At 32.5% G+C, this 144,179-nt stretch overlaps 9 protein-coding genes, 2 long non-coding RNA genes and 1 other non-coding gene across 15 annotated transcripts; 5 read left to right on the plus strand and 7 right to left on the minus strand.

Moving 5' to 3' along the window:
* Positions 1-7,622: 7,622 nt before the first annotated feature.
* Positions 7,623-10,827, plus strand: LOC101214162 (7-deoxyloganetin glucosyltransferase). The gene is made up of 2 exons (XM_004142488.2): positions 7,623-8,164; positions 9,696-10,827. The coding sequence occupies exons 1-2, from the start codon at positions 7,666-7,668 to the stop codon at positions 10,622-10,624; spliced, it is 1,428 nt and encodes a 475-aa protein (XP_004142536.1). The 5' UTR covers positions 7,623-7,665; the 3' UTR covers positions 10,625-10,827.
* Positions 10,828-11,885: 1,058 nt separating this feature from the next.
* On the plus strand, positions 11,886-13,178 carry LOC116402721. The gene is made up of 4 exons (XR_004215281.1): positions 11,886-12,362; positions 12,426-12,530; positions 12,623-12,880; positions 12,972-13,178. It is a non-coding gene; the product is annotated as an uncharacterized LOC116402721 (long non-coding RNA).
* Positions 13,179-18,100: 4,922 nt separating this feature from the next.
* LOC101204781 (putative DEAD-box ATP-dependent RNA helicase 29) lies at positions 18,101-38,481 on the minus strand. 2 transcript variants are annotated; one of them, XM_011661971.2, is made up of 12 exons: positions 38,279-38,481; positions 37,705-38,169; positions 27,659-28,820; positions 27,491-27,548; positions 21,552-21,653; positions 20,902-20,947; positions 20,049-20,128; positions 19,854-19,906; positions 19,557-19,638; positions 19,408-19,464; positions 18,996-19,134; positions 18,101-18,841 (listed from the first exon to the last, which is right to left on the minus strand). In XM_011661971.2, the coding sequence occupies exons 2-12, from the start codon at positions 38,081-38,083 to the stop codon at positions 18,627-18,629; spliced, it is 2,373 nt and encodes a 790-aa protein (XP_011660273.1). In that variant the 5' UTR covers positions 38,084-38,169; positions 38,279-38,481; the 3' UTR covers positions 18,101-18,626. The 2 variants fall into 2 exon arrangements, with proteins under 2 accessions (XP_011660273.1, XP_011660272.1); XM_011661970.2 differs by having other exon boundaries at positions 37,705-38,172.
* A 9,685-nt stretch (positions 38,482-48,166) lies between these two features.
* Positions 48,167-49,999, minus strand: LOC116401720 (polygalacturonase-like). The gene is made up of 4 exons (XM_031880183.1): positions 49,533-49,999; positions 49,056-49,345; positions 48,729-48,957; positions 48,167-48,632 (listed from the first exon to the last, which is right to left on the minus strand). Exons 1-4 carry the CDS (start codon positions 49,962-49,964, stop codon positions 48,414-48,416), a joined length of 1,170 nt encoding a protein of 389 aa, XP_031736043.1. The 5' UTR covers positions 49,965-49,999; the 3' UTR covers positions 48,167-48,413.
* A 3,793-nt stretch (positions 50,000-53,792) lies between these two features.
* LOC116401715 lies at positions 53,793-55,565 on the minus strand. Of its 2 annotated transcripts, none has more exons than XR_004214046.1 (3): positions 55,141-55,565; positions 54,218-54,410; positions 53,793-54,105 (listed from the first exon to the last, which is right to left on the minus strand). It is a non-coding gene; the product is annotated as an uncharacterized LOC116401715 (long non-coding RNA). The 2 variants fall into 2 exon arrangements; XR_004214045.1 differs by having other exon boundaries at positions 54,213-54,410.
* Positions 55,566-56,774: 1,209 nt separating this feature from the next.
* On the minus strand, positions 56,775-58,587 carry LOC101204055 (polygalacturonase). The gene is made up of 4 exons (XM_004142528.3): positions 58,121-58,587; positions 57,644-57,933; positions 57,318-57,546; positions 56,775-57,225 (listed from the first exon to the last, which is right to left on the minus strand). The coding sequence occupies exons 1-4, from the start codon at positions 58,550-58,552 to the stop codon at positions 57,007-57,009; spliced, it is 1,170 nt and encodes a 389-aa protein (XP_004142576.2). The 5' UTR covers positions 58,553-58,587; the 3' UTR covers positions 56,775-57,006.
* A 2,299-nt stretch (positions 58,588-60,886) lies between these two features.
* Positions 60,887-64,323, minus strand: LOC101204294 (pentatricopeptide repeat-containing protein At5g08510). Its single transcript, XM_011661972.2, has 3 exons — positions 64,048-64,323; positions 62,912-63,845; positions 60,887-61,710 (listed from the first exon to the last, which is right to left on the minus strand). Exons 2-3 carry the CDS (start codon positions 63,836-63,838, stop codon positions 61,099-61,101), a joined length of 1,539 nt encoding a protein of 512 aa, XP_011660274.1. The 5' UTR covers positions 63,839-63,845; positions 64,048-64,323; the 3' UTR covers positions 60,887-61,098.
* A 6,568-nt stretch (positions 64,324-70,891) lies between these two features.
* Positions 70,892-70,964, plus strand: TRNAR-CCG. The gene has a single exon. It is a non-coding gene; the product is annotated as a tRNA-Arg (tRNA).
* Positions 70,965-84,021: 13,057 nt separating this feature from the next.
* Positions 84,022-85,883, minus strand: LOC101213675 (phosphoenolpyruvate carboxylase kinase 1). The gene is given in 4 exon segments (XM_011661974.2): positions 84,022-84,719; positions 84,928-85,315; positions 85,317-85,660; positions 85,663-85,883. Coding segments are annotated over 4 exon segments (828 nt in total). The 5' UTR covers positions 85,709-85,883; the 3' UTR covers positions 84,022-84,669.
* A 26,714-nt stretch (positions 85,884-112,597) lies between these two features.
* On the minus strand, positions 112,598-115,556 carry LOC101213441 (uncharacterized TPR repeat-containing protein At1g05150). The gene is given in 2 exon segments (XM_004142485.3): positions 112,598-113,938; positions 113,941-115,556. Coding segments are annotated over 2 exon segments (2,397 nt in total). The 5' UTR covers positions 115,273-115,556; the 3' UTR covers positions 112,598-112,873.
* Positions 115,557-117,389: 1,833 nt separating this feature from the next.
* Positions 117,390-122,607, plus strand: LOC101213197 (protein DECREASED SIZE EXCLUSION LIMIT 1). 2 transcript variants are annotated; one of them, XM_031881438.1, is made up of 14 exons: positions 117,390-117,678; positions 117,777-117,839; positions 117,930-118,001; positions 118,172-118,228; positions 118,475-118,677; positions 118,959-119,005; positions 119,096-119,189; positions 119,987-120,053; positions 120,395-120,477; positions 120,554-120,645; positions 121,043-121,149; positions 121,623-121,686; positions 122,127-122,263; positions 122,342-122,607. In XM_031881438.1, exons 1-13 carry the CDS (start codon positions 117,575-117,577, stop codon positions 122,223-122,225), a joined length of 1,152 nt encoding a protein of 383 aa, XP_031737298.1. In that variant the 5' UTR covers positions 117,390-117,574; the 3' UTR covers positions 122,226-122,263; positions 122,342-122,607. The 2 variants fall into 2 exon arrangements, with proteins under 2 accessions (XP_031737298.1, XP_004142532.1); XM_004142484.3 differs by having other exon boundaries at positions 122,127-122,607.
* An 8,756-nt stretch (positions 122,608-131,363) lies between these two features.
* LOC101203810 lies at positions 131,364-135,826 on the plus strand. The gene is made up of 2 exons (XM_004142527.3): positions 131,364-131,718; positions 133,188-135,826. The coding sequence occupies exon 2, from the start codon at positions 133,296-133,298 to the stop codon at positions 135,606-135,608; it is 2,313 nt and encodes a 770-aa protein (XP_004142575.1). The 5' UTR covers positions 131,364-131,718; positions 133,188-133,295; the 3' UTR covers positions 135,609-135,826.
* The last annotated feature ends 8,353 nt before the right edge of the window (positions 135,827-144,179 follow it).

The raw sequence follows: 144,179 nt of genomic DNA on the forward strand, positions 1-144,179 counted from the left end.
AATATTTGCCAATGAGATTTGAATGTGTAAATCGCCAAACGCAGCGGAATGATTTTCCAATTTAAACTCATATTTCTATTGAAATGCGTACTTATTTATATTGCGTGGTGATGTGGATAAGAACTTTTGTAATGCGTTATGGCGAGAGTGTGTTCTATTAAATGTGTGTTAATGAAAAGCTCCACTCACTAGACCGTTATTGGTGTAACCTCAAAATATTTTTTTATGCCCCCAAGGCAGCGAAGGAAAATATTGGCAAGCAAGCACACAGTTACAGATCGTTTATATATATATATTAATCGAATATGATGGTGAACATTAATGGAAATAATTAAATTAGCACCTATCTTTATGTCGGACGATTATTTCATTTTGCTTGAGTGATGACATTGAAAAATGTGTTGGTAAAGATGTTTCATGTTAAACGTTTGCATGATGGTAAGGGGAGGAAGAGGGGGGAAGAAGTTGAAGAGGAGGTGAATGATTAACTAATTGAAGTGCAATGTTCCAACTCGATACTATTATTAGTTTATTGGGTTTAAATTGATACACCCGGCGAAGTTTAGGATTTAAATCGATACAATTATTATTTTAAGGATTTAAATTAATCAACCCAACATTCCAATCCAAGCACGGACTAACTAAATATACAGGTTGAAGAATCTCCTAATTAGAAATTTGACGTGGCATTGGTAAAATACCAACAACAAGCGATGTGTTATTTTGTATATAGACAATACAAATTAAAAAAGTATTAACCTATAATTTAAAAAAATGTTGAAATGTAACCTAAACTTACACTCTTTCTCTAATTTATTGTCTTCTAACCATCTTTGTTAGTACATAACTTGAAGAAAAAAGAAAAGACAAAACAAACGGAAAAAGAGTACTATTGAGTTGGGGTGGAAAAATTAACCTTACGTGGTTAAACATAACAATCATTTCGTAAATTGTTTTACAACTTATTTTTTTTCTTCTTTTATATTAATTGCGGAATGTCACTACTAATATGTAGTTACTTAATGCGCCTTTCTCCGATTGATTCAAACTATCGCGGTTCCTACTTCTAAAATTAAAAATTGCATAACGGTCACAAAATTACCATTAACCATTTGAAAAAAAGATTTGTATTCCTTTACTTTCCTATATATGTCTGTGTGATGGTTTTCAAAACATTCAATTGTGTCCAACAACAAAAGAAGAGCACAGTCCTTTGGACATTACTTATCTTTCTCTCTCCAATCGAAAGCATAATGAACTCCTCGTTGGCACTTGTATTCTTGGTTTTACAAATACTTTTCATCATGCTATATGCTGATGAAGAATTGATCTCAATTGGTCGACCTGAAACAACAGTGACCATTATTAATAAATTGGCTGGCCCACTGCTAGGCGTTCACTGTAGATCAAAGGACGATGACTTGGGAGCCCAGTTCCTTGAGTCTGGACGTAGTTACTCCTTTCACTTTAGACCTAATATTTGGGGCACAACAGAATTTACTTGCGCGTTTCAATTTGTGCAAGGCGAGATGCAAAAGTTCACCATCTATAACTTTCACAGGGACACAAATCGTTGCACTGATTGCTCGTGGGAAATTTATCGAGATGGCCCATGCTTGCATGCACCCAAAAGACACTGGAACTTATAACATGTGCTTTCCTTGGAACTAGAAAAGATATTTTAAAATGAAATGTTAATGCATGGTTTAGCTAGAGCATGCCATTGCATACAGTTTCAAATGTTATTATATAAAATAAAACATAATTAAAGGGATTAAGAAAAATCCGTTATCTTTTTCTCTATATCTCCCACACTAGTTGCAATCGAATTTCACACGGTGTAACTTTGTATGTGCGTCTTATACATGGTTTCTAACTTTTAAACGTTTCTTTAATTTAGGAACTCCAATCATTATATTTTATACTGTTAAATGTGCATATTGAAAAAAACATTGCTCGGAAAACACGTTATGCACAAGTGGAAATGGAAATATTTGTATACGTTTAGATTTCTCCGTACACTGCAAATCAGCGATAAGAGCGTGTTGACTCTTGACTTAGCATGGTACGAAAGATGGAAATTGTTATGCGAAATGCTTCCTGGCGATGGATTTTATGATGAAATGAATTTGCAGGAAGGTTTCTATGAATATTTGCCAATGAGATTTGAATGTGTAAATCGCCAAACTGCAGCGGAATGATTTTCCAATTTAAACTCATATTTCTATTGAAATGCGTACTTATTTATATTGCGTCTGTAATAATAATTTTGACTGCGTTATGGCGAGAGTGTGTTCTATTAAATGTGTGTTGATAAATCACTCACTAGACCGTTTTGGTGTAATCATCTAAGATATTTTTTTACCCCAAGGCAGCTAAGGAAAATATTGGCAAGCAAGCACACAGTTACAGACGTTTTTATATTAATCGAATTGATGGTGAACATAATGGAAATTTAATTACACCTATCTTATGTCGGACAATTTATTTCATTTTGCTTGAGTGAACATTGAAAAATGTTGGTAAAGATGTTTAATGTTAACGTTTGCATGTGGTAAGGGGAGGTAGGGGGGGAAGAAGTTGACGAGGAGGTGAATGAACTAATTGAAGTGCAATGTTCAAATCGATACTATTATTAGTTTATGGGTTAATACTCCTTCGAAGTTTAGGATTTAAATCGATACAATTATTATTTTAAGATTTAAATTAATCAACCCAGCATTCGAATCCAAGCACGACTAACTAAATATACAGGTTGAAGAATCTCCTAATTAGAAATTTGAGTGGCATTGTAAAATACCAACAACAGATTGTTATTTTGTATATAACAATACAAATTAAAAACAGTTAACCTATTTTATCGAAATGTTGAAAAATGACTAACTACACTCTTTCCTAATTTATTGTTTCTACCATCTTTGTTAGTACATAACTTGAAGAAAAAAAAAAAAAAAGAGTATGGTGGTAAAAAAATTAACCTTAGTGGTTAAACATAACAATCGTTTCGTAAATTGTTTTACAACTTATTTTTTATTTTATATAAATGGCGGAATGTCACTACTAATATGTAGTTTTAATGCGCCCTTTCCGATTGATTCAAACTATCGCGGTTCCTCTTCTAAAATAAAAATTGCATAACGTCACAAAATCTTAACCATTTGAAAAAATTTATTCTTTACTTCCTATATATGTCTGTGTGATGTTTCAAATCAATTGTGTCCAACAACAAAAGAAAGCAAGTCCTTTGGACATTACTTATCTTTCTCTCTCCAATCGAAAGCATAATGAACTCCTCGTTGGCACTTGATTCTTGGTTTTACAAATACTTTTCATCATGCTATATGCTGATGAAGAATTATCTCAATTGGTCGACCTGAAACAACAGTGACCATTATTAATAAATTGGCTGGCCCATGCTAGGCGTTCACTGTAGATCAAAGGACGATGACTTGGGAGCCCTGTTCCTTGAGTCTGGACGTAGTTACTCCTTTCACTTTAACCTAATATTTGGGGCACAACAGAATTTACTTGCGTTTCAATTTGTGCAAGGCGAGATGCAAAGTTCACCATCTATAACTTTCACAGGGACAAATCGTTGCACTATTGCTCGTGGGAAATTTATCGAGATGGCCCATGTTTGATGCACCCAAAAGACACTGGAACTTATAAATGTGCTTTCCTTGGAACTAGAAAAGATATTTTAAATGAAATGTTAATGCATGGTTTAGCTAGAGCATGCCATTGCATATAGTTTCAAATGTTATTATATAAAATAAAACATAATTAAGGTAAGAAAAATCCATATCTTTTTCTCTATATCTCCCACACTGGTTGCAATCGAATATCACACGGTGCGTAAGCTTTGTATGTGCGCTCTTATACATGGTTTCTAAACTTTTAAACGTTTCGTTAATTTAGGAACAGTCCAATCATTTGCTTGCAATATTTTATACGATGTTAAATGTGCATATTGAAGGAAAAACACGAATTGCATGCCTTGGAAAAACACGTTATGCATAACTGGATTAATGGAAATATTTGTATACGTTTAGATTTCTCCGTACACCTGCAAATCAGCGATAATAGATAATGATATTAATAATAGATAGACTGATAGACATTGATATTCTTCTATTAATAATAGACAATTATTCATCTATGAATAATAGATAATGATTCTATCATGTATCAGTAGCATTGATAGATAATGATAAAACTTATATTTTACTATTTGAATAAAAGCCACTAAATATTTTCAATTTTTTTAATTGAAAATAATTATCTTGAAAAAAACAATTAGAAGTAGGAGATTTGATTCTTTTTCTAATTGAAAAGCAGGACCCACTCATACATACGTTTATTTGATGACGACATTTGATTCTTTTTATATGGTTTATTCCCCCATCTTTCTTTTTTTAGAAAAAGTAATTTAGCATTTCAGTTCTTGATTCTCTCGTCTTCTTCCCCACAGAGATATTTCCAAAGAAGAAGAAGGTAGTGGTGGAGGAAGCAATGGAGAAAAAAGGAAACTAATAATTGGAGACGTGTTTGTTATGTGTAAAAGAGAAAAGGGACAAAATATGTGACACTCAACCAACCTTATCCCTCTTCACCCTAAATCACCAACATTATATACTCACACGATCATTGAATTCAACTCACAAATTATTAATGTTGAATCACATTTCCAAATCTGCAACGCAAATTAAAACTTCAACTGTTCAACACACACCATCTTCATGACCTCCTCTGCCTCAAAAGAAAACAAAGACTGTGGTGTGAGTTTGAAGGTTAAGAATCAAAGATTGAAAATGTTACTTTAACGCACTACTCGGTAACATTCTTTTTTTTCTTTATCTATTTATGCCAAAAACAAAATAGTTACTTAACGAAGCTTTAGTAATTTGTAAGTTTAAAAATGTTTTGATGTAATATATAAAAATAATCTATTTGTGTAATAAGTATTATAAATATTTAGAATAAGTAGATGCCCGCCTCATCAACGTCCATATGTTTTAAAGATATCAATTCTTAGTCGTCGGGTAATCTAACTTATATTTGTCAAATTAACTATAAATAGTGACATTTTGTGAGTTTTGTTAAATAACATCGATGGAATTTCAAAATAAATGGAAAATTTTGTTTTTTTTTCTTTTAGATTTTCTTGTTTTCTTAATTTATTATTATTTATAAATTCTATGTATATTTATTTTAATATTATATTTTTTCATTTCCATGTTTTGATTGACGATTGTGTCTCAATTTTATTTTAAAGGCATTTTTTTTAAAAAATAGTAGATTTTACAAAATATTTACAACATATAGTAAATTCTATCACTAACGGTTATTGATATGCTATAATAGTGATAGAAGATTATCATTGAGAGAATCCAAAATTTTGCTATAGCATTTAAATATTTTAATTTATTTTGCTATTTTAGGAACATAAAGGTGTAAGTTGAGCTAAGCTCATGTTGGCTTCAATGACTTATTTATCTTCTTTTTAATGTTCTACTCATTATTTATTTATTTTATCACTTTTTAAGATCCTAATTATTTGTTTATTCTTATGCTAGAAAAAATATTTATTCTTTCTGTCTTAATCTTAATTTTAAAATATAAATAGTACAATAATTGCAATATGAATTATAATATAATGGTTGTTGATTGGAGTAATTTAACTTCATTTGTGATTGTTTTTTCTTTTTTACTTTCTTCGATGTGTATTTTGAGTTGAATTTGATTCCAAATGATTTTGTTTTATTTTTTTACATTAATTTTTTTGTTTTATTTTGTCTCAGTTTCGTATATCAGTGTTGTGATATACTTATATTATATGTATTAGTTGGTTAATATACTTATTACGTGATTTTCATTTTTTCAAATTTTATGCAATTCATTAGAGGATTATTAAGTATATGAATGGTGTAACTCAGTGTATTATTATCAAGTATATCAACACAATATATTGTTAAAGCATATCAGTAAAGTGAATCATTATCAAGTATATGAATCAAGTTTATAAGTGTATACCAATAGAATATCAATTGTATAAGTAGGACTTCAAGCAAATCAAGTGCATTTAATCAATCAATTATATAAGTGAAAAATACTAAATGTATCTGCAGGTGTATCAAACATATATTGATAGTGTTTCAGGTGTGTATCAAAAGATATCGAGTGTATCAAAGAGTATTAGGTGCATCAAATGTATTAATCAAATGTATCGGGTGTATTAAGAAGTATCAGGTATATCAAGGGATATATTAGGTGTATCGTGTATAAGGTGTATCAGACATATATTAGTAACGATGACATTTGTGACATTTTACCTCTTGATGTGTGGGTTGAGCTTCATTTTTACCATTTTTACAAATAATAAAAGTGTGTGCTATGGACTTAATTATTATAACTTATTTTGCTATTTTTGCAAGTGCTCCTTTAAAAATTTCCTCTATTTTAAACCTATTTTCAAACATACTAAATTAGTCAAGTTTGTTGAATCGAAACGTTATGAATCATGTGCACTAATTCAAAAGGATAAAATCCTTTTCATTTTAGATTTAGTTTTCATTATATTTCTAGATTAATTTCAAAACATTACTATTTTAGGTATTTTAGGGTTAAGTCTTGAGTTAGTTTTAGTTTCTAAATTTCAAATTATTACAATTTTATACTTATAATCATTTTTTCTAATTTGATTATTAGGTTTCAACATTTTTACATTCATAACTTTAATTTTATACTAAATACTTACTTAAGATCTTTAGTGCTGATGCCTATTAAGTATCTTCAAATAGTTATAAATTAAAATTTTAAAATTAAACTTGATTAATTATAATTATTTAAATTTTAAAAATTAATTAGTAGACATTATTATTAATAAAAATTAAAAATTTAGTAAAAAACTAAGATTAAGCCGTATAAACTTTAAAGCGTAAAGAAAAAATTAAAACAGAACTAAAATGTTCTTTTGAAAAAATTGTAAACATTTTGAAAACTAGAGACCAAATTATCCAAACAGAAAACTTCAAAAGAACTAAAGCCAAACATTTTAAAACACACGTAGTCCAAATGGAAACTAGAGCAAAAACGTTAATTACCATAAAAGTATTTTCTCCTAAATGTTAAATGTAAATCTAAATTGGTTAAAAAAGAGGGAAATTGTGAAAAAAAAAGACATTTTATAGTAAATTTTGTTGGTTTTGTTTTATTTAAGTCTCAAATAAAGTTTTTGATATGATAATTCGAGATTCAGTTCCTTTTTTTAATAAATAAGTTAGATTCAAAAGTTCAACTTTCACAAAATTGACAGTACAAAATATACGAAAAGATAACCAATCAATACAAAATATTGGATTTTCTCTATCTCTTAGATAGATAGTATCTTACAACACTCAATATCTAAAACTAAAAACCGCAAAACATTGCTTTTTCTATGGATAACAAATCAATTATGAACTAACGGTAAAAAGTAAATTTAATATTTTGAAAAAAAGTAGTGTGGACAGTGGACAGTGGACAGAAACTAAGAGACAAGGTGACAAAAATTATATTATATTTTTAATTAACATATTAAAATTATAAGGAGTAAAATGTAAGTATAAATTGAATGGTATGAGAAGTTATAGATGCCATGAAATTTTGAAGAAGAAGAAGGAAAGGATGAGTAAAAGAGTGGAAGGTCATGCTGTGTGCATTCCAGTTCCAGTTCAAAGCCATGTAAACGCAATGCTAAGTGTTGCAAAGCTTCTTCACCAAAGAGGTTTTTTCATAACTTTTGTTATCACGGAATACACTCATAAACGCATTATAAGCTCTCGTGGGCCTTCTTCTCTTGACGGTTTACTTAATTTTCAGTTCAAAACCATTTGGGATTATTGTGTGGAACCAATTGATGCTCCACAGAATTTTCCTTCTCTTTGCGACTCCATTTCTAATGACTTTTTATCCCCATTTTGTGACTTGCTTTCTCAACTCAAAAATAACCATGAAATTCCTCCAGTTACTTGTATTATACCAGATGCTTTTATGTCATTCTGTATTCAAGCTGGATTGGAATTTAACATTCCAACTTCACAGTTTTGGCCTATTAGTGCTTGTAGCATCCTGGGGATTTATCACTTCGAGGAACTTGTGAAACGTGGGGCAGTTCCATTTAAAGGTATTATTCTTATTCCCAACTTTCTAAATTAACATTGCTATAGAACTTCATTCTGCTGCTAAATTCTTGTAACTTCTCCGAGGTTGGCTTCTGGTCAAATACCAAACCACATGTGCTGTGCTCTATAACTTTTCCACACTCTCTCTTTAACTTTCCCATGCTCTTCTTCTCCCACGTGTTCTCTGTTTTCTCTTCTCCTCCCACACTGACACTGCCCAACCAGTCACTACACTGTTCACTGGTACTGATACGGTACAATGTTCCCTATCCTTCTTTGGTCCAACGAATTTAGTATTGACTCAGGGGGCTCGAGTCTTCCTTAGCTTTATCGTCTTTATATCATATGTATAAAGAAAACTAATTAATGTTTATAAGTAGCTTAGTGATAACTGTGTTTGTCAGTAAATTTTTTAGATTCGCCACGGCTTCTTTCACATTTTTATATTTCTCTTCTTTTTTTGCCCCTTTCTTCTCCATTTCCTTTTCATTCTCAACCTTCCATTATTTTCTTCTTTTTTTCCCTCTCCCTTCTAAATAGACAAAACCAACTAAAATGGGTCCGTCGGCCGACAGTACTACCATCTCAAAAACGATCACCCACCAAGTGAAACTGTTATATCCGTGCTCGATGTTCGTTTGTGTTGTAAAACATCAACACCAACTAACCAATGATAGACTAAATGATAGTCTTTCTTGATAAATTACTTTTAATAGGGGTGACATTTTTATTCTTCATAGAATTTAAAATTTTGTTATAGTTTGTAAATATTTTAATCTATTTTACTATTTTTAAAAATGTCTCATATAATAATTTTATGTGTGTTATAATCTAAATTGTGTAGATTTGTTTTAGGAAAATTTTTAAAAATAGTAGATTTTACAAAATATTTACAACCTATTGTAAATTATATCATTGATAGTCATTGATATGTTATAGTGGTAATAGACTATTAGAGATAGAATCTAAAATTTTGCTATGACTTATAAATATTTTAATTTATTTTGCTATTTTTAAAAATACTCATTTATTTTATGAGATGCTTAATTAGAGGGTATAATGTATTGTATAATTCTTTAGAACAAGAAAGAAAAATATTAATTTATACCAGTAAACTTTAAGATTTTATCCGTTTAAATCTCAAACTAAAATTTATATTAATTTAAACATTAAAGATTCATAGATGTATCACTCTCACCTATGCTTTATTTAGATGAACACACCGTGAAACTTGTAATTTTATATTTAGATTTATGTTTGAACTTATACTCTTTAGAACAAAAACTAATTAAAATTATTATTTAGAGCTTTTTATTGAAACATAACATAACTAATTAAACTAAGGTTCCATTTGGATAGGAATGTAGAATATGTTTACTAAGTGGAGTTACGTACAAATAATTAATTAAGATGGGTATATAAATACATTATATAGCAAGTTCTAACCAATAATAATAATCAATTAATTAAAATTGAAACACATGTACATTTGATTTCTTTCTCTAATTTATTTATTGCTTCCACGTCTGGCAGATGAGAGTTATTTCAGCAATGGGTATATGGAAACTACAATAGATTGGATTCCAGGGATGAAAAATGTGAAAATGAAGGATTTACCAAGTTTCATAAGGACAACTGATCCAAATGATACCCTTCTCAATTTCTGTATCCAACAATTAAAGTGGGCTCCAAAAGCTTCCTGTATCGTATTAAACACTTTTGAGGCATTGGACCATGATGTCTTGGAAGCACTTTCCCATCTATTTCCTCCAATTTACACTATTGGTCCAATTCACTTATTTTCAAAACAAATCAAGGACAAAACCCAAGAGATGATAGCCACAAACCATTGGGAAGAGCAACAAGAATGCATTAGCTGGCTTGATTCTCAGCAACCCGACACTGTGATATACATCAATTTTGGTAGCTTAGCAATACTGACACTTGATCAACTCACTGAGCTTGCTTGGGGGATTGCAAATAGTGAACAACCCTTTTTATGGATCTTAAGACCTGATGTTCTGGAAGGTAAGTCACCAAAATTACCTCATAATTTTGTTGAGGAAACAAAGGGAAGAGGAATGATAGGGAGTTGGTGTTCCCAAGTTGAGGTTCTCAACCATCCATCTATAAAAGGATTTTTGACACATAGTGGATGGAATTCAACTATTGAAAGCATAAGTGCTGGAGTGCCGATGATATCATGGCCTTTCTTTGGGGACCAACAAACGACATGTCATTATTGTTGTGTGCATTGGGGGATTGCACTGGAAATACAAAACAATGTCAAAAGAGATGAGGTTGAGAGTTGTATAAAAGAGCTAATTGAAGGAAATAATGGAAAAGAAATGAAAGCAAAAGTGATGGAGTTGAGAAGAAAAGCTGAGGAATCCTACACACCTGGTGGCTCTTCATACCTCAACTTTGATCGATTAATAACTCAACTTCTACTACAAAATTAAACCCATGTTATTGTTTGTGACGTAAATCAGTTTGTCAAGTCTATCCTCTGCTAAATGTTTTCTTTAACATTTATTATTATTGTTGTTAGAAGTAAATCTAAAGCTTTCTTTAGATCGTTGCATGTAGTAATTATCCAAGATAGGGTTTTAAATTTGAACAATTAGGTTGTTAAACGTTTTCAATCATATTTTGTTATAAGTAATATTAAGGCAATAATCAACGTCTAGCAATAAACAGAAAACAACAGCAACAATAAAATAGCACGATTTGAACGGAAAAAATGGTTAACTTAGTTTGGCCAATTCGACTCTCAAAACCTTAGGGTAAAGAGTGTAGGTAAACTAGTAATTACACTTATAATTACATAATGATTGATTACACATGTACATTTATCAATCAAAGGGTATGCATGTTTGATGTTTCTCATATTTAAATATTCAATTTTGCAATACGTTTTAAAATTTAAGGGTGAAAATTGAGCTGTTTGTTTTAATTTAAAAATAAATGGGTACTATGAATAATGAAAATTAGTGAAAGTTGTGAGAAGATGATGTGAAGATTGGAATAATGACCATAGAGATAGAAAACCTGAGAGGAGAGATTTGTGGAGAAAATATTTCTCTATTTTTTTGTATTCCAACGATTGAGAATAAGGAATATTTATACAATGAAAAACCCTAAATTGAGGGAATAAAAAGAATAAAATAATTACAGTGTAAACCAATATGAATGATAAATGTGTAGATGAATGATTTGGTTGAGGAAATATTCCTCCACCAATTCTTAACAATTTGAATGTTCTAAAATACTAGGACAAGGCTATGCAGATTTGATCACTTGTTCTGATTTGGAAATTGTAGATGATCTATGTGTACTGCTTGTGTGGCTTTCTTCTCCAATATTCCCCCTTCAAACAAGAGTGTAATTCAATTACACCAAGTTTGGACCTTAAACACTGAAAATGAGAGTGAGTGAGGGGATTACGTCCATTGAAGGTATATACCGAACTTCAAGAGCACCATGAAAGTTCACCATGAAGAACTTGGTTACTAATAAAATAAAATGTACATCAATTTCAATGTGCTTGATTCTGGCATGAAATACAAGATTGGTTGCATGGATTATAAGTTAATTCATTTATTTTGCATGTTTATTGATATATAGATTGACACACGAAGATCATACTTATCGATCGAGTTGGACGAGGTGCAAGTTGAGCTGGTTGACCTTTTGGTTCGTTCATGTGATTTCTGACTTTTTTGTCATTTAGAAGTAGTAAAACACATATTCTCATTTGTGAAATTTGATCTCTTGTGTGCTCTTGGGTGTCCTTTGTTTATCTAACACATCAAGAAAACATACAAGGAAACTTGCACGACCATAAGCTAATAGGTTAGAACAATGCAAATAAGATAGGAAAATTCCTTTGGATATGTGCTACGTAGTTGATCTCTAGGTAAAGTCCTTTTCTCAACTAAACTATAGGTTACTTTATGATGTGAATTGCCTTTAGTTTTTTTTCAAAGTATTATGTGTTGTATTTAAAGTTCTTGCATTTAGAACGGTTACTTTATGATGTGAATTACCTTTAGTTCTTTTAAAAGATATACAGTACGTCTTTGTAGATCCATCACTCACCTCTGCCGGACACTCGCAAGAATCTTGAGTTCGAAACTTATGCAGTAGATTGATGGTCTCAAAGATTAATGAAATAGTTCTTGCTTCTTTTAATCCTGGGTAAGTCAAGTTATTTTATTACTTGCATTGCAAAAAACTAGTACTAATATTTTGTATAATTAGGGGTCATTGGGCACTGCTGGCCACAAATGCGTATGATGATACAGTATTTTACCTCGACTCACTAAGGACAACATCGAAGTCAACTATAAGATACGTCACTGACACGTAAGTTAATCTAGTATTTCATTTAGTGTTGATTCTTATATGCATGTACACAATATTTAAACTATTTGTTCAATCTTATCTTGTCAAAACAGAGCAATAGCGATATTTCAGTCACAAAAGAACATTAAAAAAAGTAGAAAACAAACTTTATGGCGAACAGTAAAGGCAAGTATCAACTTTTAAAGTCATTATATTTTTGTAGACTACTAGCAATTAGGATTACTTTGTTATTCAAATTTGTTGCTTTTATATAGTGTCCACTACAAGTCGGGAGTACTGAGTGTGGATACTATGTGATGAGGTATTTGAGAGAAATTGTGACTAGGGGAAGCATTGTCATATCCGATGCGGTATGTTATATATCAAACTATTGGTTTTGTGAGTTAATTGGTTTATTTGTATAGTCAGTTAATTCATTTAATTTATTTTGCATGTTTATAGATTGATACACGAAGATCATACTCACAGGCAGAACTAGACGAGGTGCGAGTTGAGTTAGCTGACTTTTTGGGTTCTTACATATGATTATGACCAATATTTTGTGATTCTGAAGTAGGAAATTTTTTGTTGTGCCGCTTCTTTATGACCTTAAACTTTATGTATAGAAAATCTTATAATGCAACAAAAGAGAACAACTTCTTTTATTAACTTTACCTTTAGCATACAACATAATTACATATTCTCATGATACAAAATTTTAACAACTTAGACTAAATGTCTTGCATGCTTCCTCGCCTAACATCCACATCGTCCCTTTTTACCTACCTTCCCGCCTTGTCACCTAGGGAGGAAAAACTTAAACGTAAGTCAAAAGACTTAATGAGGTTTTAAGAGAAACCCTTTGGAAACACATATTATAACAAATCACGTAAACACATCACATATCATAAACATACATTACTCTTACATCTCTTTCGCCAAGAACATAAACCATTCCCCACTCCAAGGCTCATTGTCTTCTGTTTAAACTACTGTGATGGTTTTGTCGTCAACAACATCCAAAAATTTATTGGTTCATTCCTTGTTGCACAAGCTATCTAAAACAATGCACTCTGTTATACATGGGTTCACTTCACTTCACCATGCATGCCTTTTTCTACATGGTTGCCTTTAACCTTATGTGCACATAAAAGTTAGCTCATTGATAAGAAAAGACTAATGATTTGAACACAATTCCACATTTGTCTTAAACAATATAAAACTTTCTTTAAACATAAAATTTTCATTTATATAACATGATTACAAAACAACATGAAGTTTTAAAAGAAAGTTGTAAGGTACAAAACACATTTCAAAGTCACTCACTAAAACTTGGTTTATCCCTTCTTGCAGAACGCCTAGCTTCAATTCTTCTTCTTCTCGCCTAGAAGCAACCCAGCAGAGTAACACTTCACTTCACAAATTTTCAGAGTAGAACTCTTAACATACTATTGTCTTCCTCTATTTATACTAATCCTTAAGCTGGACTAATCATTGAAAGCTTCTAAAATATTCTACTTAAAGGATTACACGTGTAAGCTTAATATTCCACTTAGTCTTACTTAACTTCCAGCTTAACACATAACCCTTGTCAAGTCAGATTAGACATCTCCTTGCATGGTTTCATTTCGCGTAAAAATTTAAAAATGCCTAATAGTCCTTTATCTCGCTTCATCCTAACATAGACTTCAAAACATGAGCTTCTTCTAAAAATGTCTATTCATTACTTAGTCAAAATTTGACAATTCTATTTCAAACACGAGTCTTACAATTCTATTGGAACAAGGGATGTTTATGGGCCATAAACTCTCTGAACCCTTCAAACCACCATTCTACAATTATCATGACTACATGAAGGCATGGTATAATGTTTTATTGCTTCAGTTTTACAACCACTCATGGTTTATGACATTTTGTAAGGAAGCTTAAAAGATGCACTTTCCTAATTGTTTTCTAAATTGATGGTGGTACTTTGGCCTCTCTGAGGAAATCTTTTCGATGGAAGTTTAACACTCTTACCACCTATTCCAACAAAGTAACTATTCATGTCCTCTTAGAATTTTCAGTTAGGAACCTCAGGCAACTTCAAAGTATTGAGTTAAAGCTCTCTACATCAAATGATGGAAAAAAAATTGATTACTTCCATATAGAAATTGATAAGATGAAAGATTGTGATTTAAGGCCAATATTCATCTCCAAAACATGACAAGACAAGAGGATGAAAGTTTTCTTCTAGCCAAGAACTCAATCATCTCTTCATTGGTTGGAGCTGGTACACTAAGTCGATTTTAACTTTGTATGTATGGCAGGAGGTCTAACATATGAAACTCCAAGTTTCTAAGACCTTTGGAATTTGTTAAGTTTTGGTAAAGGTAAGAGAAAATAAGATTAATAAGGAAAAAGAAGAGAAAAAATCTTGGAAAGGTGAAGTATTGAGGTTTGGGTTTTAAGCCAAGAAGGGAAATGTTAGAAAATGGCTAAGTGTCAAAAGAAAGGAATGCTAGGCATTTAGTGGTTGTTGGGCGGCCAAAATAGTAAGAACCTCCAAGGATGATACATTGAGCGACAAAGTGATGGAGAATGTATAGTCAAGGAAAGATCAAATAACCTCTAAGGAAAATGGAAGTTAGGCATTTTGATCGTGGGTAGGCGGCCTTGGCTTGGTAGGCTTAGTTGTGGAGAACCTCTAAAGGCATATCTTAAGCAGCCAAATGGGTTAAACTAACCTCTAAAATAAATTTTAGATGACATTGGTTAAGTGGAATGTATGGTCGAGAATAAGGCAAGCTAACCTCTAAGGGATTCAAACTAGGCGGCCACATATTATTAAAAAAAACCTCTAAGGTTAGGTGAGGAGACAAAGTTGGGTGGCCACGTAAGGAGAAATAACCTATAAAGAGAGGTCATGGGCATTTAAGGATGCTAGGCGAGATGATTGATTAAGAGGTCAGCAAGACTTGTTGCTATGCAAGGAATTTTGTACTAGGAAAAATGACACACTAAGAGTTTAATGGGCGTGGAAAGTAAGCGGTCAAAAGTTAGGCGAGGAAGGCTTGCACGAGAGGAAGTAGTCATAAAGGTTAGCAAGGCGTTTAAGTAAGCAACATGGTTAATTAGGGCTAATTAGTTTGCTGGATATCTAAGTGTCTTAAGCATGTTTCATGTATTTTGTGGCCAAGAAGAAGGTGGATTAAGAAGTAGGAGGTGGGTTAAGGAAATTAAGAGGCAAATTAAGAAAGCTGGAGGTGTTAATTCAGTTTCATGCGAAGCAAGATTCAATATAAATAGCCAACTTCAAACAAAGATTTCTCGTAATCCACACGTGTCATTTGCTTTATTTTACTTTCAAAAGTTTATTGAATCTAGTTTCTAGACTAGAGTTTCTGGACAAATTTAAGGCGAGAAGGATTAAGTTTAAGTTGAAGAAAGGGTGAAAGCTTAATTTTTGGAGCATTATGAGCAATGTGCACTTTCAAGAAGTCACAAAACACATCTATTGAAATTTGGAACTGAAATTTTGAGGTTAGAAATTTAAGACATTTTCAAGTTACGTTGTAGAGGAAAATTTTCCCAAGAGTTATGGATTTTAGTTATGGTTTTTCAAAAGTGAAGTTAAGTTTTTGAACGAAAGTCTGTTTTTGGGCATTGACCGAGTATCAAGCATATTTGGACTTGTGTTTTGAGTTTATGGAGGTTATTTTGCCTAATTTAAGGCACCCGACATGGCCATGGCACAGCTGAGCAGCAAAGATGCGCTCAGGCTACATGCATGCCCATGCGCGTAGAGGTTAGCACGTGTAGGGCAATGCGCCGAAAGACACAACACGCACAGCAAGGACGCACGACCCACCTCATTGTGAGGTTAGCACACAACAAGGCCTACCCAAGCTATGCACACGCACAAAGCTCTGCCACTAAGCGCCAACATGCCATTTTGGATCATTTTTTCGACTATTTTGCTATTTTTTAGTTTTTGACCAAGTTTTTTTTTATATTTTCCTTGATTAAGAGATTAATGAGAACTTAAATATGGATTTTTCAGGTCAAGGAGAATTTAGAGGAAATTCTGATTCAATGATCAAATCAAGGATAATGAATGATAAAATGATTTTCATGATGTTTTATTAAGTATGATCTGTATGTTATAAGGCATGTTTCAAGATAAATGTTTAAGTTTCTTTCAATTAAGTTTGAAAAGGCTTAAATGTCTGAGTATTATAAATTATTTTAAGAGACTATGCTATGTTCAAGTTAAATGCTATGATTATGAGTATGAAAGCAAAAGAACGTTTCAAGGTTTTCAAATATGTTTTATCTTAGTCTGAATTTTTCATGAGACCTATTGTGCACATGTGGTTAACTTCATACTGATGTTAGGATTGACAAACTTATTTTAACTATGCGTCATCATGAAAAGTATAATTTATTATGCCTTAAAGGAGAAGGATAACCGTAAAAGTTGTATCCTATCGACTATTCCGTCTTAGGATGAAGAGGTTTAATACTATATGTGGCTATAGATCATGTCTTCCAAATGCCCTATGCAAAACGATTTATGATAACATGTTTTACAAAACTATCCCCCACTAAATCTTTTAACTTGCTCTTTCAAAATATTTTTCTCCCTTCTAGATACAAATTGTGCATCCCTTATTGTCAAGCTTATTAATGTCGGGTCAATCATGTTTAAAAGTTGTAAAGAGTTAATGAAGTGAATTTTTCAAAGTACTTGCTAAGGTTAAAGAGAAATTATGGGTAATTTTTTCAAAGTACTTGCTAAGGTTAAAGTGAAGTACTTTAAAGTTAAGATCAAGTGGGATCCTTGTCCCACGAACTTATCGTAATCTTTACTTTTCAAAAAAAAAGAATTCTAAGAAAAATTTGAGAAAAAAACTTCAAAATAAGATAAGCAGCCAGTCAAGGGTCATGTCCTATCAACCATCTTAAAATCTTTCAATGATGTGATCAATTACGTTGAGACAAATGTTTCATGCAATTATTGATCTATTTCTATATATAGAACTTATTGATCTATTTCTATATATAGAACTTGTCCTCTAACCTTCAATGGTATCCATCTATTTTGTTCAAGATTGTTAATATTATTGATTCAAGTTGAAAGGCTAAATTGTTTCAAATTTGAGAGCTTTGCAAAAGTTTAGGGACAATGTTATCTTTCAACCTATTTTTTCTCACTAGGAGAATGAAAACGAAAAAAAAAATACTAAAGACAATCAACGGTGAGCAGCGACATTTGTGATCCACGGTCATCTGTGAGCTACCATTGATAACCCATGGGGTTCTGTTTACAACTCTATGGTTGTACCACGAATATAACCTGTTGCATTGGAGGCAAATGTAGTTTTGGGTCTGGATTCCAAAGCCACCAACCCCAAGTAGATGGATGTATATATGGACTTGATTCGTCAAGAGACAAAATGTTATGTCCTGCATAGCTCCAGTGATTTTATATGTATACCACCAATTTGATTCCACGGATCAAAACACAAGGATCATTACTAATTTTCTCAAGATTCCATGTACGTAGATGCAAGAAAAATACGCATGGATAAAACTAGAATGCCTTGAAAGTCTTAATGTGCACATTTATTCTAACAAAACCATATCACATTACAATGAACCAAAAATATAATAGAGTTCAAACAAACATATCCCAACCATCTCTAAAATGTTGGACTGTCCTACCATTTTGATCACAGCTTAGATGAATAAGTTACCTACTTCGGGTTTAATAACCCACCCCATATCTCTTGGAACTCAAAAACAAGGAAAGTAGAATTCAAAATAGCCCAAAAGAAACAGGCCTCCTGATCTCCAACTAATAATGCTAGGTGAAAAGAAAAAATAAAAGATAAAGAACCACTGAATTTAAATAATTGTAAGATGCATCGCTAATGGACACATAGAAGCTAGAAAACTTTACTTTCTATTAGATAGATACAACACAATATTTCATTGAGAGAAGTACTACTGAAATTACCAAGTCAAAACTAAAGTCGCCTAAAAACGAATTAAAGAAAATCTTCCCTCTTAAGAAACCTCTAAACTCAAAGAATTGGGAAAGGTGCAAAAGAAGTAAAACAAACCTCTTCCATCCTACTTGGCCTTTCTTTTGCTTCCCCTTTTACCAGATTTCTTACCCCTCTTAGGTCTGTTGTTCTTCATGTGTTGAACTTTATCTGCCTTTTTCTGTCGCTCCTTCCGAATTTGATCAAGATTTTTAACTTCAGGCCGCACATGCGCATTAGGCACTGAATGCTTGTTTCTTCCCTGGCCAAACCTTCTTTTATTTCCCGAAAATCGCTGATTACCTGCCCCACATTTAACAGACAAATGAGCAAACCAAAAGGCATCGAAATTTTTATCCTCATCCCTTTCCTTTGCCCCTTTCGCATATGCTGAAATACTAAAATTTAGTAAATGAAAATTCATGAATAACTAATGATGATAAAGAAAGTTTATTACCACCAGTGTTTATGGCATCCCCATCGTGTTCTCCATTACTAATTCCTTTGAGAGAGATCTTATTATGTGATCTTTCTTTCCATTTTTTGTATATGCCGGTCTTGTTTGCTTTTACTTTTGCACCGCTTTCTGTCTTTATCTGTGAAATTTGAAGAATAAAATAGCTTCATTGAGTTATTCCTATTATGAATGATCCTAGAAATTGAGATACAAAAATTGAGACTTGATAGAAACCCAAAGCATTTAGGATGTATTATTAAATGCACAGATAATTCAGACTAAAATTCCACGACTAAATTATAATATTCGATGGAAAAAGTAACATCCAGAAAGATTTAAAAACTAAGAATCAATGTTGAGAGAACTTTTTAACACAAACACCAAATTAGTAAAACAAGAGTCAGGGACGCACCTTTCCGCTGGCTGTGACCCTATCCCCATTGTTTAACTTCACATATTTCTTGCTCCTCTGTCGACAAAAGTTTTAAAAGCTTACACGAATTTAGGGGTAACAAATGCTACATACTAAGTATCCACATTAAGCATATGTTTGGTACCTACCTTGTCCCAATGGTATACAGATTTATTTTTCTGCATTCCAGAACTATCATCAGCTACTAGATCCAGAACCGCATTATCCAGCCTAGAACAAATGTACTATTAGCTATTGTCGAATAAATAATATATAAAGCATGGCTGAAAGAGTTAAAAAGACATAAACCCCATATCTTCACAGAATTGTTAATGATATTACACTGATGAAGGAAATTGGTAGCTACGAACATAAAATAAAACAGTCAAAGAAGTTCTTCAAAAGACAGCCTAGACAGCCCTCCTTTGTCAGTAAGAGTGAAGTACCTGTTAGACCCAAAGCCTTGATCACCCTTCACCGTTAACCCTGCTTCTGTATGCTATGAATCAAACCAAAACATAGGTAAGGTACAAGGGTCAGCAATCTTATAGTATTTACATTTTTCAATATCATAAAAAGCTCTCTTAATAGTCTTAAAGGACGTTGTTCTAAAAAAGGCTAGTGAATAACTGAAGACCTACATGATTTGTTGGTACTGAATTTATGTAAAACTCCTCGTCCTTGAAACTTGTAGTCTTTCTTCTTTTTAATCCTCGAGGTCCTGAATTCCAAACAATTATTCAATCACTTAAGAGAGCAAGAGGCTATCATATTAGCATGAAAAAGGTGACAGGAAGATGTTTAGGATTAATTTGGCAGAATCTGTTTTCAAGGAAAATAATATGGATGCACTAACTTCCCATCAACAATATATTTAGGCTTAACTAAAGTTATCATGTAGTCTACTCCTTGAAGAAGGGAGGATCCAAGCCACCTAGTTAATCTTAGAACTGGTTACTGTTACCCATAAAGGGAAACGAGAGCTTCTCTGACCATGAAAAAAAATTGCAAGAATTGCCTACCCTATAAAAGAAGCAAGGCTCCAAAACACATGTCGGCTTTACCACAAGTTTAAGGCTCAAGGAACGCAACTCCAATTTTGAAACTCCCCAACCCACCCCCGACCACCCCCCCAAAAAAAAATCCCATTCATTATTTTCTAACTCCCTCCTTTAGTCTAATTCAATTTCATCCTCTTCTACCCTCATTAGGTTGAGTGAAATATAGGGAGTAGAGTGAAGGGTAATATCAAATATTTCTCAACAAAAAGAAAAAAAAACGAGATTGATTGAAAAGAATATATCGCATTGAGATAACCATCAACTCTCCATCTCTCATACATGTACTTCTTTAAACGAAACCCAGGCCTTCTCTTAAAAAAGATAATTTTCAACAGATTTGGGTACGATCACCAAATATGTAACCTTTAGATGGAATCACATCAGTCCCTTCCAGTTGCCATAGGGAAGGGGTGAGAAAGAGAGCATGCCATACCTTTCTTCTGCTTATCCTTTGGAGAAATGTTTTCCAGTGGAAGTTCCTGAAAATACAAAGTACAATTTTTAGACATAGCAAGATATATTCACAATATGAATAAATCATTATCGGGCAGATCTTCATATGGAAAATCAGGTCTCCATGGTCAAAAGCCCAGCTGCCCAACAACCTTTTGCTACTTATTATGATAAGGTTATCAACCCATGAAACACTACAAGTATCGAAATTAAAACAAAGTGTATCATATTATCATAATGTTTCAAGTATTGGAAGTTTTAATTTTATAAATAACATAAAAATATATACATAAACAGACAAACGTCACAAGTCTCTCCACCTTCTTTTTCAGTGGTTTGGTGTGCGTCAAAGTCGGTATTCTTAGTTTTTGGTTTTGTTTACTATTCTGTTTTAATGATATTGAATCGGATAGATGGATTCAGTTGGATTTAGTTAGATTTGTGTGACTCGACACTTTTACTCCTATCTCCAATTCAAATGCATGATTTGAATTGATTTACCTCTATTTCAAGTTGGAATCCTACAATACAACTCGTGTATTGTACAAGTTTGATAACATTGACCATGAACATTTAAGATTTAACACTAGGAAAAGAAACACAAATAATCGAAAGGAGATTAAATCCGACCTCCTCCACATGTTTAGCAAACTGTTGCTGATGAACTAGGTTAATGACCTCCTCATGAATAGCTCTTTTCCTCTTCATTACATCAACCCATTGATTAGGACCCTGCAACAATGCCATTATTGAAGTGATTATTTGACATATCTATTGATGAGAAGCAAAAATTCGAAAAAAATATTATTATTATGAAAATGAAATAAAATAAAATAAGCAAACAATTTTACTTCGAAGTAAAAGTGAGATTTCCAATTAACAAAATTCAAGTTTGTTCAGCTTGACACTTTCAGGAGAAGTCACATAACTTAAATAAAATGGGTTTAAATATTCGAACCAAATAAAGCCAAACAAATATATTAAATAGCTGAAATTAAGTCATCGCATATTTTCAACAATCCTGAATTCAACCCCCCACAAAAATCCATTATAGCCAAGAGGTTGAAGATGACATTTTGAAATCCTTGTGTTAATTGTTGATGTTTTTGTTGTGTGAGTATGTTAGATTAGTATAGGGTTAGAGGTTTAAGGGTAATTGGATATTTAGGAAGTTACTAGTAGTTATTGTGTAAGAGTAGTTACTAGTAGTTATTATGTAAGTGTGGTTACATCTTGTTATAAATTGAGGGAGGTAAGTGAGAGGGGGCAAACTATGTGGAGTGATCTAGGGCTTGGGTGAAAGTACTCAAGAGGGAGGTTCCAACTTCCAAGTGCCTTATACTTGGGTTTATCTGGTATTTTCTTGTAGTTCATTATAATAAATTCAGATTTTGTTCTGGTTAGGAAGTACCCTAACAGAGTAGTATGAATTGAAGGGAATAAAAGGGATGAAAAATATTTAGAGGAACATAAAAGATCTTTGGGAAACCATAATTTTTGTTTCTTCTGCCTGAAGCTGTGCCTCTAAACATGTTTGTTATTGTGATAAAGCAACCATCAATGTCAATAGTTCTTTTTCATAACTCCTTTGCGCGTTTCAGGGTTTCTTTTCTCTCTTATTTACATCTTTTCTCATGAACAGAATAGATAAACATATTTACGGCAAATTGAGATAGGCATTCTATTTCATATAACATAAAACGTCGGTCCATATAAACACAATCTATCGTATTAAAAGTGGTAAATAAAATAGACACCAAGTTATGGAAACCTGAGTATCGAAAGAAAAACCATGATCTGACTTTCTTATTAATTTCTCGTATTAATAAAAGATACAAGGGAGAAATAAATAGACAGCATGCTTATGATGAAAAAAGGAAAGGAAATTACGTCAAACCCACTAATTCTAACACTTTTCCTCAACTTGGGACGTAGATATCAATGAGACCCAACTTGCTAACACATTAATCAAAGCTTGGTCTGAGAAGCCCCTTGGTGAAACATCAGAAATTTGTTAGCTCGAGGGAATGTAAGGAATGGATATGCTACCATTGTCCAGTCTTTCTTTAATGAAGTGTCGATCAATCCTCACATGTTTAGTTCTATCATGTTGAACTGAATTGTTGCAATGCTAATAGTTACCTTATTATCACAGAATAATTTCATCAGTACCTCACAGTCCTAACAAAAGTCAGATAAAACTTTTTGAAGCCAAATTTCCTCACATATCCCCAAACTCATAGCCCTGTACTCAGCTTCAGCACTGCTTCTGTCCACAACCCCTTGCTTCTTACTCCTCTAGGTTACAAGATTGCCTAAGAAAAAATACAATAATCAGAGGTGTATTTCCTGTCAACGACGAACCCTACTCAGTCGAAATCAATATAGGCCTCAATAGCTCTCAAGTCAGTCTTCCTGAACATCAACCCTTACCAGGAGTTGTTTTTAAGTACCTCACAATTCTGTTAACTGCCTCCATGTGTTCCTCATAGGAAGCCTACATTAACTAGCTAATGGCACTCACAACGAAGAAGATATTTGGTCGAGTATGTGACAAGTAAATCATCTTTGCCACAAGGTGCTGATATTTTCCTTTATCAACTGAATTTCCCAGATTATAGTTGAATTCAATAGAAGTATAACTGTATAAGCAGAACGGCATCCCAGCATACCTGCCTCGATCAACAAATCAAGGGTAAACAGTAAACTCCCACTGAGATACGAAGATACCTTCTTTTGATCTAGCTACTTCTATCTCAAAGAAATATTTCAGATTATCCAATTCCTTAATTTTCAAACTCATCACCCATCTTCTTTTTCTCAATGATCTCAATGGTGTCATCCCCAGATAAAACAATGTAATCAACACGACGATCTTCCTAGCCTTCGAGACTTTTGTAAACAAAGTGTAATCAAAGTGCCCCTAACTACCCTTGGGACTTGACAAGAGTAGTAAACCTATCAAACCATGTTCTCAGTAACTGTTTAAGTCCATACAAGGATTTCTAAAGTTTGCAAACACGATGATCAAACTAGATTTCAAACCTTGGAGGGGGGCTCATATAGACTTCCTCTTCCAAGTCTCCATTCAAGAACACATTCTTAACGCTAGCTGATATAGAGGTCAATCTTTATTCACAACAATAGATAACAGGACTCTAATGATATTTAGTTTTGCAACTAGGTAAAAAGTTTTGGAGTAATCGACATCATAGGTCTGAGCAAACCCTTTTGCAACTAACTTGGCCTTGTGTCTGTCAAGAGTTCCATTTGCCTTGTATTTGAGTGTGAACACCATTTACTTTCCACGGTTTTATGTCCCTTGGAGAGAGTAGAGATCTCCCAAGTCTTATTCTTTTCAAGAGCTCTCATTTCTTCCATAACTGTTGTTTTTCACTCAAGGCATTCTAAAGCAATGTGGATATTTTTAGGTATCATGATAGAGTCAAGCCTAGCTGTGAAGGCTTTGAACTGTGCTAATAGACTCTCATAGGAAACATAGTTACAAATAGGATGTTTTACGCAGGACCTAGTACCTATCCTCACCACAATAGGAATGTCAAGGGAAGGATCACTCATCTAGATTATTTGAATGATCCTATTTAGCCTCATTAGCACCAGTTTTTGCTCTGACCCCAATCCCATCAACACTATCGTTTTCTCCCATATCTTCAGGAATAGCAAATCGGACCTATCATTCTCACTCATTTAACTATCAACACACGAGTCAATAGAACTAGTCATACCTTGATCTCATGGAGGTTCAAAGTCTAGAACCGAAGTCAGCTGATCTGTAGGGGACTCTATTTTCTTTCTAAGATTCCTCCTATAGTAGGTTTTCCAGGTAACTTGGTTTGTAGGTAGGACCATGGGATGAGGATCAGGGTCAGGTAAGGTAACAAGGGTAGGACTAGTAGACTCTAAGGGGTAGACTATTCACTCACATTCTCCCCCTGAAGATGGCTAACAGAGAAGAAAGGCTGATCCTCACAAAAGGTGACATCCATAGTGACAGTATTTACGGAAAGGAGGATGGAAAGAAGGGGATACCCAACAAACATACACGCCTGAGTCCGAGGGGTGAAATTATCTAGTTAGGGTCAAAGATATGATTTATTAACATGGGCAATACACCCAAACACACAAAGGGGAACTTCAGAAGTGAGGCAGGTAGAGAGATACAACTCCCTGAGACAATCTAAGGGAGTCTGGAGGTGGACACGACAAGGCGTTATATTGATAAAAAGGGAAGTAGACAACATAAACTGGCTATTTCCAGAAGATGACAGTTTTCTCACTCGGAACCCCATTTTGTTGGGGGTGTAAGCACACAAACTCTAGTGGACAATCCCTTTGGAGGACAGAAACTCACTAAGAGTATGGTTTTGAAACTCACGATCATTATCACTCTGAATAATTGCAATTTTGTATTGAATTGCATTTCTATGATGTGATAGAAGTTCTAGAAGACAGATGGGACCTTAGATTTATCAGTGATAAGGAAGACCCAGGTAAGACAGGTATGATCATCAATAAAGGTTACAAACAACCATTTACTAGAGGAGGTATTGACCTTTGAGGGACCCCAAACTTCGCTATGGATAAAGATGAACGATTGAGTTGGCTTAGGCACATGCAACGAAAATTTTCCCCTTCCTAGCAATTGGAGCTAAGTAGCCATCGGCTATTATGATCTTTTCATTACCAGTACACGAAATATAAGAAACAAAATTCTCATAGGAACCCGTCAAGTGATCTGTAGCACCAAAGTCTAAGATCCAGGGATTCTTCCTAAATATTGATAAGACTAAGAAACTGAGACATACCTAACTGAGCAATGGCTCCTACTCCAGTGGACTGAGACTGGTCTAGTTTACCGTAGGATCGGATCGTTGAAAATTTCCAGCAAACTCACCCATATAAGCACACCTTGAGTCCTATTAATCATTTGAGGAACGTTTCTTACCTCCTAGAGGACGACAATGAAGTTTCGAACACCAATCTTTAGTGTGTCGTTGTTTCTACTTTCTTGCACTAATCACATATAGGGATCGGTTTTCCGCTGTTCTTCTCACTATCATGGATAGAGGATCTGGCACTAAAGGCAGCAAAGTCAGTAGCAGAAGTAGTCAAAACACTCATGGCACTCGTACGATCTTCAAGATAGAGTTCATAACACACTTCCATTAAGGAGGAAAGGGGTCTTTGGCCCAGTATACAACAACAAACAATGTCAAACTTAGGGTTGAGACCTAGAAGGAAGTCATAAATCCGATCAGCTTCTTCGATTTTAGCATACTATATGCATTCCTTCGAAGTGTCCCATATTGTCTCTCTGCACAGGTTTATCTCGTACCAGAGTAGGGAAAGTTTATTGAAGTAGGCGGTAACATCCAGAGTTCCTTGTTTGCAATCATGGACTTGTTTCCTCAGTGTATACAAACGAGAAGCATTCTGACGCTTCATAGAGTTTCTAAGTAGAGTCCCATAGATCCTTCGCAGTTGCTGCACAAAACAGAGGCTTGTCAATTTGTAGTTTCATACTATTAATCAACATGGACCGATCCCCTCCAAAAACGTCTCAGAGCATCACAAGGTGGGGGGCGAAGAGTCTCCCCTGTCAGAAAAACGAATTGGTGAGTGGTGACATCCCTCAAGGAACATTTTGATCGTTTGAGACTAGGAAAAATAGTTCTGACCATTCAGCTTCTTTCCTAGAAAGAGCCAGAGAACTAGTTATATAATTTGAGCACAAAACCGCAAACAAAGTTACCGGGTTCTTGGAATACATCGACAAATTGGCTAGTTTGGATTGTGTCGAAGATTCACCAACTTCAAACTTTGATTTATTATAGAATTGATCCATCCCAACACCATGGAAGTGCGACTACTGTAAATCATCAGAATGCAACGATGCGTGAAAAAAGGGCAGCGTAAAACGAATGCAGCGTCGACGCGTGGATACGGCTGACCAAGAAGGTGTTGCGGCTGGAAAGAGGGCCAAAATTGGGAGTATGCCGGGTAATCTGCATAGACGACGAACAGCAATGCGTGGGGGTACGCGCTTGGCAATGGCGGCGCATGGGCGGACAAATGTGGCGCGTGCAGCTCTTTCCCTCCACTGGGCAACGAGCTGACTCCGAGGATGGGCCCATTATGATCACCGGCGACTTCTGAAGCTGGTGGAGCAACTTTTCCATGGTGGTGGCGGCTGTCTCGTCTGTCTCTGTTTAGGTTTCATCAACAATCATGTCTAGAGTTTCATCTTTACCTCGCTCTAATACCATATTAAAAGCAATAAAGAAAATACTCATTGAGTTACATGGAAACCCGAGCATCAGGAGAAAAACCACAATCAGACTTTCTTATTAATTTCTCATATTAACAAAAGATACAAAGGATAAATAAACAGGAAATTAGGTTAAATCCTTTATTGGGCCAAGTCCACTAATTCTAACAATAAGAATAAGAAAATGAATAAAAAAAAACTTGCAAATTCATCAATGACTGTTATCAAATTGTTTAACAAATGCCACAAGTTAGGGAAGTCACAAAATGAATAAACAAACCTGTCTATGCCTTGACTTGGAAGTTTCTCCTTCAGCCTCCAGTATTGTCTGCTTGGGTCTGGTGCAAATAAACAATTGTTGTGATCATGATTTCTCAGGCAAAAACTAAACTTTTGTAGAAATGTGAAACCTATTGGCAAAAGGGGAAAATAATCTATTTGCATTGACCTGAATGTTTTTAAGCGCTCTGAGAAGGCCAATGCCATTAATTCACCACCTTCAAGAGCAGTTTTAAAAATTGGATGCAACCCTTCACGAGGTAAGTCTTTTGCTCTTCTGATAGACTCTTTTGAAGGTAGAGGTTTTGACTTTGAATACATACGAAATGCATTTGAACAAGTTTTCTGCAGAGAAATCAAGTCTGCAGAAGAATCAATAGTTTCTCTAATTCTATCAGAAGCAAGATCAATAACTGTCTGAGGGAGACGTCCATATACAGTTTCTCCACTTGCAATTGCATGGTCTATTTTAGAGAATACCCCCTCCTTATCAAGTAAGACTTCCTCCTCAGTAGGTGCAGCTCTTATAGGTTTTGAGAGAAAAAGATGAAGATCTAAAAGGTTAGGGAGATCTTCAGAAGTCACAAATGAAAATGCTGTACCAGTTCGACCAGCCCTTGCAGCTCGTCCAACTCGGTGTACGAAGATTTTGGGTTTTGGAGGGAAGTCCCAGTTGATAACATTATCAAGCAATGGGATGTCAATGCCCCTAGCTGCAACATCAGTCACTATTAAGAACATTGTTCTTCTTGCCCTAAATCTTGATATATGAATTTTGCGAGCATCTTGGTCCATTTCACCATAACAGACAGACGGCTCAATACCTTCCTCTCTGAACAGAACATTTAAGAATTCCACATGATGCCTAGTGGATACAAAAATCAAACTTTGTTGATCCGCACTGATTTGCTCTCTGATCAAATACAACAATGCTGCATTTTTCTCTTCTTGACGCAAAGTAAAAAATACAACCTTTAGATCGGGGCTAATCTTAGTGTCTAAATCAAGGCGCACAAGCTGGGGATCACGAAGACCAGCCTTCGCAAACTCTGCAAGAACACTTGGTAAGGTCGCACTAAAAAGCAAGGTCTGACGGTTCTCACTCAGTTGTGCAAGGATTTTATGCAACTGCTCAGCAAAACCCATGTCAAAGAGACAATCAGCTTCATCAAAAACTACATATTCCACTGTGCGCAAGGTCATGTCATCAACCTCGGCCAAATGATGCATCAGCCTTCCAGGAGTAGCAATTATAACATCAGGACTTTGAGCCAATTCTTCAAACTGAGTTTCCATACTATCACCGCCTACCAATAAACTAATTCGAAGATCTGCAACAAAATTTAAATGATAATTAAACTCATTATGAGTGAAAAATAGGAAAATTAGTGGTACATTGCAAAATATTATAACCAATTGAAAGTTCATAGCACAACTAATTTTCAAGCTTTCCATTATATGTCATTGAAGACAAATGATCTACTTCTGAAACAAAATTAATTCCAAAATCTAACAAGTATGCAAATGTAAATTAATTAACAAATCTAAATTCGTCCAAAATCTAGCTGAATAAGAGCAAAAGAAGAATAGGTGGAGGGGATCTTCTCCATACTGATGACATAACGGGTAAATGGAATGAAGAAAAGCAGCCTGAATATTCACTCTTCAAAAGGCGAAACAGCATTATCCAAACAAGAATATGCGTTCTTCTTGGACTATGGATCTTCCATAAAGCCGTATACAACTCTTTGTTCAATGGGGAAGATGGAGATAGATGAGTTGTGAGAGATTTTACTGAAAAGGTACTTTTGCCTACTAAAGACCATGTTCTTCTATCAAACGCCTCAGAAACTCTCGATAGTGCAATTATGCTGAGCCATTCCTGAAAGTCAAAGACCTCTATTTCCTTTAGCAAAGAAAAAAGGTAATTGACCAGAAGTTCAGAGCAAAGTCCCAATAATTGGCTACCGACCATTTTAAAAGTAGGGCAATTCTGAAAAGTCTTGAGAACAAAATATTAAAGGGAACCTCACCCTCCCACAAGTCTACCCAAAATGCAATCCAGCGTCCATTTTCTAGCTTGAATTTTGCCAATGCATACTTTCAGCCAAGTTCTGAAATACAAACCCAAGGGCTTCTCAAGCTCTTACCATCTTTTCCAGCTGTGTGCTAATTAAAAGAGCGTTTGTCATGAATGCTTCTAACCACCTTGTGCCATAATGCATCTTCTTCTTCCATGTATTGCCACCCTCATTTGGCTAGAAGAGCCAAATTTGGGCCTTGAAACTGCCCAAACCGAGCCCTCCATCAGCAATGGATTTGTGAACTGTTTCCTATTTTACCAATTGATTAATCTTGCTGCCATTATGTCCCTCCCAAAAGAAGTTTCTTAGAATTCTTTCTAAAGTTGATAAGACACCTTTGGGCATAATAAATGCTGACATATAGTAAGTGGGAAGAATGTACAAAACTGACTTACACAAAGTAGCTCTTACGCCTCTAGAAAGATTAAATTTCTTCCATTTATATAACTTTGCGTGAATTTTATCAATCAACGGTTTCCAAAAAAGAGGATTGCTTTGGATACCCACCCAACAGTAAAACCAAGGTACAACAATGGAAGATGATCAGACTTGCAGCAGTGGAGGCCAACACATTCTCATCTATGTTAATACCACATAAAGTCAATTTATCCCAGTTCACATTCTGATCGGAGCACCATTCAAAAAATTCTATAGTTTGCTTTAACTTATCAAGCATTTTGCTGTCATATTTGCAAGCATTGTGTTAGTATTTGCCTCAACTAAATGCATTAAAAAGTAACCAACCCATAATACTTCTGGATAGAGAACTTATTGTTGATGATCTGATTGTTTCTTTCACACCAAAGGTCCCCCAAAAAAAAGGCTCGATTAATAGCGTGCAAAACAATCTTCTTTCATTCCTCAAAAGGAAGTTCCATAAAGATGGATGAAAGAAGGTCAAAAACGCTAAGGCAGGGCAATAGACCATCCAAACGCACTTCCAGCACCAAATTCAGTAGCTTTGAGCAAAAGAGCAGTCCATTAAAGATAAAGGAGTGATTCCAATTGTACATAACATAAGTAGTGAGAGAGCAATCTTCTCTGTAATTTTCCGGCATTGTTGATGCCGCTATAGCTATTAGCAAGACTGAAATGGAAGTGGTAAGTTGCAAAGTTCTTCAAGCATTTTCCGGCATTGTGGAAGCTTAAAGATCTTTATCATTATAGGAGTTATTAAGAGGTCAGAAAGATCAAAAGAAACAGGGGGAGTAAGACTGAGGAAGACTGAAGTTGTCAAAATTCAGAGCAAAGAAGGGATGGGTGTTATGTTGTGACCTTTGGCCATTTTCAGGTGGACACTCCATCATTCGAGTGTGTTCGGGAGAAAACAAATAGGAGAGGTTGGCATTTCACAAAATGCTGGAGAATTTCCTTTCAAAAGCAGAGTATATAAGTTGGTCTTCACGTAAAATTGCCACGTCTTTTAATCCAACACAGGCTAAGAGTACGAGCTTTGCAGATAAAGTTAAATTGGATGGTAACTTAGCACTTGATGAAAAGAATGAAAAACAGAGTGCCATCAGAGTTGATTATCAGTCTGTCACCAATGATGAAGGAGAAAGTTCTCAAGTTTTCTGTGTTTTGAAGACAACAAAAGAGAGCCAATGGGTGATAAAAAAATTTGGAGATAAGTTCGAAAAAGTTCTCAAGTTTCAAGGGCTTGGTTGAAGACTTCATCAATGAACCTGGGAGATGGCAGGAGATGGGGTCGTTACACCTTAAGTTCAAAAAATAGGATAGATTTAAACACAATTGGCCATTGGTAATGATAGACTTTGGAGAATGGTTGAGAATTAGAAACCCTCCTTCAGGACTACTGGTGTATAAAAACCTTTGAAGCCATTGAAGAGTGTTTCGGGAGGTTGGAACATTGCCACGAGACACTTAATCTGACCAATTGCCGCGTAGCGAGAATCTAAGTCAAACAGAATTTATGTGGTTTTATACCTACTACCATTGAAATTACCGACTTCAATAGAGGTAATTTTTTGCTTGAATTTTGGTTATATTGAGCCTATGAATCCCCCAAATATTTTCAAGGAAAGTCTTATTGTCAAGTGTTAGAAATAGTGGGCTTGGGTCATGTTGAAAGCCCAAGGGTAGTTGAGATTTTATTTGCCCTAATTTTTTACTATTTTAATTAATCTTGTGTTGCCTATAAATATTTTTCCCTTTATACCTTTATTATTATAAGAAAATAATAAGAAATATCAATATCGTGGTTTTTCTTCCTATACTAGCGTCTTCAGATAGATTTGTGTTTGTTCTACATCTCTACTTTCAATATGGTATCAGAGCGGGATATCGAAGAAACCCTAGACAATCAAACACGTGATGGAACCCTGGTAGAAGGGACGGACGTTGACATTAGTTTAGCCGTCGCTCCCATAGTTGATGCCTAGATCAGCGCCACCATTGATGAGTGGTTCCGGCATCTTCAAAACCCACCGACTTGCCTTCCTACCAAGCCGCAACTGTCTGGCAATCAACAGTCTTCAACCGCACAGGTCCCTCACATGCCACCGGTCAAAATTCCCTCATACGTGTTGCCTGGCCCTCACACACTCTGCCAACGCCCTCACATGCACCACCATCAGGACTTGCCCAGTCGTTGACCTTGGCTCAATCTTCTGCCGTTGGTGTGATTGAGCCGCCTCCTACTAGGTTAGCCACAAACCCTAGTGGCTACCCCGAGGTTGGAAATCTAGCCCACTCGACCTTTGAGGTGGTGAGTCCTCAAGCACAGTCAAGGGCCCATGAGCAGGGTCCATCTCCTAGTATTGTTGAACATCAACTGGACATGCTATGTCAACAAACTACAGCAGCTAAAGCAACACTAGGGGCTCTGTCCAACAACTGTTTGACCACACCGGTGTATTCTAAAAATCTGGAAACCTCACTCCCTGCTTTGTCGTCTTTTTATGTCTAATCCAGTGGCACAATCTATAGGATATTTTCTAGGGGGAGAAATTGAATGGTCAAAACTATTGTTCGTGGTCCAAGTCTATTAAAATGATCCTTGAAGGTCACCACAAGTTTGGTTTCTTGAAAGGAGAGATACCTCATCCTACACCGGGAGACCCTCATGAACGATATTGGAAAGGGGAGGACTCTCTTATTTGGTCCACATTGATCAACAATATACAGACTGGCTAGCCCTTACTGTATGCTGCAACCGCTAAGGACATTTGGGATACGGCTCAACAATTGTATTCCAAGCATCAGAATGCCTCCGTTACCCTCTACAAAAAAAAAGTTCATGAGATGCCCTTAAGTTCAACTCTCCCCATTAATGTTGTATTGTTGTCTTTGTCAAAAAGATAATTAACCATAGGATCACATCTTCACCCAATGTTCCTATGTTGCTGACATTTGGAGTGACTTGTTCGTGTTAACGGGGGTACACAACCTCTCCTTGATTTATTAGGTTGGCTTCAAATGCTTTTGGCTGACTCCCCTTCAAATTGGACCAAAAAAAATCCTATGGTCTCAAAGGAGTCTTTAGAACTTTTAGAAGGTTTCAACAAGAAAGAAATTCAAGAAATTTTCAAGGCGAAAATAATTTTTCAAGAGAAGCTTTAGAGATTTCTTTTTCTTTTTTTGGTGTAATCATTGACAACCTTTCAAGGATTGTTGTTTAGATTCTACTATTACAAATTGGAGAAATGGCTCCTTCTCTGGTCAATGACTTTCCTATCTACCATGGATGACTCACCGACTCCTCACTTTTGGATCCATTATTGACCCAAGCTACATGGAAAGAGTCTTGCCCTAAGTAGATCAAATTACCCCCGTGGAAAATCTCTCATAAAGGTAATCAGCAGTCAGCACCAAAGATGTTCTTCAAAGACATGTGGCATGGTATTGCTATGTTGTTTACACTAACACTCCTTTCATTTTCATCCTCGATACCATAATCTTCTACCTCAATGTCCACAATCAAATTTCTTTGTTCTTTAGTCTCCTTTTTCTTGGACATGTACTCTTTAATTGCTTTCTTCACGTGATCCGGACATTTTCTACAAGTTGTGGCATCTCTTTAACCACCAACGAGGTGCTGTTTCATTCTATATACCTCTCCTTTTGTTACTAACGAACAAAATGCACAGACAAACGTATTTATATCTTGATCATTTTGCAATCGACCATATTTCCACGTTGAATCTTCGCTCGAACTATCATTAGCCATCTATGACCTAAGTTATCAAAATTAGTATGAAGTATTCACTAATTTAGTTCTTTTGAAAAGGAGACAAGCTTCTTTGTTATTAATAAACTCAATGTACAAGAGGGCTATACGATGAGAATAATACGGAAGCCAAGAAATGTAGGGGAGAGAGAGAGATGGATAGGATCAGTAGATGCACCCGAACTTCTCAACTAGGATGACACTCCCATAGCACCCTCATTATATTCAAAATACAAAGAAAAGACCAAACTACAATAACAATACTAAGGTCATGAAAAGACCAAAGGAACAACCAAAATAACAACAGAAGCTACCTATGGTAGAAAAAAGCAAGGCTGGAAAATAAAAACATAATGGCATAAATACATATAAAACCCATCCAAACTATAGAAGCACTAATTCTGAACTGGCAATCAGGGAAAACTACATTGAATCTCATCAAATGAAGGCGATCCAATTGAGGCAAATGTCTTGAATTTAGTAATCGTTGAATTCTGTATTTGAAGAACACCTAGCTGCTGCGTTTCTTTTAGAAATCTCTACGACTTCCTCTATGACCTTGTTGCACTCTTTTATCAACAACCAACTATTGCAAAATCTGGATGGGGATGGCCCCCATAGTATCGCACCTGTCTCTAGTAATAAAGGAAAGTGATTGGAGAAGAATCTTACTTTATGGGTCACTCTTGAGTCTTCAAATTCATCATCCCATTTACTGTTAATAAAAAATCTGTCCAATAGAGATCTTGCAGCAGTGTCACCCTCTCTTGACCATAAATTTGTCATTTTGAAAGGAGTTTCCATTAGATTGGCAGAATCTATAAAGGCATTAAACTGTCTCATCCCTCTTGTGCTTCTGCCAACTGGAAACCTCTCATAGACCCATCTAGTGATGTTAAAATCTCCTCCCAAACACCAAACACCAAGCCTCATCACCGCATTCTGTAATTGTTAATAATTTTAGCCAAACAAGTTTCCTCTCTCTATAACCACACGGACCATAAACATTAGTAACCCAACAACACTTCTTGCACAAAGTTTACACATTTTATTGAGAGGGAATAACGTCCTCTTATGGTTTCCACCATTGTGATTTTACTTTTATCCCATAAGGTAAGAATGCCTCTGGAAGCGCCAAAAGATTCCACTGATTCCCATCCTATATCCATAGAACTCCAAATTGTTTTAATGGAATTTACTTCCAGACTTTCCATTTTAGATTCTTGGATTAGTACCATGTCCGGGTGATGCTATTCACTAATTTAGTATCATCGTAAAGTATTCACCTTTCATGAACAAAAATATTTTTTAAAATTAACAAAAGAAAAAAACAAATCAGTATTTTTTTTGACGTAATTGTAATCTTATTGAAAAAACTACTGCTGTTTTAGTTCCAAAAAAACAAAAGGTATTTGTGTTAAAAAAAACAAATACCTTAGAAAGTAGAGGTTTTAAATCTGCACTTCTGTTTTAGTTCAAAAAAAACAGCAGGTATTTGTGTTAAAAAAAAGACAAGAAGGTATTTATGTTAAAAAGAGATTGCAAATTTGGCTAACCGGTAATGGTAATGATTTTGGGAAGCTTCTTTGTCTTCTCTTCCCCTCTGTTTTTGCACCAAAAAACAGAGTAATGGCAGCACCAAGTACTTGCTTTGAAGAAGATGGTATGGAAAAAATAGCTTTTGTGATTTGTGTGAAGAAGAAGAAGGCTAACCGATGGCCCTTGCCCACACCGGTGACAGAGATTCGTTGAAGGCAGAAGCAGAAAGGGAACGGAAGAGGCAGAGGAAGACGTTCGTTGAAGAAGAGAAGCCACTCGGTTTAAACGGGAGAAGAAGAGTCATTTCATTTCTTGACTTTCAAGTAATAGCTTCAAAAAACATACATAATAAATTTTTTTTTTATTAAATCCCAACCCACATCTTCTAAAAAAGCCCATGCCTATTGCGCCTATGCGCGCAGCCTTATTGAAAATGCCTCGCCTCTTTAAGAACAAGCCCCAGCCGCGTGCCTAGCTGCGCCTTTTAAAACACTGGACATGTCTTTAGCCTTATATGACCATCTTCCAAGCTAGTGTAACTATAATCAAAGATATCTGACTTTTTGGTTTGGGCAGGAAGTTCGGTATTCCTTTTAGGTTCCACTTGTCCAACAGGGAAACAACATAAGTGGCTTCTCTTCTTTCCTTGATCAATGAGTATGACCTTAGGGAGGGGAGGAAGGATGTTCGTCTTTGGAGGCTCAACCCTTCGAAAGACTTCTTATGTAAATCTTTATTCAGGTTGTTGTTAGACCCCTCCCCTAGTAGTAAGTCAATTTTTGGCAAGGTTTGGAAGATAAAGATACAAAAGAATAGCAGGTTTTTTATTTGGCAGGTTTTTTTAGGTCGTGTGAATGCCTTGGATAGGCTTCTTAAGAAGATGCCTATGCTTATGGGGTCGTCCTGTTGTATTCTCTGTCGAAAGGCAGAGGAAGACCTAGATCACCTGCTTTGAGATTTTCAGGACATTAGTTTTGCATGGTTTTGTTCCTTTCAAGGGTTGGTTTTCAAATTGCTAGATAAAGAACTATTTGTGCTACGATCGATGACTTTCTTTTGCATCCGGCTTTTAAAGAGAGAAACTGGTTTTTGTGGCTGGTAGGGGTGTACGATGTGGTTTGGGATATTTTGGGTGAAAGGAACAAGAGAGTTTTTAGAGATCTTGAGAAGGACCCTTCAGAGAGTTGGTCCTTAGTGAGATACCATGCTTATCTTTGGGCTTCAGTTTCGAAGTTTTTTTGTAATTATTCCATTCGTAACATTTTGCTAAGTAGGAAGTCTTTCTTGTAGGGCTTGTTTTTTGGTGGGCTTGTTTTTTTGTATGCCCTCGTATTCTCTCATTCTTTCTCAAAAAAAGTTGTCTATTTTCATAAAAAAAACATCAAAGATGATGATGAAACATAAAGTCATAAATTTAACCACTATTCTTTGGCGTGGAATTTTTGGAGCAAAATTTTGACTAATTGGTGCCAATGGTCTATTTTTGGAGGCCTAAATGAAATCTAACTGAACTTTCGAAGATCCTTGTTTTCTTTTACCTTTTTGCTTACGAGTTACCTCATCGTCGAATGAAATTACTCAATCAACCAAAAATGCATGTGTGATGTCTTTGCTCCTCGATTCTCACTCCCACTCTTTGATTCTCGATCTCGCTCCTCCTCCAACCGTTACCTTCTTTCTTCTTCTTCAATCACTTGTCTACAACTTCTTATAAGAATTCAATCTACAACTTATGTCAAACATGGACTGAATACATTGTTGTGGGTGCTACCTACAACTTTTCTGGCCTAGAGTGGTCTTGCACAAATGGCTTAATATCAACGTCAAAGATGACGGTATGAATTCTTCCAATCCAAGATTGAAGGTGAGGTTTTCTCTTTTTATGCTTTCAATTCCGACTTTGTGAATTCTTGCACAACTAGCTCAATCTGCAACTTTTTTCTAGAAGTAAGGGGAGGAGGTGTGAATCAAGGAGCAGTAGCGAGAATCAACAAACATTATCAAATTATCTTGCCACTTTGCATCTTACTCTTATGCTTCCTTTCTTACTAAAAGAGAAAGCATTGTGTAATCTTGATGTATCATTGATCTCTTTTGTATATTTCATTCGTCAATGAAATTATTTCTTATACGTAAAAAAAATTAAATAAACAAGTAAAAAAAAACAATTTACCTAAAAGAAACCTCCAAACATATATACATATACTCAATGAAGACATTTATCATATGTTTGGTAGCTAGAATAGCTAACAATTGGACTCAATGTCATAAACAATAACAGAAAACATATATAATCCTGAGATCAAATATGTTCCAATGGTTATTTCAGTTTAAGAACACCCAAACTGATTGTACAAATAAACATTCAAATCCTAACAATCTAATTAAGAGAATGTGACTGACCCGTGAATTTTCCAAGCTCCTTAGTGAACTTGAGAGTTTGAAGCGCCAAGTCCCTTGTAGGAGACAAAATAAGAGCCCGAACACCACCCTGAGGTTCGTGCTGTTTAAGGCGCTCCAACATAGGCACCAAAAACGCAGCAGTTTTACCGGAACCAGTGCGTGCCATGGCCACGACATCGGCCCCGGAAAGAATGAGCGGCATGGTTTTCCTCTGAATTGGAGTGGGCACTCTGTAACCCTTGCGCTTGATTCCCCTGAAGACATTGGCACTGAGACCTAAGGACTCGAACCCGCCAGACTTTGCCTTCTTCTGCTGCTTCTCTCTTCGCTTAAGCTCCGCTTTGGAACTAACATGGAGAGGTTCGTCCTGCTTCCCCATAGAATCCCCCTTGAGTTTGTAACGAAATTTTTACCACTTTTGCTGAAAAGAGTGAGCTGCCGTTGGGAATTCAATTCGGCGTGCGGCTGCTGCAACCATGAACAAGGGAGAAGTGAACACCATATGCTCGTAGACCAATAAGACAGTACTAATTGAAACTCATAAAAACTTCAAAGAGAAAACATGTGCCAATACCGAGTTCAGCCTGGGAGCCGGTTGGTGACACTGTGCTCCCCTTCTTTGATGGCGTTAATGAATCACAAGAATTGCAAACCAACCTTCCCTTGCCCAAGCGAGTTGCCGCTCGTCGCCAAGGATTTTGCTGGAAGCTGCAGTAGTCGATGGCCGCCGCTAAAGTTGTCGCAGTCGCGGGGAGAGGGTGAAGATGCTTTTTATTTCTCCTTGGGGCATTTCTTTTAAATTGAAGAAGTTGTCCAAAAGTTGAGTGCTATTTTTTGTTGTTTTTTTTTTTTTTTCAATACCAAAAATGTAAAATAAGTTATAATAATTAAGTTAGTAGAACACATTTTATTATTTGTAAAAATGACAAAAACAAAGTTTAGCCCATACATCAATACGTAAAATGTCACAAATATTATTGTTACTAATATACGTTTGATACACTTTTTACACCTAATACATCCCTTGATAGACCTGATACTTCTTGATACATTTGATTGATACACTTGATAGTTGGATACTCTTTGATACACATCTGAAACACTACTAATATATGTTTGATACACTGCAGATACATTTAGTATTCTTTACTTATACAATTGATTCATTAAATGCATTTGATATGCTTGAAGTTCTACTTATACATTTGATATATTATTGATATACACTTGTAAACTTGATTCATATACTTGATAACGATTCACTTTACTGATATGTTTTAACAATATATCATTGATATACTCGATAATGATACACTAAGTTAAATCGTTCATATACTTAATAATACTCTAATAAACTGCATAAAATTTGAAAAAACAAAAATCATGTAGTAAGTATAACCAACTAATGCATATAATATAAGTATATCGCAACATTGATATACGAAACTAAGACAAAGTAAAACCAAAAAATTAATGTAAAAAAATAAAACAAAATCATTTAGGATCATATTCAACTCAAAATACACATCGAATAAAGTAAAAAAAAATCACAAATGAAGTTAATTACTCCGATCAACAATCATTATATTATATTTCATATTGCAAATATTGTACTATTGATATTTTAAAATTAAGATTAAGACAAAAAGAATAAATAATTTTTCTAGTATAAGAATAAATAAATAATTATGGCCTTAAAAAGTGGGAGACAAATAAATAATGAGTATGACATTAAAAAGAGGAAGATAAATAAGTTATTGAACGGTAGTTTAAGAATAATAACAAATTCAAGATGGAGAAGTGAAAATTTTGTCATATTTGCAAAATTCTAAAACAATGTGCTATAGTTGTTATATCATATTCTCAAAATGATATCCTATGTAATTTTTCTTTTTTTCAAGAAGATGGCCGCTTGCTTAGTTTGACACCTCCGTAGCACCATAATTATATTCCATCAAGCTAAAATCAAAACAAAGAAGAATTAAAAGAAGTACAAGGAAATACAAATAAAAGAATTAAACATTCATTTAAAGAAGAGGCGATCGGTTAGGCTTATATTTTGCATAGTGTCAATCTCGAGATCCTTGGAGAAGGAACACCATAAGGAGGCTAAAAGTTTGATGAGTTCATTGAGATCTTACGCTAAGAAGCTTGCTCTATACAAATCTATAGAATCTTCCCAAACACAATTCTAACAACAATGCAAACAAGTTGAGAATGAGCAAAAACAAAAAGAAAAACAGATATTGTGAAGATTAACTAGCGGCAAAGCATAAAGTCAAGATTGAAGAGACAAACAGTGATTAAACATCTTCCTTTTTAACAACCATAAACTCCCAAAGCCATTTTCCAAATTAGATTATTGATTCAACGTGGACTTCTATATTCCCATAGTAATTTTCCAGCTAGAGGAATGAATTAACTCAAAAACTTTTCCAACTCGAGTCAACAGTCACTATCTTTGGTCGAATATAACTCGTACTTTCCTATGTGACTAAAGCCCCATAAGAATCTGAAACCCACTCACTTCTTCAACCTTAAAATTTTCCATGAAACAATAGTTTCCTGCAAATACTTTCTGCTATACAATTAAAAATCTTCTTTCTTCCTCGTGCCAAACTGCCTACTGGAATTCGTCATGTCATACTAAATTATCTCCAAAAGATCAAGGCTCCAAAATGAACTTTGCTAAAGAAATAAGTTCCAACCAAATACATAATCTCTCTATGATCATAAAGTTCATATTCATTTGTGATCCAAAAATATTTTTACAAACAGTTCATAAGCATCAAAAGTACAAGAGAGCTCCACAAGGATTTGAAAATTCTAGATCAAAACTTAACTTTTTTTTTGTTATTTGTAGCAAAACCAAAATTGGGGCTATCTTCTTTATATGCTTTCTAACTACCAATCTTTTTTTTAACTCCTAGCTCCTTTGAATTCACACAAGGACTTTCAATGCACTACCACATCCAAAACTACTTTGAACGTTGGAGATAAAGTTTAGATGATGTCTTGCAAGTGCTGTGAGATTTCTTCTTTGAATTTCTGGAGAGAAGGTTGTTCTTCTTCTATACCTTTCTTCACAAACAATTGGCAGACATTGTTGATTATGTTCTCCAAAATCTCACAATCTTTAGCCTCTTCCTCTACCTTAATCTCTTCTAATTTCTCACTACTTACATTTAGGACTGATTCAACATCTGAGTATTGGGTTTCTTGAGCATTAAGACTACCGGCTTCCTCTAGATTAGCATTCCCATATTGCATTTTGTTTATAATTTACTCACACTCTCGTTAAGAGTTCAATGTACCTCACATAATTACTCGCTACAAATTAAAAAATATATAGAATTTTAGAACAAATAATTTGTGAAATGTCAAAATTACTCGAATGTCTCCTTTACTCTGCCCACCATTTTCTCATAAAGTAGTCACACATACAAATCCATTTACATATCTATATGCTTCGATTGGAACTATGGCATGTGACAAATGAACAATTTGGACGACGAGTTTAAGGAATGGGCTAATTGTGATTGGCGACAAAACTGATTTATTGGTTAAATTAGTCATGTTTGATTGTGTTATTTTCTATAAAGTTACAATGTATATTTATACATACTACATGACAATATTATTATTTTCAGATTAATTTCATAGTATTTGACAAAATGTATAGCATATGTTGCTGACACAATTATATTATAATTTCTACTTTTAAATAGTGTGATAAACTATTTGTTTTATATCACGATCACATATTCAAATATTCATATTTATTTTCTCATATAATCATATACATTACCAATTTAAAAAACTTAACATTAAGATGAATTTGTCACAAATCCAACAATAAGAATGATTTCCTAAATACTGTCACTGAATCATGGTTATGGTTGTTTAACTAGCCAAACTTTACAATAACCAATAGAATTAAGATTTCTCAAACATGGTATATGTCGAGTATGAATGATGTTATAAACAACAAATTTGGGACACACACGAAAATGTAAAAATTTTGGTTATTCCTAAGTTGGGACCATAATTCTAACCCTACTCAACCGAGAACTTATTCCTAAGTTTCATCCAACCTTTGTCCATCTTTAAATATCTAAAACATAAATATATTTCATTAGTCTTATATTCCTCCTTCCAAATGCTCAAACTTACTTCATCAACAAGCTACACCTCACAGGTATCTAATATCTCATTTTTCACTACATCTAAGTTTAAACTAAAAAAGCTACCTAACACGAATTATAAAACATTAAAGGCAACCATAATTCTAACTAACAGTTAATTCTAACAAACAAAAGATAGTTGTAGCCACCTACTTTTTTCCTACAAATATTTTTTTTAAAAAAATAATATTAGTAACAATAGCTAAACTTTTATTTATTTATTTTTGGAAAAAATGTAAAAAAATTAGTAATGACATAATATCTCATTTTTATTGTTTTAGGAAATAAAAACAAATCCATTTATTTTAAATAAAATTTTTTAACAACAAAGAAATTATTTAGTTTTAAATAAAATACTTTTTAAAAACTTATTTCTATTCATTTTAGGAAAAAAATAAATTTATTTATATCATTTTAGGAAAAAAGGAAAATCAATTTTAAACAAAAATCTTTTAATATCCATTTAATTTATTAATTTATTTTTCACAAAATCTCAAAATATCTCATTTAATTTATTTTAGGAAAATGAAATTTTGTTTTATCAACATAATATCAAATTTTGATTTTATTCTGATTTTTTTTTTTAATTTGTCGTACACCCCGGTCTATAAATAGGGACCCTAGTCATTTTGAAAATGGTTGGAGAATTTCATACAAAAGTTCTTTAGAGAGAATGCTTAGAATTTTTTTTTTTTATTTAGAGTGAATCTCTACCAAATTTTTTTTTTGCAAAATGTGAGTTTTTCTTATTATTTTCATTATCTTATTGTCTTTACTTTTTTTTAAACTTTATCTTAAGCAAATCAAATATCATTGTTAAACTAAATTTAGTTGGAGGTTGCATTTGGTAGGGATTTAGTCCCAAGTATCCGCACCCCATACAACAAGTAATTTCTTTGGGATTTGAATCCTTAATTTTCTTTTCTTCTCTTCTTAAAAGATAAAAGAGAAAGAAAATAAAATATAGGAAAATTTTAGTATTTTTTTTCTTTTATCATCATTTTAAAAAAATTATTTAATCTTTTTCTTCTATCTAAAAAATATGGAGAAAGAAAACGACATAAGAAAAATGTTTGTTTTTTTATTTATCCGTATTTCATTACTTTTTTTAAAATCCCAACTATTAACCTTTATTTTCTTTTCTCTAAAATATAGTGGAAAAGAATGAGGATAGAGAAAAATTTGTCATTATTATTGTTATTATCGTTATTACCATTATTATTATTATCATTTTCTTTATTATGGGTATATTTTATTTTATTACTATTATGGTTCTTTTCTTCTTATTATTATTATTGTTTTTATTTTTATTGTGATTTTTCTACCATTTTTCTTTCTTTCTTTATTCATTCCTTTTTATATTTATTTGTTGTTATGTTTCTTTTCCTTTACTTATTCACGTTATCATAATAAGGATGGTTATTATCAATTTAAAATTTTTTATATTTTAAAATAAAAATTCTTTTTAATCATTTAGCAAATTTGTGTATAATATTATAAAAAAATTTATGCTTTTCAAAACCTTCAAAATTTTATCTATGATCTCATAAGGTTTCCTAGATCAATCTTCTTTTAATAACTTAACTGTTTTCTTTAAAATAAATTCGACGATGGAATTAGAAATATCTGAGAGTCCGTTATTTCTAAATTCTTGAGGTGATGGAATCGGTTCTTTGGGAGTCCAAGATCGATTCCCAATACTTTTTCTAAAAACTAAAATCTTATCTTACTTGCTCAATTCGTTGTTTGATATACTTGATTCCATTGTGTATTATTTCTTATTGACCTATTTTTGAAGTCTTTTTTAAATTTCTTTTTTTAACTGTTTAGAAATTTTTACTTTAAAACTATCATTTTTAATTTTTTTCTAAAAAAAGTTTAAAATATAAAATCTATATTTCATAAGTTTTCCCTATTCAACTTTGTTTAATAACTCACTTCTATTTCTCTAAAAAAAAAATCTATAATGGAATCTAGAAAATTCGGGAGTTCAATTTCATAGAGTTTTTAAGGTGAGGGATCACATATTTGGAAGTCCAAGATGTGATCACAAGAAAAAATGAATTGATGTTTAAAAAAATATTTATTTCAAGACTAGCCTATGATAGATTTTGAGAAATTATATTATTTTCTCATTTTCTTATGGTGAGAAATTTTCCTCAACATATAGTATCAACATATAGTCTAATTAATGGAATATTATTCCACTTATTGTATGAAATCATTACTTCAAATTGGAGTAATGAGAGTCAAATAAGACATTAGTTTTAAAATAAATAAAAATACATTTTCAATTCAAGATTTAAAATATGGCCACTGTTTTTCTAAATGTGTGTTGCGGGGTGTTAATACCTTCCCCACACAAATAACTCCTGAACTCAACTCTATTTTTCGCAGACCATTTTTTTAAAAAAATTGTTTACTTTATTTTGGTGTCCAATCACACTGTAAAAAAGATTGGTGACGACTCCTGTTTTCTTTTAAAAATAACTTTTTTGAGGATGTCGGTCGCTCCGTGTAGTCTCGGGCACGTAGCGACAATAGTCACAAATAAAAAATTGTAGGCTACCATAACTGTAGGATAGCCACAACAAATCAATAAAAAAATTCAAGTATTTAAACTATTTCAACAATTTAAAATTTTTCAATTTCATAAATTCAACAATTTCAATACATTTAAATCCATCCATACCAATCACAATTTCAATAATTTAAACTCTAACATATTACAAATTTCAATATTTCATTTATACATACAATTTAATTCATTAACCATTCATATACACTTTAATTCATAAACTTCCAACAATTTAAATATACAATCTACACATACATTTTAATATCAATCATACATTTATTTATTCATGCAACAAATTCAATATCAATCATACATACAATATACAATCATACATACAATATACAATCATACATACAATATACAATCTATACGTACAATCTACATTCTACAATATACCATTTACAATATATCAATATATATATCATGCATTTATTTAGAAAAAAAACAAAAATGTATCTTTACCGGATAGTAGGGACGGCGGCGTAATACGATGACAAAAGGAGGACAGTGGGTGATGGAACACGACAACGAGGGACAAGGAGATAGCGGACGACAACGACTCTCTCTCTTTTCTCTTTCGTTTTTCTCTTTTCTCTTTCGTGTGTTATGTGTTATGTGAATACATAAGTCTTATTAACATGGATTCTCCCGATACAGCTAGAAAACATCGCGAGAACCCCTTAATCTCGACATCATAAGTGAAAACTTTGGGATTATTTTGCATCAATTCTGATGTTTCACTTATGGCATCAGGGAAAAGTTTTCAAAATTATTCAAACGTTATAGTTTCTCCCGATATGATCAACCTTTACGTCAATCATAGTTTGCAAAGCCCGACGTCTCACTTATTGCGTCAGTGAAATGTTGAAATAATTATTTAAGGGTTCAATTTTTCCCGTTGTGGTCAACACTAATGTCAGCAAATGATGACCAATTACTGACGCCATGCACATAAACGTAAGGGTTACCATAAATTTTAATAATAATTTTCATTTTCCTCGATGCCACACACTTCCACGTCAGTCGTAGCTAGGGCATCCCCGACGTGTACTTGCATGGTGTCAGAGCAAATGAAAATTATTATTAAAATGAAACATTTTCCCGACGCCTTCGTGCATTGCGTCAGGGAAGTGGTATGTTGTCCCGACGTCTTCAACACCACGTCGGTCCAAAAAACCACTATCGACACAAGTTTGACGGCGTTGGAGAAAGTTTTGTTTCCCGACTTTGTCTATCCCAATGCCTTTTTGTGCATAAGATGTAATGTCCCAGAATTTAGGTAATTTTAATTTAATTATCTTCATTTTATTTAAGTTTATTAGGTGTTATTTTGAGTTATTTGAAAGAGAATTATTTGGTTATGTTGAAATTGAACTTTATTAAATATTCGTTTGAGTGAATATTTAATTAATTAGTAGATTTGGGTGTTGGTAAAATTACGTTTGATTGTATATGAATATATATAATTATTATGGAAAAATGGTAAATATGATTTCATTCGTGGAAAATTAATTATTATAGAAAATAATTAATTATTTTGAAAAAAAGATAAATATTAATTGAGGAGAGAGGTTGATATAATTGGGTAAACGAGGAAAGAGAATGAATAGGATTTATTTAAAAGAAAAATTGTTAATTATATATTGGAATATAATTATTGAAAAAAATGTAACATTCCAAATAACCATGGAGCTTTCATTGATTATCCTAAATTATTTGAGAGTTATATTGAGGTTTGAAGTTAAAATTGAATGACTGAATTAAGATAATTCATGTTGGAATTTATGAAAGTTTAAAATAAGTGATTTATTGAGGAAGATTTGGTTAATTAAAAGAATTGAGAATTTGAGTTGATTTTGGATTTTGAAAGGAAACGTTGGTTTGAAATTGGAATTAATTAAGTATATGCATATTATTAGATCGGTATGGCAACCCTAGATGGGTGAATAGGGTTTAAATAAACTTTTTAACAAATAAAAAGTAAATTCAACTAATTAGATATTTTTTAAATTAAATAAAGAACTTTGTAAACTTTGTTAAATAACAAGATTGATAAAAAGATATGAATGGAAGATATGCAATCAAACTCAACCAGTAAGAATATGTAACTAAAATTAAATTAAAAAATAATTAGAAAAGAGTTAGAGAATAAGACACCGTAATTTTACAGTAGTTCGGTTAAACTCAACCTACATCCACTTTTCCAAGCATCTCTTGGGATTTTGATTGAAAATCTTCTTTTGACTCTTTCCACGGATTTGAGTCGAACCGATTCTTGCTCCTTTTTCGAGTTCAAGAGTAAACTCGATCATTTCCACGGGTTAGGATCCAACCGTTACAATATATTGCAGTTTTTAAATCACACAAAAGAAAACTCTCTAAAAGAGCGAGTATACAATTTGAAACTCACAAATTTAATCTTCACAACACAATAAGAATCTCTCCAGAATAAGATGAAAAAAGTAAAAAACATGAAGCTTCAGAGAGAATAACAATGTTAGCCTTTTGCACTTTTTGAGGACGGTAAAGTTTTTAATAATCTTGTCTCTTTAGAGTTTGGGAAAAGTGAAGTATTTAAAAAGAAAGGAAAGATAAATTTAAAATCATTTTGGGTTATTAGATGTTAGTAAAAGAAAAATGAATGTTTGAGATTTAAACTCAGTTAGCGTTAGACACAATACGAATAGTAATATAATAATGTCTTCTCAAAATACTTTGTTTAAAAAAAAAACCAATAAAGCAACTTTCCAATCTTTTAAAAAAGTTAGACACAAGTAAATTTAATAATATTAAAGTCATTTTCTTTTTAAATTCATTTTTTTATAAAAGCCAATAAAACATAACAAAAAATCACATTTGTGACTCCTCCATTGCTCCAACCAAGTGACTTTCTTTAATTGGTTCAAATTGAATGTTTGGTCGTCACGTCACTATCTCGGTTATTTTTCCATTAAGATTCTTTTAGTAATATTTTCTTCAATTGAACTTCGATTTGGGTGATTCAAGAGGCGTTAGAATCATTTTTCCAAACTCTACAATATGGACTATTCAATTGCAACAGTTTTTAAAAACTGTCATCGAAAGACTTTCCATGACTCCCGCTTTTATGACTGAAAATAACTGTCGTGAATTTCGTTTACGACAGTAAATAACTGTTGTCGTAGACCACTTTTGTACTAGTGTCAATAAAAAATCAGATTTGTTATCATCAAAACATAAATTAATTAAATAACTAAAATAAATTAATTTGAGTTTAAGGGCCAAAAATCCAACACATATATAATATATATATTTAATTAAGAATTTGGATTTTTGGTGGAATATGATATTAATTATTTGGTTTTGTATAAATAACTAATATGGAAAAGTAAAGTTAATTATATTATGGAATATAATTATAATTGTTGGAAAATAAGATAATCAATACGGATGGAGATATTGATTTGATTGGACAAGATAGTATATTTAATTAGGATATGGAACAAGAGTTTACAATTTCTTATAAGAGGTGTTCCTACGAGACCACTTGCACGATTTAGGGGTGTACCTACGAATCACATGTATGATTAGGGAGGACAGTTTTATTGTGTATACGGGGTCACTCGCACGATAAAGGGTGTTCCGACGAAACCAATTATTATATCAGAGATAGATCTAATATTGTTATCATTAGAGATAGATCTACCATCAATTATCTCAATTTAAGATAATAAGGACCTAAATATGAAACAATCTAGATCATATCAGATTTAGCTACATTTGGTACATTTTATATACATATAATCATAAGAAGAAGAATATAAGAACAATTAATGAAGATTTGACTAAACACACATTATGATATATTTTCTTTTTCTTTCTCTTTAAGAAATATATTCTCACAATTAGACAAACAAATATGAAAAGAAAGCACTAACACAATTAATATGGAGTGTCAGTTAATTTGGTCAAAAGCAAGTCTCGGGCACCACAAGTCCGATACTCGATCCACCAATGTTCTTGCATGATGAAATTGTTGTCTTGTTTTTGTACGTAAGCTTTATGTCTTCCAATTTTATATCACTGCACGGACTACTAGAACTACAATCAAATGTTACAGCTTCTGACGTTGCGGATGTTCCTTCAATACTTTTGTATGTCACATCATTAATCTTCACTCCAGAACTCTTTAATAACAAAAACAATTAAAAAACAAATATTAGAATGGCAAGAAAAAAAAAAAAACTACGTATCTCTAAAAGAAAAGTTGGTCAATTAATTACCTGGAGAGAACAACTTTGGTGGTTGGGACAATAATTTTGATCGATTAAGATAGGATTTTTAACATTGATCATGACGATATTTTGAAAGATAACATGTCTAACGAAACCATTGCTAGGTGTAGGCCATGTCTTTATCCTAACACCATTATCGGATTTCGTGAACACTGCATTTATCAATGTTACATTTTCAACTCCGTTTTCGTTGGCCTCTTTTCCTAAGCTTCCGATGCTGTCCATTAATTGAAGTTAGATAATATTAGTTTACTAGCTCGAAATACATACGAAAACCACCATTTCAGGAAGTATATGTAAATGTAGTTTTGTTACCTTACGCCATGGCCAGGCCCACATTTGATATCACTCATAAACAAATTCTTTGTTCCATCACCAATAGAAATGCAATCATCTCCAGTTTTAATGGTACTTCCAGTGATGGTTACGTTAGTGGAGGATTGCACATGAATACCATCAGTATTGGGGCTTTGGTCTGGAGCCATTATCTTCACATTCTTCACCACCACATTGTTGCAGCTATTGATCACAACATGAGTTTGTTGACTATTGATTGATGTTAACCCACTAAGTATTATGTTGTTCGCCCAATTGAACGTTATTGACTGTATTTCATTTGTTAAAATAGAAAGAACACAGAACATGTTACCATATATATATTTTAAACAAGTCACAATAATTTTTCTTTTAAAAAACACCCATTTTCTAGTTGCCAACTTAATTAGGATGTATTTGAAATATAATTTTGAGATAGACTCGAAAGGATGGGTGGAACTTGAAGTAAACACATACCCTAGCTCCTGGAGGACAGTTTTTTGCAGAGTTCTTGCAAGCCCAATAGGCAGTGCCTTTTCCATCAATAGTGCCACCGACGAAAGAAACTCCATCGACTTTGATGAACAAAATCCAATACCCAGAATCTCCAAGGGCACGATAGTCAAGAGGTGCAACAAGTGTTCCGTTCAACAAAAATGTAATTTTGTTCTTACATGGACCTCTAAACGTGATGGGTGTGAGCAAGAACCTTCCCTTAGGGACGTTGATGGTGGATCGTGTGGAGGAGCTACATGCAGACGTCCACGCCTTAAGAAATGATTGGGTCGAGTCCGTTTTTCCATCGGGTTTTGCACCAAATGATATCACATTGTAGTTGGCAGCAGTTGAGATTTGAATGAACAAATGGAAGAAGACGATGAAGACTAGACTTTTGGTTGGGTTGGCCATATGTATGTGTGGAGAAGATTATGATAAATTGGGAATTAAAATTGATGATGGATGGCTGTTGGGATGTGTTATATATATTTATAATGTGATGTAATGAATTTAATAATCTAAATTAAAACATTGATAAAGTGAAATTAAAGAAATTGGATACGAGCCCTAAGTAAAGAGGCGGCTTGGTGGTTTGATTCAAACGACGGAAATCGGCGAAGGTCTTGATGTACGGCTGCTAAGTTCATGCATTTTCATCATTCTTTCTTCTTTTTGTGAACAAAAATTGGTATTGATTGAATCTTTGTGTGTAATTGGTTGGTACTTAAATAATTAGTACAATATCATTCTTATCCATATATTTGTTTGATTATTTCACAATTTTATAAATACTACTCTATTATTTTAACCCTATTACAAGCTATTAACCTTCAATTAATTTTTAGTTTCATCTCAAAACCCATCTATTTTTATTATCTCATTTCATCACTCACTCTAGAAAATAAATTCTCTTTTTCTAAAAATAATTTGGCACCTGAAAAATTATGATCAAACAATTTGATCGATAAAATGTGAAAAAGATGGATATTGCTTGAAATGCACTCTTATAGTATTTTTTCTAATGTCATTGTCTTATTTATCAAGCCTTATCATACACACTCTTTCAAACAATTAGTAATGTATATCAGAAAAAGTTATTTCATAAATAATATTTTTTTTTAAGTAATCACAAAATTATGGTAGTTAGATAAGAAAATACAGAAATCGGGTTGGAGCACACAACTTCCTTCTACAACTCCATTAATCCAATCACAAATATTTGACCAGTTTGACCTAGTTTTTAGCCACGTGGGTTGTGACTAGATTAAAGAAAGTCGTATATCGAGTATACCACCCTTAAAAGAAAAACAATTTCCTAAATTAACCCATTTTTTGAAGTTTATATGATGCTTTTATTTTTGAAGTTTGGACTCAAAAAGAAAGAATAATGATGAAACACTCCTCAAGCCATCTGCACTGCCTCATATTTAACTCCTTCTTGGTGACGAAGTATTTTAAACTCTTAGGGGCCGTTTGGGGGAATGAAAAGAAAGGAAAGGAAATGACTACAGTTTGGCGGAGAGATTAAGGAAAGAGAAAATACTACCCTTAATTCCTTTTATTTCTTCTCTCTCATCATTTATTATCCATTTTTTCTATTTAATCATTTCATTTCCCAATATAATCCTTCAATTTTTTAATATAATCATTCTCATTTTTCTCCTTCTTCTCTTTCCTTGTTTATTTCTTCATCTCTTTCCTCGTTTATTTATTCTTCTCTCCAAATTAATCCTTTTATTTATTCTCTTTTCCAATCAAATTAATTACACTCTCTTATTCTTCATTCTCTTTGTGCCAAATGAATTAGTTCTCTTCTATAGTATGTTGCTTATCATTTGCATGAAGAAAAAAATTAATAAATGAAAGAACAAAAAAAAACAACATAATACATTTTTTTATTATAAGTATTGATGATATAAACTTAAAATACAAATTTCTTTTGGTATTCTATTTGCTGTACAATTTGAAGAAACACATTTTACATAAATGAAAGAAAATAATACAATTTGTTTGTATTGTGTATTGTGTGTACGAGCCCCATCAACTAGATCTTCAGCTCCTTCAACTTAGCTGAAGCCATTCTGTATGGATTTTCAGCTCCATTCGTCGAACTCTAAGCCCAACCACACGCCATCTTGTTCCACCCTCGATCCAGTCGTGCTTCACGTTCAACGGTAAGTCATCATGCAGATTATACTCGAGATGTCTTCTACCTCGAGTTCACAAGCTAATTCTCAAGATCGAGCCGCGTGTTTCTCTCCCTCTCCCAATCATGCAACCAAGTTATTCTCTGCCTTTTCCTAGCCAAGCCACAAGCTTACCTTCACTTCTTCAAGCCGTTTGCTTTTGGAGCCATGTTTTGGGTGAACCTTAGTGAGTTCTTGATTTAGGTTTAGGATACACCCACAAAGTGTTAATTATTAGTGTTAATTATTGATTATGGTTAACAAAATTATTATTTTATTTTTGTTGACATTAGGATTGGTTTAATTGAATTTTAATTTGGATTTTTTAGTTGAAGGTTAATTAGCTCAATTGGAAGAATTAAGCAATGTTGAATTGGTTCCTTAGATGCTTAGGATTGGGTTCATTGATTTCTGACTGTCAACCACGATTCTACTACTATGTATTGATAGATCTTCAAATGTAATCCCAACTTTTGAATTCCAAACTTTTCTTCAAGGTATTTAGCATTTTCTAACCCAATGGGTTTGCAGAACTGCAATTGTTGAATACTTAATGATCCTTTCAAGTTAATCAATCTATTGAGTTCACTTAACTCACCGTCTTTATTCTCTCTTAATATAAACAAATTCATTGTTTGAAGGATAGTCATTGAACTCATTCCTTTTGGCATATAACCCCAAGCATGTTTAAAATCCTTAACATCAAGATGCCTAAGATCGATCAGATTCTTAATATATCACTTGGCAATTCTCTTAGCAAATGACAACCTTGAAGGGTGTGTGTTTCCAAATGGTACAGTTTTGTAACTACCTTGAGAAGGAAAACAATACGACAATAAGAAATATTAACATATCTCAAATGTTTAATCTTACCAATACACTTGGGAACATGATAATGAAACAAAAATTTCAATGTTTGTAACTGCAAATGATTAGAGAGGTCGATTTTATCATCAGCATAATTCAGTGTTCTCAAAATATTTGCCTTTATTAATGATTGTGTAATGGTTCCAGTATTGTCTTTGGCATGAAGGTCGGAATTGTCACATGTTGAGTCCTTTTGTCAATGGACTTAGTGTCATCGTTAGGAAGCACACAATCATTTTCTCCAACGGAACATGGAAGATTATGCCTTGAAGTTGTGCATCTTGAACGTCTTGATGTCTCCCCATTTGTTTGTTTTACGTCTTGAAAAATTGACCTTCCTAGTAGTTGTTTGAAATAAAAATCACCAACATCTTCAATTGGATTCTTATTATGTGGTTGAATGAAGCCTTATGCCATCCATAGTTTTATCAAATCATCATTTTGAATCTTAATCTTTAAGGAACAAAGCACAATAGGTGAAACATTGTTTCAACCTGAATGAGATGTGGTTAAAATTGATCTTTAGTATGAATTGCATCTCATTTTTCCGTGGCATGATTGGGTGAAGTTAGTTGTCCTTGAATGACAACCAATTATTTTTGACTTTTTAGAATACAAATAGCTCCCAATTACCCTTATTGCAAGAGGAGAACCTTTAAACTTTTGTCACAATCTCCTTACCGATTACCACCAAATTTAAATATTCAAGCACCTCTGATTCGTTGGATAATGCAATTTTTCTAAACAACTCCCAAGAGTTGTCCTTGTCTAGTTCACTCAAATGATGGAACAAAACTGTGTTAGAAGTATGTGCAACTTGATGAGTACGAGTTGTGATCAAATTTTTACTTCCCTTAGCTCCATCGATAAGAAACTCTTTAAGACTAGTCCATTATCTTGCCCAATTCATATTCCACACATCATCCATGACAAGCAAATATTTTTTTCTATCAATTTTCTCTAGAAGCATACTTTGCAACGTATCGAGTTGAAGGTTGGGCTCATGTCTCTTTTTCGTGAGAGACTATAATATTTTCAACAATTATTTTGACATCAAATTCTTTCGAAATACACACCCACATTGTTAAGTCAAAATGTTCATTTTCCTTCATATCGCCATAGATAGATTGAGCAAGGTAGTCTTTCCTAATCCTCTCATTCCAAAAATTTAAGTTCAAACCAAATCAAATCGAAGATATACTTCCATTCGTAAGAGATCAAAACAAATGGTTAAAATACAAAGGATTATAAAATTTGTTCAAAACATGAACATCAAAGAAAATTTTGTTCATACCCTATTGCAAATAAACATAAAAATATAAAAGTATTAGTGTTTTAAGTCAAAATAAAACAGACGGTAGTTCTAAACATAAAACTCAATGCAACCACCACAACTTGAAAATAAGTAAAGTGTTAAATGAAAGCATTTGAAAGGTTCATGTTTGGTGTTCATGAGTTATTCTTGTCCCTCACTGGTCAGACTCTCGTATTACCTTTGCCTGAAAAAGTTAAACATGAAAATAGTGAGTATAAAAGTATATCTAATAAGAGACCCACTATCGATCCCGTTAAGAGTAAAAACGGTTAACTCTCTATTCGAAGGTACCTTACATCATAACAGTCTTTTGATCATATAGGATGCATGTCAATTAATCTAGTGATACTGTAGAATACACGTCAATCAGTTTAGTGATCCCATAGGATGCACATAATCAGTTTAGTGATCCCGTAGGAACACATAAATAGTCGAGTGGTCTTGTAGGAACACAAGCACAATATGTGGTGATCTCATAGGACACTGTACCTACAATATCCCATAAATAAAGTTAACAGTTGCCCCTCAATGTAGATAAGTTCATTCCGATCTAAACTATCTAAGACAGTCAAATCAAGAAAGACTCCAAATTATCAACAATTTTTTAGTTCAATGCATAAGTAGTAAAAAACTAGTAAGCTAGTACATATCTCAATTCAATCATCAATGTAGCAAATCATCAATACATCCAAACTTATTCTTATGCTTATACATCCAAACATACACACATGTCTATTTCAGACATTCCACGACATATTTTAGTCGAAACATCTTAATTCTACGCGGTATATTTCAATTCTACAGGGTTTGGTAGTTGAAATCCTTTACCTTGAGATTTGCTAAAACAATTATTCTCTAGTTGACAGCCAACGTTTTCCCAATTAACTAGATACTAACACAAAGGGAAAATTTCATTAACTTTAATCAACAATATAAGGTCAACATGTAAGCTCAATCCTAACACAAAGGGAAAAAATTAGTAACTTTAATCAACAATACACATCTAAATTTTGGTTAAAACCAATTCAACCTTAGAGAAAATTCCACATATTAAATGTTCAACAACTTATCTTATTAGACTTACCTTCAAACAAAAGCAAACCACTTGAAGAAAATAACCCAACTTTAATCCAAAATTAATCTTATTAGACTAAAAATTAACAATGTAACTAAAACCCAAAAAGTGTCTCAAATATGGCTGAAAAGGAGCAAAACTCACGGCTCGGCTAGGCAAAAGGCAAAAGATAGCTTGGCTTGCACGCGACTCCGCTTGGTTGGATGGAAGCTCACACGCGGCTAGGAGAGAAGAAGGAATCGCGCGCGGCTTGAAGCGGAAAGGCCACAGGGGTTCGGTCGGAGGGGAAACGCGGAAGAAGACCGGCGGCGGCGGGGAACAGAGGAGGAGGAGCTTGGAATGGAGAGGCGGCGCAGGACATGGAGAAACTGCTGGAGGTTTTGTCTCGGGCGGAAGACGACGGGGAACGCGGCTTGCCTTCGTCTGGGTTAGCGACGGAAGACGAAACGACAGGAGGAGCAAACGGCGTGCGGCGGAACTTCGGTGGAGGGAAACTCACGGGCTGAGGTGCTAAGGTAACGTGAAGGAGAAGAAGAAATGGTTGAACGCATCTCGAAGTTATCTTTCAATAATACATAATAATAATCAATTTACTTAACTAATGGGTAAATAATTAACCTAATTAATAATCGTAATGAACCAACAAGGTAAACGAAGAAAGAAAATCAATATTCAACCCAATCGATATTACCTGGTGTTTTTAAAACGTCAACCATATCACTTGACGTTTAAAAAATGTTAAGAAAGCCAATAATTGTCCCACATCCACCTTTTCATAAAACTATTGACGTTTTTATTTTCTATATCACCTATTTTTATGTTTCTTTTCCAAAAAACGTGAAGTATTTAAAACCACAAACGTTAAAGAGAGTCCCTTCTTCTAGTAGTGAATGAACACAAACGAGAGTATAGAATTCAAAGATACAAAATGAACATGTGTGTGGATATCTATTGCCTCGACCAATGAAAAGAATAGTTAATAATTCTAAAGCTTGGTCTGACTGTTTCTTCGATAAATTTAGTGGATTCACTAAGAAAGTTTCAACCACAACTTGTCTCTTTGCTCTCAACAATTTTGTTTAATTTTTCTCACATTCTTTATCATGTATGTATACAGTGAAAGAAAGTGAACTTGGTTGATTATTGAAAAATAAAATAAACTTAATTCTGTAAATTAAGTTGTATAATTTGTTAGAAATTTTAAATCTAAATTTAAAATGTATGAAAGTTAACTTTGAATGAGTTGTGTTTGGTTTTAGACACGCAAATAACAACTAAATTGAATTAAATTTCACATATGTTTCAATGTTATATTTATTTTCATTTATTTTGTATTTTGGAGAGTTAGTGAGTAGCTAGCCAATAAACAGGGCAACTTGGGTTCTTCGTTTGTTGCCTCTCCTTTCACAATTGAAGGTTTCTCTTCTTTCTTTGCTAAATGTTGTCCAAGAGTTCTTTGGATCTGAGTAGTTTGAGACTACAATTGTACGTATCAAAGTTAGTCGTTGTATTCTGCTAAGACACAATTGTTGTAATCTGCTTACAAACCCATGCAAATGGAATAATTGTCTTTAGAACAACATTTATAGAAGCGTGTCTCGACTACGATTTGAGTATATACAAAGGTTTTGAGGTTCTTTCAATTTGATTGTTTTCATATCTAAACATTATTATATAATATGACTTAAATGTGATTGTGTTTCCAATTGAGTTATAAATAGTTTTCTGGCGTATTCTGTTCATATTATATCAAAAAATATCTGTGTATACAAAGATTGTTTGATTTTGGTATGTTTAATATTATGTATATAATAAGAAGAAGAATATAAAAACAATTAAAAATGTCCTGAAGAGAGTGTTTGGAGGGTTGATAGATACAAAAGTTAAATAAAGGGTTTGACTAAATGTACATTATTGACATATTTTCTTTATTCTTTCTTTCTAAGTAAGGACAAACAAATATGAAAAGAAAGCACTAACACAATTAATATGGAGTGTTAGTTAATTTGGTCAAAAGCAAGTCTCTGGCACCACAAGTCCGATACTCGATCCACCAATGTTCTTGCATGATGAAGTTGTTGTCTTGTTTTTGTACGTAAGCTTTATGTCTTCCAATTTTATATCACTGCACGGATTACTGGAACTACAATCAAATGTTACAGCTTCTGACGTTGCGGATGTTCCTTCAATACTTTTGTATGTCACATCATTAATCTTCACTCCAGAACTCTTTAATATCAAAAACAATTAAAAAACAATTATTAGAATGGCAAGAAAAAAAAATTATGTATCTCTAGAAGAAAAGTTGGTCAATTAATTACCTGGAGAGAACAACTTTGGTGGTTGGGACAATAATTTTGATCGATTAAGATAGGATTTTTAACATTGATCATGACGATATTTTGAAAGATAACATGTCTAACGAAACCATTGCTAGGTGTAGGCCATGTCTTTATCCTAACACCATTATCGGATTTCGTGAACACTGCATTTATCAATGTTACATTTTCAACTCCGTTTTCGTTGGCCTCTTTTCCTAAGCTTCCGATGCTGTCCATTAATTGAAGTTAGATAATATTAGTTTACTAGCTCGAAATACATACGAAAACCACCATTTCAGGAAGTATATGTAAATGTAGTTTGTTACCTTACGCCATGGCCAGGCCCACATTTGATATCACTCATAAACAAATTCTTTGTTCCATCACCAATAGAAATGCAATCATCTCCAGTTTTAATGGTACTTCCAGTGATGGTTACGTTAGTGGAGGATTGCACATGAATACCATCAGTATTGGGGCTTTGGTCTGGAGCCATTATCTTCACATTCTTCACCACCACATTGTTGCAGCTATTGATCACAACATGAGTTTGTTGACTATTGATTGATGTTAACCCACTAAGTATTATGTTGTTCGCCCAATTGAACGTTATTGACTGTATTTCATTTGTTAAAATAGAAAGAACACAGAACATGTTACCATATATATATTTTAAACAAGTCACAATAATTTTTCTTTTAAAAAACACCCATTTTCTAGTTGCCAACTTAATTAGGATGTATTTGAAATATAATTTTGAGATAGACTCGAAAGGATGGGTGGAACTTGAAGTAAACACATACCCTAGCTCCTGGAGGACAGTTTTTTGCAGAGTTCTTGCAAGCCCAATAGGCAGTGCCTTTTCCATCAATAGTGCCACCGACGAAAGAAACTCCATCGACTTTGATGAACAAAATCCAATACCCAGAATCTCCAAGGGCACGATAGTCAAGAGGTGCAACAAGTGTTCCGTTCAACAAAAATGTAATTTTGTTCTTACATGGACCTCTAAACGTGATGGGTGTGAGCAAGAACCTTCCCTTAGGGACGTTGATGGTGGATCGTGTGGAGGAGCTACATGCAGACGTCCACGCCTTAAGAAATGATTGGGTCGAGTCCGTTTTTCCATCGGGTTTTGCACCAAATGATATCACATTGTAGTTGGCAGCAGTTGAGATTTGAATGAACAAATGGAAGAAGACGATGAAGACTAGACTTTTGGTTGGGTTGGCCATATGTATGTGTGGAGAAGATTATGATAAATTGGGAATTAAAATTGATGATGGATGGCTGTTGGGATGTGTTATATATATTTATAATGTGATGTAATGAATTTAATAATCTAAATTAAAACATTGATAAAGTGAAATTAAAGAAATTGGATACGAGCCCTAAGTAAAGAGGCGGCTTGGTGGTTTGATTCAAACGACGGAAATCGGCGAAGGTCTTGATGTACGGCTGCTAAGTTCATGCATTTTCATCATTCTTTCTTCTTTTTGTGAACAAAAATTGGTATTGATTGAATCTTTGTGTGTAATTGGTTGGTACTTAAATAATTAGTACAATATCATTCTTATCCATATATTTGTTTGATTATTTCACAATTTTATAAATACTACTCTATTATTTTAACCCTATTACAAGCTATTAACCTTCAATTAATTTTTAGTTTCATCTCAAAACCCATCTATTTTTATTATCTCATTTCATCACTCACTCTAGAAAATAAATTCTCTTTTTCTAAAAATAATTTGGCACCTGAAAAATTATGATCAAACAATTTGATCGATAAAATGTGAAAAAGATGGATATTGCTTGAAATGCACTCTTATAGTATTTTTTCTAATGTCATTGTCTTATTTATCAAGCCTTATCATACACACTCTTTCAAACAATTAGTAATGTATATCAGAAAAAGTTATTTCATAAATAATATATATATATTTTTTAAGTAATCACAAGATTATGGTAGTTAGATAACATTTGACCAGTTTGATTCAATTTTCAGCCACGTGGGCTTTGACTAGATTAAAGAAAATTTTGTACGAGTATACTACTCTTAAAACAAAAATAATTTCCTAAATTAACCTGTTTTTTAAAGTCTGTATGATACTTTTATTTTTGAAATATACCAAGCTTTTATGGTGGGTAATTCATAAGTGTCAAAATGGTATATTTTGAAGTATCTTCATCATCTAGTTATGTCGAACACCAAGAATTAACTTTCATGCTCTGCTCATTGTTCTTAGATTAAACCTCTGGGATCTCCATCCCTTAGTTTGCTTCTACTGCCTACAGAAATACTTTTGAAATTGAGGTACGGCAAGCTTAAGGTTCAAAATTCCTTTGTGTTGTTCTCATGTACACATTTTCCTTTTTAAAACTGGCCTTTTGTTTCAAGATTTTCAACTTGTTGATTCAGAAACTCTCTCTTGTTTTTACTTTTGACTTACTTTGAGTTTGTTCCTTTGACAAGTTCAACTTTTATCATTGCTTATTTACTTTCATCGCATAGACATTGGAGCAATTAATGTTTATCATTTCTAATTACTCACTTTCATTTTGACATACCAACTATGAGGTGTAGAAGGCACCCAACATTGGGTAAGTGTTGTTCATGTCTTTAACCTTATCTAAGGCTTTTCGAAGACATTGGAGTTTTGTTTTTTTTTTTTTCTTCTTAAATGAGTTTAATTTTTTTAAAATAAGCTTGTTTGGAAACCTATTTAACATTTTTAATGCATTATACTTCGAACATGATGAAGTTGCATGTGGCTTTAGACTCGACCATGGTACTCTTGGTCAATCTATGGTTGTCCCAAGTGTCTACATTCATTAACCCTTCTTTTTTAGATTCTTTTGATTCTTCCACATTCTTTTGGTAGACAACTAAAAATCTCAAGACCCCAACTCGTAGGTTTCACTTTCTTCCACTTGCATGGTGTTGTCCTCGGTAATAACACATTTATCGTTCAAATCAAAAACTAATTATGCTTGAATGACATTAAGTTTTGCTCGATTGAGGCATTCACTTGCTCTATAGTGACTCTTGAATATGTAACAGAATAAGGGACAATTCTAATTGTTCTGCTGGTTTGGCCCTCTACATGTATTTCCAACCCTTTGATGGAATTGCCTATTGTCTCCATCAATATTCTTTTCTCTCCACTTATCTTTGAGAGGACTTGAGGTGAGTTCTTATCCTTCCTATTTGGTGCACTCTCTCGTCATTAACTAACGAAAACATAAATATGTAGGTTTTTCTTTAGAATAATAATAAAAAAAACCTATCTATAATTCATGACAAAAAAAAGCACTAAATAACAAACTCATTAAACCTGATGTTATGAAGTTAACAATGTCCATTTTGTCATTTTTGACAATTTCTTTATATAAAAACTAATTAAAATAAAAGATTAAGTACATTAAATTGTTTATATATATATTATATATATTAGTTTAATAAAATTGTTATAATTTTATAAATCACATATACAATATTCATATAATTAATTTGATATATAAAATAAATGAATAAAGAAATGTACTAAAAGAGGAGAGAATGGACATGATAAAAAAAATTATCATTTTGAATGAATTCATAGGTATAAAAGTATTTAAACTTTAGGACAAAAACCGACTAAGTGCAAAATTCAACTACATACAATTTTGCTATTCCCTAATGAACTATTCTAGACATTAATTCCTAGTTCTTTAAATCTCATATATCTAATATAATAATCATGAAGCAATATAACGATTCAATCAAACCGTAAAATAATTACGAAGAATAGAGTAGTTCTTCATCTTCGTTTGGATCATGATGTACATGCTTATGAAGTTTAATAATGTCATAAATTTTATGAAGTAAAGCATATATTTCACCACTCTTCAAATGTGATCTATCTTCTACAATGAACTCATGAATCCCATCTCCCACTTCAATATAACTATATCCTGCTCTCTTTGTAATATGTCCTCCTTTCATCATCTTCCTTAATCTTGCAACTCCAGACCAATCACCTGCCAACGCGTAAATGTTAGAAAGAATGACATAATTTCCAGGGTTCCATGGCTCAAGCTTGAAGAGGGACTCAGCTGCTACTTCACCCAATTCAACATTTCCATGGAAGCTACAAGCTCCCAAAAGCGTTCCCCATATAACAGAGTCAGGAGCCATTGGCATGTTTTGAATGAGATTGTAAGCTTCCTGCAGCTCTCCAGCTCTCCCTAATAAATCTACCAAGCAGCCATAGTGCTCTAATTTGGGAGCAACTTGAAACTTACTCTCCATTGATTCAAAGAGTTGTCGGCCTTCTGCAACCATGCCTCCGTGTGTGCAAGCCAAGAGAAGCCCTACAAATGTCACGTCGTCCGGTCTCATTTTCCGTATCTGTTGTGAGAAAGATATAACACCACCGTCAGTATAAATGCAAAAGATGTAACAAGACTATTAATATAAATGCTTAAACATACAATAACACAACAACTTCAACCTTGTAGATTTAGCTATAGTTTAAGGTGAAGGAAAATTTAATGTTGTATCGTCTTTAACATTTCCCTCTCCTTTGTAGGCTTGAAATATGTAGAAGACTCAACAAATGGAAATCAGTTTTAATTGAAGAGAAAATAATACTGCAGCCAGTGTTTTCGAGGTGCAACCGAGGGCTCGCCTTAGGTGAGAGGCACTTGCTCCTCTTAAAACAGCTAGGCGACCAACTTCAAACGGGCACTCGTCATTGCGAAAACGGAGAAATGAAAAATTATCTCCAAAATTTTTGCTTGAAAGAATTGGACCAGTGGCATAAAAACTGGAATTACCTCCATCGGCCTCTATTCATCCGGTGTCTCATGTCTCACAGTTGAGGGAGTGTTAGTGAGCATTCTGAGGTGCAGCAACTAGTCACTTGTCGAAAAATTATGAATGAGTAGCCAAGCTAGAGGAAGTTTATGGATATCAAAGGCACCCTACAACGGGAGTGTGGGAGGTCTTGATTTGTTGGCAAGTGCTACCTCCTTATAAAGCTGCCTAGGAGATTTGTTATGATTTTCAACAGCAATTTCCAGATTTCACCTTAAGGAGAATGTGATTTTAGAGAAGGCGTAATGTTAGGGCACCTATTATATGGTAATACAGTAGGAGAGGGAACAAAGGAAGTGCATGTGTAATGGGCACTATAGCTGCTAAGGCCGGGTCCCACAGTTAGTTAGGGAAAGGAGAAGGTTTAAATGGTGAGGGAGTCTGAGAGTGAGGGTATGAAAATTGTGTGAGGGATTTGTTTATTCCTTGAGAGATAGAAAAGGCCTGGGAAGGGTAGGGTTTACTTTCCGTTCTTTGTTAGTTGTCTTTGTTCTTGTTCAAGACTGGGTGCTCTACCATTTCCTTGTAATTCCTTTTGTTGTTTCCATTGAACAAGAATCATCCAAAGTAGGTGTTCTATTATCACTAACCTATACCAGCTACCAAACATACAAAACATGTGAACATAAACAAAAGATTAACTATGTACTCACTTATACTTCTGAAGTTCATTAGTGATTTAGAAACTAAAATTCAGAACAAAAACAAATGAAGAAGGATATAGAAAACTCACCAACATTTGATCATAAAGCTGAAGAGCATCAATACATCTTCCATGCACAGCCAATCCCATTATCATGGTATTCCACGAGCACAAATTTCTTTTGCTTCCAATCTCATCAAAAACTTGCTGCGCTTCCTCGATGTTCCCACACCTAGCATGCAATTCCAGCACCGCATTGCTCACATATGCGTTTTTGAAAAATCCATTATTTCTTGCATATGCTTCAATCCTCTTCCCAATATCCAATGCCCCAAGCTGAGAACAGGCAGGAAGAACACTTGCTATGGACACCTCATTTGGCTTAGTGCCTTTCTCATTTTCCAATCCTATAAACATCTCCAAGGCCTTCGCATACTTCCCATTTTGTGCATACCCAGATATCAAAGCTGTCCAGGAAATCACATTTCTCACCGGCATTTTGTTGAACAATTCTAACGCAGCCTCCATATGCCCGGACCTTGCATAACCCGCAATCAACGAATTCCAGGTGGGTATATCTCGAACAGGCATTTCATCAAACAGTTGGCGTGCAGACCTCAACATTCCCAATTTCGCATACATGTCCAACAATGCCGTCATAGCAAACATATCAGAAGCAAATCCTGACTTACAGAAATGAGAATGAAGCATCTGACCTGGGTAAACATTAAAAAGGGAAGCACACGCGGGAAAGAGAAAGGTGAATGAATACTGATTCGGAGAGCAACCTTGGGAACACATCTGACAGTAAAGCAACCAGCATCGGTGGGGGTGACCAATTGAAGAAAATGTTTGAATGAACTTGTTGTAGAGATAAACAGATGGCTTAGGAATTTGGTCAAACAGGGTGCAAGCATACGGAAGATCTGGTAACTGCAGAAGCTTTTCAATGAGGAACTTTGTGTGATCTAGGCCGTTTCTGAGGCTATAAGCATGAATTTGCTTCAATTGGTTCATAACAATTCTGCACCGTAAAGCATTTCAATGATCATGTTAGGGCAATTGGTTCATAACAACTCAACCTATGTTTATTTAGTAATAAACAAATAATAAAGCCAATAAGCCCTCCAATTACAGGACTTCAAATTGAGAGACAACTTTGAGCAAATGACAAGTGGGGTAAATAAGCCTATTTTATTTAGTAAATATCTCGCATGAGTACTAACCTCCATCAAGTCCATTCCATTACTGAAGGACTTTAAGTTTCTGGTGCCATTAGAAAAAGTTAACACTGAGGCAACGCAAACATATGTTCTCTCTGGTCTTCTCGTATCTTTTGCTGGGAAAAATGGTGTTATTGTGAATCAGCTGAGCCAAAGGTTCAACTACGAGTATTAAGAACAAACCTCCTACCGTGGCCTATAAGCTTAGGTGACTACAAATCTCTACCACCTAGTCAAGGTTAACCTATAAGCCACTTCCATCTGGAAGGAATAGTGCGAGCCCTCCCTAGCAGCTACTTACTTCAGAAAAACAATTGTCTTGAAAAGTTTACTACATAAGTGAAAAGGTATTGCCAAAAAGAATTTCATAAAACCTCACTAAGTCTTTAAGACTTATTCTTTAAAATTTATCTTCCAGGACTTAGGCGTTAGACCAAGAAGAGAGGAAAGTTTGGGCTTACAAGGCGAAGAATTGTCAGACGTTTAATTATAAGCTTAAGTGTATTGTTTGTATTTTGGTTAAGTATTGTATCCATATATTCATGTACTAAACACCTTGTTGGAAATAAAAATTAAAGTTTGTTTTATCTTTTCCTCGTTAAGTTTTATCACCTAAAGTTTGTTTATCAAGTTAAGTGTTTTGGCGATTAAGCTAAGTTAAGGAAGTTAAGACGAGTGTCTTTGACGTTTAACCGCATCAAGGATGCTCAAGTCGCACTGCATCTCGCGAGACAAGCAAGCTGGTCTGCGAGACGGGGGTGTGATACATATTCTTATCGAAAAAAGGTGGCGACGATAGGGGATGACTAGAGCATAGCGGTGAGCGACGAAAGGCGATTGTGAGCGACGAGCGCACTTTGTTTGAGGATGAACGATGAGCAGTGGTGGTGGCAGTCTCTTTGTATTCGTCTCTCTCGGTCCCTTTCTCTTTCAGATTTGTAAACTACAAATCTGGAAGAGGATTTTTATAGGAGATCTCTCGACACACCATGATAATTAGTGTCGAGAAATAGGGCTTGTTGCCATTAGCAATATGTCGAGAATGCCCACATAACTCCCAACGTGTACATGCATGTACACGTTGAGAGTTGTATGGGCATTCTCGTCATATTTGCTAACGACGTCAAAAATGTTGCCCTATTTCTCGATGCATTACACTTGATGTTTGAGAATAGTTGATCTTCTGACGTTCATGTTACGACATCGAAAGAGACTATCTTCTGACACTTCATCTCCCGACATGCTAAAGAAGCGTTGGGATATAATGATTTTCTTATAGATATCTTAAAGGACAACTCAAGATATTGATGATAAGAGATTCAAATAAGACTTAGTTAATTGAATAGGTTCAATTACATTTTCAGAGGGAGTCTGACCATTTTCATTAGATTTAAATCACAATTAAGGAGGAGTCTCATTATTTTTAGTTAATAGGAAAAACTGAAAAGAGTACTAAATATAAGGGGAGTTTCTTCTACATTGTTGAAGTGTGTTCATTGTTACTCATTTGAATCTTAATAAAATCTCTTTTAAGCTGCTAAAGCTCTTCTGAAGTAGGTGGGTTCTCACCAAACTAGGTTATCAAATTACAGTGTTCTTTTGTTTTTATGTTTCTTTAGCTATCTCTTCAGCCGTTAACTAAAGTAACAACTAAAATAAACTATTTCTCTTTCAGACATTGTTAATGATACTCATAGTAAGGCGATTTCACGATTTTTGAGTTATGAAGTTTTTTCTAAATATAAATTTCATGTTGTCCATGTGATGTCACAAATTTCATGAAAAGAAATATGAGGTTAATGTCAAATATGATAAAGCTTGGAGATTATAGTGGTTCCACCGCTTAGCCTACGTCCAGTCTCAAAACAGTTATAGAAAGATTTCATTCATGGAGTTTTTCAAAGAAACAACAAGATGAAGCTCCTTTTACACTGATCATTTTCTACTCTTCTTTTAATTTCTCCTATTTTATCTACTAGATTACATCCATAAAAAAAACTACTTCTTTCAAAATTATTAACAGAAAGTTATTTTGTTTTAACAGAATTTGTGAATTCAAACGTAAAATCAAAAGTTTTCTCAACGAATAACTAATAGACTTTCCTCACCTCTCATGCCAATGTGAAATCTAACGTAAGCTTTTTCAATGCTATAATGCATTGTGCTCCAATTCTAATGAGGGCACGTCTTCCCAAACACCAATGCCTAAAGAGACATCCTAATGGGTGTTTTATACACGGTTCTATAACCCCATAGAGTTTCATTCAAATGGTCAACCTAAGCTGTATGCAAGATGCGTTCACCAACTTTTGCAGAATCTTCTCCACTTTACGATTAGACACTTCAACTTGTCTATTAGTTTATAGATTGTAGGTTATCAAGGTGAACCCTCTGACGACCATCATCTTGTTATATGTTATTTACGAGGTAGAATCCAGACAATAGTATTGTTTCATCTTGTTATAGCTACAATGAGGTGGGTAACCTACATATATCATATTTGCAGAACTCTCTTCTCACAAATCTGTCCCAGTGATAGCATACATAGGTGACCGCGTGTCGACATCTAATCTCTTGTGTATTGTGTTGAAGAGGTGCATTTTCAAGATGTGACTAGTGATTTGTTACTTAGTTCTTGGTACGCTTGTGGTTTATAATCTCCAGATAAAACCCTTGGAACAAAAGCTCTATCTGGTCAACTATAGCTTGACATCCTTCTTCACCATCAATTACCTGGCTAATCATAGAGTGATTAGTATGCACCATGGTTTTTGAATCAACAATCTAGCTTGAAAATCATTTCAAAGAAAATATTACTATAAGCAACTCATTTTCAATAGTTATGTAATTCTCTTGAGCCTTGTTAAATGTTTTGCTCGCATAGTATATTGGATAAATCACCTTATTATTCTTTTGAACCAATATTGCATCCATCGTAATGTCATTTGCATTCCATATCATTTCAAACGATTGGGACCAATCAGAAGAGACTAAAGTGGGCTCAGAGATCAACGTCTTCTTGTATACAGAAAATGCACGGGTACATTCACCCTTCATCAAAATCAAATGGTTGAGTCTTAACAAATTACTCAGAGGTATAGTTACCTGGGAGAATCCTTTGATGAATATTATACAAAATCTCATATGTTCCAAAAAGGTTAGTATGATTTTCAAATCAGGAGGTGATGGTAACTTTTCCACCACATTAACTTTTGCATAATCCACTTCAAACTCTTTTCAAGATATCTTGTGTTCAAGCACAATTTCTTAGTCACCATAAATGACACTTTTTTTTCAAATTCATTACTAGATTTATCTCTTCGGATCAGTCTAACACAACTTTCAAATTATTCAAACAATCTTCATAAGAGTTTCAAAAAACTGAGAAATCATCCATAAAAATCTCCACTAATCACTTCAGGAAGTGAGAATATAGCCATCACACATTGCTGAAATGTGTCCGATTGCATGGCAAAGCCCAAAAAGCATATGACGAAAGGAAAACAACCTATATGGACAAGTAAATGTTGTCTTCTCCTGGTCCTTTAATGTGATCATTATCTGGTTATCTGGTTATATCTAGAATAACCATCCAAAAAGTAGAAATATTCATATCCAACCAACTATTTAGCATTTAATCAACAAAAAGCAAAGGGAATTGGATCTTTTTGGTGATCACATTGAGCTTAAGGTAAGCAATGCAGATTCTTCACTTAGTCATTGTACACATCTAAATTAACTCATTGTTGCTATTAGTGGCCATTGTCATACCCCCTTTCTTGGGTATGCATTGGTCTGGACCTACCCATTCAATATCAGAGATTAGATAAGTCACATTTGGGTTGAACCACTTAATGATTTCTTTTTTCACAACTTCTTTCATGCGAGCTTTCTCATCCTTTAGAATTGAAAAACTCCATTTGCCCTTCTTCTGATATGATTTTATGCATGTAATAGAATGAGCTAATACCTTGTATGTCAGTTAAGATCAAGTTTTGAGAATAGAAATGGACAAAATTCTAGAATTTTCATAAGTATAAAAAAGAATTAAGCTCCTTAATCTTGTACTTACAGGCAAAATCATGTAAATCCCAAATCCATAACAAATTGACACTTAATCTTAAAAATTATGTGGGATTTGTGGTAAAATATAAAATTAACAGCAAGTTAACCTTCAAGCTTAATCTTGCACACTTGACGGAAAAATCCAATAATGGTTGATTTTCCCACTACCTAACTTGGTCATGGTCAATTTGTTTGAATTTTCATCAAAATTTTGACCTTAAATTTAACATTTTGTATTAAATTAAATGTAATTCAAATAATCAATTTTAATTTAATTAGTTAGTTAATTTTTTTTATTTTAATATCCAATAATAAAAACCTCTAATTTCAATCCATCCAATTGACCAAGTTCCAATCTTTATTCAAAATATTAGTGTTTTTTTATTTAAATTTCATTTCCCTCTAAATCAAAACGTTAAGTATGTCGAATATATTTAACAATTTACTCTAAAAATAATTCAAACAAATCAAATTCATAGGTTAATTCTGATATGATCTACTAGGGAGACTTAATGGATCTATAAATTACGAGCTCTAAGGATTCGAGATTAACAAGTTAAACTCTTTAACCTAGCTAACTAATATTTGTTAATTATTAGAGTTGTCCACTAGAACCCATAGATGCACTCTCCTCATGGTAGATAAAATATTGTTTTAACCCTGAAATTTCTCTTTGTTCCTTAAGTTCCATTAATCGTGTAACGAACAATTGGTTTATGGTCTGACCACTAAACTGAGTCTCTCTCAAGCAAATGAGAAGGTAGGTTTCATGTTCAAGACTTGGAGTTACCACTTAAGGGAATAACCTATCTACTTAATCTAGAAGCGTGTAGGAGTAAATTCCATCTTGCATCCAATTCTATGTCCTTAACTATCTACTTGATCTTACCCTTGAAATGGGAGGCTTATTGAACTCGCTATTGAGTTACTCTCACCTATGAAAATCTAAGGATAATCCCGAATAGAAACAAAAGTTCATAGTTAGGTTAGGATTAAGATCGGGTTACCTAGGTCATCGAATTTGAAATAATTAGTTTTAAAGAGTAAACGATGCTATAAAGTAAAAGTGATTATTTCATGGTTTGGTCTTATACAAATTCTTTGCATAGGACACCCGCACTCATTCGTCAATACATGAACAATCTAGAATCACATTGTTTATATCAAATACAAAGTAAGTCGTATTCATAGTGTCCTTAGAATAAGACGTCCAACATTATCCATATACTATAGATTTTTTTTAGTTATTAACTTGAACGTGGTCCACTTTTTTTGTAGCTATATAAAGTTCGAGTGCACATATTTTAGCCACATGATTTTAATTTGTTGGATTCGGGATTATAATAATTATATTGAACAATACCTCAATAAAACTTTTATTGAATAATATATAGAACACGTTTATGATTTACAAACCACGAGTTTTAGGAGATAAGATCCAACATTTCAACACCCTCTCCTCATTGTTTTCTAGTAACAATTGGCTATTGAAAGTTGAACGTGGTTGTGACTTGCCTAAGAGAGTTGGAGGCAAACTTGACTGGATTAATTGTGATCATGACACTTCAGCCCGATGGGAGACTTGACAGCGATCAAGTTACAGGTGTTAGAGAACAATAGGCTTTTAAAGTAGAATCTTAAGCATTGGAGGTTACAGAAAGGAGACACACTTTGCTAAATTTGAAGTCCTCACTGAAGACAATCTTTTTGTCAGGAAAGTTGTTTATATTGTACAATTTTGCCACATTCCTTGATAGAAATAACAAGTTTGTCCAATGTAATTACAAATTTTGCATCCTTTCACCACTGTTCTGGTTTTTCCAAATAGTATTTACTCTCTCTTTCTTGATGAGGAGCCCAAGGAGCAATTGGTTGTGCCACTTGATGTGCTTTGCTTTCTTGCCTAATAAAAAGAACAGTGGGTCATGCTTGTGCATAAATTCTTTTTTAGCATAGTGTGGTGCTTTTGGACACTCAACATACATATCTTGTTATTTTGATGGTCAATTAATCTTGTTTTTTTAATTGATACCCTCGATGACTTAATAAACTTAGATTTTGTTAGTGTCAATGAGTGTCTAGCTCAACTCCTTACTCCAAATGAAGTTTTTATTGGGAATCAACTCCAAGTTAGGTTGAAGCTACCTTTTTCAATAGTCAAATCAACTATTTCCTATCCAAATGTGATAGTAGGTTGCTTTGAAAATTTTAAAGAGTGACTAATTCTTATGAAAGTCATTTTCTCGTGGTCTTTACTTCCAAATTCCTAGTGCTTACTCATAACAACTCATAATTAACAAATAGATCCTAGTTATGTACTTTTTTAATATATTTTTCTTACCATTTTTTGAATATTTATATCAAACTCATTTTAGTCATCATGCATGGATGCATTCACAACCATTGATTTTTAATTACATAAGAGTTGATTGTCGTGGTTAGAAATGTGATTTTTCTTTATTCTTCACAGTAGTGTGAGACTTTTATCTTGAGGAGTGTTGTTGATTATTCGGCTTCAAAACTTTTTTCTTTTTCATTTAGTGACGTACTCCACTCTTTCTTTGCTTATTAGTGTTCTTGTGTTCTCTTAGTATATCTTCGGTTTTGTGTCTTTTACTTTTACCTTGACCGAGGTTGAATTAAATTTTTTTTATTGAAATTAAATGTCTTGAAAGGTAATAATAATAATAATCAATAATTGATTATCACTATTATTACTACTTTTACTATTTCCTTTTTATTCTTTCTATAAATTGCTTAAAACGGTTTATTCCAACAAACAGTTCGCGTGGCCTAATGGATAAGGCGCTCGCCTCCGGAGCGGGAGATTGTGGGTTCGAGTCCCATGGCGAACGGAAGTTTTGACTCATGGGGCCATTCAAGTGCATTAGTAATCATCCAGTTTTTTTTGTTTGAAATTCTCCTAACTTAATTGTTGTATTAGAGAAAGAATACCATTAAAATTAGTTTGATGAAATTTTTCTCACCAATTTATCCACTTTTCCATTCATGTTTAAACAAATGTCTAATCATAGTAATTACAATTGAATTTCACTCCATAGACTGACCACAGAAGATGAAGAAGTGCTTTACACATGGTGGTAAGGATACCACCAATTCTCTAGGTTTTGGTCCAATAAGACCTTTGTGATCCATACAAACCTTCTTTTCTCGATGATGATGATGAAGGTTCTTATATAGGCATCTTTTGACGAGAAACCTATCATTCTAGTCATGTCAGTGTTAAAAGTTGTCTTTTTTGTCAAGTCACATCACTCCAATTACCGTTGTTGTCTTTTAACAAACCTCTTCCTACGTGATGATTTGGTCTTCTCGCCTTGCCTCTGTGCGAGTTCCTCTGTGAATTGCTAGCTTATTCTTTTGTCAATAATCTTGCATTTAGACACTAAAAATGGAGTAAAGCAGACATAAAGTTTATGTAAAATATGGTTCTAAATAATTATGTATTTACAACATAAACTACACGTTTTGGCACTTTTACTATGCGTTTTAGTCTCATTACTCTATCTAAAATGTCATAATAACTTGTATATGTACAAGTTATCACACCTCCAAATTTAGAATAATGATTGTCCTCAAGCACCATCCTCTTCAAAGACTTCCTTCCTCTTAGTATTTCTAGGCTCCTCAAAAAGTGATCAAGTTTTATTCATTATTTAGGGTTATTCTCATTGCGTACTTTTTACTATGAAAACATTTCTAAGTTCAAAACTTAGCAAGCTTAATACTCAAAATATCATTGCTCATTCCCCATAGTAAATTTTATTTTCAAAATCAGAAATGGCTAATTTTTTTTAAAAGTGTTGAAGCCTTTTATTATGTGAAAGACTACTTTTTATTTATATTTACAAGATGTTTGGGCGTTAAGTGGAGAATCATAGTTACTCTATGAGTCTGTTTCTCTCCTAAACTATAACTCCTATCACCACTTAGTTTTTACTTTTAAAGTTATGCATCTTATTTTTGCAAGAGAAGACAACATAGGAGTTGTTATTTTGATTGCATGAACGAATACAAAACATTTTCAAATTTGTACAACTTGTGGTTTTGTTTTAACTTTTGTTAAAATGCATTGTTTTCTAAAGGTGTCATACATGATTTAAAAAAACTTTGAAAAGCTTTAGTGCGAACCTCACAATGTGGCATGACCATGGCACAGCTGAGCGGCAAAGGATGAGCTCAGGTTGTGTGCATGATCCTGCCTGGAATAGAATTTAGGAAATATTTCAAAATATGTTTGGGATTTAACTAGGGAAGCAAGACAAGATTGGAAAATATTTTCAAATATGTTTGGGAGAGAATTCTACTCCAAACATTACAACCCTACCTTCCCTCTTTTACTTGGCTTCCACGATTGAGATCCATTTTTTACTTGACTTTAACGCTTGACAATCTAAGAGAAAAAACTTGAAACATAAGTCAAACGAATCTGGTGAGTGATAGGTTTGAGAAATACCTTTTGGGGAATACAATAATATCATAAATAAGAACAAGGTTAGTTAACAAACATATGGTTCTCATCGCATCAAACCACCATCATAACAAGCACAATAAGTTTCACGCTTCAAGTCATCACACATTCCAAACTCATCACCAAGATGTGGGATTCTCTTCTCGCATGGACCTGAGATTCACATTCAACCAGCGTCACGAAAGTTACCTGGAAATTTCACCAGAGTCTCGTAACATTCAAACTTTTCTTAAACCTAGAATTCAAATTCAATCAGCGTGTCATACATTACTTATCGCCTAGATCTGGGATTTACATTTCAACCAGCATCCAGCATCAAGAACACATCACAACTCGCCCTGGTATGGGATACTCTCTTCTTTAGATTTAGAATTCACATTCATGTTATTTTTTTTTAACATTTGTTTTTAAATTGTTTATTTTGCATTTTATTTAATAAAATCAGTGGACTTTGCTTTCTTTTGAGTTTTAGAAGAAAAAGTTATTTCTATTGAGTAATGACATCAAATTAGTTTTAAAAAGTTGGAGCGTTACAACCTCTCCTCGATGTCTAGACTATTACGTTCATCTCAAATTAAGCCAATAAGAAACTTTCTATCACTTTAACATTTGATCATCCCACTAGAAAATAATCTTTTCAAATCTATTAATATCATCCTTATTTTAATCCACACATTGTGGTTAGAAGGATAAATCTTTAGAATACTATTAAAAATAAAAGAAAAGGGACGAAAATTAAAGTTTAGGTGGGTAAATAAAAGATTGCCACATGTAGAAAGAAGAGAAGTTAGATATGATATGAATATCTTAATGAAAGATCAAAACTGGAAATGTATAGAGTGAGAAATGACTCATCATTTCTCCACCACAACTTTTTTGGTTATCAGTATTGAGCTGTCAACTAACCCCACATATTTTATCACTCTCCTTAGTTCTTAATGGATAGGATTCATGTTGAAAAAGTGGTCAAATTCTCCTTTCCTCAAGCATCTTTACTTCTTACAAGTAATCAAAGTTAAATGTCAATGAAAGATTGTTTAATAGAACTCTAAAATTTGAATTTTGTGTTTGTAATTTTAAAAAAACGAGATCTAGTGGACCGAGTTTTAATAAGAAATTCATCTTATGATTTGATAATGCCTCCAGCTGATGTAGGGTTGTTTTTTAAAATTGAAGTTAAATTGTAAAAGCTAAGTTGATATTTGACTATATTAACCAATTGCATGATTGGATGATCGGAAGTGTTGTGGTGAATAAAAAACTTTTTGTAAACCAAATGACAAAAGAAATTGTTGATGTATAGAGTGAGAATTGAGTCATCATTTTTTAGCATTGAGGTGTCAGCACGTCACGGCAGTTGAGGGCACCTAAGCCCACACACTTTATTGTTGTCCTAAATTCCAATGGATACATTCAATTCATTTTCCTTTTTGTTCTGTCTTTTTCCAACTGCTCATATCCTCGTCTTATAATTATATAGTATGAGTTATTATAGTTTGTCTTTAGAGTACACACTATTATAAGTTATGTTACTATAAGTTATGTTTTGGATATAAATTATTATAATATAATTGTTTAAAATATACATTTTTTTCTTAATTACTAATCTACATTTTTCACAATTCTTCATTCTCATACATATATATATATGATAGAAGTGAACAGTCGTGCCTAACATGTCTCATTTCACAATTAGTGCCTATAGCGTGACCTTTTTATTTTTGCTTTCTCCCTTCAACCAAATCCCCCTCCCCTCACATCTAACTTGTCAACTATATTCATATATAAATTATTTACATTTTAAGTTATTGAGTAATGTAGTTGGTTTATTTTCTACTTTTAATGAATTACTTTCGGAATTGTATAGAAAGAGAAATTTGTAAGAATAATTCTTGGCTGAAATGCATCGAAATTTGAACCATATTTTATTAGTAAGGAAAATAAAAGAATAAATAAAGAGATATTTTTAAATATAAGAAAATTTAATAAAGAATTTTGTATAAATAAAGAAAAAGAAACTCAAAGTATTTAAATTAAAAAAGAAAGAATGTTGATTAAAAAGAAAGGAGGATAATGTGAGTATGATAAGTGGTTAGCAAAGATTGAAAGTAAGAAGTGAGAAAGACTAAAGAAGTAGGGAGGCACATGGGAGTGTCAGTCAGTCCATTAATTGCAACAAAATGTCTCCCCCACTCTTTTCTCTTTTTCTCTTCCCTTTCTTTTTCACACTTTTCAAAATTGTTGTCTTTCCAATTCACACTTTGTTGCTTTTGGATTTTGGCTCTCAAAACTCACAACTAAAGTGGACCCCAAATCACCCATGTGATAAGCAAACAAACAGCCCTTATCAAACCTAAAAAACCCTTTCAATAATCAAATGACTCACTCACCAATCCATTTTCCCTTTAATTCATCTCCTTTTCAACATATCACTATTCCCCCTTCATTTCTTCCAATTCATCTATTATCTTTTTTTTTTCTTTTTTTCAAAATTTATCTTTGGGAAAACAATTTATTTCAAAATTATAAATTACTTTTATTTGTAATTGACGTTCTAGAAGAGTTTAGAAAAGACGAGTCGAGTCGGCAGCCTTTGGAAACTAAAATTCTACTCTTTCTCCTTATTTATTTCCCTTTTCTCAATATGTAGACATTTAAAAAGTCTTTTTGGGAAGTCCGGACCTCAAATTAAATAAATCAAATAGCACTATCACTTGTTAATATTTAATTTTAATTTCCATGTTCTAATAAAGTAAATATTCAATTAATTTAATCTCTTATATTAACATTTATTTTAGGTTAAAGTAAGCCTAACTTCACCGACGGAAACAAAGAGGTAGGGTGAATTTGGGTTCAAATAAATCCACAGTGTTATAAAATAAGGAAAGATTCCTCACATCTCAACCACAATCCAAAAACTAAACTTTATACCTTTCTTCTCTATAAATATTTCATTATAACTTCATATCCAATCTCTCCCTCTAACCTCTACAACTTAAATTTTCTCTTCTTTTCTTCATTTCACACTTCACCACCTCAATTTTTAGCATCAATCAACAATGATTTTTTTACTATTTATATGTTTTGCTACTCTAATTTTAAAATCAATAATAATTTTGAAAACTACAAAAACATGTAACATAATTGTTTAATTGTTTTAAGCTCAAGTATCATTTTATACTGTTGGTTATACCAATTTAGACCATAAACTAACAAATGTATCAATTTAAACCAAAAACTTTGAGGTTGTATCAAATTTGAATCATAAACTAATAGTTGTATCAATTTAAACTATGAACTTTCTTAACTATATGAATTTAAAATCAAATTTTGTAAAAGACCCATTTTAATATTATCTTCAATTATTTTAATTTATATTATTTTGTAAGTATCGCATCTTGTAAGCATGATAGATAATAGAGGTAGAGATATTGAAAACCACAAATTTTGTGTTCGTTAACAAATACAAATATTTGTTGACATATTCTCTTTTTAGAGTACGTATCACATTTAAATGTTAACCGTGGTAAGAAATCAAATTTAAAACAATTAAGTTGGTCGTAAAAGAATAAATAAATATTATTTTAAAAACGATTGGAATTAAATTAAAAAGGGTTGGAAGTTTTAGAAATTCATGTGGTTGAGTCAAACTCTAGAAAATAGAAGAAGAAATATATAATATAGATTTAAAATAAGTTTGAGATGGAAAGGCGTACATTTGGAGGTAGATAAGCAGTACTACATTTTGATTCAACAACTCAAATGTATGGGGGGGGGGGGGGGGGCTTATTTAATATATTCGGTTTCATAGTCTAAAAGATTCCTTCCCAAAACATTGAAAAATCCTCCTCTTGCTTTCAAAGTGAACAAAAGGAAGACTCACTTTAATTATTTTGTTTTTTGGGAATACGAGCCTTTTACACATTGTCTCTTTCTTAGAGGACATATAATCAATTTTTTTGAAATTTAAAGGATGAAGAGAGAGAAGATTATCTTTATATGTGGGTTCTCATTTTTATTCTAATTTGTGTACATATCAAGGTTAATGTAATGAATGATACTTGTTATACACAACTATAGAAAAAAGCTTTAATAGAAGTTTAGATGGTGAATTTTTAAGTTTGATTGTATTTAGTTTTTAGATAGTAGATTTTTTAATAAATAAATAAATTTTTAATTTATTCATATATTTTATATTTATAAGTTTTTCGTAAAAACATTTAATAGAAATTAATGGATACGTTCCAAAGTTAATTCATCTATTTGATATAAATAAAATTTTAAATTGTTGAATAGCTTTTAAAGGTCATATTATACATTTTTTGTTTGGTTAAAAGACTTTTGAATAAATTAAGGGAGCATTTAGAATGAAGAGTAAGTTAAATAGTCTGGGTATTACAAAATATCCAATAATTGTGGGATTATAATAGTCTACGTTTAAAATGTAGAACAATTATAATTTGTGTTATTATAGTCTGCATTTGGGATATATAATTGAGGGAAGTGCAGTGGGCTATTTTAGCTCAACTCCACGTTTGGGGTAATGATTTAAGCCAAAAGGGGATTAGTGCTATTTTGCTCCTCTTATTTTACGTTGTAATCCATGCCACAACTTATTCTACTCTTTCGTCCAGGTGCATCTCGAGACAACTGAAAATTTTATTTTTCTCAGAGTCAATCTTGTTGGGATTTATGTCCTAAAACTCGTAAATTGTAAATACAATCCATTGACCGTTGTTAATAAATTGTTATTATTGTAATAATTGTTATTGGTTATATTATTAGTTGTCTTAATTACTCAAATTCAATAAACTAACATCCTAAGTTGTTTAATGATTCTTGAACAGTATGTAGAGACATACAAAGATTAATGTTTGAGATCATCTTAAAGAGTCTATTGTATAGCGGGATAAGGTTGGGTACCATATCCTGGTAACACTATAGATACGGCTCACTTTTTGTATTTGATACAAACTCAATGATTCAACGCATTTATGTAGTTGACATGCGAATGAGGATATCTTATGCAATGAGTTTGCATGAGATCGGACCGGCGAAATAGTAACCACTAGATGTAACTCCGTTAACTAGTTAGGTTTCTATATTCATTAGGATAACCTAGGTAACTTAGTCTTAATCCTAAGCGTAACTCCTATTGACGAGAAATTGTCCTTTGATTTGTACGAGTGAGAGTGATCAGATCACCGACTCAATAAGCTTATCATTTTGGGGACAAGATCAAGTAGGGAGATGAGAACATAATTACACAAGATAGAACTCATTTCTTCCCTACTTTAGGGTAAGCAGATGAGTGTTTCCTTAAATTGTGTCTCCAAGTCTTAAGCAAAGGGTCCTACCTTCTCTATAGCATGAGAGAGGTTTTTGTTTATTGGTAGGACCATAAACAAGTTATTCATTAGAGGAGCACTGATATTTAAGGATTAGAGGTAACCCAGGGATAAAACAATAACTTGATCCAACTAGTGTTACGAACATTCATGAAAGCCTAACTTACTATTATTAATCTATATCCGTGGACACAAAAATATATCTACAGTGAGAAGAGTTAAACTGTGAGTCTTTAGTGGATTGTACACACTTAACGAATATTTGTTAATGTGGTTAATGAGTTTAGTCGATCAATCTCATATCGTTGTAGCTTCTGATCCGTAAGTTTATTAGGTCCTCTTCCTAGCTCGTAAAGAGTGATGAGATTTATTTATATTGGTTGTAATTTGAAATGTTGACAATTACTTTGAGAATTAGTTTAATGTATGGTGATATATTATCATATAAAGTTTATCTAACTTTATTATATAAATTTAAAGGATATGATTTTAAATTAATTTATAAGGGATAAAATATTTGAATACGATTCAAATTTAGTTTAAGTTAAATATAAGATATTTAATTTAGTTATTAATTAATTAATAGTTTAATTTAATTAATATAAATATATTCGAGAGATATTAATTAAATAAGATTTAAATAAAATATTGATTAAATATGATTTAATTAATTATTAACTAATTGATTAATAGTTAATTAATTAGTAGATTTGAAATTTCTATTAATTTATTATTTTTTAAATTAATAGGATCTTAGGATTCGGATTCTCTCCTATTTCTTTTTCTACTCAGGAAAGAAAGTTATAAATATCTAGAAAAAAACAGTTTTCTTCCACGAATTAATCAAGAAAAAAAGTCAATGTTTTTACTCTTTGCAAAAATAAAATGATTTATCTCTAAACATTTTTTCTATCCCAATTGGTTCTTACAAACATCAACAATTCTCAATGCTTTATTCAGAGCTTCTCGTGGCTCCATTGATTGCTCAACCCACCTCCCTAAACTTTCCCCACTGCCACTTCTATCTCCTCTATATGACAACACATGTTCGATCTCTATCGCTTAAAATAACTCTTAATATAACCCTAAAGCTATAAATGTCACTCTTATCAGTATACCTATTTCGATATGAACATCACCAAGCGTAATAGCATTATGAAAAAGAAAATATGCTCAACTAACAAAGTAATCTCTACACAAAAAAGACCGTTAATACATAACATCTCTATATCTAAATATGTCTCAAGAAAAGGAAAATCATTGCATGAAAGTTCCTACAACAAAGAAAAAAACATCAGTTTTGAGAGTGTATTTAACATCTAAATACACTCTTGTTAGGGTCATCTTGCTTGCGGTTGTCAAGAAGACCGCCCTGTCACCAGATGAAAAACTGAGGTTTGTTGCCAGTGAGGGAGGGTCGTCCATGAAAAGAATGAGGTAGTGTTTGTCGAAAAGAAGAGAGGAGGAGGGGAGGGAAAATGTGGGAAAAGAGAAAATTTAGTTAGGTTTTTTTAATTAGATATATTACTCAAGTAATTAAAATTAATCTTAACTTTTTAACATTTCAAATATTTAAAATAAAAATAAAAAATTATGCATTTTTTTATTACTGGTTATTGTTGACGTTTTTTTTTTCTACTTAATAGTTTTTATTAAGACAGTCAAGAATATCAAAACTACAAACGACAAGTATTGCCAGTTTTATAGTAATGTCTTTTCAGATCCCTTTTACGTTTTGTATTCTAACTTCAAATCTTAAAACTATAAAGTTTGTAGTCTTCTTTTTGTTTGATGCTAATTTAAACACTCTTCAGCAAGGTCGTTGAAGTATTTTCAACATGAAAATGTGAGTTGAGAGATTTGTTCAACTTGTTTTATTAAGATCATCGATTAAGATTCATTATTTGTTCAACTTTTTTTGTTATGATCATCGATTAAGATCCATATTATGCACTAGGAATTTGTTCGAGTCGACTACAATGAACTGTTTTTTACTAGGGTTTGATGAATCTCGAGGGGTGTTTTTTTAGTGTTAGCATGATGGGTTGATGGCCCTTTATTGAAGTATTGTACACATACCTATTTGTAGCATTTGTGTTAGCATGATGGGTTGATGCCCCTTTATTTGTCATCTTCCCATTTGACATCATCCACTACTTTTCCTTTGCCTTATAAGAGCTCTTGGCTATTGAGGAAAATTAGGTATGTGTACAAAACATATTAGGTACAACTAATAAAAACTATTTAACTTAAATTCTAGCTATACCCATTAACCAACAAATGGAACAACCTGCCCTTCATAACCCTAAAAAATCTACATAGATTACGATAATCGAATCAATCCTTCAACAACCTTACACAAAAGGTAAGACTTATACTAGAAGCAATACATTATAGTGTCTTATAGGTTGCTTACAAGAAAATATACAAATTTTATGAAAGCAGTAGAGTAAATTCAAATACAAGTTCATTAGCGATCGAAACCAGAGACATAATATACCATACCATAACCCGTGAGTAAAAAAAAAAAGAGAATTGTTTAACTTTTAAAAAGTCAAATAAATATTTATTATTAAAGAAAATGTAAACTTCGTCAGTGTTAAGGTTTTTTAGTATCCAAACGAACACCTCAATCAACATCAATCATAGAGGGTAATCAACCGTCCAACTAGTTTTCAAAATAATTAATTTGATGTTTGTTTAAATCAAAATACTTAATATACCTAATCACATGGGTTGATTTAACAATGGCCATATGATTGTCAATCTTATATATAAGTATGTATGTGTATATATATATTTATTGAGAGAGATTCCCAAACCTTGACTGTATTTAAACAGTTACCCAAAGTATTTCTTTTTCTTTGATTTATTTATTTCTTTATTTATGAGCTTGCAAACAAATTCCACATAAAAGTGTATATATATATATATAAAAGAATTAATGACAACCTATGATAATACCTAATTTTTGAATGGATATATTATTTTTATAAGTTGAATTATTGCACCAAACCATGACCTCATCAAACCACACAAAGCCTGCCCAATGCTCTTTACCATTACACAAGTTCCAAAACAAAATGCTATAATTAATTAGTCCATAAGATATAATTAAAGAGAAAATAGGTTAGATCATTTTTAAAATAAACTATCATCACATATTTTAGACAAATCCTATTTATAGCTTTGAATTTTCTGCTTTATTTTCACTTTTATTTGTTACGTTTTAATTACTACAATTTATATTTATATTTAAAGTTTTCTTCAATCATCAATATTTAGAGAATTAATATAAGAACACAAATGCAATTTCTTTAAGGATTCATAAATAAAATAATAATTTAGGTAAAGTGGAGGAATTAAAATAAAATATTTAAAGTTGATGGATGACAAAAGAAAAATATTCTACATTAGAAAATTAGTTAATTAGTTTGTTCATTGCATGCTTTATTTGGACTAATAATATATACAAAAATGAGTATTGATGTGCAGTGTTCAACGGACTAAAATAATAGTTTAGTTTCTAAAAACTCAGAAATTCCATTTTTATTTTCAATTATAATTTTGAAGTCTTAAGAGTCTTCTTGCAATTGTTAGTGGTATGATCCCTTCCATCCTATGTGCTGGCTTCTTCAATGATGCTACAAGGATATATACCACAAGGGATGCTTCATCACTTTGACACTAGCTAGGGTAGATGAACTTTGTTGTTGCATCATTTTTTTGTTCATGCTTCGAGTGACATTTGGGTTTTGTCAGCTTTTGACCCATGAATCCTACAATTTCAACGCATTAGTGATAAAAATGAGGCATTAGACCATCTTTTAAATAAATAAAGCATCACATACTACACATTTTACAGTAATTTTCTATAATAGAGCATACCAAATTATTATTTAAACCATTTAAAAAAACACAAATAAAGTAAAATATATATATATTTTTTCTGTTTGAAAAAGTAGGAAGTCCAAATCAAAGGGAAGAACCTTTAAAACCTGATGAACATGATACAGTTTTGTGGGGTTTACCTGATGTTTGTGCCTCTTCTCTTTGAACTCAAAACAGGACAAATATTTGATGGAACATTATGCATTCAGAACCCCAAATTCTAATGTTTTGAAAGTAAATTAATTTTGATGGTTTGTAAGAACATGGAATGGATAATGTAGAAAGAAAAGTATTGGAGGACAGACTGTCATTTTTATTTTTGTGATTTGAATCATTGTCCTTTTTGGAAGAATGAATCATATAAGTTTTAAAAGAAAAAAAGAAAATTAAAGTTGGAAGAGGAATTATTGTATCCACAAATTAAAGCCAATAGTGTTTGATAAAAGCAAAGAGCAATGTGTTAGGCAAGCCATGAAAGTTCTTTCATTTTCCCCTATTTTAGTGTCTATTGATGTTTCCAATTTTATTTTTAAAATTAAATATGATTAATTCACTCTTTCACTCTTCTTTTTAACAAATTACTTACAACTTAATTCAATACTTTCACGTAATTTTTAAAAATAATAGATTTTACAAAATATTAAATTCTATCTCCGATAATCACTGATATGCTATAGTGATAGTGATAGAAGACTATCCGTGATTTAATCCAAAATTTTTCTATAGCTGGTAAATATTTTAATTTCTTTTGCTATTTAAAAAAATGTCTCTTACTTTTACTATCAAATTGACTTTATTCTTGAGTTTGAATTATGCATCAATTAAAACTTTAAAATAACAATTGTATCTAATTTAAATTTTGATTTTTTTTATGTGTATATAAATTTCCATTCATAACATCAGGTTTGAAAATTTTTCTTGATAAATATATAATTGCTATCAATTAAACTCCTAAAATTTTATAAACAAATCATTTTCACGCTTTTAATCACAATTTTCTTTCGCAAATGGTTTAGGTATTTAATCTAAAAGTAAAACTAATGGATATTTTCATAATTAGATATTTATTTAAATTAATAATAAAGACATTTTCAAATATATCAAAATGAACCAATTTTTTTACAAAAGGTTTAGAATTCTATTAATGATAAACTTTGATAATCCTTAATAGATATGTCTATCATAACATTGATAGACGCTCGTAGAAGTGTATCATTGACTATATGTTTCTTCATTGATAGAATATAAAAATTTGTTATATTTTGTAAATAATTTTACTAATTTTATCATATGCAATTATTTTTATTAATGGTACGTGTCTTTGGAAGAATGAAAATATAAGTATATTATTTGGTATAATGTATGTATAAATTATTTTGCATATACTTTTTTCCTATATTCTCTCTTTTTTACACACTACAACTTTTCCAAAACATAAAGAAAAATTAGGAAACGGTATATAACAAAAGCATATACTATGTCTAAGAACCTTCACCCAAAAATTAGTATCATTTAACAATCAAATAGCAATTATGTAATGACAACAATTAGATTAATTGTTGTAAGTTAATATTCATTAAGGATGAACATCAAATATTATGATATGAGAATTAGATTTTGGTGGTTTGGATAAAAATATGAATAAAATGTTTATTCTTAAAAGTTAGGAAAGAAAAAAACATCTGTCATCAGTACTGTTTGAAAACTTAATAAAATATTTTATAATATTTATTATTAGAATAGAAATTTGCATGATTGAATAGAATTAAATTTTATAAAGTTGATTTTTTGTTTTCATATTTTGAAATGAAATTTAAAAATAAAATGTCAAGTGGACTCACAAGCATCAAAACCATTAAACTAAAGAAGAAGCCAAAAGAAAGAAGTATTCCCACTCAGATTCCATTAGCTAACTTGCACTAAACAATAACCACCAATACTCTGAGTATTTTGCATTCACAATTCACATCCCTTTTCATTCATTATACACTCTCTTTTCTTCTTAGATACATAATACAAAAATCATTTTGCAAAAATATATCAATCAAAATTGATCAACATAGGTATTTCTTTTTAACCGAAATGGGTATATATATGAGAAAAGCATATACCAACTCTATGCCTTAGAATCTGATGTGCATTTAAACCCAAAACAAAATAGTCAAACAAAAGAAGTTGAAGTTGAGCAAACTTACACTAAAACATCACCCTTATATTCCCAGCAAATTGCATCCACATCACATCACATTTCATTACATCCTTGAAAATTGAAAAAAAAGAAACAAAACAAAAAAGCCATCTACTAATTTGAATACAACTTCTCTTCTTTATCTCTCTCTCACTATTTTTCTCTCTCCTTTTTCTAATTCTTTTCCCATTTTTTTTGTGGGACTTTCTCACTTCCCAAACACTTTATACAACAAAAAGAAAAGGGTTGGGAGGGAAAGAAAGGATTCCCCAAATTCCGTTTTTACCTAACAACAAATCAAAATGAAAAAGGCAAAAAAAGAAAAAAAAACATCCTCAAATGCTTCTCAAAGCATTGAAGAAATCAAAAAAGAAAAGAAAGATGATATTGACAGCAGCGGAGTCTCAAATCAACAACTGATGTTATCTTTCTCTCTCTCTAGAACCTTATACATGGAGCAGGCAGCCATTGATGGAGTCTGAACTGAAGGTTAAGGTCTCTTATTCACAATATGGTGAAGAAGCAGAGCAGGGGATTATGTACTTGAATACAAAAATAGGAATGCTTGATTCTTTTTCAATAGCATCCTTTCTTCATATGTTTCTCTTTTTAGGGATGAGTTAAAAAGTGTTAAGATCAAATTATTCAACTGAAGATGTTGCTTCTCCTCCACTCAATATCCATGGGTGTCCTGCAAAACAACAGTTTCCAACCCCCATAAGAAAACAAATAGATTCACTAGTTTTGAAATATGCAATGAATTTTCACTTGGGTTTTGGGGTTTCTTCAAATGGTTCAACCATTTGCTAAAAAAATATGGAAACAATCAATAAACAGTTGCCAGAACAACCAGATCAAGAACATAAAATGGTTTGATTGAATATAAGAATTAGACTTACTGAGAGCTTGTTCGGCTGAGAATCTTCTAGAAACATCTCGACAGATCATCTTCTTCATCAGATCCTTAGCCGCTGAAGAAACCGACCTAAAAACCCTAGTCGGAAATCTGAGATTTCCTCTAAGAACAGCCTCAAAGACCTCCGCCGCAGATTCACCGTAGAACGGGGGAAATCCGGCCAACATCGTGTAAAGAATCACACCGGCGCTCCAGACGTCGACCTTCCGACCGTACTCAGATCCTCTCAAAACTTCCGGCGCAACGTAATAAGGCGTTCCGACGACACCGTACATAAATCCATCTTCATCACACCACTCAGCCGATCCGAAATCGATGAGTTTCAAATTGTTCCTGGAATCGAAGAGCACATTGTCAGGCTTGACATCGCGGATGAACGACGCCATGAGAATGACAGTGGGCGAGGGCTTGGAGAAGCTGCTTCATGACGACGGCAGCTTCGGATTCGGAAAAGGGACGACGGATGATCCGATCGTAAAGGGAGAGGGATTCGCAGAGGTCGGAAATCAAGCAGAGGTAATGGTCATTCTCGAGAACGTCGATTAACTGAAGAATGTTGGGATGGGAAGGGAGAAGTGCCATGATTTTGGGTTCTTTGACAAGGCATTCTTTGTCAGTTTCATCGTTGAGATCGTTTTTAGAGATGGTTTTGCAGGCGAAGAACTTGTTGGAGATTGGACAAAAGCAACGAGTGATGATTCCGAACCTTCCTCTTCGAGCTCCTCGAGGATTTGGTATTGGCTGTTGACGATCATGTCGGCCATTGCTGAAGATTTGTTTGTTCTTCTTCTTTGGAAAAATTGGGGGATTTTGGTATTTGCTCTCTACAAAATTCTTGAACTTGTTTGTCTCTTTCTCTCTTTCTCTCTCTCTCTCTCTTTCTCTTTCTCTGTAGTCTTAGGAAGTAGGAGTGCTTTTGGGGGAATCAGTTGGGAATTGGGGGATTTTTATAGAAGGCTTAGAGGATATTGGATCCTTATTTAGAATATTCTTTCTTTTGGTATCCTTTTTACTTTTGGAGGTTTATTTCCAATTTTACAGTTATTACTTTGCTTCAATGCTTTGTTACTGCATGCCTTTGCCCTCCTTGCTTAATACGGTTTGGATGTATGTGAATTTGGTTTTTAAAGATTTTTTTAAAATAGATTATTTTATAAATAAATTTTTAAAAACACATTATTTTAATTTATCAAACATTACCACTTTTTTCAAAATGGATTTTTTTGGCAAAATTAAACCATTTATAATCTAAACTAAACACACCCGAAAACTTTATATTGTTGTGATAATTCTGCTCCCATTTTTCGGTTGGAGGAACTCCTCCATTTTACCATTCAAATATATCAATTACTTCATAACTTTTTCTCCGTTATAACTTCGTCTCAAACCTTTTCTTTATTTTTTCTTCCTTTTTGTTTTTGTTTTTTTTGTAAATTTACTTCTATTTAAGAAACGGTAAATGTTTGTGCCCATATAACAATTTAACAAAAATCCATCAAACCTTATTTACCATTTTTTAATTCTTTCTCATTTTCTTCTTTTCTATTTATTCACTTTCTTTTCGAGTTAATCATGTTCTTTTTTAGATTTTTTTTTCTTGAACATTCTTCTTCATCTTAGACAATTTCTAGATCATTTATATCCCTTTGTTAAGATTGTTGCGGTGAGTTTATTTTCGATAAGAATTCTAAATATTGTTTTTGTCTGGATTATTTAGACGATTATAAAAAATTTCGTTAAAAATTCTATGTTTTATTATGAAAATCGTTTTTGTTTTTGTTTATGGTAAGAATTCTAAATTTTATTTTCGTTTCAAATGTTTAGAAGATCTAAATACTACTATAAGAATGATGTATTTCATTATCAAGATCGATAATTTGAAGTTTTTCAGGATAATTTACATTGAACTATACATCATTTAACAATATCAACATGATTGTTTACCAATATTAACATGATCGTTTACTATATTCAATACAATCACCATGGTCAAACAATCATGTACTTAAGTCAACACAATCGTTTACTGCATTTAATACGATCGTTTTACTGTGGTCAAACGATCGTTTTTTATGTTCAAACACGATCATTTAACGTATATTATTTTACTGCATGATTGTCTATTCTTGAATTGTGTTTATTATTATCATTTTGTACATTTTATTCTTTTATTCAGTGATAGATGTATATCTATGTCTATCTATTTCTTTCTATCACAATTAAATACTTGATTGTATTTAATTTTTTTACAGAATACAATGTCTATTCTTATCGTTGTTTCTTATGGAGGTCAATAATGGAATTGATGCAATGTCTATAAGAATTACTTAGTTGCTGGAATTTTGGTAGATGTCTGAATTAAGTTTAATTGTTTGGTTGGTTTAATATATGAAGAGATTCAGTTGGATGGATTGCATAAACGACCGTTTATATCTACATAAACAATTGTGCATAATGAAATATAGAAATGATCGTTTATATCCACTTTTGTTATATTTATGCATATGAAGGGCTTCTCAAAACAATCGTTTATATATACATAAACAATCATACATAAATATCCAATGATCGTTCAAGCTACTCTAAACGATCGTTTATATCTAAAGTTTTTCACCATCATTTAGAGTTTATTATTTGATCATTTAAATTTGGGTCATTTTCACCATTGCTTATTTAATCTACACGATTGTGTATCATTACATACACACGATCACATATGATAATCGTTTATTAGAAGATTATTCATCCGCATGTGACCGATTAATTGAGTGTTGACTGGATATTTTTGGTATTTCTCATTGCGGGCCTGTGTGCTTTTTCCATTTTCAAAATGGTTTTATACTGTGTAAATTTTTTCTATTTTTTAAGAAACCTTTTTTTATATAAATATTATTTTGTTATCTTTACTTAATATCTTATTTAGCTTTTATTTGATCTTTTTAAATTTTTTTTAAGGTTATAATATCATCGTGGTCCTTATATTTTAAAGTTTGTTCAATTTAGTCATGATCTTACCGTTGGTCCCTTCTGCTAGAAATGTTCAATGGGCGGGGTGGGAACGTGATGTCACTCCCTGTTCCTATCTCCACCTCCCACCCCCTATCCCATTCTCCATTCCCACAAATTTTCTTGCCCCGAGGAACGGGGCAGAGATTCCCTGGGAATGTATTCTCTGTCCCTCGTCCCAAATTGACAATGAGAAAAAAATCATTTCCACTTCCTCCCCCATTCCCTGTGTATTAGGAGATTCCCCGCCTCATTCGGGGCAAATCCAGGCCCCGCGGGTTAAATGGACATCTCTACCTACTACTAATTTATGGTAGTTTTCTCATAACGTTTTTATTTTTCTATTAGCATTTTCACTATATATTATCATTACATAATCAATTTTAATAAAAATTTACCTCGAGTGACTAAAATAAGATTTACTAAAGTACAAAAATTAAAATTAAGTAAATTTTAAAATTACACGGACCAAAATGATATTTTATAAATTGTTTTAATTATTGTGTATGTACTTTTAATAATGTTAAAATTAGTCTCCCAAAATCAATATTTTACTGAATTGGTTAAATAACAATAATACTTCTGAACCAAAAATATAATATTTGAATTTTTAAGGAGATAATTTCAAATATAACAAAATGAACTAAAATATATACAAAATATATATATAAAAAAAATCATATTCAATCAATGATAAACATTAAAAGATATGGATAGAAGTCTAACCGTGGATACTAGTGTCTATTATTGATTGAATCTAAAATTTTAGTTTTGAGTTTCAGTACTTTCCATATTGGTTTTGTTTTGGGTTTTTATAGTTTAGAAACGTTCATTATTTTAGTTTCAATACCTTCGACTTTAGGTCATTTTCATCCAATTTTTTCTTTTTCTAAAAACTAACCATTTTCTTTTTCTAAAAACTAATTTGTTCTTTTTCTAGTTTAAAAACGTTAAGTAGCGAATGGAGTAACGACACTTTTTGCTGGTGAACTAGTACGTCACTAATGACATATTATATGTGTACTATTGGTTGTTGCATCATTCAAAACTTGGGAGACAACTATGTTCCATTTCTTACATGCATTTCCATCTCTGATGTTCCATTTTTTTTCCTAATGTGCTGAACGTGGAGGATTGAGATTGTATATTGTTGCAGCTACTATATGGATAAACATTTATCAGTAAATTACATGGTCCTAAATTTATGTTTAGTGTCTATTTGTTCAAACAAAAAAATTTAGTCCATGTGTTTTGAAAATTAATTCTAAATGGTCCCTATGGCAGTTGACCTATTGGAAATTCCACATCATGTTGAAGTGCTCTGACTATCCTGCTACTGTGGTAATTTTTTTTCTTAATTTTACTTTATGTGTGCTTAAATCATCATTTCTTCCTAAATATGTTTTGATAAGGAACATATTTCACCATGCTAGAAGCATAAACATATTTTGTATACTTTTTGGTGCTATTCAAGAAGTGAAGAAAGTCTAAATACTTTTTCTAATGATGTAACTATTAAACGATGATTTAATATAATGATATTGATTTAGTTGACATATTTGGTTCTATTTTGTTATTGTAATGTTTTGTCTATGGGTATTCTTTTAAAGGGACACATTTTATTTTGTTCTTGTGTGCATCGTTATTTTAGTTGATATGTTTATTTGCTACCATTCATTATTGTAGTTTTTCACCATTCTTGTTTAAATGTCAGTAGAATACTTTACATCTGTAATTGCATTGCTGACTTTGAAGATATTGAGTCAAATCTTTAGTTATTTTTACTCGAAGAAATGTCCTTTCTAGTAGATAATCATTTTTGCATTTTTTGTTTTCATCTTTCTTCTTCATATTAAGAAGATGAGTGAAGTTCTTTCTAGTTTTGATTCATCGATTAAACTAGACAATCATTCTATCATTTTCTTTATTGATCTTTTCCCTTCATGTTAAGAACATCAGTTAAGTCATATAGTTTGTGTTGACCTGCTAGGAGTAGTTTATGTTCCCTTCTGTTATTGCCAAATATAGTGAACATGAAAAGGATAAATAAATCATTTAAAAATAGAAAAAAATAAAATGTAATCGGGTGGATGAATAAATTACAAAGAAGAAAACGAAAGAGAAGTAATGGACCGTTTGGAATATTCAAGGACAAACTTGAAAATTATAAAAATATTTGACCGACTGCATGAAATATTTTTTTGTTACACTGGTCATAAATATTTTTTAATTTTGTTACATTTATGTAAATTATCCCGATATATTTATAATTTTATTTACGTGGTTACACACCGTTTTAAAATAATCCATTGTAAATAGCTATGGATTAACAACAAAGAATTTAAATCGATTTATTCATGAATTTGACCCTAACAAAATGAAACTATGACATCACTAATTTACATTCATACTTATCTCATAAATGATGAATGAATGGATAATATTGTTTCAAACTAAGTCAGATTTGTTGATCGCTCCTATATTTAAACAATGTTGTACCTATAAGGTTCCTAACGTCCACTCATCATGTCATCATCTCAGTAAGCTCTATGTGGAAGCCATGGGATGGTTCATCTTCATCTTTATATAAAGATCAGAATATAATTATAGAGTTTGAAGATAATATATTTTGGTGTTTTCAAAGCAGAAGTTATAGCCAAGCATATGGGAATGATACCTACGACACAAAAACTTTGCTTCAATTAGTTTAATCACTCAAAACTATTCCCTTTTCTGACTAATGACACTGAAATAAAGTGACAAAGCACAGCCATATATTTCTTACTTCTACTGTACACTATAATAATTCAACATTTTATGGTTAAGTTATTAAAGTACTTTCAATTATGCAGTTGATTTTTGTTTAATTATACTCCGACTTTTTTAAAATTGATTTTCTTTTTTTTATCGGGTTATGTGAACAAATCTAAATACTCAAACAAAGTAGACACATAACATATATATGAGACTATATATGTTATCGTCTTCTTTATTTCAATCCTATACACATTTTTAACTCTTTTATTTTCATTTATACTTTATATTTTTGTCAACCGTAATCACTAAATGTACTTACTGTGTGCTCGTGTGTTTGAATTTGTTCATTTAAACAATCATAATCACTACATTTTACTTATAGTATCACTTTTTTCCACTTGTTAGTGGTAGTACTCAAATATTTTTGTTGGTGATACTTACCGAGCTTTCTTTTTAGTTTATACAATGAAGGATTGGATTATTAAATGATTTCTTTAGATGGAAAAAGTATATTTACCGTTCATCAAAACTTTTAGACTTCTATTTAATAGGTTCTTAGACATTTTGTTTTGTATCAGTTTAAACGTCTCTAGAAACATAATTTAAAAGTTGATATGAACTAAACTTAAACTGTATTTATAGATCTTGTAAAATTCATCTTCCTCTGACGTGGAAAATAAATGCTAAGAATGATGGTCGTTTCTTCTTGTGCCAAGTCTTTTACATATGGGGAAAGTGTAAAGAAATGTAAGAATCTTGGATCAATTTTAGACATTGCTTGTTTGTCTTCAACAAGCATTACCTTATCTTGATAGTCTAAACCATGAAATAGCTAGCTAAAGAAGGTGGATTGGAAGGCCTAATGGTTTAATTTTCTTGACTTCCCCATCTCGAGTGTGGATGGCCTCTCCATTTGGCATTGTACATATTTCTTTGGGGATTATATTTCCTTGAGATGCCTCTAGTTGCATTGACTTTCTTAGTAACCTCATGTCATGTGTCAGATGAGTGCCCAAAGTACTCCACAAGCTCGAAAAACAATAACTTGTTGGTTTGCTCCTTTAGCTATATATGTCACAAGAGTTGTCAAATTAGAAAGTCGAGATCTTAATTTATTTACATCTTTTGAACTTAAAAATTATGTGCAGATGCTCTAGTTCCAAAGTTTTGGGAGTTATCCCTCATGGTTGAGTCAAATCATTAGCTTTCAATGGAGTCTTGTCGCGAATAGCTCCAAAATTTGGACTATTGGTCCAAAAACCTGACATTTTCAAAGTGAGTTTAATTCTGCGTCAATTACTTTTTTCCACAAAGACCAATCTTTTCTTTGCCGACATTCTTCAATAGATTTTGGTTCATAATCCTCGTTTTCGGATATAATATCAAGAGCAATAACATTATATACCAAAATATTGTCAACAACTACATTAGTTTAGTTCCATCTTTTTCTTGTCATGACATAGTTTATCGAGATCTCATTATTATTTTTTAGTTGTTTTATTTTCTTCGACATTTCTGTCAGAAGTCAAATTTTGGATTTCTTTTGGAACATCCACATCCTTAATCGAGTTATTGACTCAATTCCTTTTCTAAGGATTTTTATCTTTGGAACTTACTGGTCTACCACGGTTTTGGCGTGTTCCAAATTTATTAATGACAACATGTTGTGTTGGGATAATGAATCTTTGATGGAACATTTGTAGCTGCTAAATGTGACTTAGTTACTTTCTTTGCATCCACAAATAGATGGTAACTGATTTGCTATATTTTGCAAATGACTTATGTAACATTCGAGATTAGTAGGGAGACATGAATAAATCGATATCACATCTGAATGGGAGGGATCTTGAGGACATGAAAGTAATGTTAAGAAAGACTTAAAATAATTAAAAGTCAATACCTATACCAACAAGGTACATCTCCCTTTTTGGTGACTTGATCATAGGAAATTCAAAGTTAAGTTGCTTAGCTTGGAGCCATTGTATGTTGGGTGACCTTCTAGAAATATTCCTAAGATACATGTGAGTGAGGACAAAGCATGCTGAAAGGACTCATGTTGATTTGTGGGGAGAACTTTCACTCTAATAAACCTTTAAGGATAGTAAGGATGATGTTGTCGGAGATTCGTATTCCAAATCATGGTCCAAATCTTGGGCTTGAGGTGTTACAAATTCAACTTTTTAATTCTTCTCCCTAATGTTGAAAAATTTGTCTCTTTAAAATGACAATGAACAAATTATGTACTAAATACATCACCCATCAGGAGTCCATGATATTTAATAATTGATGGGGAATCAAATCCAATATATATTCTTAATTAACCTCTTTTGAACATATACTGCACATAAAAAATTCTCTAATGAGAAACATTTGGCTCATTGTCATATGCTAATTGTAATGGTGAGTACTTGTGATAAGCTTCTGGCCCAATACCCATAAGTGATGCAACATGCAAAATAGCATGTCCCTTTACCGATGTAGGAAGTTTAGCTCTCATAAGCAAGGGTCTAGCAATTAATTGCAAATGTTTTATAAATGATTATGCTAAACGATTTTGTATATGAACATGATCTATAGGATTTGGTTAAACCCAACCCAACCCGAATTAATATATATATTATTTAATAAAATTAAAGTTAGGAGTATTTTGTTAAATGATCGTGTAGGAAGTTAAATGATCGTATAAAAAATTAATCGATTGTGTAAGAAATAAACGATCGTTTGAAGGTAGAGAGCTAAATAATTGCATAAGATAGGGTTGAAAATGAAAAAGAAATATATATATATAACCGGACAACCCATATTTTATAGGTTGGATTTGATGAGGTTGAAAATTAATCTAGTTATTCAGGTTGCCAACATAACCAACCAGAAAATATGGGTTGTCTCCCAACCCAACCCAACCTGTTTACACTCCTAAGATGTTCAACACTTATCCCAATAGACATACAATAATTATCAAATATTTGGGGTGTAAATTTACCAACATTATCAAGTCCAATTTTCTTAATTATATAATCAGAAAAGTGTCCTCTTAATTTTCTTTATTTAGACACTGTATTTAATATATATATATATATATTCAAATGATGTGCAACCGTTTTTTCAAATCTAAATGATCATGAGAAACAGAGATGGAGAGAGAACATGTGTCCATTAACAACTTTTGATAATTATGTTAACTTTTTTCATGCTTTTTCAATATATATAATAAAGTTGTTGAGTGGAGAAAAAAGTAAGAGTTTATACACATTGTGGCATCCAAATTATTTAACTTGTATTTATTTATTCCCTAGATTTAGCATTGCTTTAATGATATGAATCTGTATGTGAAGTTATTATTGTTTTAAACAGGTACATGAAAAATATGAATGTCCATATCCCCTTTTATTTGATGTATTTTTTTAATACTAGTGGGATTTGGTGATTTCTTATTTTTGTTTCGTTGAGTTGATGATTTTGCCGGACATTGTCAAGTACAATCGCAGGACACTCCACTTTTTTCTCCCTCTTTTCCATACCTTTTGTTTTGTTTATTCAATTAGCAATATAAAAGAGGAATATCAAACAAACCAAAACCAAAACAAATGAGAATCATATCCTTTTCATTTTCTTATATCTCAGTAATATTAATATTATTATGGGTTAATGGAGTTTACTCTTTTACAAATAAAGAACCATAAATAATTTTAATTAGAAAAATATATCTGGATTCTGCTAAAATTGAAACTCTTGGTGGTAAGGTTTTGAGTTTGATTTTAATAGTAATTTATGTTTGAAACCCTAACTGGTTCTAAAGTTGAATTCCGTTTTGAACTTCTCTAAAAACACCCAAACGTAAATGGTGCATGATTAATTTCATTTTCATGGTGATACATTAGGGCAGAATGACAATATTTGCTCAAATCCTTATTTTGCAAACATCCAACCATGTTTATCATTTCTATCTTTTTCAAGTCACACATTCAAACCTCTCTTCAATTTTCTCTAGTCCAGAAAGAAAAAGAAAGAAAGATATTAAATTAACCTCTCAATTTTGTAATTTACTTTTATTTGGTTCTACAATTTTATTACATCAAAATAGATGTGTGTATGTTTTACAAAAGTAATATGGAGAATCTCACAACTGTGAGGTCAATATACAAAGACAATGAAAAGAATTATGATAATCGATCAAGCAGAAACACAGACACAGAAGAAAAGATGAACGCAAAAGATTACAAGGAGAAGGGCAAACCTGAGTCCTCTGGATAAAAGCCCTAAGCTAGTAAGAGTAGCAAAACAAATTTCAATCTGCATAACTTGATGAAAGCATGTGAAAGGAGGGAGCATGGAGGTTGGTGCGGAATATAATAGATAACAACATACCAATAACCCTATATCAATCACCCTCAATTGCTTCCTCCTCTTTTGGGTTGCAGTTTTAGCCTTTTCTTTTCTTGCCATCTGATAGACACTAATAGGATAGACACTAATAGGATGCTGATAGAAGTGTATCAAATTATATATGTGATAGGAACTGATACAAGTCTATCAAAAGAATCTTTAGGTCACTTGTACTCATTAACCTAAAACTCACATTTTGTAAATACTATACACACAAACTATTGTGATGTGTTAGATTGAATGTTTAAAAGCTAATTTAGGAAAAGTAAAATAAAAGAAAGAGAGAGAAATAAGAGTTTGTGAGAAAGAAAGGAAGATGTGGAAGTGTATTAGAGGAGGACAAAAAGGCAGCCCATGGTACGGAAAAGAATTGGTAGAGAAAGAAGAGAATGAAATACAAGTGTCAATAAAAGACATATATGATGGATGTGGACACAAAATAAACACAACTACCAACCCTTCCTTCTTATCCAAAATACTCTTTGGTTTTTTCCTTACATTTGGTGGGGTACCCAATTTCAATACAACAAATACAACTTATATCAATTTGTTAATGGAAGTTTGTTTTGCTTTCTTTGAAAGCTACTTGGAAAGAATCATTTCTCTATTATATTTTCTGTCACCTTCACTTTCACTTTCTTTTTTACTTTTAAATTTATTTTTATTTACTTCGACAACTGTCATATAGGAACTAAATCTTCAAACGTTTACATATAAATATCATGTCAATGTCGTTGAGCTAAACTACTTTTAGTTTTTTTTTCTTTTTCAATTTGTTTCTTAAAGGATTTGTTTGTTTTCGTTTAGATGGAGGTGAATGAATATGCAAACTACTTGTACTACTTGTTTCTCTTTTTCTTAAAGGAACTTACAAAAGTATATCTTACGAAGGCTAGCAACTCAAGAGGATACCTCTAACATATAAAGAAGTTCAGACAATCTAACAATATAGTTAACATGTAATATTTATTTAAAAGTATTCTTGCAACTTTAGTTTGTTGAAGTTATTGGATTTGATTAGTTTATGTTTGTTAAAGTGCTATGACTATGTTGCAGCTATAGTAGTATTTGAATGTTTTTGGCTTACTTCGTACTTGTTGGAAATTGGATTTGATTAGTTCGTACCTAGTTCACCTTGATTTTTAGTTGTTCGTTTGTGTTGGAAGTTGATTCTGAAAACCTTGGGTAGCTTCTGTGTTTTCTTTCATCTTCCCATGTATACTCTTCTATGTTTTCTTTCCTCTTTCCATGTATACTCTTGTGTCTTCTCGTGACTATATTTCTACATTTAGTCTATAAATCATTTTTATAGGTGGAGTCTAATTAGGATTATAATTTGAAGTTCTTTTACTTCTATGGTTTAACTGTATTCAGCGAAAATTTCTAGATTTAGGATTCTACATGTTAAACTACTAAAGCAACAATGTTCATTCTTCCAAACAAATTTGGCACTCATGTGACTTGATTGATTTATGAGAGTTTTAGGTATACAAACTTTATGTTTTTGTTTACTTGTGAATTGATTTGCTTTGGAAATGTTCTTTAGTCATACTCTAAAATGAGATTTTGTTTTCTTACTAGATTTGGAAGAATCTATTGGAGCAGTGAAGCCATATTGGAGCAATTAGTTTATATAAAACTTTTTGTATGGTTGGTAGCAAATTTTTTGTTCCAATGTACTTATTTTAGGCTTTTTGGTAGCTAAAAATGTCAATGTTTATTCTTCTTGTATGTAAACTACATTTAACAAAAAAAAAAAAAAAAAAAAAATGTTATTAGTCAATCCTAGTGTACGGATATTACAAAGTATATTATAGCGTATATATATTAAAGTGTTAACTATTTGTTGTCCTATGAGTGTGATTTATTATAACAACTTTGTGATTAATGGCATAGCGACAATAAGAACACGACATGTATTTTATTGTAAAAAAAATGTAGTAAATTAAGAAATATACGATAGAAAAAATGTCATAATATACAAATTTATGACATATTTGTAACTGTCGTCAATATCAAAACAATGACATTTAATTTTATAAAAATTGTCACGAAGGAAAAAATGTCATAATACACGAACTTGTGACATTTTGTAATTGTTGTCAATATCGAAACAATAACATTTGATTTTATAAAAAATGTCATGATTGACATATCCTTGACAGAAAAAAAAATGTCATATTATACGAATTCATGACTTTTTATAACTATCGTCAATATGCAAATGATGACAGTTATTTGTTGTCATAAAATAAAAGATGACAAATTATTTGTTGTCATGAAATATTAAATAACGACATTTATTTTTTATCATGAAAACACTTATTGAAACTATCATAGATGGACTTTCCACAACAGGCGATACTATGACTGTAAATAACTGTCACAAATAAAATTTGTGACAGAAAATAACTGTCGTCGTAGACCATTTTTCTTGTAGTGGTACTCTTTTATATGTTAATTATCAATTTTTCGTGTTTGACTTTCTATCATCCAGATAAACCTTTTGTTTTGCTTATACTTGGGCAAACAGTAGAAAAATATGTACTCAATGCAATGAAGAGGTATATAGTGAGTACTTCGCATACAGTGATAATGACGAATGAGTTATCGCATATGGAGAACAACCAAGCACCAATCAAATCAATCATCTCTCTTCTAATTAATTATCTTATTTTTCAACTGTTATAAATATATTCAATCATATAATTAACTTTTACTTTTTCATATTAATTATTCCGGCCTTTGCAAAAATAGCAAAAAAATCTACAATAATAGGAACCATGTCACTATATTTTTTAAATTACAAAAGTAGTAAATTTAAAAATCGATAAGCTTATGATTACTGTTTGATAGCCCTCCAATAGCTATTTAATTACTGTTTGAAAGCCATTTGATATCATTAAATTCTTAATTAAATATATATGTATACTTAATTAATTCCATTACCTCCAACAAACTTTTCCTTTGAAGATCCCAAATTATCTCAAATCTTCCGTTCTTTTAATTAACCAAATCTTCTTATCAATATCATACATTTCAACATAAATTATCTTAACTCAATAATTAAATTTTAGCTCTAATATTCCTTAATAGAACACTCAAATAATTCAAGATAATTAATAAAAAGTTAACGGTCAAACAATTTATATTTCTTTTCTCAATAATTATATTCCAATATATAATTATCAATTTTTTTAAAAAAATAAATCTTATTCTTTCTCTTTCCTTATTTATCCAATCATAACTTCTCTCCACAATCCATATTTATCTTTTTCCAAAATAATTAATTATGTTCGGGTAACTAATTTTCAGAGATAATATTATCTTTACTCTTTTCCATAATAATTATATATATAACCACGTATACATATAATTATTAAATGTCTAACAAAATTTTCACTCAATAATACCAAAAACACCAAATTATTTAATTAAATTCAACCTCAACAAGACCAAAAATCCCATTCTACTAATTAATTAAATATTCAACTAATAAATATTTAATTAATTCAAATTCCATAAAACTATCAATTCTAAATCAAATATTCAAATTAACGTTCAACAATTCTAACATAATTAAATAAGATTAAGATAAATAAATTCAGTAGTATTACCTTAATTTTTGGGACATTGCAATCTTCCATCTTTGAGAAACTTTCATTTTCGAAAGTTTTAATCCTCGAACAGCTTGAGCTTGGAACATTGGGCTTTCATGTCAAATTACACCAAATAAATTTCTTAACTTCTAAATTTAATTAATCTAACGCCAAATAAATTTCATAACTTTCAATTCCATTTAATGTAATACCCATAATAATTTCCTTAACTTTTTCAGGTGCTCCAACAATGTTTATCAAAAGCTTAGTGTTGCCAAATATTATGTTATGAAGTAAATGTTTACCAATGAATGTTATTTAAGTCACGGTTTTATGCTAAACTATTGAAGAAAGCCTATTTATAAATTTATTGCTCACCAAGTCTTTTGATTTATCCTTTCAAAATGTTCTCTCATTATGAGTACAAATTGTGAATCTATTGTCAAGCCCTTTCGATCATGAAAAGAAGTATTATAAAAATTGTGACTTCATGCTCAGTTTAAAACAGTTCATGAAAACTTATATTTCTTATACTTGTGTTTTCATTTATAAAGTTATTTTCTAAATGGTTTACACTACAATTTTAATTTATTTCTAAGATTAAGACTTCTGCTTGCAAATGTGTTTAAAGATTTGAGGTCAAGGGTTAGCTAGTATTATTTGAAAGGAGAATTATTTCAGTAGACATCACACCATCTTATAGGTTTGTAGCATGTGATCTGGAAGTAAGTGTGACAAATGTTATCAAAGCAAAAGTTAGTTCCTAAGGAACATAAAAGTAGAGTTAAAACTAATTTCAAGTTAAAGAGATAAACATAAGTTCCATAAAAAAAATTTGATTGGCAGGCAAAGTATATAAGCAAAAACTGGGACACAATCTTATTGAAAGCTATGCGAGTAAAAATTTTGTTCACTGTTCAAATGTTAATTACTAAGGAGAGAAAAACGTTTATAACTCACATATTCAATGGAAAAACTAACCAAAACCCTCGTGGGAGATTAGAGATTAGAGATGTACATAGTAGATATGTTTAGGGGATCTATATACCTTACTGAAGCTGAAGAGTGGATTAATAGAGTAAGAGAATGTTTGTAAATTATTATCGACTGTGAAGATAATATAAAAGTCAAGTTAGTAGAAACCATGCTTCTGGAGGAAGCAAAAGAATGGGGGCTCACAATAAAAGGGGATTTGACTAGGGAAGCAGGTCAAGATTGAGAAATATTTCAAGATATGTTTGGGAGAGAATTGTATTCTAGACATTATAGGAAAATGAGAATTAGGGAAATGGATACCGATAGTAAGCAGGAATCTATAGGATTGTATTTTATAGGAGAAGTGACATCTAAACAAAAAAGTAAAAGACAATGTTATAAATGCCAAAAATTTCATCGAGGAAAATGTTTCATAGATGAAGTAAAATGTTTTTACTGTCATCAGATGGGGCACTTCAAAAACAACTGTTTGGCATTTAAACTAGACCAACATGTGGAGATAAGATCGAGATCGATATCAACCGAAGTAGCTTAATCTGTTCGTAAAGGAGTAGAAGTGGCAATAGAAAGGAAGAATAAACTTAGGTAAATGGTAGTTTTGTTGCAGTAAAAGTGGGAGGACTAGTACGAACTTTATCAATGTTGTTTCTTTATGTTTGTGAAATACTGTAAGACAATATATATGTAAAACTTATGTCAATAAAATGTGTGTTTTATAAGTATTTGTTTAAGTGGTTAACCAAGTAAAATAGTTGGATTAAGATTAAGAGTTAAAGAATATTATGCATAAGTCATAAGTACATACAAATATCTAAAGATATTATTGCATGCATAAAGTCATAATGCCTCACCACTGAAGAAGGAGTACAGGAAAGGCAGAAATGCCTACTACAAACATAGAAGAGGATTAAACTCTTGAAACTAAATCAAGTAAGACAACTAGAAAGAGATGAACAAAGTTATCAAGAAATTATCCAAAAATTGATGGAATCGTTGGGGATGGTCCACATTAAAACTGACAAGAAAAGTAACATTGAAAGATGAAAATTTTTAGATGCTACTATCTTTGATGGATCATAGGATTTAGCTGATGCAGAGGCATGGTTGAATTTGTTGGAAAAATGTTTTGAAGTGATGGAATAACTAGAGGAAAGGAAAGTTAAGTTAGCCATTTTTCTTCTTCAGAAGGAAGCAGAAGGCTAGTGGAAATCCATTAGGCTCGTAGGAGAAATACAAACACTATGAGGTGGAAAGTATTTAGAAAAATATTCGAAGATAAATATTATCCAAATACTTATTATGAAGCTAGGAGAGATGAATTCTTAAGGTTAAGACAAAATCCATTATTAGTAGCGGAGTGCAAGAGAAAGTATACAGAGCTCTCATGTTATGTAGAACCCATAGTGGCATTAGAAAGTCATAGATGCCGACAGTTTGCGAAAGGTCTTTGGCAAGAAATTCGTACTCCAATAACGACAACATCTAAATGGATGGATTTTTCAAAGTTAGTAGAAACTGCATTAAGAGTTGAGCAAGTTTAGTAACAAAAAATCTAGACAGTACAAGACCATAAGATGTTCTAAAATCAAGTCTTCGTGAAGCTAGACAAGAAAAAAGGAAAAGCTTTAACATAGGAGTGTTCGAAGGAAGAAGTTCTAAGAACAGATCCAAATGGAATTTATTCCAGCCACAAAGTTCAGTAGGCAACTACCAAAGATCAGTTACAAGTGGTAACAGTAAACCTATTTGTAACTAGTGCTGCAAGTACCATTTAGGGCAATGTCTTAGAGGTAGAGACATTTGCTTTGGATGCAAGAAGTCAGGACATTTTGCAAGAAATTGTCCACAAATGTGTAAGTCAACAAGGAGAACAAAGTACAGCTTCTCCATTAATAAATCAATCAAAAGTGACTGTCAAGTGGAGAAGGACCTAGTAATGCAAAGCAAAAAAGAAATTTAAGAAGATAAGTATTTTTGTGTTGTATAGATGTTGTTGATCTTGTAATTAAATTTTAAGTTTCAAGTTAACTTATGTTAAGAGTTGAATGAATAAAAATGATAGTTGTAAATTTTGAAGACGAAATTTGTTAAGGGGGTGAGAAATATGAAACCTCAAAATTTCTAAGACCTTTAAAACTTGTTAAGATCTGGTAAAGATAAGAGAAAATGTGATTAAAGTCATATAGAAAAATAAAGTATTAAGATTTGAGTTTAAGATAAAAGGGAAAATTAGTTGAAAAATGGCCAAGTGTCAAAAGGAAAGAGTACTAGGTGTTAAGAGCAAAGAAGATAGGCAGTCAACCGTGAAATAACCTCTAAAAGACAACTCATAGGCGAATTAGATGGCTTGGCAACAAAGAAATTGCTAGGTGAAATGATTAACCATGTGTGTCGTTGGCTATGGGAGAAGGATTAACCATGTGCTAGGGAAGAAGATACTAAGAGGTTAGTAAGTGAAAATGGACGGCCAAGGCTATGTGAGGGAAGGCTTGTAAGTGAGAAAGCTTGCAACCATAAAGTTTAATGGTTGAACAACTGGGCATTTGAGAAGGCTAGGCGTTTAAGAAATTCAAGAAGAAGGCTTTGATCAATCTTATGTGTGAGAGCTTAACGAAAGATTAGAGAGAGAAACCATCATCTTCTTCTCCTCTAACTTATAAAAGGGCAAGGAATTCTTAGGCATTATGCGGCTTGACTCCCTTCTGTTTATACTTTCAATGGTCGAAAGGTTACATCAATCTTCACTCCTTCCCTATAAATATAACAAGTAGAGAACTTGCTCTCTAAAAGGCTGATTTCAGAACTTGAACAATGTGGGTCACACTCTCTTTTGGCTCGAGAGGAGTTTAGGTTTAGTGAGACTATAGCTTATTGTTCGATAAATGAATCAATGGTACTTAAGGAAGTAGATTTAACTACAAAAGTAAAATGGTAACTTTTGGCCTAACTTTACTTACGAGCATTTGTGAAGGGACATTGCACTTTTTATTGGTTATATCTAATGGACACAAAAATATATCTACAGTAAGAAGAGTGCAACTGTTAGTCTTTAGTCAGTCTTTATTGGAATGACTGATAGTTAATGATTGAAGATTGATTTTTAATTTAATTAAAGTGTTTAATTAATCAATCCCTTATAATTGAAGTTTCAATCTGTAGATCCATAAGATCCCCTTGTTAGCAACAAAGATAAATGAGAATCAAATACATTATATTACAATTTATTCCATTTAATCAATTTGAACAATTTAAATTAAACCAAAATAAATTTGATTTTCATTTACGAGAGAAATTAATATTTGAATATGATTCAAATGATAATAATAATATGAATAAGATTTAAAAACAAACTATAGATTAAAATTAATATGGATTCGATTCATATTAGAACTATAAAAAAATTAAGATATCTAAACCATTGCGTATATTATATATAATATGATATAAAGTTTGTATTATATGAGATATAATATGGTTTAAATTTATATTAATTCTATTTTATTTTAATGAGTAGAATGACTCTCTATAAAAGTTTAAACAAATAAGGAAGATTTATTTGATAATTTTACCATCCATCTCTCTTTAAATAAATGGTTAAGCTAAGACACAAATAACCTCTTCCTTTGATTTTTCACGATTTCTCTTTGAAATCTCTTTAAAAGTTTCCATAGTAGCAAATTACATCAACCTAAAACTCTTTATGTGATTTTCAGCTCGAGAGTAATGACAAAGATTTTGCGGTGTTCTTGGCAATTTCAAACAAGTGTTCTTCGGACATTCTACAAAGGTTAGTTTTTTTTTTTCCCCCTTTAGAAGCATATTTAGTTTTTACTTTTTTTTTTTTTGAAATTTTTGAATTTCAATTGTTCTATTTGGCATTACATTCATACACTTCCACTATAGGAATTCCATTCCTTCACTAGGTTGTTGGACTTAACTTCATAGGTTGGATGTGGAAGTGATACCATAAATGACCTTTTGAGGAAATTTCAATAATTTTATAATCTTATATTATGCTTAATTTGCTAATTTTGATAAAGAGATACCGGCAATTTATGATAATAGATTTCACTGCATCTGAAAAAGTAGCAAATGTCAAAGCTGATAACCCTCTAATAGCTGTCTGGTATCACTAATTACTTGTCATCATATTTGTGATATTCGTAATTATGCCAAAAAAAAAAGAGGTGTCATTTCTTTTTCTAAGTGTTTTTGTCAAACTAGTGAAAATGATTTAAATTTTGTTTTTGTATCATTTGCAAAGTTAATTTAAGATAATAAAGAGATATGAGTTAAGCTTATTTAATACCATTTTTGTTGAAAGCCTAATTCAATTTTTCAGTAGGATATGATTATTATAATTCCTAAATTTTAATATAAAAAATAGTAATTTTCATAATTTATTTTTAAATATTATTTAAATAATAGAATGGGGAAGCATGGGAATAAATACAAGATTACATTAACCACATAAGAATGTAATAGTATAGGTAAATGTATGATCTTTATTTTCTCTCTCTCGAATATTTGACAGAAGTAGACCTCTTGATATTGAATGACATCAATCTCCACGACATCGATGAATTGCAGAGCAACCTCTATCATAGGGATTAGTAGGAGCATGATCTTTAACTTTTGACGAACAACTTGGAGGTGGAGAAGGAAGATCGCATGGATTAGGAAATTTAAGATGGTTTGTCTGTGCTCCAACTTCTTGGCTCATCACCAACATGCTAATAAACACCACACATATCAACCATGACTTCATCTTCTTTCTTCCCACGCCACACGCGATATCTTAGTTGCTAATGATAAAAAATTTTGTTTCTTGTGATCTCGCCCTTTTTCTTCTCTCATTTATAAGTTTCTTAATGATTGACGAACACAAAATGAAGTTAACGAGAGATTACCTAAAATAGGTAGATTGACTAATGTTATATATATATTCACTATTTTTCAGGAGTTTTAGTGTTATTGTACAAGAATAACAACTACACCATACAAATTTGATTTTTATTTAAAAGTATCCAAAAATGGTATTCAATAATTTTAGTAAAAGGTTAACTAGCTCCTAAAAAAATGGAACTTCTCTTTAATCTCGCAATGCAACGATTGGAGGTTATTATACATCCAACTAGCTAGATTTAGTAAAATATCTCATGTGTTTCGTTTCCTGTTGTATATCTTGTACTATTTTACATCAAACTTTTGGTTTTTATCAGTTGGATGGTTGTTAAACACAGTAGTCTTAGCACTTCTTAAATTTGTACGATGAACTGCGTCAATGACATGACTTTTGTACATCTTTTAGAAACGAACCTTATTTTTGAGAATTGACTACCCAACAAACCTAAACTTGTAGTTGGAGGCTGAAAATGTGCTTTATTTCAACCCTATGACACTACTTTAAAGTTTGCTATGCTATGGTGCCATAGGACTCTATTGTGAGATGCTACCTAAAAACCAAGTGTTGTATTCTTTGGGTCATGTCGCAACATCAAATAGTTCATCAGTGTTATCGTAGTTGACAAACTGTTGGTTTTAAAGTTGCAAATAGCTCTATGAGACTATAGTACATGAATAAGGTTTAATATCTTACCTTGTGATACTATAGATAATCCAACTTTATATTAGGTAGAAATTGTTTGATTCAATATGTTTGTGTGCACACATGTGAGTGGCCACATTCTTATAGGATTATTTATAAGTAGCTCATGGTTAAAGAGTAATAGCTAGAGAGCCCACATTGAACATCCTACAATGCACATTATGCTAATAATGTTTTATTTAGTGAGAATTTAATAAAGATGAGGGAGGGTGATTTCTTTTTGAGAGAGAGAAGAAAAAAATGGGTGACCATATAAAAGAAAGATGTTTTATTCAATGAGAATTTCATGTGAAGCATAAACTTGATTTTTAAGTTAACAGTATTTGGGCCTAGTCCAAATAAAAGCTCAATTTCTAGAAAGCAATAATTACTACAATATTCTATAGAAATTTACTATAGGAGAAATTTGATAACGTATATAAATATCCGTTATTACAGCTCCTTTTATTAAAATAATGAGATCAAAACGCTTAAGAATATGATCAAAATACGTAACTTATATTGTAAATTCATGTATTTAGAAATACATCTTACATAAGCATCGTACCATGCCTGTTTTACACGATTACAATGTCTAAACGCAAGATAAATAGGAAGGAAAAAGCTAGTGAATCACAAGAGCCATCTTGCGCAAATGCCACACGATGAAAACTTGCTTGGAAAATAACATTTTCAGGCAAGGAACCACGTCATCAAGCGAGGAGGTCTCACTAGATGAAAAGATTGGTAGATGAAGTTGATATGACTTCACAAGGCTACAAGCGACGGTGACAGTTTTAGAAAAATAGTAGTTTTCCGTCAAAAGCTGCCTATGAAAGGCGTCATCCCCATCAAGAAGAGCAGGGTCTGAATGGACCAAAAAGAGGCCTGCATAGGGCCAGTGGACATCTGTAGGGGGATAAAGACCTGAGAAGGTCAATCCCTAGAGAGAGAGTGTGGCAGAAAGGAATAACCATTTCGCTGTTTGTAAAGTTTTCTTCTTCTTTTCCGATGAGCTGTAAAAGTGAAAGCCCAACATCTAAGTAGGAAAGAATCAATACTTTCGTTGCTCTTCCCCCAACTTGTAATAGTTTTTCTTCTTCTTTCTCTCCATTTTTACTCTTCTTTGTAATATATTTTGTTCATATTGTACAATGGCCAAAGGCTTACAGTCTTTATATATATATATATATATATATATATATTGCATATTTATACCTTTTCAATCCATCATTTCTTGACTTTTCACTTGTCGATGTGTTATTAGTAGTTAGATTTGTGATAAGTTCTTGATAAGAAGTCTAGCTTATAAATCTTGTCGCATTAGTTGAACTACATTCATCACTAGGCCAGTGTCAATCGTCAACTACCCAAGAGGGCAAGTAACAAGAATAAGGCTAATGCACGCAGGAGGAGTTTGACAAACTTCACCTTGGCAAGAAAACTTCTAACATTTGTATCCCGAAAGGGGAACAAATGCGAACATTAGGCACTAAGAGGTTGCTATCCTTAAATGAGAAGTTCTATAAGTTTTATAAATGAAGTTTCCTAAATATATCTCGCCTAGCAAGCACAGTCATTTGCATCCCAAAAGGTGAGCAAGTGTGGTGTCCAAAAACTTCGAGAGAAGGTCGCCTTAATCATGAGCTGATTATGCAAATTATAACGCATCAAGACTCTCGCATTGTTAGTCGCCTAATAATGCATAGATCTTCCTGCGGGGTTAGATGAGTTACTGGTTTTAGTAGCGAATCAGTTAAAGTAGAGAGAAAAGAATTAAAAGTTTATGTTTAAAGATTTATTTACAAATGTGAATGTTTTCTTAAAACTACGAAATAAAGTTGAAGCTAAAGTTTAAAAGATTTCTTATACTCATCACTCACTTGGCTTTTCTAACTCACTTTTTCAAATGTTTTCATTTCCCAAGTATCATCGTGGTCTCAGAGCTAAGCTTATTGCTACCAAATATCCAGGTTGTCCATCAATTTCAAGTGACTGTCATCCAAGGAGGACTTATATGTAATACGTTTAGTACTGTGGTACGAGATTGGTTGCAATCTTGTGTCTGTAACTAGAATTTTATCGTTGAATATAATGTGTTATTAAGTATCACTCGAAAGGGCCTGTGATTTTGTGTATGAATACTAACTTTGAGTTCAGTTTCAGTTTAGTCTGTTAGTATGTATCATCAGAGAGAGTAGACATATGCTGGCTTCATACCTCATCTCATAGTTAGAGATGGTAATAGGGAGGGGATGTGACATAAATAAAATTAAAGGATTTGAAGAAGTGTTGATATTCTTAGAAAATTACCAAGTGTTTAGCTGCTAAGGAAGTGTTAGGCGAGAAAATTGGAGCTGGAGTTAGGCATTCTGAAAGGAAGGAAACTTAGTATTTTTGTGAGTGATTTTCTAAGGGAAAGAAGTGTTTTGAAAACATTCTTTCTGATTCTTTATGTTACTGTGAATACTTATTGTATTTTATTATTATCGATATTGATGTTGTTTATTTGAAAGGAAAGTTTCTAAACTAATGTTTCTTGATTGACGATTGTGATGATTACGAGTAAACCATTAACATTATTTCTATCAATAAGCTAGCTATTGTGTGCACATAATGAGTAAAGAGAACCATGGTGATGCAAGTGAGAAACTAGTGAAGCAAAGGAGACATCTCGCACAAGAACTAGTAACCCACATAGTGTTTTCCACGCCTTGTGAAAGGAGATGTCGCAATGTCTCCCCTCCCACTCTGGAAAGGCTTCCCTTATCTTTTGGGTTGCGTTTCTCCTAGAAGCATTTTCATTCAATATAACTACGTGGTAGTGTTTTTCACCATTTTGGTGTGCAACCATGGTGGTGCAAGTGAGAAACTAGTGAAGCAAAGTGAGAAACATCTCTAATATAGAATAACGGGGCCAAAACACACAAGAAGAGGATCAAAGCACGTAACTTATGTTGTAAATATATAAGTTTTTAGAAATACACACTTTACATAAGCATTATTCCTGTTTACGTGGTTTTCATGACTAAACGCAAAATGAATAGAAAGGAAGAAACTAGTGAAGCAAAGGAGACATCTCGCGCAAGAACTACGTGATGGGAACTCATTTGGCAATTAACATTTCCAAGCGAGGAACCACATCATCACATAAGGAAGATTCACTAGAGGACAAAGAGTGGGAGTTGGAGATGATGTGACTTGCAACAGACACCTTTTGACGAACAACGCTAACATGTTTGAAAGAATAGAAATTTTTCGCTGAAAGTTGCCTATAAAAAGAACTCCACCTCCACTATAAAAAAGAAGGTTTGAATAGACCAAAAAGGGAGCCTTCATGGGCCAAAACCTAGAGAGTTGGTGGCAAGGATTAGCCTCACCACCGTTTATACATCATTCTTTCATCTTCTCCGACCAGATTATAACGCGACAGCTTAGAGTTTTAGAGAAGACTTCATCCCCTGTTCCCCCTAACTTGTAACACTTTCTTCCTCTTTCCATCTTACTATTTCTTTACATTGTATTGAGTCATATTGTATAATGGCCGAAGACCTTCATTCTTTAATACAATATATCTTTGTACACTTTTCAATCCATCCATGCCTTTATTTTTCATCTATCTTTGTGTTATTTGTAGTTTAGGTTTATGATTTGTTCGCGATAAATAATATACCACTTAATGTGTTAGCTGAGCTACATTCTACACTTGGCCAGTGCGTCGCCAACTACCCAAGAGGGTGAGTAGCAAGGACGTGGCCAACACACATAAGGATGAGTTTTCTCAACTTTTCGAGAGAACTTCCATAATTTGTATCCCGAAAGGCAAAGAAGTGTGGACTATAGACACCGAGAGGTTCTTAGAAAAGAAATCCAAAATTTTCTTTAAAATAGCAAAAACACAAAAAAGGCCCCAAAATGCCCATTTTGGCATGCTGGTGCCCAGAGCACAACAACAAGGACTTAGCGCGACATAGGACTTGGGCGGAGCTCGCCACGTGCTAACCTTGCAAGGGACACATTGTGCTCATCTTGATCGTGCACCTCAAACAATATGTGCATCTTGCACCAAGCAAGCTGCATGGCACAGACATATGCTTCGTGTCGCTTGCCATGCGTTATTTTGTGCCTTGTGCGTTGAACAGCCCCAACTAACATCTTTAATCTGAAATGTATACCCAACTCACCTCACCTTTTTTTAACCTTAACTCAACTTTAACTTTGCCCAGATTTTTATTTCTCCACCAGAACCTAAGTCCCACTTTTTGAAGAAAGAGTGAAGTATTGTTACTCTGCTGAGGAGAGCCATTAGACAAGAAGAGAAGCTTAAAGCTAGTCAAGGGAAACTATGTGTTGTGAGTGAACTTTCAAAAGTGTTTTTATTTTTAAAAGGTTTCTTTGAATTTTAAAATGTTTGCAAATTTTTATTTAAAATGAAAGCACATGTTTTGATTTAAAGTAAAGTCTCTGTGTTTAAATAAATATTAATTTTTTTTTAAACCTTAGTCTTGTTCTTGCTATTGAGCTAACTGTTATGTGCACATAAAGAGTAAGGGCAGCCATGTAGAAAAGATATGCATGATGGAATGAGACGGGATAATGAATAAAAGATGTGTATTGCGATTCTGCCTGAGCAATAAGAAAGAAATCAAGATATTCCTAGATGCTATTCATTGTAGTCTAAACATGAGGATGGCGAGTCTTAGCGTAGAAAATGGTTTCAGATTTTTTGGCGAAAGGACATTAAGACTAATGAGTATTTCTGCAATTTGATGAAATTGTGAAATAAGGCGATAAGTTTGTTTTAATGAAATGATTATATATGTGAAGAGTCTTTTCAAAAGCTTTTTTAAAACCACACTAAATCTTTTGACTTACGTTTTAAAATTTTCCTTTTCAGATGATCATATATTAAGGCCAGGTTGAGGAAAGGATGAGAAGGTTACTAAGCAAGGAGGCTTTGCAAGGCGTTTAGTTCAAGTTTTTTTAGATTTGTAGTATTTAAAGATTGTTGTAAAATTCATGGTTTAAGTTAATAAAAGTTTAGGTTTTATCTTCCGCTATGTTATGTTCATTTATCGCAAATTAGGCAAAAAGAACATAAGTTTGAGATAGGCGTTTAAGTCAAGTATTAAGAACCTAAGTTGAGTGTTTTGGCATTTCATCTTAGAGGTATCAGAATTTCTCTAAGTCATACCACGTACCGCATGGCAAGCTTCATGTTGCGTGCATGGCGGGGTGTGACAATTATTATCAAGAAGAAGGTATAGATTATCAAGAGACTTTTGTACTGGTTGCTAGATTAGAATCTATTAGAATGTTGTTTGCTTTTGATTTTTATAAAAAATTTATTTTATATCAAATGGATATAAAAAGTTCTTATATTGTGGAAGAAGTTTACATAGAACAACCTTCGAACTTTAAAAGTTTTGATTTACCTAATCATGTTTATAAGTTGAAAAGGCTCTTCATGTCTTAAAACAAGCTCCAAAAGCTTGGTATGATAGACTTAGCAATTACTTGAGAATGACTTTAAGATGGAAAAAATTGATAATACTCTCTTTATTAAGGTTAAAAACAATGACATGCTCATAGTGCAAATTTATGTGGACGATACTATATTTGGGTTCTACTAATTCATCTTTGTGTGAAGAATTTTTCAAGTGTATGCATAATGAGTTTGAGATTAGTATGATAGGAGAACTTAGTTTCTTCCTTGGTCTCCAAATCAAACAACTCAAGGACGACATCTTCATAAGTCAAGAAAAATACATAAGGGATTTGTTCAAGAGATTCAAATTCACTAAATAAAATTGCAAAAACTCCTATGAACACTACCACTAAGATTGACAAAGATGAAAAAGGTAAATGTGTGGATATAAAGACTTATCAAGGTATGATCGGATCTTTACTTTATTTGACCACTAGTAGACCTGATATTATCTTTAGTATATGTCTTTGTGCTAGATTTCAATTTTGTCCTAAAGAATCACATTTGCATGACGTTAAAAGGATACTTAGGTGTTTTCTTGGAACTATTGATGTTGCATTATGGTATTGTAGAAATGTTGAGTTTAATTTGGTAGGATATTTTGATGCGAATTTTTTTGGTAGTTTACTTGGCTATAAAAGTAATAGTGGGACTTGCCAATTTCTTGGTAGTTCCTTAGTATCTTGGTTTAGTAAAAAGAAAATTTCAAAGAGAGTTTTCTTTTGTGAGTGTTTAGAGCTTCAACATTTTGTGACAGTTGAATCTAACCCGTTGAAAGGATCGGGTTTGCTCTTGAACCCGAAGAAGGAGTAAGTAGCGGTTCGACTCTACTTCGTGTAAAGAGTGTAAAGAAGATTTTTAATCAAAATCCCAAGAGTGCCTGAAAAAATGGATGTCGATCGAGTTTGACTAAACCACTATAAAATTGTGTCTTCTTAACTATTTTCTAAAAAGTCTAATTATTTTTTAATTTAATTTTAGGCATATTATTGCTTGAGATTGATTATATAATCTATTACATACTTTTTATCAATCTTGTCATTTAACATAAATTAGCTAAAACTTTTTATTTAATTTAAAAATTATCTAATTAGTTGTATTTGAATAAATTTACTAAAAAGTTTAATTAAACCTTATTCACCCCGCATAAGATTGCCATACAGATCCAATTATTATGCACTTTTTAAAGTTTAGGAACTATATACAAAATACTAATTTAGAGTTTTTATGAGCAAGCTTCCTAACCTAACTTGAAGTTCCCACTACACCTGGTAGTCAATAAGACTTTTTTGTTAATATTAAATTACACGTTTCAACTGAACAAGGTTTGGGTCATATCTTTTCTATATCACCACACCCCTAAACTTCATCCTATTTTTTAGGTCCTAATGTATATGACGAATTATTGGACCATATAATATGGTCTAAGGAGGAAGAAGAAGGGAGAGAGGAGTAATATGAATGATATCATCACAGGCATTGTGATATAAAGAGAGCTACTGCTGAAATCAAAAGAAGAAAACAGTTGATTTTGGGAAAGTTGATTCCTTGAAATGCTCAATCAGAAACATAGATTGAGTGAATGTTGAAGGTTGCTGCAATAGGTAGCTATTTGTGGCACTACTATGATGTTCCTTCTCTCAATTATTTGTCATCATATTCATTATCAATCATCAGATTCGTCCCTTTGACTTCCAATCTTCACTACACCAGATGAAAAGACTGTGACCAAAATAAAAAGTAAAAAAACACTGGCCCTACACAAGGACTTTGGCTGGCATTAAAGTTTCCATGTTAAATTTGAGTGATTTAGTTGGTAAAAGAGAATAACCAGTTTTTGGAGGAGGGTAAAATTGAGAGAGTTCCTCCTCAACAAAATCCATGTATATAACAGTGTAATCTACAATCACCACTTTCCATCACAGAATAAGCAGAGATTTGAAGGATGAAATTTCTACTGCTGCAATAAACAAACAAATATACCAGAGGCTTTTTCACAGAACCGAATTATTATACAAAGGGCAAAACGCCCCACTGCACACATTCGAGGCTATATTAATTGACACTGAACACCTAATGCCATGACATAGGATTAAGAGAGTAATCTAAACTAAGAGTCATCACGAGACTGCATTGAAAAACAGAAGCATTTGTCTTTAACTGCTTCACCCTCACTCCCATACTCTTTAAATCTGTACTCTTCTTGCTTGCATGAAGGAGGCACCTTCCCCTCACTATAGCATTGATTGCATAAGCTAAAATGTGATTTGATCTCCTTGAATCGAGAACCGATGATAGGATAACGACAAACAGAGCATACGTGATTTCCATGCCGATTTCTGTCCCCAGCTTCTAGCTTCAACAGGGTGGACATGATACCAAAACCCCAATCTGAGTCATTAAACATGACAAGAAACTCTGTGAAAGACACAATTGAATTGTCTGTCTGGCCATGGACTTCCAGAATTTCGCTGGATCGTTGAGTAGGAACATATATGGACCTTAACAATTTTATATACCTGACTGCATCAAATTTTCTGATCTGTGTACCACCATCGTTCACAGGTCGCCATACGAGGGCGTCGTATGCCACCCGCTTCCTTTTTTCAGTGGGTCCAGTGCAAATGGGAGCAAGAACGGCAAAAAACAGGCCTAAGTCCACCCTTCCTGATCCTGACTCATCCAAGACAGAGAGTATCCTCTCGTTGATGACCTTGACGGCTCCTTGGAAGGTTTCTGGCTTCAAGAAATTCAACAATCTACGAAGAATTTCTTCCAAGCTAGGCTTGCGTATGGACTTCTCAGGCACACCGCTACCTGAATAAGACACTGGCACATCATGTTCACTGATTTCCTTCTTAATAAGTTCCACATCACAACGATTCAATCTAGTAATCTTCTGAAAAGCCCTGATTTCAAGAGCATTTGAAAGTTCCGGTCTCAAAACAGTCTTCTCTCCAAGAGTCTTAAACTTTGAGGCCTCCACAACTATAAAAGACCCTTCTCCATTTGCACTGCCATTGGTTTTCAACTTCTTTTTCTGCAGGTGCTTCAAATGCGATATTGCATCATGTAACTCGACCCTGTTTGTCATTTTCAAGGCTTCCTTTAAGGCCTTCTTAGCATCCTCAGTTTCACCAGCACCCAACAAGGACACAGCTTTGTTGAGCTGCGCGCCCGCCAATGGTTAGGCCACACAGCTAAAACCCTAGTATACATTTCTGAAGCTCTCTGGAACCTACCTAAATCCATGTAAAGTCCACCCAAATTATACAAAGCATCTACATGACCAGGTTTCAAGTCAATTGCCTTCTGAAACACCTCAATTGCTCTCTCATCTTCCCTCATTGCATGCAAAGCCGATGCCAAATCACAGTGAGCATCAGCATAATCCGGTTTCATGAATATGGCTTCTTCCAATGCCTTCACGGCAGCCCTATATTCTCCTACCCCAAATAAAGCACTCCCCAAAAGTTTCAGGGCTCTAAAATGTGTAGGACAAAGAATTGCAGCTTCTCTATAGTATTCACAAGCACTTAAAACCATACCTTCACCTTCAAGTGCAATACCAAGATTGACATAAATTTGTGGAAGCAAATATCCCCACTGATTCCCACCAGCCTCTGCCGCTTCCAGTGCCAACAGAAATTCTTCCTTAGCCTCCTTATACTTTCCAAGTACATACAAACAATTACCAGCTCTAAAATGTGGCCTCACATCCGTAGGTTGCAATTCACAAGCTCTCTTGAAACTCACCAAAGCCTCCTTAAAGAGCTGGTGCTCGTACAAAACCCTACCAATTGCCATATGGCCATCAAAAGCCTCCTCTCTTGATCGCGCTCGATCTGCTCGGGTTCTCAACACCCCTAATTCCTTCAAAAACGAAGCATAATCATGGCCAGACTCTTCCCAGAAAACCCTCTTCTCGGAAAGCTCGGAAGAGGGCCCTAATTCTCTGGACCAACCTGCATCAGAGTAGGCATCGAAATTATCCCCTTTCAATTTCCCATCCTTAGCTTGCTTAGCCTTCAACCTCTTAATAATTATCTCCAAATCATCGACAATCTTCCAGGTATCGTCAAACACAATGCCATTATTAGGCGACAACGCCCATGCTGCAGTCCTCTGCTTCTTCTGTGACTCCAAAGCACGCTCATCGGTAATTGAAGAAGACGAAGCTTCTGAAGTGACCAAAACAGCTTTATTATCATCCTGATTGAGTTCCAATTGAAGAGCGTCGAAGTCACGATCCACATCTCCAGCGCCATCATCATAAGTCCTCAACAACCCTTCAAAAGTTAAACCCTTATCAGCTTGAATAAAATCCCCATACGTCCTAAACACCTCGTCGAGAATAGCATTGATCTGTTCATCGCTGAACTTGACCCTAGGGTTAACAGCAACAACAAGGGCAGCCATTTCGTCCCGATTAAGACCCCCGTCATGGTTAGAGTCGAATTTATGAAAGATTCTTTTGACCTTCTCCGATCTGCTCCCTCTGGTCGACATTGTTAAGAAAAAAAAAGGGGGAAGCAGATGAAGAAAAAAAAAGGAAAAAGAAAAAAGAAAATGAAAAAGAAAATGAAAATGAAAACTGAGGGGATGGAATTAGGAAGAGAGATAAGGCAATGGATGGATTTAGGGTTTTAAATTTAGATAAGAAGATGAAATGAAAGGATGAATTCTCCTTTTTCTTGGTTTCATTGGATCTGGAAAAGAAAAACGAAGAGAAAGAAGCAACTTCCGGCTATCGCCTTCTTCCCTCTCCTTTATCTCTGTTTTTCTCGTTTCCGACTCATATTTCTTTTATATATTTAATTATGAGAATAGATATGAAGTTTCAAATCTTAATTTAAAATTATAACTAATTAATCTCCCTATACTTTTAAAATGTAATCCATTTTAATTAAAACCAAATTCAACATTCCTCCATACCTAAGGGCTATGTAGGAAGGCAATTGGTAGATCCTCATAGATGATTGAAAGAAAAACAGGAATATTTTTCAAGAAAATTGAAGATTTGGTTGTTAAAATATTTAACATAAAACTCATAATAATATTATATGTAATGTTTTATTTAAATATTAATTGAAGTTTTTTTGAAAAAAATGTTTTTATAGTGGTATGTGGTTGGCAATTAAAGTGATGGGGAGTGGTGTGAATTGGAAATGCCATGTTGTGCCAGCTGCCTTTTGATACATTAGTTAATATAAAGAATACAAACACTCTTTCTTTTGGGCTTCCATTTTGGTTGTTGTTATAATTATTATGTAGTTAATTAAGCTAAAAAAAAGACCATTATTATGTAACAGTAAGTAACACATCATATCTTTTACTTCATTCTTTCTTTTTTCATGCACTAACTTACGCTCAACTTTCTTCCTTTTCTTCTCTTTTTCAATTCCCTTTCTGTCATCACCTAACCTCTAATTTCAATGCTTAAACAACAGATCACTTTATTAATTATTTCCCTAAACTTAATCAATTTTCTTTTCTTTTTCTTCCGTTAAAATCTCTAGGGTCGTTTGTTTGTTTGTTCATATTCTTTTACAATGTCCTTCATTTTTTCTTCTTCTTATCTTTTCATCAATTTCTAACTTATTTTTTCTCCAAAATAATAATTAAAAGAAAACAAAACAACTATACATTTTGGGAACTGCTTTTCTAATGCAGTTTTTTTTTACTAATCAACAATCTTTTAATTCTTTTAAATATATATACTAAACACAATTAGATTGAAAAAATATAAGTGTAACCAACATGAGTTTAGCTCAACTGACACCTGTATGTTCATATAGACAAGAGGTTCTAAATTTGAATTTTGTATTCTATTTGTATTCTATAGCCTGTTATATACAATTTATTCTCTTTTGAGGTTTATCATTACATATGAAAAAAAAGTTTATGATTATTTTATATGCTTAAAACAATGTACATTAGACATGCAAATGTTGAGGAATATAACATAAATACGTTAGACATACAAATATGGAAATATTAAAAGCATTATTATTATTAATATAGTTTCTTTTATTAATTGCCTCAAAACATCATTCCTATTTACATGTAATCTTACATTTTAATTCTTAAATTTTGAACAAAAATGGTACATACAAATTCATTTTTTTTGAATAAGGTGTCACAACCACCGTACTCTTGAGTGAAATTAAATACCAACATTATCACCACCACTATAGTTGAATTAAATTGTAACAATTTTAGAACTGTGTAATCAATTCTATACATATTTTATTTTATTTTATTTGGAGTGAATTTAACTCAATTATGATTATAGTGAATGTGATTTGATTTGATGTTAGTACTAAAAAAATGTCAGATAGTTGATTAGATTCAAAATAATTAAAATGTATAACAATGTTTTAAAAAATTTATAAATATAGTCAAATATGTTAAAATATATCAATAATAAGAGTTGATCACCATAGCGATATTCTAATAGAATTTGCTATATTTATTGAGAACTTTTAAAAAATGTGGCCTGTCATCCGTTAGAGAGAAAAAGTAAATGTAATGGGCTGGGCTTCAGTTATTCTCAAGGAAATGTCGTTTATTGGGCCTAAGCCCAATTACAGAAAATGCGGCCCGCAACAGAAACCTCCCAATGGAGTGGTTTCGTCTTCGAGTGGAGGCTGAGAATGCCACCGATTCTCGTCCGACCGTGTCGTCTCTGGTCATCGTCCGTTGGCCGTAAAGAAACAGAAACTCTATTCCGTGGAATCTTTAGTCGGCACGATAATTTTCCGGTGAAAAGAAGAATTAGTAAAGAGAAAAACGCTACGTTGAAGCGAGAATGAGTAAGAGGCCCCCGCCGGACCCCGTGGCCGTACTCCGAGGACATCGGGCTTCCGTCATGGACGTTTCATTTCATCCATCTGAACCTCTTCTTTTTTCGGGGTATCCATTAGTTCTGATTCCTCGTGATTTCCTTTTTGATTCTTTTGCTTCCGTTATTCTGCTGGATAGTAAAGCGTTGTGATTGCGGTTCATATTAGCTCTGCAGACGGTGAGTTGCGTATCTGGGACACGGCCCAGAATCGAACGGTTTCGTCAGCATGGTATGGCATTGACTTCTGTTTTGCTCCTCGAAAATTTTCCTTTCTCTTGTGCATTTGTGATTCATTTATAATTGGGATAACTGATATCAGGGTGCATAGTGCAGCACACGGAATTATTAGTGTTGCTTGCAGTCGTTCTATTGGGACAAATAGAGTCGTCAGGTGCTCTTCTACATGTACTTATGTCCGTATACTATTCATGTCTTCTGAATCCACTATGGAACTTTTAGTTCATCACTTGAATGGTTTGTGAGTTGTGTTATGTGTATACTCTTGATCTTTTGATACAGTGAAAATTGTGTATGCTTATAGTTTAATTCCTCTGTGTGTAGCCAGGGTAGGGATGGAACTGTTAAGTGCTGGGATATTGATGATAGGACTCTGTCCAGGTATTTGGTGCTTTATGAGGCTTTATTCATTGGCACTATTTTTTAAGAACGTTATTGCAGAAGTTATGGTTTATGAATCATGACTTTATTGATCATACAAGAAATTATTATCTGAACTGGTTGTTCATTTTGAGCATTTGGACTTTATGTGACGCCCATCTTTGTAATTTTCTCATCATGGATAATTTTTTGTGTCTTTTCTTTTTGGTAATTCACATACCTTGTTGGAAATTTTATGCATAACAGAGTTCCTACTGTCTCAATCAAGACAAATGCCTATCACTTTTGCAAACTCTCCTTGGTGAAGCAGCCTTCTGATTTTTCAAGCCACAATGATGGTCCTAATTGTATTAATGATCGAGACGAGAAGCCTGTTGAGGCAACAATTTTGGGCTGCAGTGGAGATAAGGCTCAAGGAATTTCTACTGAGCATTCCTACAGATCAGAAGGTTCATTCAAATTGATGGTTCATGTAATTTTTCTTTTCCAAATGTTTTGTTGAGTATAGATCAAAGCGTAATGACATGTACGCCAACCTCATTGACATGCATTCCTTTCCTTGAGGTGGGAGATTCAAATTTCCATACTCCATTTGTTTTAGAAAAAAATGATGGTGCAACTTTGTGTTCTAACCTTATTTTGATGAAACCTTTAGACTTCAGATAATTTATGCAAATCAATGCTTATTTGAAAATGGTCTTTTTCCTGATTTCTGCTGATATTATACCAGTTGATGGGCTGAAGTATGTGGCTGTCTCAGGGGAGCAATCTTCAGAGGTTTTATGAAGATTATTTTTTGTCTCTATTAACACATGTACCGCTCATTATCTAAGCCTTGATTTCATTCTCTCTGCTGGTTGATGAAAGGTTGAAATTTGGGATCTGAATGCTGGGGAGAGGTTGCTACGACTTCCTCCAAACAGTGAAGGGGATTGCCCAAACATCTCTACCAAGGATAGAGGTTGGGTTTCATTTTGTTTGCTTCAACCATCATTAAGCATTTATTACATTGGTCTGTTTTAATAGCATTCAAAAATATCTTTAACAAAATGGTAATTAAAACAATGTTGGTAATAATACCTATATTGGAAGTTTTTACAAGTATAGTTACCATTCATTCCATAACCTAACTAAATAAAGGAATTGATTCCCTTATGAGTCCAACTATTTGATCCATTACTATTAGTGTTTTAGAAATTTTTTTGCTACCATAGTACATACTACTTGCATTCCTAATTTGTAATTTCAATAAATGATATATGAATTTATTTTGTGGACCCATATTATTCATAAAAACAAACATCGTGGCAAGGTAGTACGAAGAATTCTCTGTGCTATGATAGACTATAGTACTGAATGTTTTTCCATTAGTGAACCAGATGAGGATGTCTTTCTATTAATTCTCTGATTCTAATGTTTTCCCATTAGCGAACCAGATAAGCATATATTTCTATTAATTCTCTGATTCTATTTCATAACCTTGTAGTTATAGTTGTGTATGGAGCTATCATATGATAATCTCATTTTCTCATCCTAGGTACAGGATAAACTTGAGTTTTTGCTTTCTTTTTTCTTAATATATAATGCATACTTTTAATTTTTTAATATATATTGTATACGTTTAATTTTTTATCACTTAATTTTTGTTCTCATCTACTTTTATTTGATGCATCCCCAGCGAGGAAAAGATATATGATAAAATTTTCCTCTTTTCATTTTCATGTCGATTTTGAAATCTTAAGAATTCGTCCCTGGCAGGATTGTGCATGGCAGTTCAAGCCTTTTTACCATCTAAATCTCAAGGATTCTTGAATGTCTTGTCTGGGTACTTCTTTTTACTTTTCTTCTTCTTTGTCATCACCAAGATAGATTTTGTATTAAAAGAACACTCAAATAGAATAAAGATGCTTGTGTGGATCTTTCTCATGTCACATTGTTGATGACATCTTAACTTGATCTACACCATATAATCTACCTTCCAAAACTCTTGTGACCATAATGTAGGTTATGCTCACTTAGTTTTAAAGAATTTTATTTAATAGTCATATATTTGGATCAAGCCATCTTTGGTTCTCGCATTTCAGTTCATAGGTTTTATGAATTTCACTATCCATTTCTGTATAGAATGTAAATTTCACTCTTTCAGAGTCTTTTCAATATTTATAGATACGAGGATGGTTCCATGCTTTGGTGGGATCTAAGGAATCCGAGAGTTCCATTAGCATCAGTGAAGTGTCATGTAGAGCCAGGTTTTTATCCGAACATTATGGACTTTTGTATAGTCTTTCCTCAATGAGAGGCCAATTTTGAGTATCTTGTTTGCAGTTCTGAGTATTTGCGTTGATGGATCATGCCATGGTGCTATATCAGGAGCTGCTGATGAAAAAGTCGTGATGTTTAGTTTAGATCATTCCACGGTATTTCATATTTTTTTCGGAAAAGAAAAAGAACATCATTTTATGCAATTAACGTATGATATAATATTTCTGCAATATTGAAATATTCAGCTAGATTTTGATCTCGAATGAGTTGATGTTAAACCTTCCTGATTTGTTTAGTACTGCAAAATTAAAATATTCAGCTCAATAATTGTTTGGTGAAGGGGATGCTCATCATGACACTTCAAATCCGTTCCATGAATCAATGAGAATAACTGGAATTTGCATTCTTTCCGAGGAAAAAAATTATTTTGATAACAAAATGTGTTTTTGCATGTTTGTTTATGCTAAATGCCTTTCAACTTTTGGTATGAGTGGTTGCCACTTTGCACTTCTGTATGAGAGTTATTTATTTTAGTTGTGTTGAATTATGAAGGGGACGTGTCTGGTGAAGAGAGAAATTACTTTGGAACGGCCTGGCATAGCTAAGGTCTCTATTCGATCAGATGACAAGATTGTTGCTACTGCTGGTTGGGATCACAGGTTAGCAATGTTATAGTTGGGAACGAGCTGCCTGTGCTTTATATGTTTCTGTTGTGCCTGACTATGTTTCCCCGTCAACCAAAATAACCAAATTATCCGTGTATTCTATTGTTTGAATACAATGTCAAAGAAAGAAGGTGAATGAAGTAGTGAGAGCTAATTGCAAGACACGGGTATCCATGTATTCTACTGTTTGATTTATAGTGGAATACTTCTATAGTCTGATTGTTATGTCTAGTTGTCCCAATCAAAACAGTTTCAAAAGATATTTATGAGATTACTGTTGAATTTTTAAATAGAGCTGCTTTTTCTGTTTGAATTGGGACGAAACGTGTGCAAGATTAAATATGACTCTACAAGAATGGTGTTATATCATCTCTGCTACTTGATACTGTCTGAAATATGCAAATCATGTTTTGAGAGAAGATCCTTCAATTATACTGTTTAATTTTCTTTCTTTCTCCTTGTGGCAGAGTGCGGATTTATAATTATCGGAAAGGGAATCCTCTTGCTATATTGAAATACCATCAGGCCTTGGTATATTTTCTTTATATGGCAATGCCACCAAAAGTTTTCAGAATTACCACCATTTTGTTTGAAAGATGATAGAACACGGCTATCTTTTCAAACTATATGCATTCGTTGACTTCATCTCTAATTACTCGTTGATCTTGATTCTAATGAGAAAATAATTTTAACATGCCTTGAAACTGAACACTAGTTCAAACAACTCTTCATCTTCTTAACAGTGTCGAAACTTTCTTTTTCTAAATGAATCGTATTTATATTTTTCATGCAAGTATGGCAAAGGACTTTTTTTTTTTCTTTTCTTTTTTTGTTGATGAATTTGATGTGGCTATGACTACAAACTGGTTTTTAAATCATCTTGTATTACTGATTCTGCTTCCTGTTTCCTAATGTTTAGTATCTCAAAAATCAACAGTTTTTCATATGATAATTGCTTTTTATACTTGCAGTGTAATGCTGTGTCATACTCAGAAGACTGTAAGTTAATGGCATCTGCATCAGAAGATAGAACTGTAGCACTTTGGGAGCTCTATCCTCCTCGAACTTAAATTCAAATGACTGCTGTTGCTTTTAACTTGGGAGAAGGGTACAACTTTTGACTCACCGTGCCCTGATGTGCATTATGTTTTTATTTATTAGAATAAAGTTTGTTATTTATTTTCAGTGGTGATAAGAGGTAAAACTTGAAAGCACCCACCCTTCTCTGTGGTGTCATCCTTCTACTTGTATACCCGTTCCATCGCACAAGAATGAATTGAGTTTATTATTGAAACTCTCTCAGCGTTCTATAGTTGGAACTTTGATCAGACTTCAAAGGAGAATGAAGTATTATCGGTTGGTACGTTAAAATTGTTTGTTTATTTTTCTTCGACAATTCTTTAGTGGTGGATACTCTTGTTCTATGGCATCTGGTTAATTTTGGTTCGGTCACTTAAAGCTTCTTGGTCTGGACACTGGTGTATCAAATTCATCGTAGGCATGATAAGATGACAACAAATAACCAAGCTTTTGGAGCACATCCGTAGGTAGTTTACAAAGTTGGTTCTATGATCGACAGACACAAGCAATGACTTGCATGACCATTGTATCTGATTTTACAATGTTCTTAATAAAGAAATGAGGTGTTGTCTAGAACATTTCGAGCTTCTCCCCCACAAACATGTATATCATTAATGTTGATGATTGATACTTGGGGGGAGATAATTGATATCCGGTCACGTATGTGCACACATGCATGGAGTACAATTGCTTGGAAATCTCGTGCTCTCATGCAATAACTGCAGTGACACCCCAATTCCTCTATTGAATAAGGTACCAAGCGTAGATCAACGCTAGACTATTCGAATACCTTTGATAGGGGAGGATGCACAACAAATACACAGATGTACTAGATGTAGTACATGGAAACATAACAAAGAAACCTATCGGTAAACTTTAACAACACCAAGATAAACTAACTTGAACGTTTATATATGTTGCACTATCATTTAACATTACAACATGATCATACTTGTTTGTTACGACATGATCATGCAATTATTTTTTTTAGTGTCGTTAACATTTTCAACTCTAATGCATGTCTCCTACACGTCGTGCAATGTTACGCACAATCGTTTAGTCTTTTGGATTATAATACTAAGTGATTGGATTTGCTACATGATTTATCAACATATATAATTTCATACTTTGCTTATTCATCACATGATTGATAGTTTAATTCTAAGGGATTTTTAAAAAATATAACAAAGTGTCAATATTTACACTATATAGAGCAATTTTGAAAACGGAAAAAACTCACAGATCCACAATAAAAAATATCAAAAATGTCATCATGATTAATTGGCACCTAGCGTGCTAATATGTTTGGTAAACGATTGTTTAGATATAAGAGTCAAAATCTGAACGGTTTTTTTTCTCAAGATTCTGTGGATGCGATTATTTAGATTTGGCGTATGTGATCATTTAGATTTGATCTTTTAAATTTGGGTAGACAAATCTAAATGATTTTTTTCAACTCAAATTTAAATGATTTTGTTTAGATAAATTACATGATCATTTAGATTTGATTATTTTTTATACACGATCGTGTAGATTTGGCTATCCATTATGCAAATTATTTTTGTCACGATCTTTTATATTTGACATACATCTTAAACAACCAAATAACAGTTTGAAAAAAAATATTGAAAAAAAATAGATCTTATATATTTAGTCCACAATCTTGAACCAAATAATAATTTAGAAAAAGGTTGTAGAAAAAGAAAGAAAAAGACGATGAAAGAGAAAAGAAAAATTGTAAGATGGGAAGGAATGGTAAACCTGGAATATTTTTAAAAAATAACCGACTTCATGAGCTTTTTTATTTTCTTAAATATACATTGTGGACATATAGAAAATAAACATATAAATACATAGTTTAAAATAATAAAAAGGAAAAAGATAAAGATACATGTTTTCAAAACTTATTAGAAATACTTATTTCATAAATTCAAATTTGCTCTATATTTTCGGAATCTAAACATATAACAATATTTCAAATTTGTCTTATATTAATTTAATATCTTAAATAGAGATTATGGACATGTAAAAAATAGGAGTCTTTTAAAAAATATAACAAAACAGCAAAATATTTACACCGTATAGAACAATTTTGAAAACAAAAAAAGTTCAAAGGCCCACAATGAAAAATTAAAAAAATGTCCCAATTAATTGACATCCAGCATGCATAATATATTTGGGAGACGATCGTCTAGAATTTGGATAACAATCGTTTATGTTTGACTATTTTTTCCTATACAATCGTTTAGATTTAATCGTTTGGATTTGACTTCCTAAATCTAAATGATCAAATTTAAATCTAAATGATTTTTTCATAATTTTTGTTATACGATCGTTTGCATAGATCGTTTAAATTTGGGTTTTCAAATCTCAATGACTTTCTTTCAAGATTTTTTGGTACTCGTTTATATTTGAAAAATGATCATTTAGATTTTGTAAACGATCATTTAAATTTGGTATACGATCGTTTATATTTGGAACAGATCGTTTAGATTTGGCTACCCAAATATAAATGATTTTTATAAGATTCTTTGTACACAATCGTTTAGATTTGGCTCGTAAACGATCGTTTAGATTTGGCTATTCAATATCTCAACTATTTTTTTCACGATATTTTATATTTGAAACAACCAAATAACAATTTGAAGATTTTTTTTTAAAAAAATAGATCTTTTATATTTGGTACACGATTTTGAACCAAATAACAGTTTGAAAAAAGAATTGCAGAATAAGAGAAAAAAACGATGGAAAGAAAAATAAGAAGAGAAAAAGACGATGCAAAGGAATGGCAAACTTGAAATATTTTTTAAAAAATGTTGAGTTTCATGGATGTTTTCATTTTGTTACCAGGACCGTAAATATTTTGCCAGTTTGTTATATTTATGAAAATTAACCTAGAAAATAAACGTATAAAGATATAATTGAAAATAAAAAAGAAAAAAGAAAAACATAAAAAAATAGATTTTCAAAACTTATTAGAAATACATTATTTTGGAATCTAATTTAAAAATATTTATTATGGATGGATTAGTTATATAATTCTAAAATCTTATTAATTTATTAAATATTGAGTTTGAGTTATGGTATAATAAAATAACTAATTGATAATATGAATTTGAGATATTCCATTACTTTAGGGGAAATTTTGTTGCAATGTCGTCCAACAAATAAATCCAAGTTTAGTTAGAATTTAACAAAAGAATCACGTTTGTAAATACACTGTATTTCTCAAATCCAATAACCTTTCTTGTCTGTAGTGGAGAGCATTAAGCCTGGATTACAAAGATTAGCTCACAAAATTGTCTGTAGTGGAGATGTGCACCAAAGACATGCATTGGGAACTTCTCTATATTTTGCAGGAAACAAAATTTCGGACGTTTGAAGAGTTTTCGACTCGTTTCCATGATATGGAGCTGAGTATCGACAACAAAGGAGCAAAATATTTCTTGGTTAAAAAGTTTAGGAGTGACAATAATAAAATTGATGGCACTAAAAATATCGCAAATAGTGTCATAAAAGAGTCTATGGTTGTTCATGCAACTCCTTTGAAATCTTTCTCTAAAAGAAAAGAAACAAAAATTGAAAGAAAACATGATGGCGATGAAAAATGACACCCAACTCCTAGGCAAGACAAGAAAAAATTTATCAATTTCCGAATTCTGATGTTGCAGACATGCTATAGCAACTACTAGAGGAACAACTTATTCAACTGCAGAATGCAAACGAGCGGAACAGGCAAGAAAAGTAAATGATCCTAAATACTGTAAGTCCCATCAGGTCATTAGTCACTCTCTTGAAAAGTGTTTCGTGTTGAAGGAGTTAATTATAAAGTTGGCTCGTGAAAAGAAGATCGAGCTGGATATTGATGAAGTAGCTCAAACGAATCATGTTACGGTCGAGATGACTTCAAGTGTTCCACAATCAACATAGTTTTATGATCAAAGGAAAAACTTAATTCATTTTAGGAATTTTGAGCCTATAGTTGTCCAATTCCAACAATGGATCGTGACGAAAAACTCCCAAAACAAAGAAGAGCCAGTTGAAGATGATGGTAAATGATGGATAGTTGTGACTCGTCGAAAAGGGGAGACAGACAAATTTCATTCAAAAGGAGTCGAACCTCCATTAAAAGCATGGAAAAGGAAGCAACCCTCTTAAAAAGAAGGAAAAAAATAAACAAAAAGACGTGGAAGCCTAAGCCTATCAAAGAAAAATTAACACTAACTTCTTCTGGCCTCGACGATCGATAACTTTAACAAAAATTCTACCAAGACGTTTCCTTGATGATCATCCAAAGGAAATATTAGAAGTCAATGCATGTCATGCTGTTAGTATAGCAGAAGTCGACAACAATTACGCATCTTATGAAGAAATCGACAATTCAAATGAAATCAAGCAAATGACTTTTGTCTTTGATCGTATCAAGTCTTCAACTCCTTTTGATCGTCTAAAGACGACAAAGGATCAACATGAAAGAGAGATGAAAACTTTGAAGACAAAAAAAATTGTGTCCATATGATATAACCATTATAAGTTAGTCCTTCATAGGTTGTTCATAACCTCGCGTGTGTCAAAGTACTGTTTTGCCTTCGAGATTACATCTTGCTCTTTATATCCTATTTATCCAGTATTAAACAATTGGTTTAAGGTCTAACCTTTAAACCAAATCTCACTCAAGCCAATGAGAGGGTGAGGCTCCTTGCTCAAGACTTGGATTTAGTCATTAAGGGAACAACTTATCTACTAACTCTAAAGCATGGTAGAAGTGAATTTCATCTTGCACCCTATGTTCCTAGCTATCCACCTGGTCTTACTCTTAAAATGTGAGGCTTATTGAGTCAGCGTTGTTAAGCTGCCCTTACATATGCAGATTTAAGGAATAATTCCATGTGAACAAAAGTTCATAGTTAGCTCAGGATTAAGATAAAGTTATAATGAATATTTATAAACGAAATAGTCAGTTTTATTAAAGTCAACGATATTATAACCTAAAAGCGACTATTTAATGGTTCTAGTATTATGTAAACTCTTTACATAGGATGCCTCCACTTCCATGTCTCTACATGAATAATTCACGATCATATCGTTTGTACTAACTACAAAGCGGACCACATCCATCGTGTCTCCAGAATAGGGTGCCCAATCGTGTTCGTATACTATAGACTATTTAGGCTATATACTCGAACTTGATTCACGTTTATGTCTCTACATAAAGTTCAAGTTTACTCAATAATAGCCTGAGGTCTTTAGTTTATTGGTTTTAAGATTATATATCAATAACGAGTTTTAGAACATAAAATTCAATAATTTATTAGTCATAATTTAAAAAACTAAAAATTAAACTTGTACTAGATTGAATTTAGTTTAAAATAATGATTGAATAAATAACAAAGCAAAACCATTTACACGTGAAGATGTTTTAATTTTCAAAAATTAAAAGAAAATATTCAAATAGCTACAAAACTAAGTCTGAAATTTAGAAAATATTTGTAAGTAAACATGAAAAAATCAAAAATCGAATTTACTTTTTTAAGCAGTACTACAGTTCATGATTGGATAGAATAGTGGTATCAGATATCAGAGTCATGCCTCTAACTTTACCAACCATGCTAGTATGATCCTTAGGTTTCGAACAAAGATGTAGTAGAGCTTCGAAAGCCTTAAAAGGAGGACATGTGATGAGACTCTATCAAATGGGCAGGGTGCTTGGAGAAGAGGAGATAACTCAGATAGGGTAGGTAAACTCTATTAGATGAGCAGGGTGCTCTAAGAAGAGGAGTTGACTCAGATAGAACTTGACGGATGGATGACTATTTGAGGGGAGGATTGTGGTAATTTGTTCGAGGGGATGATTGTAATGTAGGGACTTGTTCGAGAGGAGGATTGTAAATCTGACCAAAGTCTTACATCGGTTAGATGAGGAGATGATCTTGGATATATAAGTGAGGACAACTATTTCAAAAAGGCATGTAGTGTATATCCAAAGTGGATAATATCATACTATTGCATAGATATTCAAGGGTTTGTTGTTTTAAAGAATTCAGACATAAAATAAACTCTACTTTGAAATAAACTAAATTATTACAAGTTAAAGTTATTTTTATGGTTTAAGAAAGAAAAATTGACAAGTAGACACCTTGTTTAACATAAAATTTTATTTTAAGAATAGACATATTTCAAATTGGCTAATAAGTAGCCATACATAAATGAACCAAAATTCACGTGGACACAATCACATTTGTGTGGATGAGTTGGGTTTGGGCTAATCATATCATATTCCTACTTCCTTCAAAGTTCCATTTTTTTTTCTTTCAACTATCTACAATCTTTAGAAATAATAATAAAGTATATGATAACGTTTAAAAAAAATTATAAATATACCAAAGTCTATAGATGATAAACTCTTATAGTTTATATGTGATACACCAATATCTATCATGGATAGACTCTTGATAGATTTCGTTGTTTTAGGGCTTTCTACACTAATAACACCCATCAATGTTACCTACACTATAACTAACATAAGCGGTAAGATTGGATCGTTTGCACAAAAGATTGAGGACAATAATTAGTAACTCGTGCGTTCAGGCATGTCTCATTGGGATTTATGTGATGCGTTTACGTGGGGAAAAACGTGTATGTAAAGTGCATAAATGTAAAAACGGGAAATGAAAAGAACTAATTCAAATTATAAAGACCAACCCTAGGAATTTGGAATCCACCCATTTACTTGGTTATTCATAGACTTCTCAACACATGCAATGTCTGCCAATTTTAACTTTTATCTCATCAACCTGAACTGTCTCAAGTTTCATGCCTTGATGTTATGGTTAATTATTTAGCCAATTTAGATCCTCAACTAATTGGGTATGAAAGCATCCGTATTAGTCAAAAAAACCACATTATTAAGCAAGGTATCTAATTTAAGTTGATTAAATTATAACATGATGATCCTAGTTACTAATCAACTGGTTCTTGAAATTAACTAAGCATGCATTATGTTCGTGAAAGAGGTATTTTAAATAACCTAGGATTCACAACAAGCATGTTTTAACTCGTGTCCTTGAGATTGATATGTATATAAAGAAGACGTTTTAACCCATTCCTATATAAGCTTCGATAGTGTTTATCTGATGGTATAGAATATCTTGGCGTTGAGGAATATCATCGCTAGGTAAGACTTGGCTTGTCTCACTAGCATCAGATCTTGGCACATTTGTGCTTTGGCTAAGTGAGCCATCAACATGCGGTAAAGGAATAAATATGGGTTAGGGTGACATTATCAATGGCAAAGACTTCTCAATGTTTGAAGCCTTTGTTGTGCCAACTTCTTGAAGGGGTGGACTGATTAAGTTTGGAAGGGCCGGTAGAAGTATTTGAAGGTGGAATGTTCAGGGAGAAGGATGCTTTCAGGTCAATTTCTTTAAAATATTTCAATCCTCCAAAATCGTGTCAAGAGGAAAGTAAGTCTCATCCTCATTGTTTTCATGTTGGAGGAAGGAAGGATCCTTTTCTATTACGAGGAGTGTAACTAATTATTTTGAATCTAATTTCTAAATTTGCAATTATCCCAAAGTTAAAATATTTACGAACTGTGTAATAAAATAAAAAAACTCATTATGTTTAAATTAATCCAATTTGTCCTTCATTTTTCTTCTCTTTCTCTTCTGCGACTTTGTTTTCTCTTCGTTGTCTTTCTTCTCTTCTCTGCCATTTTTCTTTCTTCTTCTGCCATTTTTTTTAAACTGTCAAGATCGAGTACCAAATATAAAAGATATATTTTTTATTTCAATTGTTGATTGTTCTCGTCTACCAAATATAAAGGATCTTGAAGAAAAAAAAAACGTCGTTTAGATTTGGCCAAATATAAACTATACCAAATAATCTTTAAAAAATTGTTTAGATTTTGGTAACCAAATATAAACCCAAATATAAAAGATCGTGTACAAAAAAAAAAAAAAGCCAATTCTAAACGATTATGTAGAGAGATCTCGAGAAAAAAAAATTTAATTTAACTACCTAAATCTAAACAATTGTACACATAAAAAAACAACCAAATCAAAATGATTATTTTTCGAATATATTACTCGATGAGTGTCAATTAGTCACGGGACATTTTTAGTATTTCTCATTGTGGGCCTCTGAGTTTTTTCCGTTTTTGAAATTGTTGTTAGTGTAAATATTTTAACATTTTGTTATATTTTTTAAAAGACTCATTTTTTAATCCCTTATTTATTTATTTATGAGACATTTTTAAAAATAGCAAAATAAATTAAAATATTTACAAGCTAAAGTAAATTTTTTAGATTTTATAATTGAAAGAAATTGATAAACTTCTATCACTAACTATCAATACAACTAATAAAAGGATATCGGTGTCTATCAAATGTTTGTTATTCACAGAATTTCATATTTTGCTATAACTTGTAAATATGTTTTTAGATGTGCTATTTTTGACCATTTCTCTATATTTATTTCTCTTTTTTAAAAAGAATATTCTTGAAACTTAATCTCTTATTTACTTGTTAGGTATCTTTTAAAATTTTATTTTTTAGACAAAAATCAATTAACAATTTTCAAATTAAACATTAAAACAAAACCATCCTAATCGATAACATGTTAAAAACTAACCATTAAGTGTAAAACATTTTAAATATGACGAAAATCTATGATTAATTTATTATATCACTGATAAACTTTTGTTAGTGAAATATTCTATCGTTGATTGACTTTGACAGTTATCTAAATTTTGCTATACATATTTGTAACTTTTTACATTGTTCTATTTTTACTAATACTTTGAATTTGATTATATTGTACAAATAAGTCAAAGTGAACATAATTCCAAAAAGTTCAAATTTTCATATCTCTTGTAATAAAAAAATTAATGAAAATAAAACTTATGCAATTAAATCACATAAAATTTTTAGAAAAATTGAAATCTATAGGCAAAAGTATGATCTAATCTTGGAAAAATGAAACCAAAAAGAAAAATGAAGAAGAAGAATAATAATAAAGTCAACCTCAAAAAAAAAGAAAGAAAAGAAAGAAAGAAAAGAGAAGAGAAGTGGGAAGAGAAGGTTATAACAGTAATTGCGACAAAGAGAAAGGGAAGAACCCTAATGTGTTTGACGTAAATACCCTCTTTTTTTGTTGAAGCCGCAGAGTCTGTATTTCCATTCTCATCCCTCAAATCTCATCTCCCTCTTCTGCCCTTTGTAATTCCCCAATCTCCCTTCACCCTTCTTCTTCTTCCTCATCCCTTCTTTGCCCTTCTCCGATTTTCTTCAACTGAATTACCCGCCAAAACCTTCAACAACCCATCTTTTCAAATTCCTCTTTTCTCTTCTCCGATCTTCTCAACCCTAATCCTTTCCCTCTCTGCCTTCTGGGTTTTCTTCATTCTCTTCTTTTCTCCAATACCCACTTCCTTCTTAAAGCTGTCTCATGGGATTTCAATTTCGCCCTTCCGGTTTCTTTCAGGTACACTCTTTATCTCTCCTCTCTCTCTCTCTCTCTCTCGCTCTGCTTCTTTCTCATTCTGGATTTTTTTCTTACTTTAACGGTTGCTTGAGCTAATGTGTTTGGAGCTTTGGCTAACTTGTTGTGTGGAGATTCAAGTGTATGGGTGTTGATATTTGTTTTCAGTTTAAATTCAGACTTCAGAAGAGACAGCTATGATTTTCTCAATTTTAATCTTATGTTTATTTCATTTTAGATAGCTGTTCTGTTAGTAACATCATGATTCCTGTGTGGAAAGTTACTCTCCCTCTCTCTCTCTCGCTCCCTCTTTCTCTTTCCTGTTTTATCCCATTAAGGATTTTAGCAGTTTAAGACTTTAACTGCTATTTTGATGGGTGTTTGAGCTCGTGGGAACTTCTTTCGAGCTAGTTGTAGCTGGTACTGTTGAGTTTTGTCTTGCAGAATAGTTCCAGTTAAATTGAGGGAAGAGAAAATTATGGAGCTCTAAATGTACTATGATCTTTATGTTCTTGTTTGATAGTTGTTTTCGCTTTTTTAGGAGTAGCTGGTATTGTTGAGATTTGTCTCACAGGATAGTTTCAGTTATGGAGCTCTAAATGTCTTTATTTTCTTATTTGATAATATTTTTTTTGTTGGTAGTCGCTGTGATTCATGTATGAAATTTTCTCTCTGTTTTTTCCTTTTTTTGGGTGATTCCCCCTCTTTTTCTTTCCTTCTGTCAAATTATGTGCCATGGAAGATATTTTCAGTTCATGTTTTTTAGCTGCTCCATTTTAATGGATGTTTTGCTTAGAACTAAGAGCATTTGGTAGTGCTGTGATTCATTTGAGAGGGTGGCTATAGATTTTTATTTAAGTCTGATTTGAGAGGTTAGGAAATTATGAAACTTCAGTTCACTGTTATGGGTGGAGGGGGGTGGTAAGATTTAGACAACTATTGTTTTCCTATTTGGGTTTATTTGTGAATATATACATTGGTCACAATGGGTCTTTAAATTTTCTCTTGGTTTATTTTCCTTTTGTTTTCAATACTTTAAGATCGCACATTCTCGATGTTTGATTCTCGTTAACTTTTTTTTTTAAAAAAAAATATTAACAAATATGTGGACTGGGAGGACTTGCATCCTAGGACTTTCTAGAGGTACAAGAGACATCGTAACTATTGGGTTATGCTCATATTGACAATGTTTGATTTCTAACATTAATTATTTGAATGGGGTGATATCTCCTTGAAGATATTTGATTTTAGTTAATCTTCCAATTTTTCCAAACATCTTTGTCCAATACAAATAACTCAGGGTATCAAAGTTTGGAGAAGTTGGTATCTTGTTTTGTATGTTATCACATGAGAGAATTTATTTTTTTGCTATGTTTTTTGAGGTATTAGTCTTGACACTTATAATATTGGGACAGGTTAATTAGTAGGTGGTGATATGTTTTCTTAAGTATTCTTGTTGTTACTCTTTACAGGTTTGGCATGATACAGTTTAGGTGTTTTCTGGCCATTAAACTTGTAGCTGCCTAATTGGGGTGTGGAACATCTCTTTTGTTCAAGTGATTTTCATTTTCTTTTCTTCAATGGCAAACCATGATCTGATATTGGGACAGAACCACAATTTAGCTCTTGGACAGAACCAACAGTTGATGTTAGGCCACAATCATAATATGGGTCTTGGCCAGGGTCACAGTTTGGACCTCGGACAAGCACATGAGCATCATCTAGGTTTGGGGTCAAACCATGACCATGAGTTGGGCTTGGGACATGCCCATGATCACACCGAGGGGTTGGTACATTCCCATGATCATGATGGTTTGGGACACGCCCATGATCACGAGTTGGGTTTAGGGCAAAGTCATGACCAAGGAGGGGACAATGATCACAATTATGCACATGAAAGCGATTTAGCTATGGATAGGAAGCCTGACCCAATTGGACATCAGTTGTCTCTCCCTATACAGGGTCACGAGTTAGCTTTGTCTGATAACAACCAGTTAGCTGTTTCAGAAAGTCAAGAACTTGACGATAATCTTGAATTAGCTGTGGATCAGAATGATGAACTTGCAATTCAAACAGTTGATGATTTGACAAGTCAGTCTCAAATGATGGTTTCAACCCCTTCTGTGCTTCAAGCTCGAACAGTCATGGCAGCTCCTACATATGAGTTGTCGGTGGGACAAGAATTCCCTGATGTTAAGAGTTGTAGGAGGGCACTTAGGGACACTGCTATTGCCTTGCACTTTGAAGTTCAAACCATCAAATCTGATAAAACTCGCTTTACGGCCAAATGTGCTGCAGAGGGATGCCCATGGCGCATTCATGCTGCAAAGCTCCCAGGTGTTCCAACCTTCACCATTAGAACAATTCATGACACTCATACATGTGGTGGCATTAATCATCTTGGCCACCAGCAAGCTTCTGTTCAGTGGGTTGCTAGCTCCATGGAGCAACGTTTGAGAGAGAATCCTAATTACAAGCCAAAGGAGATACTAGAGGAGATTCACCGTGTTCATGGAATTACCTTATCATACAAGCAAGCTTGGAGGGGCAAGGAGCGTATCATGGCTGCGATGCGTGGTTCGTTTGAAGAAGGATATCGCTTACTGCCACAGTATTGTGAACAGGTTAAAAGAACAAACCCAGGAAGCATTGCATCAGTTTATGGAAATGCAACCGATAATTGTTTTCAACGTCTCTTCATATCTTTCCAGGCATCAATTTACGGCTTTTTGAATGCATGCCGGCCTTTACTTGGGCTTGATAGGACATACTTGAAAAGCAAATATCTTGGTACCTTACTTCTTGCCACTGGTTTTGATGGTGATGGTGCTCTGTTTCCTCTGGCGTTTGGTGTTGTTGATGAGGAGAATGATGAGAATTGGATGTGGTTTCTGTCTGAGCTTCATAACCTTCTTGAGATAAATACCGAAAATATGCCTAGACTTACAATCTTATCTGACAGGCTGAAATGCATCGTGGATGGAGTGGAAGCGAATTTTCCGACTGCTTTCCATGGGTTTTGCATGAGGCATTTGAGCGAAAGCTTCCGTAAAGAGTTCAATAATCCAATGCTTGGCAAACTTCTTTGGGATGCTGCATATGCTCTAACGGTAATTGAATTTGAAGCAAAAGTACTTGAAATCGAAGAGATGTCACAAGATGCTGGGTACTGGATTCGACGAATTCCCCCTCGTCTATGGGCTACAGCTTACTTTGAGGGGACGAGGTTCGGCCATTTGACTGCAAACATCATTGAATCCTTAAACAGTTGGATTTCAGAAGCCTCTGGTCTTCCTATAATTCAAATGATGGAGTGCATTAGGAGACAGCTAATGACATGGTTCAATGAAAGGCGTGAAACTAGCATGCAGTGGACATCAATACTTGTGCCCACTGCTGAAAGGCGTGTTGCTGAGGCTCTCGAGCATGCCCGTACCTACCAAGTGCTTCGAGCCAATGAAGCTGAATTTGAAGTTATATCTCACGAAGGAACAAACATCGTGGACATTCGTAACCGATGCTGCCTTTGTCGGGGCTGGCAGCTGTATGGCCTGCCATGTGCTCATGCTGTGGCAGCTCTCCTATCCTGCAGGCAAAACGTTCATCGATTCACAGAGAGTTGTTTCACGGTTGCAACATATAGGAAGACATACTCACAGACTATTCATCCAATCCCTGACAAATCTTTATGGAAGGAATTATCTGAGAACGATCCAAATGCAAACAAAGCTCTGGAGGTCATTATAAACCCTCCCAAATCACTGAGGCCTCCAGGAAGACCAAGAAAAAGGAGAGTCCGAGCGGAAGACCGTGGGCGTGTGAAACGTGTTGTTCATTGTAGCCGGTGCAACCAAACAGGGCATTTTAGAACGACATGTGCAGCACCCATTTAGGTAGTGTCTTTCTTCTTTTATTTTTTCAGTTTCAGAATTGAACCTGGGGTTGGTCAATACCTGTACGTGGAAATGAATTATTTACTGCTTAATTAGTGGTGTTAAGGTTAGGTTACTTAGTAGTATATCATCAATTTTACTTGGAATCCAAGTCAGACTACTAATAGTATTATGTTCATATCCATATCAATAATTTAACTATTCAATATTTTAGGACACTTCCCTGCCTCCTTTTCTTTCTTCTATTTCTGGAAACATGAATAATTACTTCTGTCAAGTTTCTTTATGTGTCTTAAGTTCAATGGGGATAACACTTTGAAACCAGATGGACTAGAAATGAAAGAAAAGTCTAGGGTAATTATATTTGTTGTTTTGTGTTTAGTTTTTTGAAAATTAAGCTGGTAAACACTTCATCATCAAGTTTACAGTTCAAAGTCCATTCCAAATCTATTTTAACCCTTTTAAAAATTGTATTCAATGTAAATCTCTCTCTTTAAAATTGGGTTGACCTATGGTGATCAAATTCGACCTATATTTGGAGTTAGGCCTAAAAGGCCAATTTAATACAATGATATATATTTTTATATATAATTACTATTATTCGTTATCAATTAATAATTATTTAAAACTTAAATCATTTGATTCAACAACCAAGTTATTCTTTTCTGCAAAGTGGATAAAAAAAAAAAAAGAGAATTAAATATGTGTAATGTAGGTTGGATTGTTGGGTGAATGATAATTGGGAAGTGAAACCCATTACCGAATCATTCTATTTAAGTAAGTCTCCAAAGGTTATTTCTAATTTTAAAATAAAAATTGATAATTTATTCAAAGGGCTAATTTGAGTACAAACCAAAAAAGTCAGTCCATTTTTTTCCAAAGGGTTCCAAATTTTTTGGTACCACTCAAGGAATAGTACATTCTAATGTTTACTTTGGATGAACTGCAAAAATTTATTCAAATTGTCGAAATGGTAAAAACGAACAAAATGAAAAAAACTAGAAATTGTTACAAAATGGTCTTACCCCTAATCTAATAAAAAAATCTCACCTACTAAATACAATCATTGTGAAAACTTATTCACAGTAAGAAAAAACCATACTCCAACAAAGCTCTTCTTCACAATGGGGGTGTTATATTTAAATAGTCAATTTTGAACCTTTTAAATTATTTACTATTGTGGTAAACAAAGGATATTATATTATTATATAGAGAGTTTATAGTTTCGAGATAATTATTCATTTGTTTACAGGTTTCCCTACTTTATAGGAACTAGAAATGGTAACCGAATTAAGAAATATTTATAAACGACTGTTTATCTAATAAAATGAAACAAATATTAAGGATATGAAAAAATAGAATAGTAAAGGAAGAAGAAAGGTGAGTGAAAGGTTAAGGTGTAGAGGAATAATTGGTTCAAAGAAATCAACAACAAAAGAACCAATTACTCTAACAAGTGAGGATAATGTATGCTTTATTCCATCAATGTGACAAAATAACTAATGTAATTGTTTGTTAATCTTTCTCTAAAGCATAAATAGTTAGAACCAAATGGATAAATAATCCAAAAGATTAGAAGACATCACTAGGAATGCAAAGGAATAAAAATATGCCTAACAAATAATTCACACCACAAAAGTAATATAAAGAGACCTACAAACTTGCTTCCAACAACCAAATAACTTCACCCTAAATGTTTTGTATTAATATGCATATTACCATATCTACAGTAGGAAACAAAAGATTCAATGGTTGGAGGATCAATAAGCAACTTGACAGAAGTAATTAGGAGAACAAGTGTGGACATTAGGCGCCGAGAGGTTGTTGCCCTTACATTCAAAGCTCTATAAGTTTTATAAGTGAACATTTCTAGATATGTAAGACCCATATCAGAAATTTAAGTTAAGAAGTGAAAGTTTTGATTGAGTGTTTGAGTTTGTCGGTTTATGTAGTCTTCGGAAGAAGAACCAAATATTAGCTAGGTTTAGCATTGTAATGTCCCTAACATTAAGGTAATTTTGGGTATATTTTAGTTTTTGTTTTATTGGGTGTTATTTTGAGAAATTGAATGATAATTGTTTGGTTTCGTGGAAATTGAAATTAACTAAATGTTTGATTGGATGAATATTTAATTAATTAGATTATTTGGATTTTTAATGTTTTATAGAGAATTAAATTAAGTTGTATGTTAAGTGATTTTACCATTTAAGTAAAATTAATGATAAACTACTTTTGGATTAACGTAGATCCTTTTCCTTGAAAGTTCAATTGACTTATTTGGAGGATTTAAGTTGTGAAATTTTTAACGATCAAGGTTGAATTGGTTTCAACCCCAAATTTGAGTAAGTTAATTTGAGAAAACTTTTTAATGTTAGTCATTATCAATTTTATTAATTGAGTTATTAAAATTCCCTTACTGTTTGGAAACTACTCAGTTGAAATTTTTTTTGCTGTTAGCTAGGGAATAAATTTTTAGCTAATATCTCAAGTAGGAAATTTTACTACTAGACCTTCGACGAACTAAATTGAGAAACTATATGTATTTACTGAGCATGTAGTGTTAATGGCTAAACTGCATAGTTGAGTTGTGTAGTTGATGGCTGATGTTATATGATTATGCATGTTTTATGTTTGTATGTTTGGTGTTTCATGTCATGCTTATGATTGTTACATGCATGCTTTTGGACTATGGTGTTTATTGACTTTTGCTGCTAGACTTTGTATCCTTTATGTACTATCATCCTACGGGGTCACTTGAGTTGTTCACTTAAGAACTGAATCCAAGTCTTGAACAAGGGGCCTCACCCTCTCATTGGCTCGAGAGGGATTCGGTTTATAGGTTGGACCTTAAACCAATTGTTCAATAGTGGATCAGTGGGACTTAAGGAGCAAGATGTAATATCAGAGTAAACTAGTATTTTGACCCAGTCAAGATTACGAACAACCTGTGAATGATTAACTTACTGATTATGGTTATATTAGATCGATAGAAATATATATATATACTGAGGGGAGTGCAACTATGAGATTTTAGTGGAATGATCCGTTAGTTAACAAATGTTGATTAGCTCGATCTAAAAGAGTTTAACTAGTTAATCTTGGATCTTTGGAGCCCATGATCTATAGGTCCATTAGGTTCTCTTCCTAGCTCATATGAAATTAACTTAGAATAATATGTTGGAATAATTTGAATTGTTCGAATTAGGTAAAGAGAGAGAAATCGATAAATATATTTGATATAGTCGTCGATTGTAAGTTTAAGATAGAGCTTTATGTTTAAATGTGATTTAAATATTAAAAATATGAATACAAATTCATATTCGGAAGCTCGAAATTGATAGAAATGGTTGTTGACTTTTTACTTTGAAAAGTCAAACTTTGACCAGCTTTATACTCAAATATGATTTAAATTTTAGAAAAATGAATATGGATTCGTGCTCGGAAGGTCATAATTATTTAAGAGGAAAAAATGGTAAAAAGTCAAAATGTCGACTTTTGACTTCAAAAGTCAAAGTTTGACTTTGACTTGAATGGTCAAATGACCATTTTACCCTTGGACTATTGTTAGTAGGAAAATTCAACATTTTGTTGGATAATTACAAAATTATATTTTCTCTAAAAGTCTCAACCAAACTTCTAAAAGTCTCAACCAAACTAGGACTTCTTTGTATTAAATGATATAAAGTTTTGATAATTTTTTTTTTTTAATGTTTAATGTAGAACATAGGTTTTTGTTTAATATTTAATTAAGTAGGTGTTAATAAAATAAAAAATAAATCTCATTTTTTTAAAAGAAACAAAAAATAGAAATAATTATTAAATACATTTCTCTTTTTCTCTTTTTCGTTCTCAAAAATGAAAAACAAAAACAAAAAAAACAAAAAATATATAATTATATATATATAAAAAGCCCAATGAATAAATAAAAGGTTAGAGGAAAGGAAATGGGCTTCGGCCCATTTGAAAAATATTGAAAAGAAAAAAGAAAAAAAAAGTTAGAAAGAGGAATACAAAACAAAACAAAAGGATTTTGTTAATTATTTAATTATATATATAAAGAAGTTGAAATTGGAAAAGCGTTTGACTAAAGCACTTCATCAATGGTTGTTATTTAAGATAATTAAATTGAAAAACACTTCCAACCATACAAACTCTTTTTCTCATTATTCTTTCTTTCTTTTCAAATTCATTTCAACAACACAAACACACTCTTCTTTATATATTCCTTCATCTTATTTCATTCAAACTAAATAATACCCATTTCACAAACCCACAATTACTAAAGTAAAATATTCTTACTTCTAAAACTTTTTACCAAAACACTCCAATTTCAAAACTATTTATCCAACTGAGGTTAATAACATGAGAATATGATATTGTTTGTTATATTGGTAGGACATAAAACAAGAAAATAGACTTGTTCGTTCTTTTTTCGAATGGCCACAAAAATCTAGTCAAAATATATGTAAATACTTTAGAAAAAAATGAATTTAACAAAAATAAAAATGTACCTGGTAGTGCAAAGATATAGCCGAGATCAAGAAGATTTTCATAGAAATGGAGATTTTCCATATCGTCATGTTTAAAATCTTACTTTTGTTTACAATACCAGAAGGTTTTAACAAAATTCTATAAGAATTATTAACATTATTATTCTTTGTATTTATTTATGAGGTATTTATTTTGTCAAGTTATACTAATACTCTACTCTTGACATTTTAAATTTTAAGAAAAAATATTTATTAATATTATTATTCATGTGTGTTTTTTTTATTATACAAAAAATACACTCTTGAAATTTTATATTTTTTAAAAGAAAATTTTAATTTTGTATAGAATGATTCTAAAAACGTATTAACATTATCTTGTGTTCGTAATTTATTTTGTCAATTATTCACATATTTCTAAAATTTGAATTTTTTAAATTAGTATAATTTAGTTTTTAAGAAAAACAATTTAAGTTAAAAGTTATATGAAAATTTAAAGAAAAATATAAAAAAAATTAAAAAAGAAGAAGAAAAAGATTATTATTTTTATTGGGTGTATTAAAAAGATTATTAATTCTCAATTATTCCCATTTTTATTTTTATTCTATTTTAATTCATTTTTTCACCACCCAAAATTATGTAATTAATTAATTATTATTATTTATTTTTCTCTCTTTTTATCGCTTTTAAGGTAACCAAAGACGAACAAATATTACACTTTTCATGGAATGTAACTATCAAATACTCTGCCGATTCAGACTTGTAAGTAACCCCCAAAGGGTTAAAAAAAAGATTTACCTTCTCATCAATTTCTAGATGAGAATACAAATGCCAATGACCTTACCATCAACTTTTTTCTTCTTCTTTTTTTTTTACTTTTTCTGCTTCCAGACTACTTAAGAAAATAGTTTCTCTTTTAAACTAAATTAAACACATTAAATTACGTTAAATTAAGTCTGTTTATAGTATAAATTGTATTTTAATCAATGTTTTAAATGCTGATAAAAGAAATTATATCAGTATCAATCTCGTATATATGAATTTTGTTTTTGCAACAAACCTTTTACCTTTCTAAAATCAAATTAAACTTTGTATGATACTTTAACAAAGATATATAACTTGTTTTATGGCTTTTCAAACCCATTTTGAACCATTGTTATGCATATTCGTCTTTTCTATTAAATTTCTTGGGTTTCAAACTTTGAATATTTAGATTAACTACTCAAATAATAATAGATCTTAAGTTGTCATCACACTTTATTTTGAAAATATATTACAACTTAAAATGTACTCTGGACCAATTTGTTATTAATTATTTTCAAAAAAAGATTTGATAACGTAATTAAGTGTTTTCAAACCTCAAGAATTGAAAGAGAAGATGTAGAATTTAGTTTTACAAAATTCAAACGAAAAGAGCGGTAAATTTGGATAAAAAAGAAAGTCTTTCATACTTTAATAAAGGTGAAAACAATATAGAAAAGTCAATACAATGGAAAGTGATGAAACAAACCTTAATTTGAATTTGAATTTGGATTTAGTTATTCATACCACTTTTAAAATGATTATATGCAAGAAGTTCAAGAGTGAAAGTATTAAAAAGTAAATTTAGTTTACTCAAATCTAATAAGTTTTTGTCGTTGAGTGATTTCTGTCCGAAAGTGTAAATAATTTGTATTTTTTTATTATAATTGAAAAAATCCAAACATTTATTTATTTTTTCTGAATAATTTTCATATTCTTGTTATGTATCACACCCTTATTAAACTTTTTAGTTGTACTTTTAAACTTATGTAATATATTAGGGTTTAATTAGGATATAGGTTTTAATATGGAGAGAGGTTATAAAGTTGTTGTCTTCAAAAAAAAAAAAACAAAAAAGTAGCTCTCAATCTTATAAATCCTACACGAAATGAAATTGAAGGGTTGTAGTTGTATCAAATCAATTAACATATAAATCCTTGAATACTAATTTGCATTTTCTTTATAAACTTTTTTTCAATTATATTGCATGTATAGTGTTCTACATAAAATTATTGGGTGTGCAACTAAGTACAAATTATACATATCTTTATCATCTTCTTTGATTAGGATTAAAAATATTTTAGAAAACATGAATTTTAGAAAAAGAAGAAGAAGAAGAAACGTCGTATAACAACTTGTTATTGAAGACTTGAATTGAATGCAAAAAGATACATGTAGGCCATATTCTACCAAATACTTTTGCATCATTATATTATACAATTAGGTCTATACATACATATATATATATATATATATATATTGTACAAATAGAAGAGCTTTCAATTATAATATTATAATGTTATATGTAGCATTTATGAAGCATTTCATGAAATTAATAAAGTAATAATGGTGTGGTTTGAATCCTTAATTAATTAAGAGTAAGAGGAAGGGTTTACAAATAATGATTAAAAGAAAGGAAAAGTTTTATAATTAGTTGACTGCTCATAACATCTTTCTCCACCTTTATATATTCTTTAAAGTAATGTATCTTATTAAATTAATTTCATATATATGATGTTATTTGTGTCCCTCTCCTCTCCTCTCCTCTCCTCTCCTCTAAGTTCCCATTTCAGAATCTCCAAATTAATGACATGTTGGTTTAATTAGTTTAAGGTTAGGGAATTACTTATTTAGATCATCATCTTTTAATTAATAATTCCAATGTTTTAGACATTGATGATGCTACATTGTACCAAAAATACCCATTAATTTATATGTAGTTTAATGGAGTATTTGAATAAAGTAATGTGTTATATTTATAACTCATTTTTAGGGTAAGACCACTCTCCATTGTGGATGAAACTTTTGAACAGAGATAATTGAGTTGATGAGTGATGATATGAAGCTATGAAGAAGTCTATTTCGAGATTCTTATTTAAACCGATTAAATAGATTAAAATTAGTTTTGTCGTAATTCAAAAATCACATAGCCAATTCATAACTGAAAAGAAAAAAAAAATACAAGAGAGAAATGATGAATACTTAATTAATAGATATATGTATGAATGAGTATGAAAAACAAAGATGCATTACATAAAAGCTATGGGCACAATGAATGATAAACAAATAAGAGTAATACTCATTATTTATTATTTGACTAAAAGGTTCGACCAGAAATTAAATTTGACATTAATGTTCCTCCATTATTAACTACAGAATTTATTGGTTTTATTTACTTCTCTAAAATTCTTAGAAAATAGTACAATTATTAATTTATTATTCAGAAAATACATGTGAGTTATTTATTTATTTATTTTTACTTTTTTGAGGTAAGTCATCAATTAATTTTCACAAGCTTCATATGATGCTATCTTTCATTGCATTCACATATATATATATTTTCACCGCACCTCATTCAATTACATTTTTTAGAAATTCTTCTTAATTGATTATTGCAAAAGTTTCCACTTCATCGTCTTTCATAAACTTTCAAATCTATGGTTGAGAAAAATGTTAGAATGTTAGATAAAGTTTAGAATTTGAAAAGCAAAAGTGTAGAGTATATATATTTAGATCTTAATTTTTGTCTAACCACATTCACAAAACTACAGTAGTTTATTTATATTGTAGTTAATTTGTGATAGATATCATGCTAAACTATTATTGTCTACACAAATATTAATCTATTATATTCTATTATTACAATTGTGATATTGTATTGTATTGTATTTATAAATATTTCTAGCAACATTTTTATTTAAAAAATAATGTATATATCTACGTTAAAAGGTTTGTTATTTGATATAATGGTTTGAAAAAGGAAAAAGAATAAGAAAATAAAAGTTAAAAACATGGTTTGTGAAAGATTTCTTTTCGGGGAATATTATTGTACCATAAATAAGAGGTGGAAGCAATTTATATAGAGGTTGACATTTAAATGAAAAAAAAAAATTGATATTTGTGTATATTTTAAAAAAAATATATTTTTTGTTCCTATCAAATAAGTTAATTTTTTTAGCTTTGGATGATTGGTACATATGACCCGAAAATTAGGCCAAAATTAAAATGTAAAATGACGTTTTGTTTACATCAAATTTGATGAGAATTACTAAAATAAACTCAT

The sequence above is a fragment of the Cucumis sativus genome, chromosome 1 (assembly GCF_000004075.3).
Source record: "Cucumis sativus cultivar 9930 chromosome 1, Cucumber_9930_V3, whole genome shotgun sequence".
In the NCBI taxonomy this organism is placed as follows: Eukaryota; Viridiplantae; Streptophyta; class Magnoliopsida; order Cucurbitales; family Cucurbitaceae; genus Cucumis; species Cucumis sativus.

Bases quoted from the DNA above. Each gene is read 5' to 3' on its own strand.
- LOC101204055 (XM_004142528.3), bottom strand. From the start codon at position 58,552: ATGGCCAACCCAACCAAAAGTCTAGTCTTCATCGTCTTCTTCCATTTG. The intron at 57,547-57,643 runs GTAACAAACTAC...ATTAATGGACAG, and splicing joins GGGCCTGGCCATGGCGTAAG to CATCGGAAGCTTAGGAAAAG. The intron at 57,226-57,317 runs GTAATTAATTGA...TTGATATTAAAG, and splicing joins ACCAAAGTTGTTCTCTCCAG to AGTTCTGGAGTGAAGATTAA.
- LOC101204294 (XM_011661972.2), bottom strand. From the start codon at position 63,838: ATGAACCAATTGAAGCAAATTCATGCTTATAGCCTCAGAAACGGCCTA. The intron at 61,711-62,911 runs GTGAGTTTTCTA...TTCTCACAACAG, and splicing joins AGCTTTATGATCAAATGTTG to ATACGGAAAATGAGACCGGA.
- LOC101204781 (XM_011661971.2), bottom strand. From the start codon at position 38,083: ATGGGGAAGCAGGACGAACCTCTCCATGTTAGTTCCAAAGCGGAGCTT. The intron at 19,639-19,853 runs GTACTTCACTCT...CATTTGTTCTAG, and splicing joins CAAGGCTTTGGGTCTAACAG to GCTGGATAATGCGGTTCTGG. The intron at 19,465-19,556 runs GTAGGTACCAAA...TTTTGTCGACAG, and splicing joins CTGTATACCATTGGGACAAG to AGGAGCAAGAAATATGTGAA.
- LOC101203810 (XM_004142527.3), top strand. From the start codon at position 133,296: ATGGCAAACCATGATCTGATATTGGGACAGAACCACAATTTAGCTCTT.
- LOC101213197 (XM_004142484.3), top strand. From the start codon at position 117,575: ATGAGTAAGAGGCCCCCGCCGGACCCCGTGGCCGTACTCCGAGGACAT. The intron at 120,054-120,394 runs GTACTTCTTTTT...CAATATTTATAG, and splicing joins TTCTTGAATGTCTTGTCTGG to ATACGAGGATGGTTCCATGC. The intron at 121,150-121,622 runs GTTAGCAATGTT...TCCTTGTGGCAG, and splicing joins ACTGCTGGTTGGGATCACAG to AGTGCGGATTTATAATTATC.
- LOC101214162 (XM_004142488.2), top strand. From the start codon at position 7,666: ATGAGTAAAAGAGTGGAAGGTCATGCTGTGTGCATTCCAGTTCCAGTT. The intron at 8,165-9,695 runs GTATTATTCTTA...CACGTCTGGCAG, and splicing joins TGGGGCAGTTCCATTTAAAG to ATGAGAGTTATTTCAGCAAT.
- LOC116401720 (XM_031880183.1), bottom strand. From the start codon at position 49,964: ATGGCCAACCCAACCAAAAGTCTAGTCTTCATCGTCTTCTTCCATTTG. The intron at 49,346-49,532 runs GTATGTGTTTAC...AATGAAATACAG, and splicing joins ACTGTCCTCCAGGAGCTAGG to TCAATAACGTTCAATTGGGC. The intron at 48,958-49,055 runs GTAACAAAACTA...ATTAATGGACAG, and splicing joins GGGCCTGGCCATGGCGTAAG to CATCGGAAGCTTAGGAAAAG.